The 122,194-nt window shown below is 41.9% G+C and overlaps 8 protein-coding genes across 10 annotated transcripts; 4 read left to right on the top strand and 4 right to left on the bottom strand.

Annotated features, from left to right (window-relative positions):
- Nucleotides 1-1,939: 1,939 nt before the first annotated feature.
- Nucleotides 1,940-2,605, bottom strand: neurog1 (neurogenin 1). The gene has a single exon (XM_071909266.2). The coding sequence runs from the start codon at nt 2,603-2,605 to the stop codon at nt 1,940-1,942; it is 666 nt and encodes a 221-aa protein (XP_071765367.1).
- Nucleotides 2,606-16,122: 13,517 nt separating this feature from the next.
- LOC139919487 (polyadenylate-binding protein-interacting protein 2-like) lies at nt 16,123-21,548 on the bottom strand. The gene is made up of 4 exons (XM_071909259.2): nt 21,451-21,548; nt 20,963-21,128; nt 17,954-18,139; nt 16,123-16,996 (listed from the first exon to the last, which is right to left on the bottom strand). The coding sequence occupies exons 2-4, from the start codon at nt 21,104-21,106 to the stop codon at nt 16,931-16,933; spliced, it is 396 nt and encodes a 131-aa protein (XP_071765360.1). The 5' UTR covers nt 21,107-21,128; nt 21,451-21,548; the 3' UTR covers nt 16,123-16,930.
- An 841-nt stretch (nt 21,549-22,389) lies between these two features.
- Nucleotides 22,390-45,302, top strand: matr3l1.2 (matrin 3-like 1.2). Its single transcript, XM_078289238.1, has 22 exons — nt 22,390-22,453; nt 23,540-24,556; nt 25,000-25,061; nt 25,222-25,260; nt 25,850-25,953; nt 27,934-27,989; nt 30,767-30,883; nt 31,704-31,829; nt 32,059-32,223; nt 33,486-33,610; nt 34,501-34,936; nt 36,047-36,253; nt 36,481-36,580; nt 37,319-37,335; nt 37,556-37,678; nt 38,463-38,591; nt 39,266-39,394; nt 39,479-39,609; nt 39,987-40,317; nt 40,835-40,964; nt 41,761-41,876; nt 45,044-45,302. The coding sequence occupies exons 2-22, from the start codon at nt 23,747-23,749 to the stop codon at nt 45,110-45,112; spliced, it is 3,522 nt and encodes a 1,173-aa protein (XP_078145364.1). The 5' UTR covers nt 22,390-22,453; nt 23,540-23,746; the 3' UTR covers nt 45,113-45,302.
- A 313-nt stretch (nt 45,303-45,615) lies between these two features.
- matr3l1.1 (matrin 3-like 1.1) lies at nt 45,616-59,377 on the bottom strand. 3 transcript variants are annotated; one of them, XM_078289305.1, is made up of 22 exons: nt 59,250-59,377; nt 57,233-58,295; nt 56,898-56,959; nt 55,886-55,924; nt 55,629-55,711; nt 55,511-55,542; nt 55,274-55,396; nt 54,796-54,921; nt 53,991-54,107; nt 53,190-53,314; nt 52,726-52,982; nt 52,229-52,316; nt 51,709-51,890; nt 51,384-51,583; nt 50,359-50,437; nt 49,981-50,006; nt 49,727-49,855; nt 49,069-49,199; nt 48,389-48,653; nt 47,776-48,265; nt 47,051-47,172; nt 45,616-46,250 (listed from the first exon to the last, which is right to left on the bottom strand). In XM_078289305.1, the coding sequence occupies exons 2-22, from the start codon at nt 58,259-58,261 to the stop codon at nt 46,218-46,220; spliced, it is 3,738 nt and encodes a 1,245-aa protein (XP_078145431.1). In that variant the 5' UTR covers nt 58,262-58,295; nt 59,250-59,377; the 3' UTR covers nt 45,616-46,217. The 3 variants fall into 3 exon arrangements, with proteins under 3 accessions (XP_078145431.1, XP_078145429.1, XP_078145430.1); XM_078289303.1 differs by having other exon boundaries at nt 47,776-48,653; XM_078289304.1 differs by having other exon boundaries at nt 47,776-48,653; nt 55,647-55,711.
- A 793-nt stretch (nt 59,378-60,170) lies between these two features.
- On the bottom strand, nt 60,171-63,316 carry tmem216 (transmembrane protein 216). Its single transcript, XM_071909246.2, has 4 exons — nt 63,218-63,316; nt 62,370-62,462; nt 61,100-61,301; nt 60,171-60,429 (listed from the first exon to the last, which is right to left on the bottom strand). Exons 1-4 carry the CDS (start codon nt 63,231-63,233, stop codon nt 60,414-60,416), a joined length of 327 nt encoding a protein of 108 aa, XP_071765347.2. The 5' UTR covers nt 63,234-63,316; the 3' UTR covers nt 60,171-60,413.
- A 1,336-nt stretch (nt 63,317-64,652) lies between these two features.
- On the top strand, nt 64,653-72,967 carry tmed9 (transmembrane p24 trafficking protein 9). The gene is made up of 5 exons (XM_071909249.2): nt 64,653-64,808; nt 66,540-66,640; nt 67,307-67,432; nt 67,815-67,961; nt 68,880-72,967. Exons 1-5 carry the CDS (start codon nt 64,661-64,663, stop codon nt 69,027-69,029), a joined length of 672 nt encoding a protein of 223 aa, XP_071765350.1. The 5' UTR covers nt 64,653-64,660; the 3' UTR covers nt 69,030-72,967.
- Nucleotides 72,968-73,831: 864 nt separating this feature from the next.
- b4galt7 (xylosylprotein beta 1,4-galactosyltransferase, polypeptide 7 (galactosyltransferase I)) lies at nt 73,832-80,312 on the top strand. The gene is made up of 6 exons (XM_071909261.2): nt 73,832-74,387; nt 76,846-77,205; nt 78,123-78,348; nt 78,878-78,961; nt 79,196-79,300; nt 80,013-80,312. Exons 1-6 carry the CDS (start codon nt 74,335-74,337, stop codon nt 80,166-80,168), a joined length of 984 nt encoding a protein of 327 aa, XP_071765362.1. The 5' UTR covers nt 73,832-74,334; the 3' UTR covers nt 80,169-80,312.
- A 12,173-nt stretch (nt 80,313-92,485) lies between these two features.
- emx3 (empty spiracles homeobox 3) lies at nt 92,486-117,053 on the top strand. Its single transcript, XM_071909263.2, has 3 exons — nt 92,486-92,843; nt 113,413-113,597; nt 116,886-117,053. Exons 1-3 carry the CDS (start codon nt 92,486-92,488, stop codon nt 117,051-117,053), a joined length of 711 nt encoding a protein of 236 aa, XP_071765364.1.
- Nucleotides 117,054-122,194: the final 5,141 nt, after the last annotated feature.

Raw genomic sequence — 122,194 nt, 5'->3', positions numbered from 1 at the left:
GGGTAGGATGGGGAGAGGGGGCGATGAGGGGGGGTAAAGATGGGGGGGGGAGGGGGTGATGGGGGGGAGAGAAAGAAGAAAGAGGAGTGTAGGGATGGATAATAAAAATAAACACTCAAAATCCCTATAATACCCCTATAATATTCCTATAATATTACTATAGAAACTTATGATGTGTTTATGATTCTCAATGGTGAATTTATAGTGAGTTTATCATTATGGTGTTTCATCTTTTTTTATAATAAATTTATGTTTATTTAATTTAAGTTTATTTCCAATGGCACCACTATAATATTCCTATAGTGACTTATAGTGTGTAATAGTGAGTTTTTAGTGAGTTTGTGGTGTTTTATCTCCTATGGTATCACTATAATATATAGTATATTATATATAGTTTATAGTTTTGTTGTGATATTTGAATAGTATCTTTTGAAAATGTATTATCGGCTATAGGATTTCTCGTAAGGGAAAGCATTTTTTTGTTTGTAACTTAAAAATGCTGTTAGGCTGATAACATGATATTAAAACATAATAACTGTGTGTGCTTGTGTGTGTGTGTGTGTGTGTGTGTGTGTGTGGCTGCAAACAAAATGAATGAGCTTCTTCTTTACAGGCTGAGAGAGCTGAACATGAGCATCAAGTGTTCAAATCAAATCAAAATCTCCTTTTCTTAAAATATTCCATGTTATACATGATAACATTCCTATGGGCTAATTGCATATTTTTGGTCATAACTGTACAAGTTTATTTCATAGGCCTAATTAATATGACATTAAAACCTAACAGCTTGAGCCACTGTGGCTGCAAACAACATAAATGAGCTTTTAAATTTCTCTGTTTTGTTTGGTTGTATTTTTGTTTTCGGGCTGCAGAGATTTTACTGTGAGCATCAAGTTGTTTCCACCTGCCGCTGTGCGCTCTGCCCAAAACCGTTATCTTATTAATATTAATTATAATAATTATAATATTAACTTATTAATGCATCCTGAGCCCATTGTCTGCTGATGCATTCAGGCCGCCCCGGTATTCTCAGTATTTGGCCTAAATTATGACAATAGTTGCAGCCATGTGGCGGTTTGGCAGCAGATTAATCTGTGTGTTTGTTTAGGAATAAGCATGGGATTAAATGTTAACGAACTGAAACAATTTAGAAAAAAAAAAAAAAAACAGAGAAGGGCGACATAAAGACACAGAGAGATTTCATTTTTTAGAAACGTTATAATTTTATTTGTAGAAAAATGGCTGGCAGCACCACAGTTCCAAGTAAATAGAATAAAAATCTCTTTATGTACAAAATACAAAATACAATTTCATATGACAAGCGAGCAAAACAAAAGTTATAAAATAGAATAAATTAAAAAAAACAACACTAGGAAAGTAGAGAGGGTCCATCCGTGCCTCGATGATGGGATTGAGTCTTTGTATTGAGTGTGTGTGTGTGTGTGGGGGGGGGGGGGGGGGGGGGGGGTCACAGAATACATAATGAATGAGGGCAGCTCCTTTCACTCTATTGTCAAAGCGTTGAAACCCGATTTCCACGCTCGCTTTTCTGCATTATCACTCTACAAATTGTAAAATTGACTTTTCACCTCCGCGCTGCAAAGCAGATCTGTCTCCAGTCTGAAGGGACTCTACTGTAAATACACGGTGCTGGAGGAGGGAGGGGAGGAAAAAGTGCAAAGGTTTTTGGAGAAATACAAAACGTACCAAAGACAATAAAAAACAACAACTAAAAAAAGCACAAATTAAGTTATTCTCATTTACAATCCGTATGCAGACAAATGTAAATAGGAAAATAGATCAGTATCAGAGCCGCATCGGGCTTCATAAGGCAAACAGTGATTCAGTCTTATTCCTGCAGACTCCCGGTTCATCCAGTCCTGCCGCTGGTGTTTCTCTACATCACCCGGGTCTCTGAGTGTCCGCGGCGGGCTGCAGGTCAGTAGACGCCCGGCACGAAGCTGTGGAAGCCGTACACCGCGTCCGGCTGCAGGAAGCCGTAGTCCTCCGCCACCGCCGGGCTGCCCGGGCTGGAGGTGCAGTACGCCGGGGAGGAGGACGACGACGAGCCGCTGGAGCTCCAGGAGCAGGCCTCGCTGCCGGGGCTCGGGGCGTCGCCGATGCGGCCGAGCCCCGGGGGGAGCACCAGGGGCGCGTCCCCGGCCCCGCCGCCCCGGCCCGCCTTGCCCCCCTGCAGGTCGGCGATGCGGATGGTCTCGGACAGCGCCCAGATGTAGTTGTGCGCAAAGCGGAGAGTCTCGATTTTTGTGAGCTTGGTCTCGTCCGGGAAGGCCGGCAGGACCCCGCGGAGCGCGTCCAGGGCGTCGTTCAGGTTGTGCATCCGGTTCCTCTCCCGGTCGTTGGCTTTCATCCGCCGGTTCTTCTTCACCACATGCACGGTGGCGTCGCCCCGGCGGCCCCGGCGCCGCTTCTTCTGCTGCTGCTGCTGCTCGGTGCTGCCGGGCTCCGGGCCGAGCGGCGAGCTGGCCGGGGAGGCGGAGCGCAGGCTGCCGCGGGAGTCCTCGTCGTCGTCGGTGTGCGGGAAGGAGAAGTCGCAGCTGTTGCTGTCGATGTCGGAGTAGACGGTCTCCATGGCGGTGCACATGTTGCTTTATTCTGGAGGAAAGAAGAGAGGAGAGCGGGTTAAAACCAGAGCCGGAGCTGCAGCAGGATGTGCACCGTTAAACTGGAAACGTGATGCAGCGGAGACGCGCACGGTGAACCTACCTGGTGAAGCTGGATGCGGTGGAGCTGGCGAAGTTTTTCTCAGCAAAGATCCAACAAGGAAGAAGTTTTTTGGTGTGCAGAGGACGGATCGGTAAGGCACGCGTCTGTTTGCTTCTTTTGCTCTCGGTTCAGCTCGTGCGAGCCGGTGAGCCTGGCACACGACCGGCCTCAGCCCGCTTATATACCCTGCACGGACAATGACCGCCCCCCCCCCCCCCTCCGGCTTTGGCATCAGTGTGAAGGAGGGATGAAGGAGGGATGAAGGAGGGTGAATGGGCTGCGGCAGGTCTGCCCCGTGCCGCGGGACCAGCTCATTAACATAATGACGCCCGGTGTTTGTTCGCCCCGCAGAAGCGTGCCGGTAATCACCGCCAGCCAATCAGAGCGCGGGGGTACCGCCGCCCGGCCACGCGAACGACACGCACGCACCCGCACCCCCCTCCCAGAAAGAGACCAAACCCACTTTTAAAGTTAAAACCTGTAAAGTAAAAAATAAAAAAAGAAGAAAGAAAGAAAGAGGAGTCGGTAGGAGCACCCCCCCCCGGGCGGAGACACGCTCCGGAGACTTCAGGGCTTTTTTCACCAAAACCCACATCGACACCCATCCATCCTGCTTCAGCACAGATACACAGAGGATAAAAAAGGAAAAGAAACTACGAGGCATCACAAACACCCAAATGAACAGAAATAAATGATGGTTTCAGAAAAACAACGATTTCCCTTTCCCTTAAAATACCCAATCTCCATCTATAGCCTATATCTTACATCTGTTTTATAGCCTACTATTAATTTACTTCATGTAGGCTACATCTGCATCAGCACATAAAGCTGTTAAACTCTGTTCCATAATAATAAAAAGTTGGTAGTGAAAGTGAGTTTCGGTGGGTTTCTCTGTTCCTGCTGCCTGCATGATGCAGACTTGTTTTTTCACGTTACAGCGGTGCAAAATAGAAACGTCGTGATTTTCTCTCTTCATGAATAATTCCTAATAGCTTATGAACTGAATTGCTAATAATGTGAACAGGCTACAGGTTGCTGTTGCATTAGTTTTGATATGCAGAGAGACCTTATGGATGTGTTTCAGCTTTGAGAACTGCCTATACAAAATTTAAAGTTTGTAAAAAAATAAAAAAAAATAAAAACGTTTTGTTGAAGCTTAAGATGTGTTAATTTTGAATGCAGAATAATTTAGTTTACACACTGAATGAATGAATGAATGAATGGAGTTATATTTGCATTTCACATACTGATTAAGGTAGACTTAATTAATGAATTAATGTTTTCAACATATCTGTCCAGTTTGGGAAAACACACATTTCGGTTGCTTTTCCTGAAATCAAAAACTGCATATTCTGTATCAGTGCGTGAAGTAATTAGCATAATGTTGCCTTGAAAAGTAACATAAATGTATGTTGTTCTAAAATAAATTAGGCTACATGTTTTTGAGGCTTATCATTCCTGTCTGCTTTTCTCCAGACTCTCCACTTTTCTCCCGCAGTATTTGTTTGTGAAGGGCAGCAGTTCAACCGTTTAACTTTATTAGTTCTGTCTGGATTTTTTCTTTCTTTCTCATCTTTACTTGTCACAGTTTCCTCCACACATTCCCATTGAGATTCCCAACATGCAGGACAGGCAGTAAAACCGTCCAGCGGCATGCATGGGCCAATTTTCCTGAAGTGTTTTTAAAGACATCTTTATGAGACAGGCATACAATTTTCCATTAATTATTCCATTTATTCCTCTCGCAGCTCCTCGGCTCTCTTTGCGGCAGGAGGACGGGGGCCAGAGACCTGCAGCGCCTTTCTGCCTGCTCTATTATGGGGAATAGGGGGACAGTCATTTATAAATAATTACACAATGTTTAGAGTCTTCAGGCATGTATAATATATCAAAGCGATTATAAGGTGAATTGTTCCATTGTGGCCGTCCACCCCGCACTTCTTTTCACTCCTCTGCTGGTTTGTCCCTCGTCCAAATTCAGCTCCTCTGGCCTTTTGTGCCGCTTTCTTTCTGCCTCAGCCACTCTATTGGCATTATTCTTATTCAAATGGTCTCAGCGGGAACAAAACCCAGCCTGCACACAAATCATTTCTGCCCCTGCTCGGCTCTATTTACCTGCCCATATGCCCGGGGATTTCTGGGCTGCATTCACAAGTAGCCTAACCCGGAGCAGAGTTTACTAGGAAACATGCAGGCTGGAATATTATGAGCCTGTCTGTCCTGCTGAATCACAACGAAACAAAACGAAACACAAAAAAAAAAGCCCTCAGACTTTGATGAAACACCGAGGATGCTTTCCTGGAAATGAGCACGGTGTGTTAAAATGCAAATTTGAACATGCACCTTGCACGAGAAGTGCAGAGAAACTGAGAGAAATGCATTTTCCCATCAGGAAAAGAAAACATGAAGGAGACACGAGTAGAAACAGGAAGTAGTTTGACTTTGAAATAGCAAAAAGGAAAGGAAAGTTTTCTACTGTGAGTAAAGTTTATTTTTTCATCTTAAGTGTTTCTTAAGATGCCTAAGTGCCTAAACTTAAACTTAACCAAACTGTTTTAGTTAAGCTAACATTAGCTAAACTTAAAAATATAATAGCAAGAAGGAAAGCAAAACTAGCTAAATGTTTCTTATTTAACCATGACTGAAACTTTAGCCTAGGCTTAACCAAACTGTTTTAGTTGGCTAAGCTTAACCTTAACCAAACTTTTAGTTAGGCTAACGTTAGCTAAACTTAACCGGAGGCTACCTGTAACTAAAGTTTTTTAGTTGCCTAAAGTTCACCAAAGTTTTAGTTGCCTAAACCTGACCCAAGCCAAACTGTCTAAACTTAACTGTAACGTTAACCAAGTTGTTTCAGTTGCCTGAAGTTAACCGGGCAGCGGTTAGCTAGCTAACATTTTCACGAACATTTCCAACTGACGTCCAGTTCGCGATGCTGCGTCTGTGGGAGGAGAGCTTCACCCAGAGAGAGAGAGAGAGAGAGAGAGAGAGAGAGAGAGAGAGAGAGAGAGAGAGAGAGAGAAAGAGAAACAGAGCAGAAACAGAGAGAGAGGCAGGCTGGAGGGTTTTTATTTTTATTTTTACAGCCTCCATCTCTTCAGGAAAATCACTTCAAAGTGACGGAACAGCTTGAAAGGAAAAGACTGTTGTGTTTCTCTGAGTGAGGCTGCAGCAGCACGAGCCGAGCGCTGCGTGCGGGATTATAAAGCTGTAAAATGTATGGAGGAGGACGGATTCCTATTGGCTGAGAGGAGAGGGGGTGCTGGGGCACGTGGGGGGTAGAGGGGTAACTATTTTTCTTTTCTTTGTTTTTTTTTTCTTAACTGTGTTTTTATTAGGAATTTGAAAGTAGATATACTTGCAGAGATAAATTCACAAAATTCCATTTTTGCAAAAACCCCAAAACGTTTTTGTTTTGTAGCTATATAATTATTTCAAGGAATTATCTTTTTTTTTACTGTTGATTATCAGTACTGTTGTAGCCTATTGTTGAATGCTTTGGCAATATTCTTTATAACATTAGTGCCAATAAAGCAAATTGAATTTGAATAGAGAGAGAGGGGGGAGAAGGAGAAAAAGAGACAGGGGAGGACAGAAAGAAAAAGAAAAAATAAAGAAATGAGAGAGAAAGGAGAGAAAGAGGGAGAGAGAGAAGAGGAGAGAATAAAGAAAAGGAAAGAGAGAAAGGAGTAAAAGAAAAAGAGAGGAAGAGAAAGAGAGGAAGAGAAAGAGAGAACTCCGCGAGAAAGAACGAGAACCAAGGAAGAGAGAGAGAGAGAGAGAGAGAAAGAGAGAGAGAGGCAGTTCAGGGTTCAGGGCCTGACAGGATTAAGCCGCTGCTACACGAGATGTGATTGCATTTCAATGGAGCAAAACACGTGAGAAAATGAAACAGAATGAAATGAATCCCCCCCCCCCCCCCCCTCACACACACACACACACACACACACACACACACACACACACACACACAAAGAAAAAAGAAAAGAAAACACTAGAGAGAGTGGAGAGACTCTCCAGGAAAGTGGATGCAAAAACAAGAACAAAACAGCAATTCAGCTGATGGAGAAACTGGAGAAATCTCATTAGAACTGTTGTGATGAAGAACTATAGTAATCCTATAATACATGTTACAGGGTTACTTTACAAACATCCCTAAACTTTAAAAAAATATCATGCAGCTACTATAGGCCAAAAATTATATCACAGGAAATCCTATAATAATATCATACAAGTACCATAAAAATACCATAAAGTATAATAAGGTCACTGAGTACCACAGACCACATTATATGTTTCTATAGGAATATTGATACCATAGGAGTTAAAAACAATAAACTCACTATCGAGTACCATAGACTTTAAAACCCTATAGGAATATTATAGGAATATTGTAGTGATACCGTAGAAGTAAAAAATACTATAAAGTATTATAAAGTGACTATAAATTCACTGTAAACTCACGATTGAGTACTACAGACACATTTTGAGGCCCTATATAAATATTCTAGGAACCATAAAATATGCTGAAAAACACTGTAAACTCACTACTGAGTAGCACAAATCCCCATATGATTCTTATACTGTTTTTTAAAAATTATTTGAAAGGTGTTCCCTGCTGTATTTTGATCAGCTTTCATGTTTTAAAGTTTTACAAAAGTTCTACAAAAGGAAAAGCAGCCGTCTGGTTTCTCCATTTGCATGTCAGCTGCTCAGACTGCAACTGCAAGGTGTTGAAGTTGAAACTCAGTGGACGTGTGTGTGTGTGTGTGTGTGTGTGTGTGTGTGTGTGTGTGTGTGTGTGTGTGTGTGTGTGTGTGTGTGTGTGTGTGTGGAGGGGTGGGGGGGAGGGGGGGGGGTATATGGAGTCAGTCCATTCCTCAATTGATTTCATATCTATTTATCCAGTCTGAATTAAATTCCCCTCTGCATTTTGCGGCAGCGGTAATCCTGCGGGATCCTGCGGGATTAACGCGATTACTGTCCGACAGAAATCTTTGAGTCAGAAAGTCTCCGAGGAGGTTTGGATGGTAATCCGGGGAATAATCCCCTTCCCCCAGCCGGACTGGGACCAGAGCTCCGCTATTATTCCATCAGAAACACACAGAGAGCCGCTGCAGCGACCTGACAGAGGAAATAAACCCCGAGAGAGGGAAATAAAACCATGATAGAATGAAACTCTGATAAAAAAAATAATAATAATAATAAAATAAAGCCCTGATAGAATAAAAAAACACTGACAGAATGAAAAACTGATAGAATGAAAATAAAACCCTGATAGAAGAAAAATAAAACAAAGACAGAAAAGCCTTGATAGAATAAAACCCCTGATAGAAATCAACAAAACACAGAAATAAGAAACATGAAAAAACACAATTCAAAAATAAAAGAAACTCTGATACACTCAGTTATTGATTTATTAGGCTATTAGTATTTCTTGACATAAAATAGGAGCGAGCACAGCACAATAGAATAGAATAGAATAGAATAGAGAGCAGAATAAACAACATCATAAAGGGACAAGAACAGGAGCAGTAACCTTTAAAAAGTGTAAACAGTATACATATATTTGTAGGAGCTGTTTATATTAATCTATGTCTGTCTAATTTATCTTAAACAAATATGTTTTGTATTAATATTTGTGGGCACTTGGTGTGTGGATGCACAGTGTGTGTGTGTGTGTGTGTGTGTGTGTGTGTGTGTGTGTGTGTGTGTGTACAGGTGTAACCAGGAAGTGACGGACACACACTTCTCACCTGACCAACTTCAGCACAAAACTAAAAAACCCTTTCTATGCATGAGTTTACTGGAATAAATCACATTCAATAACATGTAATTTAATAGAATGGAAATCAATCAGAATCTCAGAATGAACACAATAAAGAGACTGGAAGCGCCTGAGATGCAAAAGGTGAACGTTTGTTCTAGTTGAATAAGCAGAAATCAGCAAAACTGCATTAAACAGCAAAAGACAAACACTGGACAGGCTGATATATGATTTGGAATAAATGTTCACCTTTTGCATTGAATTTATTTTATTGAATTTCCAATTTATTTTGTAGGATTGTACTTCTACTTCTAGCAAGGGAACATCTGGGAACAGGAATCAGAATAGCTAGTACATTAAGTATAAACTGTATATGTATAAGTAACATTTAAACATATTATTCTGGAATCTTCCCAGTAACATTATAACTGCTTTTAACAGAGAAGGCTGCTCTCTATGTGACTCGTAATGTTTATTGTATGTGTTTTATGTGTGATATGTGTAATGTGTATTTGCTTTTAACTTCTTCATGCTGCTGCCTTGGCCAGGTCAAGCGATATTATATCTCAATAGACTTCCTGGTTAAAGAAAGGTTAAATTAAAAAAACGAATAAAATGGTTAAAACTGCTGGAGCGAGGAGGTATAAGATGTTGAAAACCGTTTTAACACAATTTGAAGAATTGGTGACCGCTTAGGAGGGTTTGAATCTGTCTGTTCGGCTTGCTGTTTAAGGTGTGAGAATAACAGAAGATATAAAGAGTAACAATCAGGTGGATATCATAAAAGAAGTGATAATAATGTACAGATAATGTGTTAACTTGGTTTGGGTGTTAATATGAACAGGTGGTATCATTTGGGAACAGATGAGGTCTGTAGGGCTGAGCGGGCGTGTTGATGTGTTGTGTGTTCTGTTGGTAACGCTGATTTGTTGGCAGTCGAGTAGATACAGTAAACGTATCTTTTTTTGGTTGTTTTGTCTTTGTCTTTGTCTTTTTTTTGGTTGTTTTGTTTGTGGATAAATGTCTGGGACGTCATGGTTTGTGTTTATCTTGAAAACCAAATAAAATCTCATAAAAAACAAAAAAACAAAACATTTTAAAGCAGCGTTTCAGCTGTCCATGCTTCCTTCACCAGGGTTCAGACTGCTGCACAGTGGAGCAGAGTGATGCTTCCCAGGCCTGAACTCTGCACCCCACACACACACACACACACACACACACACACACACACACACACCCCACCACCCCCCCAAATTACCATCCCCAAACACAGCAACAAAGCATGATCAAATACAGTGCATTGTGCATGTTGTCTGCGGTTATGAATATCTTCCCCTTTCCCTCACAGTCTTGTTGTTCAGGAAGGTTTTAATGTTTTCATGTAAGGGAATTCGCTCGTGAATCAGCCGGCTGAATGCTGACGGCGTCGCGCGGCCTGAACCTGGAGGCCTCCATCAATCAGCTGTTGCATTCTGGGAGCGGAGCGCTGCGCGGACGGCTTCCTATTCACTTGTCTGCGGCTGTTTGCTCAGGGTTATAATTTACCTCCAGCTCACCCTGCAGTAAGGCCACAAAGAGGCCAGTGTGGCCGCAGAGTTGATGTGCGACCGGGCGGAGCCATGGCAACCGCACTCTCACAAAACAAGGTGCAGGGACGCACCTGAAAGGAACCGTCAGGGTTCGAGCGTTGTACCCTGCGGCACGGGTACGGTGGCCATGTTAGGACATCCTCAGTGGCTTCTGTCATTCATAGATGTACTTTGTCAGATTTAGCCGCTTGTGGCAGAGAGCTGGACTATCCAAATATCAATCAGATTTATCAGATTCAAAATGCATTTTGTATTTACCTGCAACTGGTGCCTTTCAGTCCGGTTGTTGCACACTGAGCGTGTGCGAGATTGCTCCATGTGATGAAGGACTGATGAAGCACTTGATTGTGACACCAGGACTGCCCTCCATTGCACACCAACTCCATCTAAGTTTGACAAAGTCCAGCTAAACCTGATGCATCTCCCTCGTACAGTTACAGTACAGTTATGAATGACAAAGGCGGCTGAGGATGTCCTAAACTGGCCACCGTACTGAGGTTCATATTTGTGTCCTGGTCACCTGAACCTCTAAATGAACAGTTATGGACCCTAAGTTAGAGCTGGGTGATATGACCTGAATCCACATCACGATCATATTGAGTGTGTTTACATGCGGACTAATAGACCGATCAGTCCGATTAAGACGATTCCCTGATTATTCCAGTGTTCATGTATCAGATAAGGGTGTTATCTTTAAATTATTTTAATTTAAAGGAACATGCACTGGGCTGCACTGAAGGAATGCATTTACCAAACACACCAACATGGAAAATGAGGTTGGTGAAAGATTCGTCGTGTCGGTTTTGGTAAATTTTCGGTATTCCACCCAGCTCTACCCAACGTGACACAACTGTACTTACTGTGATGCTTTGGTACAAAACTGTAGCCTTGGAAAAACTACAGATTTGTCCCTTCAGGGCTTCCATCCCAGGACAAAGTACCTTAAGACCCACTGCTGCATCTGTGGGTGCAGAACTGGACCGGCGCTGAACCCTCGTTTCTGACAGTGTGGTGATGGAGCAGAGCGGACGCTGCGTTCAGGTGCCATCGATCCAGTAGGACAAACACACACCAAGACTTCAGCTCCCGTCATTAATCCTGGCTACAATTAGTCTCATCCGATTTCTGTTGTTGAATAAACAAGACCGTATGGCCCATAAGGAGAGTGTGTGTGTGTGTGTGTGTGTGTGTGTGTGTGTGTGTGAGAGAAAGAGAGAGAGAGAAAGAGAGAGACTTAAAAGCTGACAAATTGTGTGTGCAACAGTTTATCCAACTGGTGCCTGAGGTGTGTGTGTGCATGAATGAGAGGGTGTGTGTGTGTGTGTGTGTGTGTGTGTGTGTGTGTGTGTGTGTGTGCAGGGACAATTAAAAGTAGAGAAAGCGTGTGTATTCAACAGTCTAACAATCCAACTGGTGTGTCTGTAAGGTGTGTGTGTGTGCGTGTACGTGTGTGTGTGTGTATGTCCCATCAGTGAGGAAAGACGAAAGACACTAAAAGAGAGAAAAGAACGAGAGACAGATGCTTAAGTGTGTGTGTGTGTGTGTGTGTGTGTGTGTGTGTTCATGCACATGTATAAAGAGTGTGTACATGTGTGTTCCAGCCTCAGCAGCATGTCAACAGTCCAGTTTGATGGTTTCTAATGAGGAAGGAAGTCAGTTTCACCTCTTTAAGCTGCATGTTGTGCTTTTTTACTGTGTGGATTCTCAGCACATTAACATCAATTTTATAACAGTTTTATCACTTCTCTATCATATAGTTTCCCTTTTTAATCCTTTTGTTGTCTCCTTCTCAGCTCTTCTGTCTTATCGTTCAAGGTGCTGTGACCTCTGACCTTTGTTCTGATTATTGCATCTTGTGCTGTTGGTGATTTAGGCATTTAAGCTTATTTCACTGTTCTCCTTGTAAGTCACTCTGGATAACAGCATCGGCGAAATACATATACATAAGGTAGGTGTACAATATCTCAACAGAAACACAATCAGCTGTTCAAAGAGCTGAGGACCTCCAATATGGCCGCCAGAGGGTGTTCACATGAACATCAGTGTGTTTGCCGGCTAGTTAGCTAGCTAACAGTTTGTTCAGGTTAACTGAGCTGACTCTTCTCAAGCTACAACTCAGAGTGTTTTGGAGTAGAGACTAGGGCTAAAGACAAGACAGTTTACTGTGTCACAGTAACCAAATCCACCTTATCACACTATTCACTTTTACTGAGAACGTTACTGAATGGATCTACAGCCACACCACAACAAGCTGACTCAGCTGCTCTCTGCTTCTAGCTGCTTCATACAGATTTACACTTTATTAACTAACACACAGTTCTACAATGTTCCTCCATGATGGAGACAGACGTGGCTCATGGGAGATTTGTGATAAACTACCCAGTCTGTGTAGGTTTGGTTGCAGGGAGCCGGGCATCACTTGTGGAGCCCAGAAAGAGCCATATGGTTTGGAGTGCAATAACTTGAAGCTGCTGCCAACAATGGAGTAATTGAGAAGGGGGAAGAAGGGGGTCTGAGTCTTGACTCGACAAAGCTGCGAAAACTCCCTTCTTTCAGCCTAATGAAGCTGTTGTCTGGGGGTGTGGTGGGTGCTGGGTGGTGTGTGGGTGGTGGGTGGAGGGGGGGTGGGGGGCAGCGGCCCTGGACGTGATTTGTCATACAATCTGAATCTTTAGGAGGGCCGCTGCAGAAAGACCTCCTCTCCATATGTCTGCTTCGTTTGCATCTGAAAGCTGAGGGCTAAGGATGGGGGGGAGAGAGAGAGAGAGAGGGGATAGAGAGAGGGAGGGGGGGAGGAGAGGGGTGAAGGTGGTGGTATAAGATGCCTCTCTGCATCGGGGATGTTGTTGTTGTTGTTGTTGTTGTGTTTCCTTACCAATGGAAGAGAAGCTGCTCGGCTGCCAGAGAAAAGGTTGAAACAGTGAGGGAGCGTAACAGTTGCTCTGTGCTTCGCTCTGCTGTGGAGCGACAGGCCGGCTCTTCATTAAACAGCCTGCAGGTCAGAAGACTGGAAATTACCAGCTGAGACTACATTTACCAGCATTTGGTTCGGTAGCTAAAGTTGAATTTCCACTTTGGATGTTTGAAATGAGTCAGATCCTCCAGGAAAATGTGGATAAATTTTGTTTGTGGCTGGTAATTCTGTCAAATCAAACTAGCCACTTTTTCCCTGCAAATCAATTAATTTTACTGTAACATACAGCTGCCAAAAAATGAACCTGAATCCTTTAGTCCTGCAGATAAATCAGCTGGTGCAAAAGCAGAGAATGTCCTGCATTATTTCAAAAGGTTGAGATTTCATTATCAAATGGTTATAATGATGCATTTTGGGTTGAGGAAGTTTTCCTGTCATTCCTGTCTAACCAACAGCTCAAAAATACAAACAGTTGCATTTTCAAAAGGAGTTACAACTTTAAATGCAAATGTTTAAGATAGTTATAACTTCAACAATATTCACTAATGAATTCAAGCTAGTGATCTTTTTTTAGAGAGGATGTTTGGGGGATTTTTCTCAGTTTTCAGACGGTGAATGTGCCATTTTAGAACAAAACTCTCCCTTTTTAACTTGTATCGCTGTCTGTCTTCTTCTACTCGTTCAACTGAGTCACAGGTGACAGCTGTACAGTTTGAACCTCAAACAACAGAAACACATGATGCAGAGACACAGTGTGGGAATACATGAATTTCTTTACAGGTTTCCCAGCTGTATGTAGCTTTGTCAGAGACTGACTGCATCTTGGTGTCATAAAAACAGGACTTATATCCAGATTTATATACCAAAATAAAAGTATGCACAACGAATACTTTTAATATCTGCTTAAATATCCAGTTTATTGATTTTGAAAAGAATGCATGATAACATTTCTCAAGTCTTCCACCTGTTCACTGCGACCAAAATACGAACCCTTGTGTGATGATGTATGAGAATGCACTGAGCCAGAGAGGAGAACAATGTGGGTGTGTTGTCATTCTGGGGACGGGGTGTGTGTGTGTGTGTGTGTGTGTGTGTGTGTGTTGGGGGGGGGGGGGGGTTTAATCTGATGATGGCGATGATGATGATGATATGCGAGGGTGTTCCTGACATCGACACAGGGGTCGCGAACTTGTGACTCTGCGGGGACATCTGCAGCCGCTCCCCTGTATCAAGGTTAATGACATCTCTCTCTGGAACAATGTACCCCCCCCCCCCCCCCACACACACACACACACACACACACACACACACGCACACACACGCACACACCCTCCACCCCCCCTCCAGCAGACAGAATGAGGAAGTCCCCCAGGACCCTCTGTCTTCAGGATAGGGACCGTCCCTCTTCTTCTGTTATTTTTTTGTGTGTATGCGTTGTGGAAACCAGGGTTCGGTGTATTGGTGGACATCTGCCCCCCCCCCTTCCCTATACCGACCCCCCCCCACCTTGGCTCATCAACATGCATGGCCTTCTCCGTCTTGGGCTAGCTGACCTGCCGGAACCACAATGGAGGAGAGAGGCTGATCTATGGCTGCTGCCGCCTTTATGCCCCCGCTCAAAGAGACAGGACTCTAAAAATTGGCCCTTTTTGAAAAGTCAGGGCGAGTGTGGGGGGGTGGGGGGGGTGGGGGGGTGATGGGGGGACCTCCTTTCAGCAGACGGGGCCGAACCCTTCCACCACTCTTCTTTGGTTCTTCTTCTCTGTCTCCTCCCCGCACGCCCATACACACACACACACACACACATACACAAGCCTCCCACCACTGATTGTTTTTGCCCAGGCGACCGCACCGCCGCGACTCCCCCGAGAGCCGGAGGAGAGACGGATGGAGCAGAGAGCAGGGCGGAGGGTGGAGGGCGGAGGGAGGAGGGAGGAGGGAGGAGGGTGGAGGGGGGGGGATGGTCCTGTGTGAACATCCATCCACACTCCATCCACACTTGTTTGGATGGTGTGTTAGATACATGAGGAACGTGAGGAGAAGTGAGTGGAAGCATCAGAATGAGACAGTGTGTCGGGGGAAATGAGACCTGAAGAGCAGAATCTGTCTGAACCAGGAACAAACTGAAGCAGAGCAACACTGCCACCTGCTGGACAACATGAATACTACTGCTATACTGCTACTGATGCTATGCTACAACTACTACTACTTTTGATAATAATGATGATATTATACATGAAATGTCTGAAAATATTAAAACTGTAACACTATTACTGATGCTAATATTGCTAGTAAAATTTACTACTACTACTAATAATAAACATATCCATGCATACAAAACTACAAACTACAAACAACAAAAAACTACTACTACTGTTACTACTACTACTACTGCTGCTGCTACTACTGTTAGTACTATTACCACTACTACTACTGCTACTTCTACTGTGATTACTGCTACTGTTAATAATAACAAAATATATTCATGCATACTGTCTTCTCATAGACAACCAGTGTAGTATTGATCAATTCTACAACAAATATGGAATCAATCAAACTGCATCATATCATCATATCAGACTGGACCAGATCCCATTTTAATAAAAGAACAATATCAGCCTCATGGTCTAACTCTGGTACAGAAACTGTTCTGTGACTGTTTGCCTCTGCAGGGTAAAATAGGGAAAGCAGCACCATCTGCTGGTCAAAAAGAAGAAGACAAAAATGAAGAAGAAGAAATGTCAACATTTTAACTGTATGTGTCCATAGTAGTTTCTGTGTAGCATGTAAAACTTCATGGTGTTTCCATGACCTGAAGCTGTTCTTCCTTCCTGGTTTGTTAATGTTGTTTTTCAGTCTGAAAAGCAGCTAATCATGTGATGATCGTGTAAAATACATTCTGCTCTGTTCCTGGAAGATGACTCATCTGTAAAATTCCCTGACTTTCCCTGTCTGAGACCTCTCAGAATCCAATGATATTCCAGGACCGGTGGGAATATTGTTGTCTAAAATATTACAGACTAGAAACAACGATCTGTGTTTCTATCAGCACATCTCAAGGCCGACCCAAATAAATACAATACAAATACACACGACATACAACACCACACCAAAACACATTTTCTCCATAAACATTTATTTTCAAATAGTTTAAGAAAAAATAGATTTTTTTTACAACTTTTTTTTCTTTATTCCACTTTTTATACAGTACTTATGTGCATTTAGAAAAACAAAAACCAAAAAAATCAGTTAATGTGGCAGTAGGCAGCCACCGGCTCTGAGGGAGGCAGGGAGTGGAGAGGAACACCGACAGAAGGAAAACCCAAAGGTCAGGGAGACGTGGCATTTCAGATTCACAGTCTGAAAACTGGAGCACAAAGGACAAAACCAAAACCGGGTCGAACCGGGTTCAAACTGTCACGCTAAAACCAAAACGATTAAGGGCAAAAGTGCATTTCAATACAAGGAGATGCTAGAACCTAAAGGATCTAAAAGAAAACATGACAGCACACGCACGCACACACAGAAATAAAATTACATAAAATAAAATAAAAGTGCAAAACAAGACATATCTCCTAGAGTTGGGCTACTGTTCGGACATCAGAGCAGATTGTAACAAAAATCCAGTTTGTTCTGCGTGGGAACCGGACCGCCTGGATCAACTTAACGCAAACACAACAACCAGTAACAGAGAAACTAACCTTCCTCTCGCCCCTGAAAATACATTCAAAAGAGTTACAACAAATAGGCATGTAAGTATGCTGTACTTGTACATATGTAACGTTACTCAAACTCGTAGACATGCAAGGCTAGCGGAGAACTTTGGCAACACGTCAGGCCTAAGGTCGAGTGCAACGGAGTGACGACTGGAAACGACACACACATCTTCTTCCACTGACTTCACAGTGCGGTAGAGCGGCGGCCGGCGGCGGGTCACATGACGTGCTTCTGTATCCCCGGGGTGAACTCCTTGGCGTTGGGGTTCAGGTTGCTGTTCACCTGGAGGAGAGAAGAGGAAAATATTTTAAAAAAAAGGTGCATTAATTATCTCTGCAGGGTTCGCAAACTTATTTCATTATTAATTAAATTCCCAAACTTTCCAGAATACCAAATTTTCATCATCGCATTCATTGTACGACTGCGATGTGATGTAAAGCAAACTTTAGAAATTCTGACGTTGAAATTTTGTTTTGTTTGAGACTCACAGCGAACGCTTTTTCAGACCAATTGCATTAGTGTTTCTCATTTTTTGTTGCATTTTTCCAAGTTACTCCTGTAAATTTTATTTTCAAGTTTAAAAAATTGATGAACTTAGTATCAGAATTTAAAATTTCATTACTTTTACAAAAGTTTCATGATATTTTACAATCAACACGAGTCAGAACTGAACAGCCCTCTCTACTTTAGATAAAGTCCAATACATTCACTCTCAGGGACAAAATAAAAAATGTATTTTCCAGCGAGACGTTTTACTCTCATGTTTGAAACCAAATAAATCTGCAGCTTAAATTTCGATTCTATAACTCATAGATTATTGAAATTCTTAAAATGCTTCATCTTCTGACAACCTGCCCACTTCTGAACAGTGCAACATTATGAAAAAACGCAGAAACCATATCAAAACTGGAAGTTGCCAAATCAGCTTACATTTATAGAATATGCACAATTTCTATCAGCCATTGTTCTGTCACATTCAGCGCAGATTCAGCGCCCGGAGCAGAGCGGTGCATTATGGGATACACTTCATGCTGGAAGTTTGCATTTTCCACCCTTTGTGGGAGGGAGGAAAACGAGGGAACGAGGGAGAATAAATGCTCCTTTGTTTAACAGAAGCTGGAACTGAATTCCACTTTGTTTGTCAGCCATTTTGGGGATTCCCCCCGCGATTCAAGGGAAGACACCAGAAGAAGAAAGCGGTTTAGGCGGACCCTGGTCTCCCGGCGCGGGGCGACTCACCACGACGTCCTGGTACAGGTCGACGTCGGCGCCCAGCACCAGCAGGTTGATCTGGTCCTGCAGCTGGCTGACGGCCTGGGGGGGCAGGTCTCTGGACGGGATGAACCACTCCCACTGCTCCTCCTCCTCCAGCATCTCCTGGAAGCAGCGCTCGATGAACTCCTCCTCCCACAGCTCCTCCTCCACCTGCACACACACACACACACACACACACACACACACACACACACACACACACACACACACACACACACACACACACACACACACACACGGGAAGACAGGAACAGATTCATGTTGAGCATCTCAAATAACGTCAACTCAAAGAACTGGATTATAGAAACCAGGGATGGGACAAAATATCGAAACTCAATATATCACAATACAAAAATGTGTCAATCTGTATGTTGTGTCAGGAACATGAATGGTGATATCAGCTCCATGTTATTCTGCTGTCAGGAACATGAATGGTGATATCAGCTCCATGTTATTCTGCTGTCAGGAACATGAATGGTGATATCAGCTCCATGTTATTCTGCTGTCAGGAACATGAATGGTGATATCAGCTCCATGTTATTCTGCTGTCAGGAACATGAATGGTGATATCAGCTCCATGTTATTCTGCTGTAGTAATCACTAATGAGACTCTTGACCATCACAGTTTCACAAGCTCTCCATCCAAATTATATTATTGTCACTTTGTAACGACATTTTTAAATTGTTGTTTACATTCTAGCAGCCAATGGCATCGCTGGAAAGATTTGTGACTCAGAAATCTGTAATTTGCTTCAATTACTTAAAAACTAATTTATCATATCAATCACAAGACATTTGACTGTTTTATGTAATTAAAATTAAAGTTAAATGTAATTAAAATTACACTTAAATGATAAAATGCTGGTTTAGCTTACAGAAACTGTAAGGAGAGTTTTAAACAACACAAATAAAAATACAAATAACATCTAAAAATAAAAGGCAAATGCGCCTCAAATAAAGAGCTGCTGGTCTGCATCCACTTTAACTCAGTCAGCAACATGAATGTAAAAATCTATTGGAGCGCTTCTCCTTTTGGGGAAAATAAAACCTCAGTGCTGACAGATGGTTTTCATGGTGTTCACAGTAAGAAAAATGAGTGGCGGTGTCATTACAGTTATTGTTTTTTACCGCAATATATACAGTAATACCAGCTATTGTCCCATCCACACTGTGGACTGATGGAGAGCGAGGGTCGGATATTTTCTAAAAACATGATCTTCATAAACAATTTATTGTGCAGACCTGTTCACCAGTTCACCAGTTCACCAGTTCACTGCTGTCTGACCTTGCTGTGAGCCAAGTGAGGTTTGTCTGCTGGACTGACTGCTGACAGCAGTTTGGGGACAGAAAGACGATTCTGTAAACTAACTTCTGTTGGACACTTTCACTATTTTAGCAGCCAACTAGAGTTCAGAGTAGAATGGAACTCCAGATGTCTGGTTCCATGTAAAGTCGACTCCGGTAAATGTTACCAGCGTTTGGTTGAAGGCTGCTGGTCGTTTACAACCCCGGCTGCAACCGACTGAACCATATCAGTTATTGATCCGACCTAACTGTGATATAGGGCTGGGCGATATGGTTGAAATCAATATTACAATAATCGTGAGGCTTTTTTTTAATATTGCTATACATCACAATATGGCTCACGTATGCAAAATCACGTGTTAAATAATCAAATGAATGTTCATGGCATTGAACCAAATGTTTGGTGTGATGTCAAACAAAACTGAAATTTTCAAATAATACTCCTACCATACCTCATTTTGTCAGAGTGTTTAAATAAATTGTGCTTGTTATCATCAGACAGCAGAATTGTGCGTCGCGATATCCCAAAATCACCACATCGTCACCATATGATTCCACTGAAAGATGATAAACCATAATACTGAAGTATCGGCCTACTATCTATCTACTGTGATATAAATAGGTTAAACCTCTAGAAAATACCATGTCCCAGTTATAGACCCATCATGAAGAGTGTTGTGCAGTAATATCTCTGAGGAGAACACAAACACAAAACCATAACAGGCAAACTAGAAATAGTGCTCTGTTGTCTAACTGTGTGTTGCACGCTCCTTGTGCCCTTTGACCTCTCGCTCTCTCTTTCACAAGTGACGCTCACAGCTGAGCTTCGTGTCTGAGCGGGTCAGTGATGTTTAACACTGTTAAACAGTTAGGAAGCTGTGTTTGTGAAGTGTGGTGGTAAATGGAGCAGTGGCCACATCTGGATGAAGAGAAGACTTGTTGAGACTTGACTTGGGTTCTGGTGACTTGGGACTTGTACTTTGATGACTTGAAAAGGTTTCTAAAGTCTTGACTTGAGATCTTGTGTTTGTGTAAATGACTTAGATTGAAAGTGATGAGATTTGTTCCAGCGGACGACTGAATTTAAATTCTGTTTTCTGAATTTGTATGGAATGATTGAATTTATTGAAGTTGAAACTGATTATAGAAATCAAACTCATGATGCTCTTACCAAGTTTTTATCCTATTAAAACCATATTGCATTGAAAAGTCCTAGATATTTAGTTTTCTTTAAGATATTAAATTGATACTGGACTCTTGATTTATTCTGACTTGACTTGCTGTTCTACATTTAGACTTGAGACTTGACTTGAGACTTGTGCCTCAAGACTTGAGACTGACTTGGGATTTGAGCAAAGTTGACTTGGTCACACCTCTGCACCGGCGACTACAGTATGTCTAAAATCTGCTATTGTGTGTCTTGTGCTTTGTTCTGCTTCTTTGTGTTTGTCTTACATCATTCTGTTCTACAATTGATTGTTGATCAGTTGGATCTAGTCAGGCTGTTTCTTTGTAAAGTCCTGTGAGATATGCACATGATAAACGGATAATAAACTTCAACTTGAACATGTCTCATTCTGACAAAACAGTTCCCTGCCTGTCCTGCTCCTGAGGTGTGGCGGTGATGATCAGGAAAACAGCCTGCAGGTCTGAGTGTGTTTGACTCACCTGTCTGTTGAATTCCTCCTCGTTTTCCATCCACATGTACTCGGCGAAGGGATTGTCCTCTAAGTTGAACTGGTTGGTCAGGATGACGTCGTTGCTAATTGTCATGTTTGGGGCGCTGTTGTTGCTGCGACTTGGGTCTTTCATTTCACTCCTCACCACAGCCTTTCTACAATGTCACAAAAACACACAATCTATACGATACTACACGACAGCACGATGGGAAACTATAGGGAAAATATAGGTTCAATTTCATGATCAAACACCGAGCAGTTAGACTGTTATGTCAACAGTAAGGTTTGTTATGATGGCCGCTAACATTACCATACAGACAATAGCCAGCTAGCGTCTGGCTAGCTGTCTCTGCCATTTTTGGGGTGAACAGACTCGACAAATTTACTGTAACTGCGACAGAGAAATACCGAGGCGAACGAACAAAGACATTACACGAGTCCAAGTAAAATCGACGTTGTTTATTCAAAATAATATACCTGACAACCAATCTGCGGCGGTTGCGAAAGCCCGAAGCGTCAAACTCTCCGTCGAACTATTCAACTGTAATGGCCGCGCTGGATCTGTTTGTTTACATCTACAACGTCACTCTGTGCTCGCATGCGATTGGTTATATCGGATTGCTGCCTTAAAGTGCTGTCCGTAATGTCGTAATTATGATGTAACGCACATGAAAGACCAAAACAAAGTGGCAAATACAGCAGGACGGGGAAATTTGGGATTTTCCATGATACCCGAGTATGAGCGTCATTTGGGTATGACAATGTGTGGGACTTACCGTACCTAAGTGTGACACATTTTATCTTGCAGTGTTTATCACTACAATCTATTTGGAAGCCATTAAAAAAAATCCAAAATCACATCAGGGCGCATTCGGGACCACATTGACACAATAATAGTATATCTTGAGTTTTGGGTAGAATTTAGTCAATTGACTCCCCCGTACCCGAATTGCTGAGATGTGACATGTAGGGGTGGAAAGCATGGAAGCTGTGTGAACCACTGATGGTAAAAAAAGAATATAATTTATTTATTTCTATTTTCATTCTTTGTGTTACTTGTTTAACCGAGGAGCCCTTGAAGGCAGCCTGACTCCAGTCCCCTCCAGGTCCCGTCCCACCGCCGGCCCGCCCCGTAGCAGCTGGCTCATCTATGTGCGCTCGATTTGTTCTACCGTTGATAGCGAGTAAGCGGAACCCGTAACCCTTTAAACGTTTGTTAATTAAATGTGGCGCAAAGATCATAAATATTCAAGGTCCACGTTGAAACTTTGTGTGTTCCATAGTGGATAAGCATCCAAGCAGCAAACTCCAGAGCACAAGACAGACATGATATGACACAAAACATAAAAAGCTCCACCAGCCCGTGCTGCCGCAGACAACAAACCGCGGTACTCCGTTACTCTTGCCTCGGTGCCTCACTGGTGCCACCGCAGTACGTGCTGGCTAGTTTAGCAAACTAACTACACATACGAAAGCTAAGGTAAGAGTGCAATTGTTTTATGATATAGTTATATAACATAAACTAGAATAAATAAAATAACGTTGCACAGCTATTACTGACTGCAGGGTGAATAGTTTTGAGCTAAATTACCAGACAACGTTAGCTAGCGAGTAGCGACTAGCATTACCAGCAGGCTAATGCCATAACTAGTCGAGATAAGTTAGCTTCTAGATTAGCGTTAGTATAATTTTACTTTTTCGGTAATTTTGTCATCAGTTCGTAGTTGTACGGCTTCACGTATGGATAATACGTTTGTGCTTAATTTGAATGTTTTGCAGTAGGTTAAGAAACATTAAACTCGTGCAACATTAGCTAGCTAAGCATTAGCTTAGCTGCTTGCACAGTATAGGCCGCATTGCATGTATCCTCGATTCAAAACTTAAAGCACAATTTGCACCACATTGGAGCTTCTCTAGATATTCATTTACCAGATACCGGTGTATTGTCCAAATCTCAGTTTAGATAAGCAGGGTTTCTTTCATGCAAATCACAAGCTGACAGCCTGCAGAATAGGTTGAAATCAGGTCAGACCCAATCTGTTACTGTCAAGGCCTCCACTTCTCTCAGTGCAATTGGACACATTTGGCTTCCTTCACGTCTCTATCAAGGCGTCTGTCAGCCCATTACCTTTTCACAGAGTGATTCATATATTGGCATATTCTACAATTCATATTTCGTCCCGATATTTGACACTGACATTGATTTCAAGAGTTGTTCTTTCTGAGTGAGGATGGTTTCAGTTATGATCCATCACCTTCCGGTCACATCAATGTCCTACAGTTCATTTTGCATCTTCTTCCTCCTTGTCTGAGGTGATTCTGAGTCTTTAGCCTGTGTCTCTTTCTGTCACTGTCTCCTTTTCTACCCTTCTTTTCAGTGCTTTTAAATTGCCTCTCATGTTCCCTTTGTAATAAGTCTAGGCCTAAGTCTATTCAGTTGACTTATTTTTGAATTATGGTCATTTTCTTCCGTTTGCTGTGGATCAGTGCTGTTGCCTCTCCATTTGCCTCTGTTTTCTTTGTGGAGGCAGCATTTCAAGAATGTCCCAACCTCATTGTGTTTCAGCAGAAATAAGACATTTCCCCCTGAGGAGAGGAGCAGTTCCCCTTGACTTAGACTGATTTCACTCTTTTCAAATTCACCTGACAGAAGAAATCAATCTTCCCCCCAATCCTTTAGAAAAATAGACATTTTTTTGCCGCCTGCTTTAATCCGTATCTTGAGTCATCTGAGACGTTTTGAGGCCAGAGAGCAGATCCAGCTTGTGACGCAATGTCTCAGAAGAACCAATCAGACGGCGGTCAGAAAGGCTTTGCTGTGGGTCGCGGGCTCCTGGCCGCCGCAGAGACCTTGAACTTCAGCATGAGCGAACAGCGGTCCGGCCCCGCCGGCCGACCGATGGGGGGCATGGTTTCAGGCATGGGGGTCGGCGGTGGCGTGGATGGCCAGGACTGCGGCTCCCAGATGTCCCGGCGTGGCGGCGGTAGCCATCTTGGCAGCACTATGAAGCTGTTCGCCAGCTTGGGGCTGTCGCCTGCCGACCTGGACGCTCTGGCTCAGATCCCCGAAGAGAACATCAGCGTGGAGACGCTGCCTCACATCCTCATGCAGCTGAAGAGCCGCAAGGGGGACGCAGGAGAGCGGCGCATGGCGGCCAACCCCCGGGATCTGCCTTCCATGTCCTCCGAAACGTCCTACCGAGGCGGCAGGGAAGACTGGGACGACATGCACATGGGGAGAATGGGCGGTCCTTCCATGGGGCAAGCTTCGGCCCGAGCCCAGCACCCCTCGGACTTCGGTTACGGTTCCATGCAGGACGTCTCCTCGGCCCGGGGGTACAATTTAGATTACGGCAACAACAGCGGCGGCGGCAGCGGGAGCAGAGAGCGGCAGTATTCGGAGCTTTCCCACCGCGATTCCTACGGTGGGCTCGGCATGGGGCCCTCGCCGTCCGACCCTGTCTTTATGCAGAGGAGGATGGGCTCCCCGTCACACGGAAAAGTCCAAGACTTCTTGGGAGTCATGCCCCCCATGTTCCCCCATGTCTGCTCTCTTTGTGACTTTGATGTACATTCCACCATGGTGAGTACCGTCCAAACTCCTTCCCTCCTTTTCCTCTTGGACTAACTTGTTGTAAATGTTCCCATTCATTGATTCCAATCCAGACACTTGAGCTCAGCTCTTGTTTTGTCTTCAGTCCACTTCAGTCCAGGTGCATTTGTAATCTTCCCTCATGTTCTCCATTGACTGGAAATCCAATTTGCACCATTTAATTGACCTGTTTTATATCTTCTTCTAGTCTATGTCTTCATTTTCTTACACATACAACTCAAATGCTTCAGGAATATACACATAGAGATGGATCTCTTAAGCTTTCAATCAGCCAAATATCTTTAACATCTAACAATTATAGATGGAATGCTTTGAAAACTAGTTTTGGGGGTTAATTCCTGTAATTCCTATATGATTCAGTCCTGGGAAAAACCATCTGTGCAGCTTCAGTAATCTTCTGTTTGTTAATTTAGGAGTGGAACCAACACACAAATGGGCTTCGCCATGCTGAGAACCGAAGGCTGCTGCTGGAGATGTAAGTCACTGAAACACACTGATACAGTTTGAAGTGTCGTGGTGTTACGGTAAATAAATGCGTACTTTTTCGAATGGAGAGAAATATTCATGTTAAGATTCAGTATCAGGAGGAAAGGAGGAAGTGACACCGTTGGTAAATGTTCTCCTGCTGTGTTTAGGTATCCAGACTGGGACCCTGGTATGGCCTCCAGCAGAGGGTAAGGCACACACACACACACACACTGATCTGACTACACCTTGTCTTTAATGAGTAACTTAATATCAAACCCAAACCTGTGTAAAGCCTGACATCTAAAGGTAAAAAGCATGCTACTGAAATTGCCATCTGCTATTGCCGGATCTTTGGTTTCAGGTGATGATGTCATCTTCTATAGAGTACCACAGATGGTGACATCATCATCTGGCACTAAAGACCAGCCAATAGCAGATGGCTATTTCAGCAGCATGCTTTTTACCTTTAGATGTCAGGCTTTACACAGATTTAGGTTTGGGGTTTAGTTTCTCTTTAAATGTCAAATTATTTGTTTTACCTTGGTATAATTAAGGTGAACCAATGAGAGCATGGTGGAGACGATTGGTCGCCTCTATCTCACACCAGTGGTATTGTTAGTGCTAGTGTTTCTCCAAATTATTTCCTATAAGTGTTTTGTTGTCTTTTATTTTGTTTTAGAATTGTGAAACGGTGTATGCTGAAAAAGAGATGTAAATCTCAGTGTGACTTCCCTGGTTAAATAAAGGGTAAATAAATAATAAACTGAGAGATTAACAGTTTGTCTTGTCTCCCAGCGGGGGGTCTCATCTCCTGGAGACACCCAACCTGTCGGCGGGGCTGCTGGGACCGGCACCCATGGCTCCAGGCCAGTCAGCAGGCGGCATGCCCTCCAGCTGGGGTAAGGGAGGCCAGCTGGGTCATATTTATGTTCCTCTGATCAGATTATTTGCCATCAGGGTCCCTAATCTTCAGAACAACTGAAGACAAAACTGGAAACTCATTCTAGAAACTTGTAATTAACCTGTGGTTTGTTTTGCTGTCATTATGCTGAAGTACTGATGTTAGTTTGTTTTCTGGGAGTCAAATATGGTTTCTGAATTTCTGGATTCTGGCTGTTAGCAGAGTTGTGGAGTATCATGGAATATTGAGCTGTGTTTTCCAGACAGGGAAAGTCATCTATTAAATTCTCTGGGGAAGTCAGGGAATATCAGGGAATTTCACAAAATGTCACCAAAGTCGTTTTTGGTCATAATCGCATCATTTTGACTGCGGACACTCTGTCATGTTCGTTTCTGAAACAAACATGAACCAGGTGAAAGACTCGGCTCAGTCCAGGACAGTAAAACCTGGTCAGCATGTCCTGGGTTTCCATAATCTAATCAGTGCTTGTGAAAGGAGAGAACAGAGGCGAGAAGAAAGAAAAGTTTCATTGTGATAATTAGTGACTAACATGTCTAGGATGCATTGCATATAGGGGTGTCACAATTCTCCAAATTCACGATTCGATTTGACTTTAGATTTTAAGGTCACGATTCGATTTGATTTAATTTTTTTTTTTCAGCACTGACGGCTATGCCATTGTTAGACTATCGAGTCTTGATTTGTAAAGATCAACAGATCATTGGTTTTATGCCCTGACTGTCATTTACATTTTCAAATTCTTCTTTAAAAAGATGGTATCAAGTGTGATATAACGGCCATATTTTTTTTTGGAATGTACCACACTAAGGCCACATGGTCAAATTTTTTCAAAGTTTTTCCATTTAAAAAAACACAACTTTCCCTTTAATTTGGTACCAAATACATGGCAAGGCGATTCAGTGCGTCCTACTTCAGTGTCAACATTCACAGTATGACAACAAAACAGATCCTTCCTATCTTGGCTAACGATAAGCTTTCAAAATACATACAAAACCTCCAGCGCTTCAGCCCACACAGTAATAAGATCAGACAATAATAGTCGCCAAACTTATATGGATAAAAGTCGCCGCAGCCCGGCCAGTCCTCCTACCGACTCTTCGGCGCACCGCCTCCCGGAAAACAGCGTCCGTCTCCGGCGGTGAGAGCAGGCAGGTCCCGCTGTTTAGTGAAGGTGATCTTGTGTCTTGTTTTATCGAGCAAGAACAAGAGATTTCGATCAAAAGACTTCAACTCACAATGTCTTCGTAACTTTCCACTACATACGGCGGGTCAGGTTCCGTCTCACAGCACAATCTGACAGCTTCCAGAAGGTTTTAAAAGCGTGACGCTTAGCCGGCGAAGCCATTTTTACCGGTGGAGGACGACTAAACCCGGGGAAAATCAAACGTCTCAGTGTCACCAGATTTACAGTATTTTCCGGTTCCGGTTCATCGATGACAACTTGTAGTATATATAAAACAAAGCTGATAACTTGATTTTCAGTTTTTGGTACATTTTAAACGATTTAAAAATGACGGGCGCTCTCTAGCAGCTACGCTGTATCGTCATTGAAATGTTTTTTTTTTCTTCAGATGCGTGCAAGTAGGCCGGGGTGGAGAGAAAAAAAATACTGGGAGAATCGCGAACCTGCTTGTGATTTCGAAGGTCGAATTCGAACGCTCATTTAGATCGATTTTCGATTTAGAATCGAAATCGTGACACCCCTATTTGCATATAATCATATTTATCATATGAACAAAAAATAGAGTTCATATAATTACAGAATTTGCCTGTTCTTTATTGTGCCATATTCATCTGTATTGTACCTTATTTTATCCTGTACTATTGTAATATGCTTTGGCAACTCTCAGTACTGCTTGATTCATGCCTGTAAAGCTTTCTCTGAATCAGAATCTGAATGCATGTGATGTTTTGAATCCTGTTCTAACATAATATAATATGTATGTTTGTGTCCCAGGAGGCGGTGGAGGTCCCGGTCTGTCCGGAAAGAACCAGTCTCACTCTGGACCCAAGGTCAGGCACTGAGCTTCTGTTACTGTATTAATCAGGGGCGGAAATCACGGGGGGGACAGGGGGGTCCGGACCCCCCCTTCCTGGGACTAACAGAGAGTTGTCCCCCTCAATATATCATTGTAAACATAACTATATAATTTTAAATAATATAATAATATGCATTGAAAGCACTTGTGCTAATTATAGACGCAAAACAATGCGTTTTTAAGTTTCGAAAGATTGAGTCCCTCTCTCATACGCCTCACAGTGGTTTGGTCCACTGCCTACCTGCCTCCCCGAACCCCCACACACACACACACATTAGCCCTCGGTACGAGTGTGTGTGGAGGATCTCTGGAAGTGTGTCAGTGGTGGCTGACCTCCAGTAAGTAGCTGAGGTTAACTTAAAACAAAGGATGTGTCAGACATTTTTCTTTACTTCTACCACTCAATAGAATAAAACACATTCACAATTGTAATCAGACTACATTTTGTTCCGTTACCTCGCGGTTGAATCTTGTGCGTCAGCGTGTTGGTACGGAGCCGCGTCTCCTCATGCATGTGTGTGTATGGAGGCAGGAGGTCTATCCACAATTAAAATCCTCATAACTCGCTGAATTTTCGACCGATTTTCAAGCGGTTTGGTTTGTTACAAATGCCAGACATGTATTTATGATACAGGATAGTTGGTTAAATTAAAATGCGGGATTTCATACCAAAATACTTTATCTTTTGTAGATGGTAACAGTAATATTTCTATAATATAATATTTAAGATTAACTTACCCTATGTAATTAGGTTCTAAGTATATTATTTTTTTCTTACTGCATGTAAAATGGCTGCCACTATGTTATTTTGTTCATAATTTTGGAAATAAATGAAGACTTAATTAATAAAAAAGACATAATTACAACAAACATTATGTTAAATATAAGTACGTTTCTGGCAGGCTTCATAGCGTTCTGGACTTTTACACATTGACAGCAAAACATTAGAGATCTGCTTTTTCGGGAAAACAAAATCTAATTAGGCATATATTAGCTTTAGTTCAGTTAATGGGTGTTGCATCTCACCTACTACTGTAAATAACCTGCATGCTGTGTGTGTGTGTGTGTGTGTGTGTGTGTGTGTGTGTGTGTGTGTCTATTTGTCAGCCAGCCAGGTCAGTTAAAATGGCAGAGAAAAGAAAAACAGACATCCGATCATTTTTCAGTGCACCGAAACGCCAAGTAGAAAGACCCCAGTAATATCAAAGGCAATTTGATAAAATCTTCATAAGAAAGGAATGAAGTGCTTATGGAAATGTTTCATAATGGACCTCTATATACATTTAATACAACAGTACTTTTGGCGGCACCTTTGGTGTCCCCTTCAGGAATTGCTCTTGAGAAATTTTTCTGTTTATTGTCCCCCCCAACAGTGAAATGAAATATCCGCCCTTGGTATTAATAAATGAATATATAATTATATTTATTATTAATCAGTTGGATTCATTGTATTTCTGTCTTTGTCAGATCTGCACTTATTTTAGCATCACTTTTACTTTACCTGGATCCTGTCTGTTGAAATATTCATGAAGGCTCATAACTGAAGCAACATTTCCTGTCTCTAAAGCAATCAGTCGACACTAAAATCATTTATCTGCAAATCACTGGCTGTTGGTGCTGCTGCTCTGGTTTCTGATTGAAGATCCAGTATTGAAACTTGTCTGTTCTTTGGCATAAGGCTGCACATTTACGACTAAAATGATAATCCAGATCATTTTGATAGATATTGCGATCGCGATTATTAAGCACAATTATTAGCCGCTTATTTGGGCAACCAAATTATTTTATCACACTTTTTGTAGTTTATATCACCGTGGCTGTTTTCAGCCTCAAAGGTCGTTCTAAACAAAATACAATTAAACCAAACGATTCTTTATGGACAAAATTTACAGTTATCAATTGTGGCAACTGCAATTGTGATCAAACACAATTTATTGTTAAGCTCTAGTTTGACAGTGTTGCTTGGTTTAGTTTATTTGATCATTAAAGACATGTCTCTTCATATATTTATAATCATCAAGGATAAATCGCTCTTTGTGTTCCCCAGTTTTAAAACAAAGTAGTTTTCTTTCTAGGCAGGACTATTTAATGAAGGGAAAATCAGGGTAGGCATGTTCATCTGCCACCAATCAAAATGTTTTAAATGTTTGTCTGTGGTTGGTAAGTTAAGCCCTGTTGACATGTGACTGATATCACCTGAGACGTCCAGTGATTTGTAATAATTGCAGAGATCATCTGTGACTTCAACCCGAGTCAATCTGCCGTCATCTTTGATTTGTAAATTTAAGATGTCGGCACAAATTACCTTCCGTATTGAATTGAACTCTAATTGAACTCTGGTTAATTTCAGAGGTAATTTGTTTAACACATTTTTTTTCCTTCTGCTTGATTCACGATTTCTGTGGAGGCAGTAGTGTAATCTATAGAGGAAGGTTTTGATGGGTTTGTTTTTTTTAAAGTTTTGCTTCGCTTAATCAACAAGGGACCAAGTGTAAAATCTTATTCAGTTGTATCCGGGGGAACTCTTTCCACGAATGTCATTATCCGTGTGAATGCGTTTGCCGAAACACAGAGGTCGGGGGGTAATGCATTAATTACATGAGGTCCCCATGTCATACTAGTCCCGTGCGAACAGGACTTTGCTCTTCCTTCAGTCCTGTTCGGCCGGTGAAATAGTGAACGTGTCCGGTGGGTTTTGAAACACACTGTGGATAAAACAGCAGCTGAACCGAACTGTGTTTTCCTCCTCAGCTGAGAAGCAGAGTCGTCGTGGCGAAATACGACAGGAAGCCGCTCAGCAACAAGAGTCTGTTCTCCTTCAGCGAGCCGTTCGGCTGCCTGAGGGAGCATCTGGTGCTCAAGAACAAGGTACTGCAGCCACGTATCATCTGTGTTTCTCTGCACCGGGTCAAATTCAACTTTAAACCATGGAAACAATGTTAGGGATACACTGGTATATCGCCAATAAGCCAATAAGCCAATATCGGTATCGACCGATATTGGCTTTAAAAAGCGATGTCAGTATCGGCCCGATATGATTTGAACTGCCAATATTTTGCGGATTGTGGAGTTGTCTAGGATGCATTGTATATGAATCTATGTATTTGTCCATAGCATTGCATATAATCATATTTATCATATGATGCTGTCAAATTAGCAACAGAATAAAACTAACATGGTCTTTTGTTTAAAAAACAGTTAAGATAGGAATGTGTGAAAAGCTTAACCTGTTTTGTACCTGCATTTGTACTCAGATTCTTACAAAAATACATATCTGTGTCTGTATCGGCCGATATAGATAGAAATATCGGTATATAACAGTATCGCCCTCTGAAAAGCATATCGGTGCATCCCTAGATGTCACTGTCCCATTTGCATTCCACTAATTCCGTGCACATTTGAAATTCAAATAAAATCAAATGTTATTGATCCCTGTAGGGAAATTGGGATGTTATATCAGGAAATAGCAATAGGATACAGTAAAGAAAAATCTATTAATATTCAATATTCATCATGTTCATTTTATTAGAGTAGGTGTCACATTTCTCTGATGATGGACTGTCATTTTGGAGTGAAACTGTGTGACATTTACACTCTGAATTTAACACCAAATACAAAGTGAATTTTCTGCCTGTTGAACGGATGTGTAGTGACGTTAACGGGTTTTTTCTTCTTCTTCTGCTGTCAGGCGTTCCTGGAGATGGACACGCACCAGGAGGCTTTGGACATGGTGAACTACTACCAGCAGCACCCGGCCTCCATGTACGGCAAGCCGGTCACCTTCTACCTGTCCAAGGAGCTGATGGTGATCGAGGTAAAGATGCCGGCTGCACCGCCGCTAGAAAATGGCGTCATAAAAGCCGTCAGAATAAGCAACAGCTAAAGAGGAGAAAGTGAAGATGAAGATAGTGAAGTCATTTTTATCAGTTTCACTCTGTCTTGCTCTTATGCAAAGCCGCAATTTGTAGAAGTTAAAGATACAAATATAAAAACTCCTGGTCTTGGATGTGTCTGATGTGTTCTGTGTTGTTTTTCGCCTGCAGAAAGAGGACCGGTTGGGAAACAGACCCAGCAGGGAGGTCAAAGGTCGCGGCAGCCAGGTGATATTCTTCTCCAACCTGCCGAGGGAGGAAGAGAAGAAGATGGAGCTGCTGACCGTCGCCGGGCGCTTCGGCACCGTGGAGAAACACCTGTTCTTAACCGACGAGGTAAACGGAGATGGAGGAGGTTTTTTTTCAAGTATTCCTGCTTTAATGTGTTCTAGAGATTTGAGATTCCTGTCATTATTTGGGAATAGTTTTCTTTTCCACGGATGATTTTGGACACACAACCTTTTATTTGTAAAGTAGGTTCCTGTTCCCTTCCCTGCACTATTTTCAAATCTTTTACTATTTAATTGTCAGAGGTGGGGACTCGAGTCACATGACTTTAATTGCTTGAGACTTGACTTGATGCATGAAGAGAAGACTTGAGACTTGACTTGACTTGGGTTCTGCTGACTTGGGACTTGACTCTGACTTGTACTTTGATGACTTGAAAAGGTTTCTAAAGTCTTGACTTGAGATCTTGTGTTTGTGTAAATGACTTAGATTGAAAGTGATGAGATTTGTTCCAGCAGACGACTGAATTTAAATTCTGTTTTCTGAATTTGTATGGAATGATTGAATTTATTGAAGTTGAAACTGATTATAGAAATCAAACTCATGATGCTCTTACCAAGTTTTTATCCTATTAAAACCATATTGCATTGAAAAGTCCTAGATATTTAGTTTTCTTTAAGATATTAAATTGATACTGGACTCTTGATTTGTTCTGACTTGATGTTGGTGTTCTACATTTAGACTTGAGACTTGACTTGAGACTTGTGCCTCAAGACATGAGACTGACTTGGGACTGTATATTGTTATAACCTGTTTTGTTTGCAAAGATTACTAAAACTGTGAATATTGTATTAACCGTGTCACATCTCTGACTCCCTTTCAGTATTCAGTTATTCTGCATCCTTCTGAATTGGCCTGCCGTATTAAATAAAGTGTAAATGAAACTAAATCTGTGTTGAAACAATACAAACCCATTGAACTGTAAATACACATTTGTACCGCGACACAAACACCTCGACTTTACTGACATCAGAGGCTGAAAATACCAAACTTCTCCACAGGAATCATTAAAGAAAAATCCACCCCAAAACACAAATGTTTCAGGATGTAAAACCTCAGCGGTAAACGTCAGGTTTTGGTGTCAGTCCCTCAGAATCAAAGAGCGAGGGCTTCTTTCTAGAGCCGTCATTTTGCACCAGTCAACAATCATACAGGGAGAAATCCATCGTAGAAGAGGAGAGAGACCAATTTCTCCACCACAGGAGCAGGAGAGAGCCCTCTGGAGGATAATTAATACGCTTTCACTTCACTCTGCTCCCTTGAAAAGCAGCCAAACGTTTCCTCACTCTGCTCCTGTCTGTCTCATCCAGGCGTTCGTCCAGCTGGGAACCCCGGAGGACGCGGAGATGCTGGTGAAGTATTACACCGTGAACCCGCTCACCATCAAAGGCCGGCCGATCCGCCTCAACATCTGCACCAAGTACAAGACTCTCAAGTGAGTACAGAGCTTCAGGAAACGCCCCAGAGAATCCACATCACCGTTATTCACCAAGTTAATGCAATATTAATGCCTGGTAGGTACAACTGAGCAGAGAAACGAGTAGTGAAGAGAGAGAACAAAACAAACAGAGAGGAAACAAGATTATCTAACTTTAATGTCATTGATTTATTTTGCAGCTTAAAAACACAGAAGACAGCAGTTATTTCAACATGCAATTAAATCTCATGGTAGAAGTGGAATCACCTATTAAAATAAAATGCATACTGTACAATAATAATAATAATACAGCTTCATAGTTTCAGTCAACATGAGAACAGGCTAACATGATAGCAGGTTTTCAACTCAAGCCTGGAAAATGAGTTTAATAATATCCAGGAGTCGAAAAATTTGGCAATTCACAAAAAAAAATGTCTCATGTAGAAATATATATAATATTTATATATATATAAATATTGTTGTTCAGTATTGGTATGTAGGACTTGCACATCTTACACTGCCATTTAGATATATTGTTATAATGTGAACAAACGCAAACAAAGCAAATTCTGGCAATATATTAGAAAAAAAATGAAATGTTGAAAAAAAATGAAATGCTGAAATCCAGTCGGAGGAAACTTATGCTGATGGAATGAAGAAAATAATAAGTTTACCAATAATTGTAAATAGGCAAAAAAAAAAGAGACTTGTTTTTTTATATATTGGCAAAATCTGCTTTGTCAAAGTCCTGTCTCCCACTTTTTTTTATTGATTAACTTATTACTTTCTTCATTCCATCGGTGTAAGTTTCCTCCGACCGGATTTCGGGGTTCAACCAAAGTTAACCATCAGTGTAATGTAATGTACAAGCCATGACACAAATGAATAAGTGAATAAATGTGTTTCAGTGTGAGCCGCAGACTGGGCCAGGGCAATTTTGGAGGAAACAGCCGCGGGCGGAGGAGCAGCGGAGCGACTGCCTCCTCCTCCTCCAGCTCAGGAACCAAATCCTCCTCCAAGAGCTCCGCCTCCAAATCCACCTCCTCCTCCAGCGCCAAGACCAAGGAGGAGAAGAAGAAGGAGGAGGCCAAGCCCGCGGCGGAGGAGAAGCCGGGGTCAGAGGAGGAGGTGGCCGGGGTGATGGAGGGAGAGGACGGAGGAGAGGAAGAGGAGGAGGAGGAGGAGATGCAGGTGGAGGAGGAGGAGCAGGAGGAGGAGGAGGAGCAGGGAACAGACGGAGACGAGGAGGGGAAGGAGGAGGACCGAGCCTCGACGCCGGCGGAGGAGGCGGAGCCAGCAGAGTCCGCCACTGAGCCGGTCCAGGAGTCCCGCGCTCCGGAGAAGGTGAGGAAAAGATGACGATAACAATAGAATAATAATAATAAACTTTATCTATATAGCACCTTTTCAAAGTGCTTCACAAAAAACAGAAGACAACAAATAAAATAAAACATAAGATAACTAAAAACAACAGGAAAATAAAATACCAAGCTAACAATAAATAATCCAGATCATAAGTAACAACCAATGAGTGGGGAAGATAAATGATTGATCCGATGCAATTGGTACAAGATAAAACTGTAATGATCCGCTTGGGATGTTTCTGCAGCAAAATGTTATAAGATACAGCAAAGAAAAATAGAATATAAATAAGAATACAGCAAATGGAAGTTATTTGAACTGGGGTTAGGTTTAATAGAACGGTTTGTCAATATATTGGGCTGATATTGGCCTTTTAATAAAAATCAGATCTGGGCCAGTCATTATCATCCACCTCTAATCTGATGATATGATGCAGTTTGATTGATTCCACATTTATTGTAGAGTTGATCAACACTACACTGGTTGTGTATGGGGAGAACTGAACCTGAACTGATTCTGAGACATTTTGATTGGATTCCACACAAGTATGCAAATATTCTACTTATTATAATAATTATTATTATCCTGAGTTTCATTGGAGAGTTTCAATGTCCCGTGATATTTCAGATGCTTTCCACTCTTGACGACAATATAATTCTTGGGAAACACAGAATACAAATTTTTTGGCTTGAAACCAGCGATGAATATCGGCTATTGGCAGTTTCAGTCCAAAATTATCATTATTTGCCTTCAGAAACCCATACTGGATGAACCTGTTTAAAAATAACATAACCGACCATTTAAACACAGAACATGCTATGTAGAAAAGCATGAAAGACAGAAATGAGCTACAGCTGTACGAGGGGGTGCAAAACAATAGCAGTAGAACATACTGAGACAGAAGAAACAAATGAAAAATATGTATTTGTGCATATTTACATGAAACCCCACTATTCCAATTTCAAACATACATGGGAGCCAATGAGAAAATAAGCCTTCTGTTCTTAATTGTCGAAAGACAGACTTTTTGATGGGATTTAACTGATTGGAAGTAACTGCGTCTGAAAATGAAAATATACGAAATGTATGCAGGTTCCGGGTGGTGATGACATCACCGAGGAGGCAGACGGAGGCGTGGGCGGGGCCAAGGGCGAGGCCGAGCAGGGGGCGGGGCCAGAGGGACAGACGGGACCGACGGAAGCCGAAGCCTCGTCTGAGGAAACGGAGGCTAAAGACGAACCGAGCGCCGAGCCGGGAGACAGTTCAGAGATGAACGAGGGAGATCTACCTGAAGATCTGGTGAGAGCTTTACCGACATGGAGAGACCAGACATATGTTTTGGTATCACAGACATTACATTACAGAATCTGGAAATAAAAGCTGATAAGTGACTGTTGCATTATCCATGTCTGTTGGACTCATCGTTTGACAAACCATAACAGAAATGATGGCACAAATATGAATTATAGAAGTGGAAATAAATCTGATCCTGCTGTTCTGAGTGTGTGTTGTGTTCTGTCTGTCAGGAGGATCAGGACTTCCTGGAGAACATGGAGGACTTTGTGACTCTGGACGAGCTGGCGGAGGACGAGGACGAGTCGCACGCCAAACACTCTGATCCCGTCGGTAAAGCACCGCCTCGTTTAACCGATCAGGACGATTGATCGGTGCTGATGATCATGATCAGGACAGACTGAACAGCTTCATCCCAAAATGAGATAAAGAAGTTCTGGGATGGAAGTAAAACTCACTATTGAATATCAAGTTTTTTGATATATTTTTTTTTGCCATTTACTTACAAAAAAGTAAAAACGCTAAAAAGTATTTCATATTTTTTTATTTTTATCAATCAAGATATGAGAGTGCAGATTTGCCTTTTTTTCATTCTTGAATTAAGCCTATTTGAAATCGATGCACCAGAGAAGCCTTATTTTATGTCCATTTTCTTACCCAGCATATGGACTTTCTTAGTCATTTACTAAGATTTAGTTTTTTGTACAAACGCAATATATAACTTTTTGAAATGTAAACTTTCAACTTGTCTTCTGGCCATAGTGGCTGTTGAATCCCAAAATGTACCAAGCACTGGAACTGTTTTTAATAGAATTGGACGTTTAAATTTGTTTTTAATAGAATCGACATTTAAGTCTGTTTTTAATAGAACTGGATATTGGTCATGATTGTTGGTTAGCTGACAAAGTGGATAAAGTGTCTGGTGTTAATGTCCCATCCTGATCATGATGATGTCATCTTCTTTAAAAACCAAAACGAGGCTTCTACCTGCTGTCAAAATGAAACTTACAACTAACACTCATCCTTTCCTGTGTGTGTGTGCGTGTGTGTGTGTCTCCCTCTTCCCTGCAGACAAGTCCAGGAAAGGGGTATGTATCTATAACTTCTGTATCACATAATACTTTTATATACAGTCGGTAATTTCAGCCACTGTCGTACAATTTATCATAACAAAGAGCGCTGTCTCTGGTGTCACTGCTGTAGTAAATGTGTAAAAATCAGAGCAGGAACTGAGATATCGCGGCTGAGAGTGAAGTCTGTCCTTGTTGTTTTCCAGTTGTTTTTTTTACGTCTCTCTGCTCTCCTCAGGGGATGCGGGTGGTGAACGTCGTGGGCTTCAGGCGAGGCTACGGCTTCCTGAACGAGCTGCTGGCGCTCGCCAAGCCGTTTGGGGAAGTGGTGAAACACCTGGTGCTGGACCTGAGACCCGAGGTACAGCGGCCGTCATATCCAATCATTTTATAGTTTAGTTAAAAAGCTATTCCTCTGTCCGTCTCGGGTCCTGCAGCCGAGATCTGTCCAGTGTTAGGTAGAGCTGCTGACAGATTCTGTACAGTCAGCGATATGCAGCGGAGGAACGAGTACTACAATGTCCTGCTGCAGTAGAAGTACTGTTACTCTGCTGATATTTTACTGAAGCAGAAGTAAAAAAGTGTCTGATTTAAAATGTCCTCAGAGTAAAAGTTCCTGAGTTCCTCTTTAGAACAGAGAACGTTGTTAGCTGTGATCTTTTCCATGTGATTCTAACAGGAGAGAGGTCAGAGTTCAAACTAGATTCTTTTCACTGGAAACATTAGAAACGACAAAATAAAGTGCAGAAACAAAGTAAAGTCAGATTCCTCTTCTCACTGTGAATGGATCCACAGTTTGTCAGTTTACTGTTGATCCAGTTTCTGTTGATCCAGTTTCTGCTGCTGATGGAGAGACACAATCTGTTCTGTGATGGATGGGGTTAAGTAAAGTAAAAGTAAAATTACTGACGTTAAAAAATAGTAGACTTTAAAAAAGTACACAAAAAAGCGACTCTTCAGCCGTGGTGATATTTAGTCCAGGCAAAGTTGGAAAGTAACATAAATGAAACAAGATTAATGTTTAGCCTTTGTGGTATAATTAAGTTTTATCTTCATCTTTGGCTTTGAGGTCTGTGTGTCCTTTTCTACTTGATCTGCACTTTATTGCTTGTGGTGTGCATCACTCTGTTTTTCTTTCCCAACAGGCTTACCTGCAGTTTGCTACAGAAGACGAAGCCAAAGCGATGGCCAAGTTCTACAACAGTAACGTGACGGCGTCCGTCTGCGGCAGATCAGTGAGGATCAGCCACTCCATGACCTATCCCACCATCCAGGTGAGGACACCCGCCTGCTCTGCTCTTCCTCTGCTCTTCTTTTTTGGCATGATTTTAAGTTTCAGCTGGACATTTTATGTGTTGAGTGAGTTTCTCGCCCCCTGGGCCAGTGAAGCCTGTTGAAACCCCATGGTTATAATTTCAAAAATACATGGGAGTCAATGAGAAAATAAGCCGCTTTTCTAAATTACTGAAAAAATGAATTTTTGTTTTTTGGATTTTTCAAGTAACTGCATCCGAAGTTTATTCACAAACTGAAATGTGTAATAGAACACGATTCAAAATTCTCTTTATTGAAATTGAATGCATTTCCACAACTCCATATATTGGTCATGGAAAGAGTTGACCTTTTGTATATAACCTCACCTAATTAATTATCTAGTTTATTGGAAATTTTTTAACAAATCAACAAAGATTTTTATTGTGATCCTCGGTCTTAAAACAGAAACACTCAGTACATCATGACGACTCCCTAAACCAGGCAAATTACAACTGTGTTTTTAGTTTTTATGTTGTTGTTTTTTTTGTTCTTTTTAGCTATTTAACCATTTCTACCTGTTTTCGTACCGTCTTGTCTCTGAAGTTGTGAGCCTACGGGTTCGTTTCCATATTTATTGACCTTATTGTTGTCATTTAATCTGTCATCCGTTAAATCCGGTGTGTTTCTCCTGCAGTGCGGCTCCAGTCGAGTCGTGTACATCGGTCAAATCCCCAACATCAAATACTCGGACGAGACGGTCCTGAAGCTGGCGGAGCCTTTTGGGAAAGTGAGGAAGTATTTCCTCAACCGGATCAAGAGAGAGGTACTGCAGCAAAACCTCTTCTACCCAGCGACGGCCGACGGGAAGTTTTAAAATTCTCTGCTGACGTTTGTTTGTGTTTTCCAGTGTTTCGTTGAGATGGAGAACGCAGAAGACGCGGAGAAAATGGCCGAAGATTACAAAGTGAGCCCGCCGAAAATCCAAGGGAGGCGTCTGAACGTCTACGTCAGCAGGAAGTACAAACAGCTCAAATATGGGTGAGAAAACACACCAGAGACTTTTTCTGCTCTGAACATCTGGGTGGCTACTAAAACAGTGAAAGTGGCCGGTGAAGTTTTGGTTTTACGAGACAGAAGTTAGTTTCCTTCCCTACTGCTGCTGCCCACTAACTGCATTCAGACCATCATGGGACACTAAAACTCTCCAGTGAAACCCTGATGATAAAAATAATAAACATATTGATGCATACTTTCTGATCAAATGTCAATCAGTTTAGGTCTTCTCATACACAGCCAGCGTAGTATTAATCAATTCTACAATAAATTTGGAATAAAGGACAATATCAGCAAACCAATATTTCTGTCTAAGCCTAGTTTGTGCTGAGAAGAATTGCCACTTCTGTCTGTCCGTCCAGACATCGGCGACCCACGCTGCCTGAAGACAAGAAGCCGTCGAAGAGAGACAGCAGCGGAACGCCGGGCAAATCCTCCAAACACACCGACGAACCTCCAACCAAGAAGGCCAAGGAGGAGGAGGAGGAAGAGGCAGAGGAGGAGGAGGAGGAGGAGGAGGAGAAGGAGGAGGAGAAGACGACGACGGACGTGAAGGAGGAGGAGGAGGAGAGCAGCGAGGCGACCGGCGCTGAGCAGAAGAGCGAGGAAGAGTCGGCAGAGAAAGAGACGAAGGAGACGATTCCTGAAGCGTCTGATCAGCCGAGCGGCTCGGACAAGAAGAGCTGCGATGCTGTGAGTGACACATGGAGGAGGAGGATGAAAACACTCATATAGGCTTATTAATTTTTTTCATTATCAATCAATTATTTTTTCGATTAATCAACTATTCATTTAGTCTATAAAATGTGAAAAATAATGACAAATGTCCATCACAGTTCCCAGAGTCCAAAGTGATTCTTCAGATTTCTTCCTCAGTCTGACCAGCAGCCAGAAAACACAAAGTCTTCATTTAATAATGAGATGAAACAAAGAAAAGCAGCAAATATTAGAATTTATGAAGCTGTAAAAAACAAATGTTTGGTATTGTTACTTGATAAATGACTAAAACGAGGAATCGATTGTCAGAATTGTAATAGATTAATTTTCTGTTGATCAACAAAATGATTAATTGACTGAGCGTGTCAGCACTAATTGACTGTAAACATACACCAAAATTAAAATACACACACCATTGACACTCTTTCAGTGTGAACAAAAATGGAAGGTTTTGCAGCAGGTTTTTAAAAAAAAAAAATTGTGCAAATTGCAGGAGGTGAAGCAGGAGAAGGAGGAGGCGGCGTCTGCCGGTCAGAACGGACAGACGGAGGCTCCGCCCCCCGACACCAAACCCAGCGCCGCCTGTCTGCCGCTCGCTCCCTACGAGCCCAACAGGCCCATCGGTGAGGAACATGATCTGAACACATCACACTGTTGTTTTATTCTGTTGGTTTTGTGCTCTAGTAACTCTACATTGTAATAGAATATTTTGTTAGAAAATGTACAGGGAAGCAAATTCACAGCTTATCATGAATATGAGGGAGCTGCTATCAGAAATTCAAGTAGTAGTAGTAGTAGCAATAGAAGTAGTAGTAGTTATAGTAAAAGTAGAAGTAGCAGCAGTATCCATAGTAGTACTTATAGTAGCAGTAATAGTAGTAGCAGTAGTAGTGGGTATAGTAGAAGTAATAGTAGGTGTAATAGTAGTAGTAGTAGTAGCAGAAGTGGAAGTAGTTATCTAAAAGCAGAGTTTACAAAGAGTTTCATAAAAAGGCATAAAAACAAGAATAGTAAAATAAAAGATAAAAATCAGCAAGTGTTCAAAGGAGAAAGTGGTTAAAAAGTAAAAACATAAACGAAAGATTAAGTGGCAAAATCATGACATGAAACTAAGTTTATGAAATATGAATAACAACATACCTGCTGCTATTCATATTTCACACTTTGCTCTCATATTTCGACTCAGTACATTCTAGTGTTAGTCGCCCCAGTGTGCTGTTCTCTCTCTTCTGTCCTGCTGTATCCTGAGACTGTTTGCTGCTGCAGCGACTCGACTCCCCACAGGATCATGAAGTTTATCTGATGTTTCTGTCTGTAAATGTTTCATCTGATGTTTCTGTCTGTAAATGTTTCATCTGATGTTTCTGTCTGTAAATGTTTCATCTGATGTTTCTGTCTGTAAACGTGTCGCCGCTGCAGGTGTGGAACACGTGAAGATGGGTTATTACTGCCGAGTCTGTTTCCTGTTTTACTCCAATGAAGAAACGGCTAAGAGAGTTCACTGCAGCAGCCAGGCGCACTATGACAAGCTGCAGGTGAGGAAGACTGCTGCTCATCAGAATCACTGTGTTTAGGTGCACTGTGAGGAAGACTGCTGCTCATCAGAATCACTGTTTATATGGTGCACTGTGAGGAAGACTGCTGCTCATCAGAATCACTGTGTTTAGGTGCACTGTGAGGAAGACTGCTGCTCATCAGAATCAGTTTATATAGGTGCACTGTGAGGAAGACTGCTGCTCATCAGAATCACTGTGTTTAGGTGCACTGTGAGGAAGACTGCTGCTCATCAGAATCAGTTTATATAGGTGCACTGTGAGGAAGACTGCTGCTCATCAGAATCACTGTGTTTAGGTGCACTGTGAGGAAGACTGCTGCTCATCAGAATCAGTTTATATAGGTGCACTGTGAGGAAGACTGCTGCTCATCAGAATCACTGTGTTTAGGTGCACTGTGAGGAAGACTGCTGCTCATCAGAATCAGTTTATATAGGTGCACTGTGAGGAAGACTGCTGCTCATCAGAATCACTGTTTAGGTGCACTGTGAGGAAGACTGCTGCTCATCAGAATCAGTTTATATAGGTGCACTGTGAGGAAGACTGCTGCTCATCAGAATCACTGTGTTTAGGTGCACTGTGAGGAAGTCTGCTGCTCATCAGAATCACTGTGTTTAGGTGCACTGTGAGGAAGACTGCTGCTCATCAGAATCAGTTTATATAGGTGCACTGTGAGGAAGACTGCTGCTCATCAGAATCAGTTTATATAGGTGCACTGTGAGGAAGACTGCTGCTCATCAGAATCACTGTGTTTAGGTGCACTGTGAGGAAGACTGCTGCTCATCAGAATCAGTTTATATAGGTGCACTGTGAGGAAGACTGCTGCTCATCAGAATCACTGTGTTTAGGTGCACTGTGAGGAAGACTGCTGCTCATCAGAATCAGTTTATATAGGTGCACTGTGAGGAAGACTGCTGCTCATCAGAATCACTGTGTTTAGGTGCACTGTGAGGAAGACTGCTGCTCATCAGAATCAGTTTATATAGGTGCACTGTGAGGAAGACTGCTGCTCATCAGAATCAGTTTATATAGGTGCACTGTGAGGAAGACTGCTGCTCATCAGAATCAGTTTATATAGGTGCACTGTGAGGAAGACTGCTGCTCATCAGAATCACTGTGTTTAGGTGCACTGTGAGGAAGACTGCTGCTCATCAGAATCACTGTGTTTAGGTGCACTGTGAGGAAGACTGCTGCTCATCAGAATCACTGTGTTTAGGTGCACTGTGAGGAAGACTGCTGCTCATCAGAATCACTGTGTTTAGGTGCACTGTGAGGAAGACTGCTGCTCATCAGAATCACTGTGTTTAGGTGCACTGTGAGGAAGACTGCTGCTCATCAGAATCACTGTGTTTAGGTGCACTGTGAGGAAGGCTGTGTGCTGCAGCCACAGACTGTATAAACAGATGGAGTAGTGAGTGTGACGTCACCCACAGGTTTCTGAAGGGCCGTTTTGAAGCCAAACGTTTGGGTTTACGAGCGCCGCCATGTTGAAATTTTTTGGAGCCGGAGCGAAGCTGAGGGTTGACCACAGCGCCGCCTGCTATTGGTCCAGAATCGGCGACCTGTCAATCACTCGAAAAATAACCCCGTTTTATAACCGTTATATCCCGTTAATAACGAAATTATTTTGAAAATCGCCATAAGGACACACATTAGAAGAAGTGAAACTAGCTACTGAGACCAAAACCTCTTGTCGAAAAAATGTATTGACTATATTTTGAGTGAGAAGTTGGGTTGCGGTCTTTTGACTTGCATGGAGTTTGGCGTCTTTTTGGAGCCGGACTCTAGCGGACGTTAGAGGAACTGCTGCTTTCAGCCACTTCCTTACTGGCGTCAAAATTCACCCGTGGTTTTGGCTGCAACGCATCAACGCTTTTAAAACATTTTTAACGTGTATGCGTTAGGGTTGGGCGATAGGACGAATATATCGGCGATGGGCTGAGTCCATCCATTTTTGGGCGATTTTTGTCATTTTATTTTGCTAATTTAATGGTAAATAATTAACCTGTAAAGCGCAATTCAAAGCGTGCGCGAATAGGAACTGGCTGTTGGAGTTGGGCGCCGTTATCCCGTATTGAAACATCACGTCTCCACCCTCTCTATCACAGTTGCCTTTTCACTCCGCCTTCCAGAGTGGCGTTTAACACAACCATAAACATAAACACACTTGATTTCCGACGTGATCCGAAGAACCAGTTATATATAACATAAATATATGCGTGTGTGTGACCTCACCGTCACACACTTCTAGCCCGTGATGCTAGTTTTCGGTATGTTCAACTCAGATCGGGCAGCGACAAACCCATTTCAGATCCAGTTTTTAAGTCACTAACACTTTAGCATAATCAAATGGGATTTGGCACTAATTAGCGTTGCAGCTAGCGGACTTTTAGATCGCTAACGTTTTTAGCATAAGTCAATGGAGTTGAACATAGCGAAAATTAGCATCACGGCTAGCGGACATTTTCTCTAGTTAGCTAACGTTACATACTAGAAGTTGAGTTTTTCATTAAAGTGAAGGGGGTTAGCCCCGAAGTTAGCGACAATGGCTAACCTGACCAGGCTCACTTAAGGTGGACTGACCTTTAAGGTGGACCAGCTATTCACATTGTAGTGACAATCTTAGCCGCTCTGACACCCGGCGACTATATCGGCAATCGCCGGTTGTTGGGCTGACGGTAGCCGATAGGAAAATTTTGACATATCGCCCAACCCTAGTATGCGTTAACCAATAAATAATAAAGGCTTTTTACTAGGGCTGTGATAATTAACGCGTTCATTTTTGCTATTCATTTGAAATGTTAAACTCGTAACAAAAAAAACAAAAAAACGCAATTGGTTCTGATAGACTGATCTGTAGTTCACAAGAGAGTCTGTGTTTTCAATTAAAAGATGCCATTAAACAATAGTGTTTGATTTAAAATAAACTTCCTTTGTGTTGATTCTACATTAATTTGGTGATTCTACATTTAAATATCTATGATTACAAGCTTCAAAAAGATTGATTAATCACAGCAAATTGTGCGATTGATAAGTAGATTTTTTTTTATTGATTCACAGCCCTACTTTTTACTTTTTGTATGGGAAGAGTGCCTGGATGTGTTTTTCCTGCTGCAACATAACCTTCCTTCATGTTCCTTCTCTTCCAGAAACATCTGGAGAAGGAACAGGCCAAAGCACAGAGCAGCAAGAAAGTGAAAAAGACTTCTTCTGCGTAACGACGAGTCAGTTCAACACCCAGAACGCATGGAAACAACCCAGATTTAGTTTTTTGAGTTTCTCTGTTTCCTCCAGGACTGGATCAGCTGTTTTTCAGTTCACTCACACTAAAAGGAAAAAGGACGTTGAATGTTTGGATCTGAGTCTTCTCATGCCTGAATCTCATGTTGATGTGTTACTTATGTTTTTTTTTTAAAAATAAACGCAGAAAAATCCAGTTTCCAGACCTTTTGGGCTTTTTGAATGTGATGCTTCGTTATTTGGGAACAATTACGCTGAAACATCACTAAGTGAAAAGATAAGCATCATCAGACTGTGTACAATCTGAAATTAAGTGATTTGGTTTGGTGATCAGGTTCACAATAAAAACTCAATTTTATCCTGTTTGAGGTGGAAATTCAACTCTGCCTTAACTTCTGTCAAAAAGCCTTTGAGCAAGGCACTGAACCAGCAGCAGACTGGTAAAAAAAAAAGAGGGATGTCCTGAAATTGAACAGTCGCGTCTTTAATATACATTTGCACAATTTACATCCTTTTCAGTTTCCACTTTAAATCCCTTAGTGATCTGAATTCAACAACCAAGAACAGAAATAACTGGAATTACAGCCTGTAGTGTTTTCCTTCAACATAACCTGAAGTCTGAAACAAAGAAATCAATAATAACAAAGACCAGTTAACATTGTGATTAGAGGGATGGGAATGTGTCAGCAGTTTGTTTATTTATTAAGTGTTCATGTGCTGCTGAATGTTTCCATAAAGAACTGTATTAACTGGTTCTGAGAGTGTTTCTATATAATTCCATATATAATCCAGACGGTTAGGATTGAGTTCATGTCTGATTGGAGCCACTTGATTGCTAACTGTAGCTCCAGTATGTGGCGGCGATGGGTTGGAAACGATACCAGTGAGAGAATGTGATTGGCTGCTGATGGGTGATGTCAGTGTTTCCTCACCAACAAACAAGGAAGTGAAACAACCGAGGTCAACCTGGGATGAAAGTTTCTCTGGTTGTAGAACGTGAACAGACTTCCGGAGTTCCTGGTGCTGAGGAGGCTTGGTTCCCCCGGCCGGTTCTCAGAGGAACGTGGTGAACATGCAGAGTTCTCAGCTGGTCCACGGGTCTTTCCCTGTGTGTTCCTGACAAACAGAAGAAGAGAAGGGTTTCCATAAGGATCAGGTGGGAGGAGCTACAGCAGATGTAAACCTGCATTAACAAGCATCTGATCAGACTGTAAAACTACATGAAAATACAGTTATATAAATGAAGTTCCTTCCAAAATGCGCTATATCCATCCAAGATCTTTTTAATGCTGCCTTATTTTGGTTCAAAAACCAGAATAAAGAAACACAGCTGTCAAAAGCAGACTGAACAGCTGATGAAAATGCTGAATCTAAACAAAACGGGCAGAATAAGAAGGACAGCAGGAGATTAATAGTTAATTAGCTGTGTTTAGTAAAGCAGACGAGATGCAGATTTACCTACTAACCTGTTCTGGATTCATCTGAGAAACCTGACATTACATGGTGAAAAATAACTTTTATTTAAGACGTTTTCATACTTTTAAGGCCTTAAATTTAGATCATTTAAGACTTTGTCACCCGTTTTAAGAACCGCTGGATACCATGAAAAAGTTGCCCATGTGTCTTGCTTTGACCCTGGACATGAAAAGACAGAAGGCTCCATGCTGGACTGAAGGGAAGCTGAAGGGAAGCTGGAGGGAAGCTGGAGGGAAGCTGGGGGGAAGCTGGAGGGAAGCTGAAGGGAAGCTGGAGGGAAGCTGGAGGGAAGCTGGGGGGAAGCTGGAGGGAAGCTGGAGGGAAGCTGAAGGGAAGCTGGAGGGAAGCTGAAGGGAAGCTGGAGGGAAGCTGAAGGGAAGCTGGAGGGAAGCTGGAGGGAAGCTGGAGGGAAGCTGGGGGGAAGATGTGGGGAAGCTGACCTGGTATCTGCGGTAGTGCTCCAGGCTGCTGCAGTGCTGCTGCTTGGCTTCGTCCTCGTCGGCGTAGATCACCTGACACAGGTTACAGAAGTATCCGACGACCGGGCGCACAAACTCCGCCCCTACAGAGAACACACAGCCAGTCAGCCGCTCTGCTAGCACTCAGCCAGGCTTTACACAGTGTAGATACAGGCAGTTTAAAGAGCAAATCAACACTAAATCACACGGGTCAAAAAATCCCTGTTGCACTGCTGTCTGTGGGTGGAAACTCTAAAGCATTTTGCACTTTTGGCCACGCCCCAATCAGTGATGTCAGAGCAGGTATTTGGCTGTCAAAGGCAAAATGCTTTTATGCGACGTCTTTTATCCTCTTGATTTTACAATTATTTTTTTTATGCTTATGGTGCCTTGTTTTAATTCATTTTGGGAGTTTCATGTTTGCTTTAATGCGACTGTTAAAGCACTTTGGAAATAAAGTTTATTTTTATATTATTATTATAAGCTTTTATATAGGCTTACAAAAACTTCTGAATGAATACAAAAAAATTACATTTCCTTTTTTCTCCCATAAGGACTAAATGGCTAGACTGAGCCCGGTTGCTGTATTGCTGCGTGCTGCTATAGTAATTATTATTATTATTATTATTATTATTATTAACAAACAGTAAGAAAGACAGAAGGTGAGTCTGCAGCTCTGTAACTGGCAGGTTGAACTGGTTTCTTACCAACAGGTTTAGTGGGTTTGTGCGGCTCCACAGCGCCTCCTGCAGGTTCAGACTGCTGCTGCTCCTCTGCCTCGTCTGTGGCTTCGTCTCTGATCTGCTCCGGCTCTGGATCCTCCATCTCCACCTCCTCCGGACTAACTCCCTGCACTTTGGGAGTCTCCTTATCTTCTGCAGTCTTTTTAGCCGACTCTGCCTTCTCTAGGGTCTTTTCAGCTGCTGACTCCGTCTTCTCACAAGTCTTTTCAGCTTCTAACTCCTTCTCTGGAGTTAGCAACGTCTCATTCTCTTGAGTCGTTTTAACCAACTCCTTCTCTGGAGTCTTTTTGCGTGGTAACTCTTTCTCTAGAGTCTTTTCAGCTGCTAAATCCTTTTCTGTAGTCTTTTTAGCTGCTAACTCCTCCTTCTCTAGAGTCTTTTTAGTCACTAGTTCCTTCTCTGGAGTCTTTTTAGCCGCTAACTCCTCTTTCTCTAGAGTCTTTTTAGCTGTTAACTCCTCTTTCTCTAGAGTCTTTTTAGCTACTATCTCCTTCTCTGGAGTCTTTTTGGCCACTGACTCTTTCTCTAGAGTCTTTTTAGTTGTTAACTCCTCCTTCTCTGGAGTCTTTTTAGCTACTATCTCCTTCTCTGGAGTCTTTTTAGCTACTATCTCCTTCTCTGGAGTCTTTTTAGCTACTATCTCCTTCTCTGGAGTCTTTTTTGCAGACTCTTTTCTCTCAGCAGACTTCTTGCTCGTCTCCTCTCTCTCTGAGCTCTTCCTGCCGGACTCGTCCCTCTCGGAGGTTTTGGACTTGCTGCTCCTGTCGCTCCTCCTGCCGCCCCGGCTCCTGCGCTCCCTCCTCTGCTCCTCGTCCGACTCGCAGTCCGACTGCACCTTCCACCTGCCATGAAAAATCACATACGACAGAACAAAATTCAATATAATTAAGTAGCACAGAACAGAACTTTAGTTTTTAGTCTCACTTGGAATGCACAGACAGATATCAGTATATATTAACCACTGGGCAAGATTTTAATTTAAAAATACACTCATCATACCAGTCCAAATCAAAAAAGCTATAGTGACCATATCACTCTGTAGCTGAACATTACTCTACACAACTAATATCACAATTTGTGACACAACAGTGAATAGACAGTGACAAATAATTTCATGTGTATTGCAACTGAACAATACTTTTCCAGACTTTATTTCCACACTTTTAAAAATCTGGAAATGATGAAATTCCTTTTCCAGACCTGAGTATGAATCCAGTAAACACACAACAGATTACAGTTTGTGATGGAGGTTCTTACGCTACTGTGAGCCTCTGATACTTGTGGGAAATCTGTGCGCTGAGCTTGGAGCCGTTGAGCTCGACGGGTTTACAGTTGAACTCCTTGACGGCTCTGAGAGCCTCTGAAGAGCTGCACATCTCAATGAAGCCCTGCAACACACACACACACACAGCATGCTGTCAGGATACCAACATGATGACTCTGGTACCAATACCAGCCAAAAGATCACATGAAACTTGAATGATCCCTATGAGCATAATACATAAGACGTATACTGAACAAAAATATAAACGCAACACTTTTGTTTTTGCTCCCATTTTTCATTAGTTGAAATAAAAGATCTAAGACTTTTTCTATGCACACAAAAGGCTTATTTCTCTCAAATTTTGTTGTGACCAGCCCAAGGCACACCTGTGCAATAATCATGCTGTTTAATCAGCATCTTGATATGCCACACCTGTCAGGTGGATGGATTATCTTGGCAAAAGAGAAGTGCTCACTAACACGGATTTAAACAAATTTGTGAACAAAATTTGAGAGAAAGTCTTAGATCTTTTATTTCAACTCATGAAAAATGGGAGCAAAACCAAAAGTGTTGCATTTATATTTTTGTTCAGTGTATAAATATATAGTATTTAACATAACATAACAAAATAACAGCTGGATGTCTTCTGACCTCCTGGCGGTTGCGGATGAGGAAATATCGCACCACTTTCCCAAAGCCCTTCATGACTTTCACAAAGTCGGAGTCGGTGTAGAAGCGGCGGGGGAGGTTTCTGAGGTAGATCACTCTGCTGGAGGGAGACTGGAGGACAAACACAACAAAAACACCTAATCACTCAAATGTTTCTTCATGTCAGCAGAGAGTATCGCGTCTAGTCAATCTAACTAAACCCACTCTGCTAAAATATGTATATATTTCCTCCTTACCTTGGGTTCATCTCTGTCTTTCCCATCTGTAAAAGACAAACCAAAACATTAGTCAGGAACATGAATGGTGATATCAGCTCCATGTTATTCTGCTGTCAGGAACATGAATGGTGATATCAGCTCCATGTTATTCTGCTGTAGTAATCACTAATGAGACTCTTGACCATCACAGTTTCACAAGCTCTCCATCCAAATTATATTATTGTCACTTTGTAATGACATTTTTAAATTGTTGTTTACATTCTAGCAGCCAATGGCATCGCTAGAAAGATGTGTGTCTCAGAAATAAACAGAATTCTGCTCAGTCAGACTTTGTTGTCACTGAAGTTTTATTGATCACATCGTATCGTGTTGTATTGAATCCTGAACTCTGCTGACCTTGGTCATCGGACTCGTCTTCCTCCAGCTCGTCCAGAGTGATGCAGTTCTCAAGGTCTACTGGGAAATCTGGTTCCTCCTGGGGGAGAACAGTGAAGATATGTCGATATTGACCCTTTATTGAATATCGGATATCAGCCGGTCAGTGCCGTCCACCTCTGACATGATGGATATGACCATCATTCTAGGTTTCAGTGGAGAGTTTTAGTGTCCCATGCTCTAAATGCTGTTTCAGAGGCTTTTCCAACACTGAATACTTAATAACATATATATAATACTTAGTAATTTGAATAATTGTAATGTATTTTGGCATGAAAATGGTCAAATTCAAAGACACTGAATATCGGCACAAAACACTGAATATTGGCAGCTCCAATCCAAAAACATTGGTTTCGTATCGGCCTTCAACACCCTGAAAGATGATCAATTACTCAATACTGTGATCATAATTATTAATCACGATTATTAATCTCCATGATTTGAGGGACAAAATTATTTTATTTCACTTATTGCATCTCACATCAACATATTGACTATTTTGAAGAACAGCTGCCACTCAAAGTGAAATTAAATGCTTCGTTATTGCCAATATGATAATATTCTAAAAAAAATCGCAATATAATTAAACAAGATTAATTGTGCAGCCGTGATTACAGCAGACACTGTAGACTTGGATACTACTACTACTACTACTACTACTACTACTACTACTACTACTACTACTACTACTACTACTACTACTACTACTACTACTACTACTACTACTACTGATTAGGAATGGAACTCTAAATTTGAAGTGAATGGGAGTTGTGTGTCCAGAAAACCAGAAACTTGGGGGTAAAAAAAGAAAAATCTACTTCTTGGTCTTTTATAAAAATGTTTGACATGAAGAAGAAATGCTCCTTGGGTCTATCCTGATGAAGGATGATACATCTAAGTGTGCAACAGCTCCTTTATTTAAGATACATTGAAATTTACATGAGGGTTTTCTGACTGTGAAACGGGTTTGCGCCGTCTCTCTCTACCTCGTCTTCCTCTGGTTGCGTCTCTTCATTCTCCACTGGTTCTCTGCTGGTTTCTGGTTCTTCCTCCTCCATCTTGATCCAAGACGTCGCCTCCTTCTCTGGACCCTCCTCCCTCCTTTCTCCCTCCTGCTCCTCCTCCTCCTCCTTCACAATTTTCTCCTGATCACCGGCCTCCTTCCTCTTCATCTCCTTCTCTTGAACTATAAAAGTTTTGTGATTTACTTTCAATTTTGTTTTCAGTTTATTTTTCCAGGCAATGCTAGCTTGCTAGCTTTTGTTTAGCATCTACCTTTCAGAAACAACTCATCATAGTTTAAATGTTTACCTTGCTCAGGAGAGTCGGTCGTTTCTGCTGGACCGTCTTCCTCAGCAGCAGCATCCTCCTCCTCCTCTTCCTCCTCTTCTCCGTCGGTGTTGTCCAGAATCTCCATATCTTGGTCCTCCAGATTCTCTCCGTCTTCTCCGATCACCTCCATCCCCTCGATGTCGCTCTCCTCCCCGGACGACCTGTGGGTTTCAGGGAGTTTAGTTCACAGGCATTTACAAACCTATAGTCCATCTGCTTTGGTCTAAAATCAGGGGACGAGTTGCCGCTTTGTTGCATTTACCCATCGGTTCAGTCATGGAACTGGAGTCCGGTGTCCAGACCATTTTCTGATGTCTTGGACTTTTCTAGCTCTCGTTACTTTTTTAATTTGGACTTTAAACGTCGTCTCATCCGATTGCCGTGTTCTTATACGTCCAAACCAACCCAACTAAGAGTTAAACTGCTCCAGGATTGGAAATGACTGCTCTAAATGAAATGAAAGACCATTTCGACAGCCACAACAAATGTAAAAACTCACACTGCTTCCTCCTTGATCGGTGCATTCTGGCTGGTTTCAGGTTTGGAGGAGCTGGGAGCCGCTGGTTCGTCGGCTTTGGACTCGGTTTCTGTCGGCAAGAGAGAACGTAGCTGGAATTAGCCGGAAAGTCCTGTATATCAGTGGCTCTCAAAGTGGGGTCCAGGGACCACCAGGGGTCTCCGAGGTGGTTTGAGTGGGTCCCAAACAAAATGAGGAATAACTTAATACCTAAATACCTTAAATAGCTTAATTTCTGCCAATTGCTGCTGCGGCACCTGAATTTCCCCCAGGGGATCAATAAAGTGCAATCTTATCTTATCAAACTTACTAGCAGCTAACACATTGAGAGAAAGCATAAGGATGGCTGGTTGGATCCTATGGGGTTCCTTGGGTCCAATGGTTCTCTATGGGATCTAATGGGATCTAATGGGGTTTAACTGGGTCCAATGGAGCCCCTGTTCCAGTGTTTGCTGTCCAGTAAGTTTGTATTTTCTTACTAATTTGCCGAGTTTTGTCCGGTTCCACGGTCTTTTCTCTGGATCTGCTGTCCCTGGAGGATCTATCACTGGATTTATCGCTGGACCTCGACCTGGTTCTCCTCTCACTCCCTTCTCTCTTCACCTCCTTCTCCTCCCTCTCTCCACTCCTCCTCCTCTTGGAAGATGCTGGCTCGTCTCTCCTCCTCGGACTGGGACTCCTCGTCCTCTTGGTTGGAGAACTTTCCTCTTCGTACTTCTTGGCTGATGAAACCCGCCTGCAGGACAGAACAGGACAGGAAGGATCAATCAGACACTAGTGACAATCAGCCGATAAACAGGTCATCGATACATCGGTATTATATGAGAATCCATCACACTAGTTACATTTAGACTGAATATCAAAGTGCTAGTAGCAGAGATAAAGATATCCTAAATGTTATGAATACCGGGAAAACGTCACAAAGTGAAGACATTATACTTACATGAGGGTGTTGTATTCTCCAGAGTAGGTGACCTTTATAATGTCACCGTTTATCCTCAGGATGTTTGTTGAATAATAGTCAACCAGCTTCTGAGCGTCTGCAGCGTCTTTCAATTCTACAAACGCCTGAGAAAATAACGAGAAAGTTAATGTTATATTGCATTTACAAAGATGAAAGAAACAAAGCAGACAATGTCAATGTGATTTGTTTTTCATATTTCACTCAATTCCCTTATCATTCCATGCATCTTATTGTTGCTCCACTGTGTTGTAATCTGTTTTAGATTCTGTTATCCAGTTCAGCTGTGCCTTTTCTTATCATTTTTTAATTTTGATCTTTACTTTTGTTTTGCTTAATATCTTTCCTTCTTCTCTGGTTTGCTATGAGGTGAATATTTTTTAGAGGTTCCTTGGGGTTTTTAATCTCACCTACACACATGATGTAAAATTCCATGACTTTGCAGAGCTAAGTCCAAGCACTTCCATGACCTGAAACTGTTTTCCTTCCTGGTTTGTTCATGTTTTTTTCAGTGTGAAAACCAGCTAATGCAATGAAGGTGTGAAACCAAGTTTGAAAATAGGCTACATTCTGCTATATTACTGTACCCATTCAGCAAACTCCCTGAAATCCATGACTTTCCCTGTCTGGAATACACTGCTAAAAATACCCACGATATTCCAGAAATTCCATGACTCTGCACAGATTAGTAAATGTTCTCTTCTTCGTGTTTTCTACCACAGTGGGTTCATCACTGCACCAACAAGCGGAGCTGTAGTGCGGTGCGGTGGATCTGGATCTCACCATGGAAGGCAGGAACAGCGTGTAGAGCGGCGAGCCGAAGCGCTTGGCGATGCTGAGGAGGTCGGAGCGGCCGTCGTCTCCTGACGGAGCGGGAGTGAAGCTCAACACCCGGGAACTCTGGGAGGAAACACACCGCATAACCACTTTACAATATACATGTTGGTTGGGGCAATAAGTAAGGTTTTTTCTCCCTATAGCACAAAATGACCATAATATACTGTATCTGCAGGGGTTGATGGGTTGTTGATCAATACCAGTGAGATGAGACCAAGATTTCTGGCTTTTAAAACAAGGTAACAAACCTTCATCTGGAGTCAAGTTTTATTCTAAACATCTAGCTGGATGGTAAAATCGTGAAAGTGAACCCAGGGTGGGAAGTTACCGTCAGCCAAATGCTCTTAAATTATGGCTGTGGTTGTTTTGGTGTACTCTACCAACAACTTTGGTAGATAACAAACTGTCATTCTGAAGTCATACTCTGCTGGTAAAACAGTGAAACAGGACAGGAAATTTTCCAAATATATGCAGCAAGGTGCTCCAAAATCTAATCCCATCATCTACTGTATAAAGGGAACCCATGGTGTCAGTATGAAGTTTCTATCATGTGTTATTCTTCAGTTATTGTGTTCAGAAGAATGTGTCAACACACAGACAAACAGCCTGACACCAACATGACAACATAACGTCCTGTCACCATGTACCACAGTGACAGGACAGAAAAATGATCTGAGTATTATTTGTTTTAGAAAACTTTTCCCTTCAGTCTGATGAGTTGATTTTGACCGCTGGCTGGATGAGTGTTTACCTGGAGGAAGTTGAAGGTGTTGGAGATGTAGAAGGTGATGTTTTCCCCCTGTACGGAGGAAGGGGAGCTGGTGTAGTACTTCACCAGGTCCTTGGCCTGATCGCTGGAGCCCAGCTCCACAAACGCCTGGATGGGTTTACATGAGATATCATGTTAACAAGGTGTGTGCAGGGCAGGGGGGCCCGGGTGCCCAAACACCTGCTGTACACTTTTATATTCTGCATTACTAAGAAACAAAAACAAAAAATGAACAAAAATAATCTGAAAGTGAAGTCAATCTGAACAGATTGAGAAACAAAAAAAACAAAAAAGATTATTGCTTCTCCTGAGATTATTGTTATGAGGTTATTGCTTCTCGTTAAACCTTTAACATGTGAAACCATACAACACCATATACATACTGTATTAAAATGGATAAATATTTGGGTGTGTATCACTAATATATGTTCAAACGTGGTAGAAAATGAACTCGACTTACTAAGGAAGGAAACATGATGACTTTCACTATTTTCCCAAATGGTTCAGTCAACTTCCTCAGGTGCTGTTCATCCACAGAATGGGCTGGAAACTTCACACAAACCACTTTGCTGTTGCCTCCAGACTGATGACATGTAAAAACACAAGACATGAGTTAGTGTTCAGGTAAACTCACTGGAGAAGAACCAAATCTACAGAAGTGTTTATAGAGGAGTCTAGAGGGTTTAGTTCTCAGTACCTTCTTTTTCTGCTTTCTATTCGGCTGTGGATCTGTGGGACAAAAAAAGCAGTTAGCACGATAATAATGAGTACAATGACATGAACATCACAGAGAAAGACCAATTAAATAGCTTTACAAGAGCTGGCTGACTGACTGGCTGTCTGGGGCTGCTGGGCGGGCGCTCCTTCATCCTTGGGCTTCTCCGGTTGGTGGTCGTCCCTTGAATGACAGGATGGATTTTATTTGACACATTGCTCTGTCATAACATCTAGCTTAGCCTCATCAACAAAACACCTGCCAGCTAAAATGTGCGTGTACTGTACAGACCGCACACTTGATGTTTAATCCAAGAAAATTTAGTGAGATAAGACATGTAGTGTGTCGTAAACTGACCTGCTGGCTGTCTCCATGCGACAGTCCCAGTCAGGAAACCTGCAGAAGAGACGTGAAGACAACAGAGCCATGAAAACCACAACAAGGTAAAAGCGGCTTGAATGAACATCAAGAAAGAGACGTAAAGTCCTTAAACTCTTGTCCAATTCACACAAATCTAAAAGGCAACAAATAAAAACGTAATTATTACACTATTATTACATTACTATTCTTCTCTACCTGATTTAACACTAGAAAGGCCAATGGTTTTAGGGGGTGAAAGAGAAGGCCAACAAGTTGTAAACCGAAGTAAATATGATTCTAACTACTATTTCTGTGCGTGACTTTGAAAATCGAACAAGTCATTTTGAAGGGTGAGATGTTTCAGCTCAAAAAGTCAAAAGTGACAGTGGCTTGGAGAACCATTTCTACTATGATCTTATTTTTCCCCAGAACTTCTCTTTCATCCATGATTATTCTGGGGTTACAGGAATATTTGTTGCATCTATTGCAACAAATATTCATTCCGTTCAATAAAGAGGCAAGGGCAGATTTATACTAAGTTTTCTTTAGTTTTGGTCTTTATTTTTTCTTCTTAGTGGCCTCCCACCTGCTGTGTGTCACCACTTTGGAATAACATTAAGTTTCTACAAACGTTAGGCTAGTTAACATCCAGGAAATTTAGACGCTACCACTTTGTGTAGAGCAGCGTAACAGGCAGCCAATCAGGAGCCTATTTGATACAGAGCCATTGTTTTGCTTTGATTTGATTGGCTCACAATCAGAGAGAGTGTACGGTGGCCAGCAGGGACAAAATTTAAGAAAACATGACCAAAGACTGTATATAACCAAGGCTTTCAAATGTTATCGTCTCAAAAAGTAAACCTTTACTGTTTTATCCGCCAAAGACAAATTTTAGCAGCAGCTGGAGCTTGATGGGCGGAGAGGAATTCAGACTCAGTGTGTTAATCAGTGAAATCAGCTGCTGCAGTGTTTGGTTGGAATGAAAATCTGAATTGGCCTTCAAACTTACAGCTGGAGCAGGGTGAGCTGTCTGTCTGCATGCTGAGGCGCGTTGATGTGCTGAACCCAGAACTGCAACACAAACAGCAAAGCATGTAAAGACTGAACTGTCACTCAGGCAGCAGAGCTTCTGGGAAACACAGTTTCCAGTCCAGCCAGAGCATCAACGTACCTGCCGTCCCTCCGCACCCAGAAGCCAAATGATGAGCTGTATAAAGACTGATGAGTGAGGAAGAGTAGTACCTGCCCCTCCCACCCCGCCCTGAAGTCGGGGAAGCCCCGCCCCCTCAGACTCTGGTAGGAATGCAGAGAGATTCAAGAGGAAGGAAAGATGGAGGTACTTACCTTCTCCGACAGAACAGTGATATCACACAGCGAGCACGAGTACGGGAACACCGCCGGCGACGTCCCGTGGAAGTCGAGCGCCGCTTTCTTGGAGGGCATCTTGAGCGCCGTGTTGAGCCTGCCGCCGCCGCTCTTCTTGTTGTAGGAAGCGTCCGACTCGCGGCGCTCTGCCCGAGCTTTGGGCCGGTATTCCTCAGGAGAAGGCGCAAACCTGTAATCAGCTGATCTGGGCTGAGAGAAGCGGGAAGGCTTTCTGTCGCCGCTCCCTGCTGCCGCTGAGCTGGAAGAGGGCCGGTCATACATGGAAACCGCACCGCCGTCTCTCCCTTTCTTACCATATTCAGTAGGCCTTCCTCTGTGGTCGTAGTCCACTACGTAGTTGGAAAATGATGATGATAATGATGGTGATGGTGATGGTGATGATAATGGTGGCGGCTCTGCACTAGAGGAGGGCTTGTAGCTTCCGGCACCGGTCTTCCTGGGATTCCCCCAGCGGTCCTGCCAGTCCTGAACCTGCTCTGGTGGGAGGGGCTTGGGCGTTATGAAGGCGTGGTCCAGTGGATACTGCACAGGCCGGCTGCGAAGGTGATCCCACTCGCCGCCGGAGGGCCTGGCTGCAGGCAGGCGGGTTGAGCCGGCAGGACGAGAGGAGGACGAAGGGTAAGGCTCGCTCGCACCCTTCTTGCCCTTGATCTCCTCCAGGAGGCGGGGCAGCGACTCAATGGTCAGGACGTCCTCCGGTAGCTCAGCCAGCACAGCCAGGTCGTCCGGTTCCAAACCGCAGCTGCTGAGGAGGCTGAGAGCGCCGTCCGGCCTCACGGCCGAGAACGACGGCTCCCCCGAGGCTCTGGAGGAGGAAGACGACGGGTAGGAGGAAGAGGAGGATGCCAAGTGAGACGGCGGCTCGTGAGGTTGCCTGTAAAAGTCGTGGTCTGCCGAGGGACGATAGTGATCTGACGAGCTGTAAGTTCCCAGGTCGGGCCGGGAGTCTGCGGCGGGCGGCGCTCGTCTGTACGGGTAGTGAGACATGATGGGAGGAGCTGTGGAGAGACGCACTGGGTTTCTGTAGACAGAGGTTGCCGGGGAAGAGAGATGTAAAAAATGGCTTAAAGAGAAGAGAATTAGAGAATTTTGATGATAGGGTATATCCTAAGATTGTAGAATATGTCGGGCTACAGCTGACAACATGGCATCTGAACGCAGGGCAACACATGCCGTGCCGTGCTCTCTTTTTCTCTATGGAAAGTGAGGAAGAGAGAATATGACAGCTAAATGCAAGGGGGCTGATGGTCTTTGTTAACAGAAATCAAGGCAGGAGGCACAGACGGCAAAATTCAAACACAATTCCACTTCTATCAAAACATGAAATGCAGGTTTTAAGGAAAAATGAGAAGTTAATTGTGTGTCCCCTTACAAAAAAGAACTGTAGTGCATGTAGGATACCATACAAGTGTCACAACAACACGCAGCTTTATACAGGTCAAGAATTATACCATAGAAATTCTAATAGTAATCAAAATAAAAAATAATAAAAATAATAATAATAATAAAAAAAAAGACTATAGGATTACTATGATACTAGCATGTCAACATAGGAATATTATAGGAATGTTTTGATACCATACGACATAAAAATACCACAAAGCACGATAAGTTCACTATAAACTCACTGTTGTGCACCACAGTCACACACTGTAAACCACTATGGTAATATTATGAGAATATTTTAGCGGTTTTTCGTTCCGTTGCTGTAAAAGAGGGAAACCGAAAAATCACTAAAATAGTTTAGCATATGAGTCAATGTAACGTCAAACTCGATTTTTGTCATTTACCAGATGAAACCACAGACAACACCAGAGCCTTAACGTTACCGTTATTTTAAAATGTAACTTAAACCGTAGAATTTATTCTCAGTTTCAGTTGGCTAACGCGAGCTAACCAACTTAGCATCACAGTAAAGTTAGCTAATAATAACAGATAACGGTAAACAGGATGACATCTTCAGAAACGGCCTTACCTTAAATATTTATCAAAGAAATTGCCCAGTCGCCTAATAAGGCTAATAAGCAATAGTAACTAATAGGAATTATGTTAATGAGAAAGAAATTAACAGCAAATAGAGACAGTTATTCCAAGCTAGGTCAACTGTGGCCAGAAGCTAACCAAGTACTTCCGGGGCAGCGTCAAACAAAATAAAAGTCTCTAGTAGCGTGTCGATATTTTTTTAATAAGATTATTACGATATTACAATAATTACATAACTAGATCTGTTCAAAACTGCCTGTTCTATTAGCCATAGCAAACGGCTAACTACTAACGCCAAATTATTTTGTCAATAATAGATATCTGCCAATGGGAAAACTAGTAAAACTAATTATTTTTTAACTTATTATTAACGGATCCTGTTTGTTGTCTGTCCATTATAATTACAATAAAAGTGAAAGAGGTCTCGTATAAAATTCTTCATCAGTGTTTTCCTTGTAATAATACCGTGTCCAAATATATTTCTCACGTAAATGTAGCTTTTCTACAGCGGAACAAGAACCTATTGAACTCTTACTTTGTAATTATATTTACAGTGAACTCTTTTGGACATAATATCAAAAATATTCCCGAATAAAAGAAAGGGGTTCAGGTATTGATATCTCACTCTTTGACATCATTGTTTATGTTTCAGATCCCCACCCAACTTACCAAAATTTTATAAAGATGTTCATTTTTTAGCGTTCACAATCTAAATTAATGAACACAAAACCCCTTTTTCATTTGGTTTTAATTGACTGAGAAAAATATTTGGAATCTATTTCTGGCATGAAGACCTCTGACCTCTGACCTCACATAGGAAGACTGATCATTATAAATTGTGAATAAAACCGATTCAGTTTCTGCTGTGTAATAAAATCATTCCACTGAATAAAACAGAATTGAAGTCCAACAGTCTCATAAAACAGTTTATTACCATGTTTGCATGAGTGCAAACAGCCTGTACAAAACCAACAGTAAAAAGTGTTCAATACTAAACTCCTAAATCTGAATATTAGAAAAATATACAATATCTTTATTTACAACCAAAAAAAACAGAGGAAAACTTTGTACATTTTAGTACATCTGAGGTGAATATGAAGCCTGCTGTTGATTTCTTCTCGATGTTTAAGGTGAAGTCACAACGGATTTCTCTGCTTCAATACACTTTCGACCTACAAACACAAAAAAAGAAGGGAAAAAACACAAAAAGTTTGAATTTCAATATTTATAGATTTAACTACAGATACTAGGGATACAGCAGGGAGACTGGAGGGAGGTGGAATCACATTACTGTAACTGAGTTGCTTTTTTGAGTATTTTTTTAAAGTCAGTAATTTTATTTTTAAGTTACGTTTTAAGTACATTTCTCCTGCAGTTTTGTCCATCACTACTTTTTAAATCCCATCCATCACAGAACAGATTGTGTCTCTCCATCAGCAACAGAAACTGGATCAACAGAAACTGACAAACTGTGGATCCATTCACAGTGAGAAGAGGAATCTGACTTTACTTTGTTTCTGCACTTTATTTTGTCATTTCTAATGTTTCCAGTGAAAAGAATCTAGTTTGAACTCTGACCTCTCTCCTTTTAGAATCACATGGAAAAGATCACAGCTAACAACGTTCTCTGTTCTAAAGAGGAACTCAGGAACTTTTACTCTGAGGACATTTTAAATCAGACACTTTTACTTTTACTGAAGGAGATTTTTACACCGGTACTTTTACTGCTACTTCAGTAAAATATCAGCCAAGTAACAGTACTTCTACTTGAGTAGGACATTCTAGTACTCTCTCCTCCACTGGCCCACACCGGGCAGCAGCAGATGTCTCCTCTTGTTGTACCTGGAGAAGGCGGACAGGCCCAGCAGGCCCAGCAGCAGCTCCAGGCTGTGGAAGCACAGCAGGACGCAGCAGAGCAGGAACTCCAGCCGCAGGACGAAGGTCTGCAGCAGCAGGTAGTAAACAGCCAGCGCAGCGCAGGGCAGCAGGACGAGCAGCGACAGGCTGGAGGCCAGGCTGCGCTCACACAGGTTCCCCTTCCAGGCTGCACAACACACACACACACACACACCTTACTACAGGCTTAACACCCATCCACATCTACAACGATAACTATAAAGATAACTATACATATAAAAAGATTTCAATCGTTATAAGTAAATAGAATGTCTGTGTTCCCACTACAACTATAAACATCCAAAATGATGACTATAACTATATATTTTTTTAAATAAGACGATATCGCTGTGGTGTGAATGCTTGAGCAACAATGTATCGTTACAGTTCATAGTTATCTTTATAGTTATCGCAAACTACATAAAAACATGAATTAACAGTTTATGCAGAGCTGCCAAATGACAGCAGTAGAACATACAGAGACAAAGAAAATGTAACAGAAACAGTCTGACAGACTGAAGGCAGTGCTCGTATCTAGTTGATTAATTGATTAGTTGATCGACAGAAAATGAATTGATTATAATTTTGATATCTGATTGATCGTTTTAGTCATTTATCAGTAAAAATACCAAACATTTCCTGGTTACAGTTTCACAGATGCAAAGATGTGCTGCTTTTCTCTGTTTCATCTCATTCGTTCAAATTTGAAGAATCACTTTGGTCTTTGGGAACTGTGATGGGCATTTGTCATTACTTTTGACATTTTATACACTAAATGATTAATTGAAAAAATGATCGATAGATGAATCGATAATGAAACTAATCTTTAGTTGCAGCCATCAGATTCTGTGAAAGTTTCTGATGAGTCAGGTCAGACTGGGCGATATGGTTGAAATCAATATAACATCATATATCATAAGGATTTTTTTCAATATCAATATACATCATAATATGGCTCACATATGCAAAATCACATGTTAAATAATCAAATTAATATATGGTAATGTTAGGTGTGATGTCAAACAAAACTGACATTTTTAAATAAATAATATTCCTACCAAATCTCATTTTGTCTCATTTAGTTTTTAAATAAAATTTGCTTGTTATCATCAGTTCAGACAGCAGAATTGTGTCATGATATCCCAAAATCACCATATGATTCCACTGATATTATGATAAACCATAATATTGAATTATCGGCCAGCCCTGCACTCACCATAGAAGATGCGGAGGCTCTCCAGGCCGAGGAAGAGCAGCAGCAGCACCACGTCCAGCACCAGGTTATCAGACGGGTACGGCAGCAAAACTCCTGCAGACACACAGCAGACCTCAGGTCAGTCAGGACGCTCTCTGTCTGCAACACACACTGTAACACAGTCATCTCCAGTTTGATGTTTGTGTTTTCACCAGGATCACATCTGTCATCAAGTTAAAAACAAGACTATTTTTCTACGTTCCTGAAAACTTGACACTCCGCCGCGTGTCTGCACATGAAGCACGAAGCATCCTTTATCCTACTGTCGCACTCTGCAGAGGAGTGTCAGCTCAATGTCTAGAATGTAGTGCTGAGACGATTAGTTGATTAATCAATTACTTAATTAATCAATTCGTCAAACCATAGAAAATTAATCAATTCTGATTTTGATAATTGATTATTCGTTTCAGTCATTTCTCAGTAAAAATACCAAACATTTGCTGGTTACAGCTTCACAGATGCTAAGATTTGCTGCTTTTCTCTGTTTCATCTCATTCTAACATTTTTGGCTGCTGGTCAGACTAAGTAAGAAATTTGAAGAATCACTTTGGGCTCTGGGAACTTGTGATGGGTATTTTTGACATTTTATAGACTAAATGATTCATCTAAAAAATAATTGATTAATCGATAATGAAAATAATCATTAGTTGCAGCCCTGCTATAATGTAAATGTAATGTAATAAAAAATTAGTCTTCCTGTTGGTGCTTTTGGAGGAGCGGGGGGTCTAAAGCCTGGTTCATGCTTCATGCAGAAACGCAATGCAACTAAATGCAAATGAACTGCAGCAGTGTGGCTGCGGCTTCCAGACCTTTATAGACGAACATGAGAACTTCTGCCAGGAAGAAGGCTGCAAAATACCAGCTGTTGAGGTAGAGGAGAACCTGCAGCGGAGCGGACGACAGCTGAGGAAGACACAGTCAAGGATAAATGAGAGAATGAGAGAGAGAGAGAGAGAGAGAGAGAGAGAGAGAGAGAGAGAGAGAGAGAGCACTGTGGCTCCACATTGCTGTTTAGCTTGAAGGATACGATTGGTTGCCTCCCTGCAATGAAACAAGAAAAAGAGGAAATACAGGTGTTAGGGTTAGACTCTGGCCATATTGGATATATGTATATGATGCAGTTTGATTGATTCCATATTTATTGTAGGATTGATCAATACTACACTGGTTGTCTATGAGAAGAACTTAACCAGAACTGATTCTAATGAGACATTTTGATCAGATTCTACACAAGTATTCGTGAATATTTTCTTATTAGTAGTAGTAGTAGTGATAGTAATAATAGTAGTAGTTGTTGTAGTAGCAGTAGTAGTAGCCTAGTAGCAGTGTAGTAATAGTAGTAGTAATAGTAGTAGTGTCCCAGGTTTCAGTGGAGAGTTTTAGTGTCCCGTTATGGTCTAAATGCTATTTCAGAGGCTTTTCCACCCTGACAAGAAACACTGAATACTTGGATTTTGGGGTATTAAATATCAAAAACCCACATTAATCAAACCCTAATTGCTACATTATGAACACTGTTGTGGCAGTAGAGATGATGCTAACTCGAGCTCCAAACTCCAATAAAGCAAAACAGGACTTTTTTCAGCTAACGTTTGCTATGTAATGTTAGCGGAGGCATCAAATATCTGCCGGATGCGGTTTGTGGAGAAACGTAACAGCAGTAAATGTTGTAGCAGGTACAATTTGTTACCTGCCGACAGGTTTAGTTGGTATAAAAATAAGGTAATGTTTTAGTATCTTTACAATATTCGCACAAATGCACAGCTACTCACCAGACGCCATGATTGATTACCATGGAAACAGCTTGGGGAAGTGGCGACAAATACTTCCTCTTCTTCGTTTGTTGATTTTCCAGCAGACTGAGTGCGGCGGTGTTGGTTTGCTGCCCCCTACAGGTTACATCTTACGTTACAGCTTTTTTATTGAAAAGGTAGTTCTTTCTTTTTTTTACAGTCTATGGTCCGTACCCGGTTCTTACATATAAAAACAATCACAGATATTGCCACTGTAACAATAGAGTTACAAGTTAGTAGTTAAAACAAATCTATAAAATAATAATATATATTGGAGATATTAGATTGTTTGAGCCGTGTTCAGTCTCCTTTATTATGGCAGGGCCCCAAATCTTTAAGACCAAGAACTACAACACCCATCAGTCTCTTGCAGTGCGCTGATTGGCCAGACACAAACGATGGTTTACGTGGCACTGATGGGTCTGCGCAGCCGCAGAAGAGCTCTCGCCCGGCAGGAAGATGGTGGCCGTCAAAATGCAGTCGTGTGTGTTGTCAGTTTTACTTTTGAACGTTTACTACAGTTTCGTCTCCTCCTTGTACTTTCACATAGGAGAGACCGAGAAGAAATGTTTCATAGAGGAAATCCCGGACGAAACGATGATCATCGGTGAGTGCATCGGTGAATTAAGTGACGGGCTAACGCTAGCTGCTAGCTCGCCAACTTTAGCTAGTTAGCTAATCGGCTAGCTTCTAAGCTTTTCAGTCTCCTCCAGGAAGTCTTCACAAATCACTGTGTATTCCTAATGTGTCGCTTTATATATTAGAGTAGGAAAGTCGCTTAGGCACAAGCAGACACTCATTTCTGTCTGTTTGTTTACTCTCATGCTTGTTAGCTAGTTAACGTTACTACACGTCAGCTAGTTGAAGCTGTCAGATGAGGTCAAGTTAACTGTGTTCAGGCTGTCTGCACGGCCTGAAACACTCTTCCTCTGTGTTTGTCCACTTAAAGACGGAGTAACACTGAATTTAAACGTTCATATTTTAATTCAGTGGCCTAGGAAAGTTTGTCCCATCTTTGTGAACATGAACAGTTATCACCAGAGGTTAGCAAGCAGATGTCCAGCTGGTATATGTGGTGCCATCTGGAGCTGCTCCATACACACTGAATGGGGAACTGGTTTTGTAACAGTGACAGAGCAGCTGGACAAGTTGAAATTGTCTTAATATGTTCTGCTGGGTGGATCAGATGTATGCAGAGTCGACCTTACCAGAAGACTCCAACCATATGGAAAAGGCCTGAAGTCTTGTTCTGCAAGGTGTGTGTTTGCCCTTTAGCAAGGCATTACACACCTGCAGTTTGACCTGTCGCTCTCTCTCCCATGCAAACAGAGAAAGAAAGGCATGAATCAGGTCTAGTCTGACTGCAGGCAGACAGCCTGGACTGCTTGTTCAGTTTTTCTTCTCGACCTTGTTAGGAAGTGGTTTGGATATCACACCATCGTTCTCAAAACGCGTCTGGTAGAACTTGCAAACAGTTAGTTGTACTGAACAGAGAAGGAAGTTAGAGCAACACACTTAAATGGTTCATTTAGTTGCGTAAATACAGCTGGGTGTCCTCATTTTCAGATATGGAAGATGCAAGAGTGAACAAAATGTGAACTTGTGAATCTGTGGTTGATGGTTTGGTGGCATGCACGGGCAGCAGGGTGGCGTCCTTCACCCAGAGGAGCCGGGTCTCAAACCCCACCCTGCTGAGGTGTCCTAACCCTCACACCTAACATCACCATTCAGTTCAATGCGATAAATATCAATTTGATTATTCAAAATGTGATTTTGCATCAGATATACGCCTACATCAATATCAAAAGAAAAACTTGCCCAGCCCTACTTTGACCTCTGACCTCCCTGTGGAGGGGGATGCAAAAGGAAAGAGGATTTCCCTTTTGATTAGCAATAAGTATCACAATATTCTTAGCAGCAGTAATAGTAATAGTAGAAGTAGTATTAATGGTAACGTTATCTGCCTCTGTAAATACTAACACACCTGTCTGCTCTCTGCCTCTGTTTGTGTTGCGCTCACTGTGAACACAGCAGTGATTACATGCTCATTTATCTGTTTGACTGATGTTTACATGCAGGATGGGGAATTAACATCAAACACCAGACAAATGCTGGTCAATCTTTGGCTGTGGCAGGTAACCAGGTCCAGCCAGCACCTGGAGGCTCTACTCTGCTTTCTGGCTAAAATAACTAAAGAACAAATGAGTTCCCCACCCTGCAAACAGGATCAGTAAAGCTCTAACTCCCATCCCATTCTCTCTTTCTCTCTTTTTCTCTTTCTCTCTCTCTCTCTCTCTCTCTCTCTCTCTCTCTCTCTCTCTCTCTCTCTCTCCTCCAGGTAACTATCGGACTCAGCTGTATGATAAGCAGAAGGAGGAGTACCTGCCGGCCACTCAGGGCCTCGGGATGTTTGTGGAAGTCAAAGATCCTGATGAGAAGGTTCGTTCTGACCGAGCCTGTTACAGCAAACTAAAACTAAGACGACAACTAGGTGTTAAAAACAGTTTGGTAAACTTAAAAGAAAAAGAAAAACCAGACTAATTTGGTGTCCAAGTATTTTTGTTTTTACTCATTTGTGAAGCACTTTGTCACTGTTTGGAAAAGTGCCATATAAATAAAGATTATTATAAATAATGAATATATTTGCATATATATTCCTCCAGTCATTAAAAGTAAAATGAGCCAGAAAGTAAAAATCATCAATTGGTGTCAGAATTAATTATTCTGCACATAGTCTATAGTCTTTCAATAGAATCATATGGTGATGAAGTACTGTTTTCAAGTTATTGTGATACACAATTCTGTTGTCTGAATTATTGATAAAAATGTAGAAGAAGAATGTTTTTGGCAGTGTGCGGAATTTCTATGACCTTTCTACTAAATTATTGATAAAAAGCAAAAAAAATACTAATCAAAATGTCTCACAAAATGAGATCTGAAACAAATAAGGGATTACCATGCAGTCCAGTGCAATGAACATCAATTCCTAAAGTGTAATTCTGCTTGTAATACATCAATATTGAGATAATTTCTTCAGATTATCAGAGTATTAATTTAGTCCTTAGTTGCAGGTTGAAAGTGTTGTGTGTGTGTGTGTTTCCTCAGGTGATTCTGTCGCGGCAGTACGGCTCAGAGGGACGCTTCACCTTCACCTCCCACACACCAGGAGAACACCAGATCTGCCTGCACTCCAACTCCTCCAAGTTCGCCCTGTTCGCCGGAGGCATGCTGGTGAGTCCAGCAGAGCCGGACGATCTCTTCTCTCAGGATCCGATCCGATACGTGATCTGAGGTTCAGGATTCAATACAACCAGGATATGATGTAATAAATATAAGTTCAGTGACAACAAAGTCTGACTGTGCAGAATTCTGTTTATTTCTGAGCCGCAAATCTTTCTAGCGATGCCATTGGCTGCTAGAATGTAAACAACAATTTAAAAATGTCATTACAAAGTGACAATAATATAATTTGGATGGAGAGTTTGTGAAACTGTCATGGTCAAGAGTCTCATTAGTGATTACTACAGCAGAATAACATGGAGCTAATATTGCGAAAGATGCGACTATATCAGTCCAGTTTCCTAACCCCCCCCCTCCCTCCCTGTGGGTGCAGAGGGTTCACCTGGACATCCAGGTGGGAGAACACACCAACAACTACGCTGAGATCGCTGCCAAGGACAAACTGACGGAGCTGCAGCTCCGAGTCCGACAGCTGGTGGAGCAGGTGGACCAGATCCAGAAGGAGCAGAACTACCAGAGGGTCAGTGTGTGTGTGTGTGTGTGTGTGTGTGTGTGTGTGTGTGTGTGTGTGTGTGTGTGTGTGTGTGTGTGTGTGTGTGCGTGTGTGTGTGTTGGGACATCCTCAGCCACCTTCGTCATTCGTAGATGTACTTTGTCAAATTTAGATGGAGTTGAGTCAGGTTTAGCTGTCTTTTGTCAGACTTGAATGGAGTTTGTCTGCAGTGGAGGGTCCTGGTGTCACAGTCATGGACATCAAACCTTCATCACAACAGCTAAACCTGACTCAGCTCCATCTAATTTTGACAAAGTACATCTACGAATGACCAAGGCCATGTTAGGATGTCCTAAACTACTCTTTGACAGTTCCAGTGTTTGCAAAGCAGATGTGTGCTGTAACCAGAGGTGGGACTCAAGTCACATGACTTGGACTGGAGTTTTAATTGCTTGAGACTTGACTTGACTTGGGTTCTGGTGACTTGGGACTTGACTCTGACTTGTACTTTGATGACTTGAAAAGGTTTCTAAAGTCTTGACTTGAGATCTTGTGTTTGTGTAAATGACTTAGATTGAAAGTGATGAGATTTGTTCCAGCGGACGACCGAATTTAAATTCTGTTTTCTGAATTTGTATGGAATGATTGAATTTATTGAAGTTGAAACTGATTATAGAAATCAAACTCATGATGCTCTTACCAAGTTTTTATCCTATTAAAACCATATTGCATTGAAAAGTCCTAGATATTTAGTTTTCTTTAAGATATTAAATTGATACTGGACTCTTGATTTGTTCTGACTTGACTTGCTGTTCTACATTTAGACTTGAGACTTGACATTAATGACATGGACTTGACTTGGTAATCTACATTTAGACTTGGGACTTGACGTGAGACTTGTGTGTGTGTGTGTGTGTGTGTGTGTGTGTGTGTGTGTGTCCTCAGTACCGCGAGGAGCGTTTCCGGCAGACCAGTGAAAGCACCAACCAGCGGGTCCTGTGGTGGTCCATCGTCCAGACGCTCATCCTGGTGGCCATCGGCTTCTGGCAGATGAGACACCTCAAGAGCTTCTTCGAGGCCAAGAAGCTGGTGTAGCGGAGTGTGTGCGTGTGTGCGTGCGTGTGTGTGTGTGTGTGTGTGTGTGTTTGGTCTCTGTTGATTCATGCAGTACTGAGCAGCAGCGGTCGATGGAGGAACCTGCCGACTGCTGAGGAGACGGGATGCAGAGAAATCCACCCGGTTGATCTGGCTCGAAAACAGCCTTGGTTTCGATTACGCTCTTTATTATTATTGTTATTATTATTCTTACCACCCCTGTTTGTCAAACGTCCCTCATATTTGCAGCAGACTATCAGAAAAAAAGGTTATATTCTATTTATTACACAGCTATATTTTACGTAGAGCGGAAAATGGTTCTACCCCTTTGATTTGGACTGGATTTCGTCACGAGGAACCGGCTGCGTTCTTCGTATTAAAACCACTTTCTGCTGTTCAACAAGTTCTTCTGTTTGTTGAATCCATAAAATATAGTTCTGCTGCAGCGGGAGGCAAAACCATCCGGTGATCCTCTGCCAGGCGGACGGACCGATGTGTTTCACATGGTGTTTTGTCAAACCGATTCGCCCGTTTTCTCCCCTGCTCCTCGCTGTACTGAGAACATGACGTGTTACTGGCCACTAGAGATCGCCTGAGTTGTTTCGAGCCGTACATAAAGAAAGAATAGGTAGGGTTACATGAAAAGTCAGGTGACAGTTTTCAGCAAATGCAATTGGTTCTTTCCTCCTCTGAAGTAGGGCTGATATGATAATCCTGGGTATTTTGCTAGATATTGCAATCATGATAATTAGTCTCCATGATTTGGAGAGCAGAGTGTTGTGATCACACTTTTTGCATCTTGCATCAACAGTTTGGCTGTTTTCAACTGCAGTGGCCGTGCTGGATGACATTAGGTGAAATGTAATGCTTCAGTGTTGCCAAAAGCTCTGATTATTAATGATTATTGCTAAAATATCACAATCCTACACAGTTAATTAAATCTTCAAGCAGAGCGGTCAGTTTCTTGACTGTTCAGCTCTACGTGTTTCTTGGCCAGCGTTGTCACGATGCCACGATTTTGACTTTCATACCAAGTTTAAAATCTAAAAACTACAGCGATACCACAGCAAACAAGATGAACCATCAGTAACATCACAGCTTTAGTTTAACCAGTGATGCAACCTGCTCCGCTGGTTCCATATTTGGCTCCTGGTACCAGTTTATGATCCACTTCAGCTGGACTGGGATCCAGTTCCTGCTGGACTTTTTGAGGCCGGCGAATGTTTTTCAGCTGCTGCAGTCGACTGAGACTCAGATCCATGCTGGTGTTCTTGTGGAGAAAGATCTACCCAAGAACTTCTCCAGAGATCGAGCACAGAGAAGCGTCTTCACAGTTCCAGATGGACTGTGTGCATGACATCACACACGATCAATTAAGACGCACAGCTGTTCATTTTCCCGTCTGATTCAACCTCGTTCCCACACTGAATCTTGGGACTTCCCATTTGTTCTCAACAGTCAACTCAGCATCCGATGCTTCCTCGGTTTACAAGTAAACGTCCGTGATCTTTATCCGTCCTCCAGCCTCTCGTTCTTTTGATTTGGAAATCGTACTTCAGTCATTAGATATCACATCAAAAGAGTCATGGAGGACACGAGCGCACAAGAATGTACATTGATACACTTCTTCTTCTTCTTCTTCTTCTTCTTCTTCTTCTTTTTGCTCTTCCAGTCTGCATGCTCTCACCCTCTGGAAGCCACGTTGAAATGTAATTTCCTCTTGCAGAACACATTCGTTGAAAGTATCGAAAGTTTCAAAAAAATTAAATATTGAATTCAGACTTTTGCGACGATATCGTAGTAGTGGTGTTGAAATTTGGGTAACCGTGACAACGCTGCTGTTGGCTCTCAGTTGTGTATTCAATGTTTTTTTTGTTTTTTTTTGTGAACAAGCCTGGCTCAGTGAAATCCTACCTAATGAGAATCAGTTTCTTTGTGATTTTGTGCGAGCTGATCTGTTTGTTTTTACTGTGTCCAAACTGAATGTATGTTTCTGTCGGTCTGAGTCTGGATAGGTTGTTTAGGGGGCAGGGGGTTAGTTTGTAGAAAGGCATCTGGAATATTCTGAATGAATATTATTGATCATGAGGCACCTTAAATCTCTAAGTGTCTGTTTGACCCAGGAGTCGTCTCATTAATCCCCATCAGATGAGAAACTTTGTCCCGTCTTGTTGCCGTCGGCCTGCATAGTTTTTCATCTGAGCTCCTCTGCAGCGGCCGGAGCTTTTTACTGCTTCTGCTGTCTGAAGGGATTTACTGTCACATTTTGAATTTAGCCGTTTGTTTTTCTTCACCGGACACCAGTGGAGGAAAAGCTTAACGCGCTGAGAGGAAAGTGAACACAGAAGCGGCTTGTTCAGCAGCTGGGTTCTGTTCAACTTTCTGTACCTGGACCAGGTTTTTGCTAAAATCGACTCGCATTCACTCAGTTACACACATTCACACTGGCAGCTCTGTCCTACAAACAGCAGTAATGACTTCTCTTTTTTTTTTTACTGTTTTTAAATGTCAAAGGAAGTGATTAGGGTTTTGATTTCATATCGACAAAACTTATCCTACCAAATGATGTGCAGTCTATTTCTGTTCCAACATTATTTCAGCAGGACAGGAGGTTTTTTTGAAGACTTATTTCTCTGCCCAGTCAGTCTGTCTGTCTTCTGTCAGTCAGGATTCGAACCGGCAACCTTGAGTTTCTCTAACGTTTAGACTGCTGCCATCTGTTGGTAGCGTTACCTACAGCTGGGCGATAATTCAATATCATCACTTATCGCCTTTCAGTGGAATCATATTGTGATTTTGGGATATCGTGACACACAATTCTGTCTAAACCGGTCCAAACTGGTGATAACAAGCTAATTTTATTGAAAAACTACAAGGAATATAAGGAATATTATTTGAGTTTTGTTTGACATCACACCTAACATCACCATTCGCTTCAACGGGATGAACATTAATTTGGTTATTTTATGTAATTTTGCAGACGTGAGGCATATCATGATGTGTATAGATATTGGAAAAAAAAAAACCTTATGATTATGGTGATATTGATTTCAACCGTATCGCCCAGCTCTAGTGTTACCCACTGATTTCAATGAGGAATGCTGCAGTGTTAACGTGTTGAAAGCTGTGCTAAACCCCTCACTCCCACACTGTGAGAGGAGCCGGTGAAGAAAAACACTAAATTTCAAAATGCTAAGTAATTCCTTCAGACTGAAGCTCAGCCTGGGATCCTGAACCAGATCTGTTGGTGTGTCTGTGTGTGTGTGTGTGTGTGTGTGTCTGTGTGTGTGTGTGTGAACGCCTCGGGCTCCAGGAACCGGTCTGACGATCTTTAGCTTGTGGTTTTCCCTCCTTTTCACTCCTGGATGTTTTCCCTTCTTCTCTCTAAACTTCAGGTAGAATAAACACTGATCCAGTCCTGTGTGTAACTGTAAACTCTTGTACAAAGTGGAAAATTTACATTCTCTAAGACCGGCGTCGCTGAATATTTAGCTTAACCTGGAGGTACAGAAGCAGGGAAACAGCTGCTGTCCTCTGAACTGCTCCTGTACAAGTTCACTAAATAGAAACCAGTGGAATAAATCTGTTTCTGAAGACATAAAGACCTGAATATATTCAACAGTCAGATTTAAAAATGCAGATGTTACAAGCCAAGAAGTCAGTCTGTGCTGATCTGTAAGGCTGTCTGAGCTCTGTTGGTCTGGATGACAGAAATTGGAAGTTTTGTTCTTCTTTTCTTTATTTTTTTTTTCTCCCTCTTGAAGGTTTTGTTCCTTTTTTGTTGTAAAATGAGAAACTGTTTTTCTGGGTTGGAATTGGAATCAGCTGGTGAAGGTTTAGGCTGGGAGAGGGGTTTGAATATTTTTTAGAAAGATTCTCTACATGTGAAATCTGTCTAAAATTGCACTCGAAATAAAGTTTTGTCACATTTGGTTTAATGGATTGAGTGTGTGATTTACAGTTTTGCTCAGAATCTTACATTACATTACATACAGTAATATACTCCACAGATACACACAGGTTATAAATGAGACCTTTTTACAGACCAATGTTACAATTGTGAGTAAACTAACGTGGGAAATAAAATAAATAAATAAAAAAATGAAATGAAATAAATATAAAAGCAAAACTAAGTAATACAATTATAACCAATCCAAAAGTTGTATTGCCTGGTTGCAAAACTAAAACTAAAAATGTTCATGGATATTCAGGGAATTCACCTTAAATCATATAAAAAATTATGTACTTTCCTAAACATGTAGTAAACATCACACACTGCCATTTCCCCTAATTGACCCTGAACTAACAGAACTAACACAAAAATGAAATAGAAACTAAATTAAAAAAAAAAAAAAAAATCCAAACAAAAACTAGAATCTTCGAAAAACTACAAGCTAAGCACAGCCTGAACAGTGAAAATAAACTACTACTAAAAAAAATTAAAGAAAGAAAGTGGGATGGAAATTAAAATTGGATATAAAAACCAAATTAAAAACATGAAAGTTTGAGATATATTATATAGCACTTTTCAAACGTTTTTGAAAAGGTAGTAGTAGGACTTTCATCACAAATATTCCGTTAATTTTTTTTTTATTTTACTACTACTGCCACTACTGCTAACTGGTTACAACTATTGTTATTACGCTTATACCTGGTAGGAACCCTTTTTACTAATTGACGTCGTTCCCACCCGGAGTTACATAAAAGACGGACAGCATTACAATCGGCTTCTGATATTTACGAGCGTGAAATTATCGTAAAATATTACTCTGCTCGGTTCCTCTTCCGTTGAATTTGTCGTTTCCTAGAAAGCAACGATTAGAAACGAGTCTATCTGATATGTTGTCGCAGAGAAAATAAAATACAAGTAAAGGTTTTAGTGTTAATTTAGAGGAGGCGCGTTCCCATGTACCGCTATGCTACGTGTACAGTAACAGTAATGTAAGCGAGGCTAGCTAGCAGGCAGAAATGGATCCAGAGCAAACCGGTTAGCAACAGCTAATTTTAACTTTTTATTTTACTTACCCAGTGTTTAACGCTTATTTAAGTTAACGGTAGATTTGAGTACAAACTAACGAGACAAAATCATTAACATGGAGGACAGTTAGGCGTCAGAATCAAAGTTAAAATGAGATGAGAGGCTCCAGGTTAAAGAAATAAGAGGATGGAGGAGTGAAGAATCCTGGGTTTATTCTGGAAAACAACACGACTCTTGATCAACACCATTACCTTTTTTTTAATGAATTAGTTTTTTGTTGTTTTCAACTTCATAACTCAACTGTAATTAGTTGTGCTTTGGAAAAAAATGATGTATTCATCGAGAAGAAAACCTGTCCTCTACTTCAAAGAGGAGAGAAGGTAAGCACTTCTTTGTTTTCTTTGAAATGAGAGCTAATGGTAGCTGGTTCATCAATTCAGTTTGTTGTAGGTTAGGTTAGGTTAGATTTACTGTTCAGTATAATCCTGTACTATAAATTAACAGTCATAGCAGTAGAAACCAAGCATCAGGATTTTTCTAACGACTCATTTAAGAGAAATCAAAGAGGACAGAGGGAAGCACTTTTGTTTTCTTTGAGTTTAGAGCTAATGTTGTCTATAGTTGCTTCAAAGCTGGTGGAGTGTTCAGCGTTTGCCCTTAATTTAACCATTATAACTCAGGTCTAAACAGTCTAGCTACTCTTCTATATAATTCTGTAATTGCAACAAAAATAATAATAGTAATAGATTGAAGCTACAAGCATCAGTTTGTTCCAAACCGCTCCAGTAACTCAGTTTCTTGGCCTCTGAAGAAGTGAAACCTCTAAACTGCCTCGTCAAGAAGAGACTGAGAAGTGAGTAGATTTGCTCAGACCAGTGGTTCCCAAACTGCGGTCCAGGGGCACCCAGAGGTCCTGGAAGAGTTTCAGGCGGTCACCGGCAAAATGAGGATGTGTTAATGTATTCAACTTCACAGACTGAGGATGTGTAAAAGTGGAAGAGGATCTGAGGAGGATTTTCATTTAAATTTCACTGTTATGTTATTCATGCAGTCTATAATAATGATCACTCTGATCAGAGGTTTGACTCTCCTGCAGTAGAAACGGACAGTAAAGCTTAAAGCTGGTCTCTGGTCTGTAGTAAAGTGAATCTATCTGGGTCTGACCGGACAGAGTTTGGGAACCCTGATGCTGAGTGTGTGTTCAGTTTGTTGAATGAGGAGCTGCTGACGGCGGTCTCTGGGTGGCATGGTGTCAAATACAGACAGGCTGTGTAATGCATGCAAGACAGGAAACTGACTTATCCACAGTAACCAGCTACACCTTCAATTAACCAGCCACTAACGAGTTTAGATTAGGTTAGAGTAGAGTAGAGTAGATTAGATTCGATAGAACTTGACTTGAACTAATGATCCCAGTGGGGAAACTGGGTCTTTGCAGCAGCATATATTAATAGGATACAGCAAAGAAAAAAGTATGATGTGAATAAGAATATAACAATTGGGTTGGTATTACACATAATGCAACTGACAATTACCACCTTGGAATATCATGAGTAAAAATATATGAATGAAAAGTTTGAAAATATATGAATTAGCCTACAGCATTATGAGGATGTGCAAAAAAATAGCAGTAGTGCATACTGAGACAAAGAAATATGACTGAAAAATATGAAAATAAATTAAAATGTGTAAATAGGCTATGTGCAGCATAAAAATATTTAAAAATATAACAAATGATGTTATTAGGTTAGCCTGTAAAATAGACCAATTCATCAGCGACATTTGTTTTGGTTGTAGTCTGGATGCATGAATCACCAGTAGCCTACCAGTACTAACTACTAGACCTGTTGCTGAAGCCTCCTTACTGCCAGTGATGATGATGATGATGAAGATGAAGATGAAGATGGAGTGTGTGTTCTCACAGCTCTGCATGTCAGTTTCTTCTCCAGTTTGTATTTGTGTTTCCCAACAAAAACTCACCTGTCCTTGTTATGTTTTGGTTAACAACAGTTTTGGTCGCCTGTCATCTGACTCCAGTCTCTGTAACTTTATCTAACATGACGGACTTGTCTGTCTCTTCTTCTGTGGTGTTCATACCAGTTAAGAACACATGAAGAAATAGCTGAATATGAGCATCAATCCAGACTTCATTTTGTTCTGCTAGACTTTCCAAGCATGAAGAACCACATCCGTCTCCTTCTACCCATAATCCCTTACGTTTTGCGGTCGTTTTCTGTAGTTGGTACACATTACTTTCGGTACAGATGAAGACAAAAATACAAAATACAGAAAACACCGCAGCAATGAGCACTTGGCAGCAACAGCAAAGTAAACAGTTAAGAATCTTGTGGATTACCTCTTTAAATATGAGTTAAATTTAATGAAATGAATGATGGGCGATCTGTTTATCTCACGATACGATTCGATACGTGATATGGGGTTCATGACAAAGTCTGACTGTGTAGAATTCTGTTTATTTCTGAGACACAAATCTTTCTAGCGATGCCATTGGCTGCTAGAATGTAAACAACAATTTAAAAATGTCATTACAAAGTGACAATAATATAATTTGGATGGAGAGCTTGTGGAACTGTGATGGTCAAGAGTCTCGTTAGTGATTACTACAGCAGAATAACATGGAGCTGATATCACCATTCATGTTCCTGACAGCAGAATAACATGGAGCTGATATCACCATTCATGTTCCTGACAGCAGAATAACATGGAGCTGATATCACCATTCATGTTCCTGACACAACATAAGTACTGTCACAGTTTTGTATTACGATATATTCAATTGCGATATATCGTCCCGTCCCTATTGCGTGTGTGTTGCAGGTTCCTGTCGGGGAAGTGTACGGTCTACAAGCTGTTCGGTCTCTGCATGGTGCTGGTGCTCGTCTCTCTGCTCTGGCTGCAGCTCAGCTGTTCGGGGGAAATGTCCGGCGCGGGGCTGGAGGGCGGCCGCCTCCCGCAGCATCAGCAGCCGCCGCCGCCGCCGCCGCCTCCCTGCCCGGCGGACAGTCAGGCGTCCGCGGCGGACGACCCGACCTGGGGGCCTCACAAACTGGCCCTCATCGTCCCGTTCAGGGAGCGCTTCGAGGAGCTGCTGGTGTTCGTCCCCTTCATGCACGCCTACCTCAGCAAGAAGAAGATCCGCCACAGGATCTTCATCATCAACCAGGTGGATCACTACAGGTGAGGGGGAAGGGAGGGGGGGGATCCAAATAAAATCACTTTCCCCAAATGTTTATTTGCAGGAAGCAGGCTAGGAAGTTACCTTTTGTTTCATATGGCATGTTTTGTCCCCTTGATCTGCTTTTTAGGGACATTTTGGTGCTTTTGGGGGAACTATTAAGTACATTTGCATTGAATATAAAGCAAATAAACATGTTTTAACTTCGTTCCCACTGCTGGAAACTGGCAGCAGGCCTTCCAGAAGCCTCTCTGTCCCTAACCGGTCCTTCTTCCTCCCTCTACTATCTGTTTTTTCACCATATTGTTTTTTGGTATTTTGTGTTGACTCAGTGGTTTGTGTTGGTCGGTGTTTTCTCCTCCTGCTGGCTGCATGGTGCCAACAGTTTCTGCTGCTTCAGGCTGCGAACTCGCTTGTTTTTTGATCAAAAAACGATACATTTTTCTCTCCCAGAATGCACTGGAAAGACTTGCCCAGTCACAGACTCCCACAACTCACCTATGGTGGCCCACAGGGGACAGTAGTCAAATTCACCTGTGACTACAGGACAACTCAATGAAAACATGTGAACAGGGTGAAATGCAAAAAAAGGATATTCCTAATTATTGGGTGCATTTTTTTGCCTCCTCATTTTTGATTTCACAGCCATTTTATAAATTTTCAAGGCGATTTTTGTTCTGAGCCTGGCAGGAAGAGTTTACCTGTCTTTTTAGGTTGATATAAATCTTGAGGTAACTTTAATAAAACTCAACTGAAAATATTATAGTAAGTAGTATTAAACTCACAGCTCCCTGACAATAGATGGAGTAAAGTCTTGTGACCATAGAAAGATCATGGCTGATAAAGAAGTGCTGGGGAAAGGAAATTCAGAGAAATCCGAGCTGAGGGGAGATTAAAGAAAGTGTTTTCCTGGCTCCAGGTTCAACCGAGCGTCTCTGATCAACGTGGGCTACATGGAGAGCGGGAACGACACGGACTACCTGGCGATGCACGACGTGGACCTGCTGCCGCTGAACGACGCGCTGGACTACGGCTTCCCCGAGGACGGGCCGTTCCACGTGGCGTCGCCCGAGCTGCACCCGCTCTACCACTACAAGACCTACGTGGGCGGCATCCTGCTGCTCACCAAGAAGCACTACCACATGGTACGGATCTGCTGTGACCGGGTTCTTGTGGATTTACAGGGTCCGGGGACGGGAGGGAGAGAGAGGGAGAGAGGGGGAGAGAGGGGGAGAGAGGGGGAGAGAGGGAGAGAGGGAGAGAGAGAGGGAGAGGGAGAGGGAGAGGGAGGGAGAGAGAGAGAGAGAGAGAGAGAGAGGCTTTTCTCAGAGTAGAAAGAACTTCAGATTCTCACACTTTCATGTTGTTTTTTACACCAACAATGGCTAAAAAACGTTTTAATGAGAAATTGCTTATTTTAGTTGGCTATCCCTTTAATGCTTGCTGAAAATTTTTGCCTTTTAACTTTCTGTTGTTTGGTTAGGTTAGGTAAGATAACAGTTGGATTGGGTTAGGATTAGTTTAAGTATTGTTTTATTAAGTTTAGTTGTACAGTGCTAATGCAAAATGATTGAAAACACACTGCTAAAATACAATGTTAGACATAGAAAGAAGGCTGTATTGTATCGGCTGCATAACAGAGTGTAAATATCAGTTGTTCCTCTCTCTCTGCAGTGTAACGGCATGTCGAACCGGTTCTGGGGTTGGGGCAGAGAAGACGACGAGTTCTACAGAAGACTGAGGAAAGCTGAACTACAGGTAAAGACCTCTGCAGGTCTGAAGTCTGAGTCTGCTGCCTTGCTGAAGGGAACCTCAGCAGAACAGGTTGAGCTTTTCAGTCTCTTCCCCAGATGCTTCCCTGGCAGTCAGGGATCTGAACCGGCCACCAGCTACTTTAGTTCATCTCCAGTGGATAATCAGCTAAATCACTCATCAGTAGTATTCCTGATCAGTATTATTGATTCCTATTAATCCGGTCTGTTCTCTCGGCAGCTGTTCAGACCCAGCGGAATAAAGACAGGATATGAAACCTTCCGGCACATCCACGACCCGGCCTGGAGGAAGAGGGACCAGAAGAGAGTAGCAGCACAGAAACAGGTATGTGCTTTCAGATAGTTATACATGTTTATAATAAAATAAAATTTATATCAAACAGGCCGGTCACATGTTGCATGGAGAGCGGTCAGCAACGTAAAAGGGACAGGCCACCATGTTGGAAGACAACTAAAGTAAAGATCGTAACGTTATCGCTTCTTCCCTGATAAAACTAAGCTAGTTGTCGCTGTCGTGTGAAAACCTTCAAAATGTCATCAGCTTTGTTTTTAGCTTGGTGACAAATTCATTTTTTTGCTTTATCCAATGGCTTTCCAATGGGTTTTTAAACAAGTGAAGTGAAAACATAAAAATCACCAAAATTAGAGTTACAAGTTCTTCACACGACCACAGTGAAATGCTCAGTTTTTGGCAGGGTGTCCAAATTATTCTGTAGAAGACGAGATGAAACTTTAATGATCCCACGGAGAAACTGAGTTGTTGGAGCAGCAAAATATTAACTGGATGCAGCAAAGAAAAACAGAATGTAAGTAAGGAGAGAGCATTTATTTAACATAACGTAAATAGAGAAAATAACCACCAGTGTCAACACTAGAAAGTGTTAAAGTGGCATTGGGCAACTTTGCACGTGAGCGGCTCCAAATGGCAGCAAGAGGTAACTTTTCAAAACCTGTTGATTTAAAAAAAACTGTTTGAACTGTTTAAATCTCTTCTTTCTTTCTTTCTTCCTCCCTCCCTCCCTCCCTCCTCCCTGTAGGAGCAGTTTAAGGTGGATCCGGAGGGCGGGTTGACTAACCTTGGTTACCAGGTGGAGTCCAGACAGGATGTGACCATCAGCGGCGCTCCCTGCACCGTCGTCAACATCAAACTGGACTGTGACCAGACGGAGACGCCCTGGTGCCTGCTGGCCTGACGGGCGCAGGACGGGCGGCGGAGACGGGACTGACCGGTGGGAACCAAAAAAAAAAAAAAAAAAGTCACCCAAGACCTAAACGCCTTGTCGTCTGCTGGACGGAGGGAAACGAACAATTGAACCCATGTGTCCATTAGTTTATTTTTAGCTAGCAGTGCTAAACGGATGCTTGTGGGAAGCGCTGGTCGTGGTTCTAGTTCTTACTAAGCGACTATTGAAAACCTGTTCGAATCCCAGCGCTCTTCAGCTAAAAGTCAAAGTATTTTTTTTTTTTTACTTCTAGCGCTGTGAAAACCTGCTAAGCTCTCAGCGACGTCGGGAACGTGCAACAGCGAGGGGAAAAAAAACAAAGAGGAAAAAGAAGAGAGAAGCTGCAGACGTGCAACCGAAATTCTCTCCATTCAAACCAAATGTGGCTGAACTGAGCGGAGCAGCAGCAATGAAGTTATCTGGACACTGTGGCAAGAGCTGGCTGCCATGATGCTTTTTTACTGGTACCAACAGACAGACAGACAGACAGGCGCTGATGATTAACCCCCCCTCTACAAACCAGCCGACTGACCGCGCCGAACAGAACCAGGATGTAACCGTGGTGGGCGTAACCAGAGGAAAAAGGAGACGGTGCTTAAAGACCCCATGAAATAGCATCTTTACTTCCTTGATTTGATGCATTTCCTGTTGAAACAGGATGTTGGGGCGGCACATAATGCAGCGAGGGATCATTCAAAAGTCTAAACCAATGGAATATGAGTCAGGGAGAGAAAGGCAGTTGGGAGGGGTGCAGAGGGGCGGGACAGTTCAAAAATCTGATGGTTTTATTGGTTAGGAATTTATATTTAGGCCTCCTGGTGCAGCATGAGGTCACCATGGAAGATGCACATTTTCCACGAAGTAAAAGGAATGGGAGTTAATTTCATGGGTGCTTTAATGCCATCGAGGATTACAGGCAGCAACCAGCAACACAAACTAAACTTTCCTTCGGCTGCAGTGGCAGGTACTCCTCAAAAATCGCCAGCTGATTTCACTGTTTTACAAGCCAGCTAGAATATAAAAATGGACTAAAACCTCCACATGACAGTTGCTTGCCTGTCAGACTGGGCAGCGGGGAATCAGAAGTTAACAAAGACAGAATTGATCAGCGTTTGGCGGTGGCTGCTGGTCTTTCCCCACCCGACTCGCCCCTTCCACACTAAACTGAGAAACTCGGCTAAATTGACCTGAGAAAGACCAAACTGTCTTACCAGAGCAGATGGACTTGGACTGTTACATGGCCCGTTCACACCATACTGAGCCAAACCAAACCAGGCTAAACTGAACTAAGACAACCGGAGCTGTAAGAGTTTATTGGTACTTGTTGACTTGGACTGTATGCAGACTTAAAGTATTTTTTCACTCTGGGCTTGTGCAAATTTAGCAGAGAGAGTAGAGGAGCATGCCTCATTACGTTTAGTATCTGTCTGCCATATAAATGTCATACATCAATAGGCAGTTTCAGTTCAAAACACCATATATCCATGTTGAAAAAAATATAAAAACCTGAAATTCATCAGTCAGTATTTCGAAAAGACAGATGATTCCTCAAAAACAGATATGTTTTGTAAGAAAAAGTCTAAAGATGACTACAGACCTTAATAGTATCCCATCATGTGCTTTACTGTCATACCAGCAGTCAAAGTTTAATTGTAGAAAGATTTTTTTTCAAATGGTGGAGATCTCAGTTTAGACTGAAAGTCTTCTCGTAACTGGATTGTTTCCGTGTCTCTCTACAAAGTAACTGAGCCAAACCGAGCCGAACCAGGCTGGACTGAACTGAACTGTAGCAGACGCTCCTTATCTACTGACAGTAGAAGACACAGTAGATTTAACTTAGCAGCCGCAGACAAAGATTTACCCAGACATCCAAAACAGCAGTGAAGGGGGGGATCTGTGAGATGAACATTAAAGAGAAGACCCATACCTCTGAAATTCCCCCTTTTCCCTACCAGTCATTTCCTGCTGGAAGGACGATGTTTGTCCCAAATATGGATCAGGAAGTGGGGACAGACTGGACTTCTCTCTCTAGCTCTTCTAGTCAACATTAGCATGTTAGCAATCCATGGCAGCAAGGAGACAGAGAAGCTGCTTTGGTTCTTGCTGTAAAACCTCTCAGCTCAGTGACTTGCTGTGAGTCGCTTCATACAGAAGCTAGTCCGAGCAAAATGGCCGCCGCTCCGACCGCCAGGGACCGTTGATTTGAATGGAAATGACCGTTCTATACATTCAAGTTCTGTGGTTTAGACAGAACTAGAAAAGTATTTGAAAGTCAATGCAATATATTTTCCCACAAATATCTGAATTTTCTTGATGCGGCAAACCTCACACATCCTGTATCCCATACACATGAAAAAAAATATTTACAACTCCTATTTGACCCAGGTCTGGATGGTAACCATGACTATGACAAGGTTGATGATGATCAAAAAGAGGAGGAGGAGGAGGATGATGATGATGATGATGATGGTGCCGGTGCCTGTAGTCCCAAAGTCTGAGCGGTAAACTTGCTGAACGACCTCAAACCCAGAGTTTGCATCTCAGAGGAAAAACAGATGGGAATGTATTTATATTGGAGAAATATTCTGTTGATGTATTTTATTTTATTTCATCATTTTATTTAGATTATATATTTTTTTTTAATCTTTTATCAGTGAACTGCTTCTTAGCTGCCTGACTTGCATTCAGAAGTGACTGGATCTCAAACCAAGCTTCAGGGTTTCATGGCCAGTGTGGCATTTGAGGAAGCTCCGTCAATCTGGACGCTGCGATAAAAAACATTCAAAACCAGTGTTTGGAGACCATTGTGGATACCAGTGGTTATGAGAGACAGCACCACTAGGGTTTGACTGATACAGGTTTTTGAAGGCTGAAATTGGCAATTGTTGATATTTATTATTTTTAAATTTTACCTTTTTCATCTATTGATGACACAGAGGCGAGGGTTTGGCCCATATGGGTTTATGAAGTTCAAGTTTGCTTTATTTATAAAGCACACTTAAAAACAACAGGTTTCAACCAAGGTGTTGTACAAGTATATACAAAACACATAGAGATAACAAAAAAAAATGGCCTCTTCCTCCCTGGCAACACAAAGAAAGTGCCTAGTTTCTGTATTGTGGCAGGTTATATGGTTCTATTAGTACGGAGTGTTAAAAGTGCCATTATGAGTTAGGTGAAGACTAACTGTGGCTGTTGGTTATGGTTTCATAGACAGCAGTCATGGTTTAATATGCGTGTTTTAAACAAAGACATGGTCAGTTTTGGTTATGGTCAGAGTTTTATTTTAGCAATACACAACTTAATGGTACCATGCAAATATATAATATTCAGTCTTTATACAAAGCTTTGGCTTTAGAATAAATATGTAAGATCCATTTTCTTTTTTCATATTATAGGGGGGCCTATGGCTTTACATTTGAGGCAAAAAGAAGAAGAAGTGCTCACGCATTAGGCATTTTCTTTGTTTCATCAGGGATGAGGAGGTGTCTTTAGTCGTTCTTCCAACATGGCGGCTTGTCCCTCCTACCCACCGGTACCCAACCGCTCTCCAGATATTCCACACCAGGCTCCTGTTTCTAAACCACAGCAGCGCCCTCTACAGTTTGTCTGCAGCGTTTATGTTTTACAGTAGCATTTCTGTCCTTGTGTTTCAAACAGGTTTCCACTACAGGATCACAGACCCACCCAGGGTTTACTCACTATTTCAATTAATCCCATCACACACTGCAAAAGAAATGACAAAATCTGCGATTGTCAACTAGTCTGCAGTTAAAAAAAAAAAGCCAAAAAAATCAACCCTGACATGCAGACTGTTAATAAAACTAAGAATCTGCTTTTCAACTTTTATTTATGGCATGAAAAAAAAATGAAAATACATCACCCAAATTCATCAGTGTGCCTCAGATCTTTGAGGAAAACCCTGTGATGGAGATCTGCAGGTTTAACATGAAGGATTTCAACACATCAGGAGTAAAAATGAAACTCTATGATGTCCAGTTCTGATTAATGCCATGTCTTTACCACCAAAACATGCCGATTTTGAATCCTTGAACTGCGAACAAAACCTGGAAAGTCCTTGAAAAGGCCTTGAGTTGGATTTCCAAGTGAGCGTGGAAACCTGAGAACTTCAGATCCTGGAGGGTTTAAACAGGAAACGGTTTTCTGTTACAGTTCTCGACTATTTATTCTGTTCTGTTCAGACTACAGAGGGTTGCTTACTATGGAAGCCCACTGAGGACATACTGTATATTCATACATTTTAATTACGCAGTTTTCCAGTCATAACGAGATTATTTTCTTTGCTGTCTCAATATATCAAGTTATTTTTGTCATTATCTCCAGATTATACATTTTGTTTTCTCGAGGTAATTAGAAAATGATCTTATTATCTTCGGAAAACACTTTTTTTTTTTTTTGGAAGAATGTGAGATTTTCTGCTTGGAACAAACATCCCAAAGGAAAACATATTATTCAAAACCCAGACATTGCAGTCAGCAGACCTGTTACAGCAGCATCATGAGGAACAATAGAAATTAATTTGTTATCTCGGTAAAACAACGTTTCTGTATGCCCTTTACTTTATCTCAAGATAATGACATAAATAACTCTATCTCAAGAAAACAAAGAAAATGAACCCGTTATCATGGAAAACGGCGTAAATAAAATGTATGAATTATGTCCTCAGTAGGCTTCTGTAGATTACTCTTTTCCCTGTGTGTCGGTCTCGGTGTTCAGCCACAGTTTAATGTGTTTTAACGAGCGTTCTGTCCATATATGAGCCATGATGTTTATTTTAAGGAGATACAGCGGTACCATGTATTTGTACAATATTCAGTATTTATATAAAGCTTTGAGTCTACAAAAAACAAACCTGAGAGTCATTTTTCTTCTACATATCCTGTCAGAGAGAGAGAGAGAGAGAGACTGGTGTATGGATGACTGTGTGTTTGACTGTTTCTGTCTTTATGCTGCGTTCAAAGCCACCATGTTCTGATCGGTTTATCTGAACTCTGCAGTGTTTCCTCCTTTGTTGCATTTTGTTTTTGGTTCATTTAGGTTCACACTGACCAATTACATGCCAACCAGGACTTGTAAACAAATGTCACATGACTCACAAGTAGCTTGTTGATTGGACAGAGTTTTCAAACCAATCTGACTCCAGTCTCTGTATCTTTATCTCAGCATGATGGACTTGTCTGTCTCTTCTTCTGTGGTGTTCATACCAGTTAAGAACACACAAAGAAACAGCTGAATATGAGCATCAGCCCAGACTTCATTTTGTTCTGCTAGGCTTTCCAAGCATCCGTCTCCTTCTACCCATAATCCCTTGCGTCTCGGGGTGGTTTCCTGTAGTCGGCTGGATTAACGAACCGCACCGCAGTTCTCTTGTTAGAGGACTGAGACTCTCGCTGCCGTTATTTGGTGCCACCAGAGTTCAAAGGTCATCGTTCTCACCTGGACAAACCAGCTGAACTGAAGGAGGAAACACTGCAGAGTTCAGATGAACAGATCAGAACATGATGAGTGTGAACGCAGCCTGAAACAAGGATTTCACTATCTGTTTATCTGCAGCACTGTAGGCTACATATCAGTCGTTCCAAAATGAGAAACTCTCTACTTTGGTTTAAAAAAAAAAGCAGCTCTTTCTTCCCATAAAACACATTACAGTTCCCATGTGGAGTCCCAGCAGTTAGAAACCAGAACTGATGGTATAATAGTATAATATTGGGTTTTTTGGGGGCAAGCCAAAGAAAGAGAGAGAAAGAGAGAGAGATAAAGAGAGGATGGAGGGTAACTACACCTTTCTCCCCCTCAAAGCTGTTCCCCCCAGGGTGCAATTTTCACCTTTTTGTTCTAAGCAAATGCGATGGAAGAAACACCTCTCCGCTGCCACAAATAGCAGCCGGCGTAAACCTGCAGCTCCTGCTAATTTTTTTCTGAATTCCCCACTCGGCGATTATAATGGCTTCTCTTTGCCGTAATAAAATAATAATGGAAATTGTACAGTAATAAATAAGGAAAGGTTCACAGGTGTTTATATCTGCTGAAGGGCCCCGGGAGCAGCAGATGTGACACTTTATTTTCAGCCTTTGTTAATGAATGTGGGGGATTATGCTTCTATTATGGAGTAATTAGCTAAAAAGAAATGATAAACTGGAAAGATGAGTGCAGCTAAAAATTATTAAAATATTCACTGAGGCTAATAAAGCGCTGAGGGACAGAACCAGGCTGCAGGTTCGGTTTCATGCAGGAATAAAGTCTAATTATAATTCTAAATTCTAATACATGCATGTTATTTTATGCATAAATACATAACACCACACTTTTGTATTCATAATAACAATAATCTTTATTTACATGGCCCTTTTCATAATATAGTTCCCAAGCACTAAAAGCAATAATGAAAGCAAGGCAAGGAAATATAAGAGTAAACCATAAAAAGAAGGTTGAACACATTATTAATAAAAGATCATTACATAAACAACAAGTCTGTACAAATTAATTAAGAGGTGATTTTGTAATTTAACCAGTAAAATGAATATAAAGCCTCACTGTAAAACAGCCACTGGAGGGCGACAGACACTGAAACAGCAAGTCAATCAAATTAAAAAAAAAACAAAACCCATCAACCTCCATTTTTGAGTGAATCTCCTCTTTACAGCAAAATAAATTCTCCACATTAAATTCTGTGCATAAATCCTGAACCTGTAAAAGCACTAAAATATATTCTCTAAATTTAAGACCTTAAAAAATATTCAAATATCTTAATTTCAGTGAATTGAGGCCTTATTTTTTCACCATGTAATGTCAGGTTTCTCAGATGAATCCAGAACAGAGTTAGGAGTCCAATCTTCATCTTCTTCTTAACAGTTAATTTCCTGCTGTCATTTGTCTCATTCTGCCTGTTTATAGTTTCACAACTTTCACTAGCTGTTCAGTCAGAAACAAGCTGCTTTAGACAGCTTGCTTTCTTTATTTTGGTCGTTAAATTTGTCTTAAATGTAATTCCAGGCAGCTTTAAAAACATCTTCAAAAGTCTTAAATTTGGCTTTTTGAAACCTGCAGACACTCAGACACACATCCTGAATCTCATCTGATCTTAAACACATTAAACCAGATGAGACAGATCCAGTGTTTTCTTCCCTCATCAGTGTCCTGATTATTAAAGATGGGACTTGATGACTGGAAAAAGTTGCCAGTTGCACATCTGTAACCTGCAGGATGACAGGTTCAACCTCTGTCCAATGAACAAGCTGCTTGTGAGTCATGTGACTTTTGTTTACAATTAGTCAGTGTGAACCTGAACGAACCAAATACAAAAATACAGCAATCAACTCTCCCACTCTGGTTCAGAAAAATTATTCTGGAAAACCAGAATAATCCTGACTGAACTGTTCTTTAAATCTGTGTCTGCTTTACTTTCTCCATCCTTCTCCTTCTCTTCATTTTGTTTTTATGCTCATTGTAGCTGGATTGTGTTAAAACTGTGTAGAATTCAGCTCACAATACAGCGAAAGAGGATTAATGTGAAAAATGTGAGTCTCTTGATAAATCTTAGAATAAAGTCAGACTTATTCTCAGAAGTTTTTTTCTCAGAATTGTGACTTTAATCTCAGAATTGTGATTTTAAACTCAAAATTCTGACTTTATTCTCAGAATTGTGACTTTAAACTCAGAGCTCAAATACATTTTTCACACGTGGGCCTAATCCTCTTCCGTACCATGTGATCCTGACCTCTAACATATCTGGTTTTGAAGATCTGATAGCAATATGAGCAAAATCCAAATGTGTGATGAAAGTGTAACCGAAGTCTATTTTTCTATCTGCGTCTCTCCCTCCTTCCTCCTGCACCCAGCTCAAGAAATTTGCTTTTTTTGGTATATTCAAAAATCCACCGGCCACTTTCACTGTTTTAGTAGCCAACCAGACTCCTGCACCTACTCTCCCTCAGGATGTTGCCCGATTAAATTTGCGTTTTTTTTTGAAAAACCTCTCAGACAACATGAAGCGCTATAGGCTGAACTACTGTAGCGCCGCTCTCATTGTTTTGCCCTGTAGCTCACGCTCAAGTTTTCCCCCTTTACATCTCTAAGTGTCCTTTTCACCTCGATGTAAAGAGAGAGATTACAAGTGGGAGAAAATTGCAGTTATTTCCTGTTAATATCCTTTCCTTGTTCCTCTTTAATGACCGGCGAATGAGAGGAGTCGCCCCTTCACTTTCAAGAGGGCTTAGCAGCAGTTAGCTGGCTCCGGGCCGCTGGGACAATAATCACATTTTAACTCAGCCTCGCACCCCGAGCCTCACAATAACTCCAGCCGCTTAATTCCCCCTTTCAGAGCCGGCGATAAAACGCCAGAGGCAAAATTAATAGATGCTAATGGCCGTCTTCAATCAAAGCCGAGCGGGATCCAAATCCGCCAGTAAGGCCTATTAATTATCATGTTAGGGGGGCGGTGGAGGGGAGGGGAAGGGGTGAAGGGGGGTGGGGGTGGGTTGGTTAGACCAGCTAGGCTGAGACTGAGGGGCGGAGACTGACATACTGAGGCAGGATGGGGAGGGAGGAGGGGGGGGGGTTTTTGGCCGGCCGGGTTCACACGGGCCTCCGCAGAGCGAGCCATTGAAGCAGAAGGCAGGGGGGCTTTGTGGGGCGTCCCGGGCCGCGATTAGGCGCTTCTGAATGGACCGGCATTTGTCCTCTGGGTCCCTCAGGTGCTCCGGAGCCCCGAACCCCAATTCAATTCAAAAGCGAGCGCCAGGCAGGAGAGCTGGGCTCCGGCTCCGGGGGTCACGGAGTCAGACGCCCAAACGGTTTCTGATCAGCGGAGGAAGATGAGGAGAAGGTGACAGGGGCAGGAGGCAGGGGTCAGGGGTCAGGGGTCAGGGGACTGTGTGGTGAAAGTGTAGCGGTGGACAAACTACAATACTGAAATCCTGAATAGACAGGGCACCAGACAGGCAAAACTGTCAATAGAGCAACTAAAAAATCTCCTGGATAGCTCAAAAGACCTCTCACTACAAAATTTCACTACGACAATTTTTCTTATTATTAAAGAAGATTTTTAGATTCTTTTTTGGGGAATTTTCACCTTTATTTGACAGTTGAAAGTAGAGACAGACAGGAAAGATTGGGAGAGAGAGAGAGGGGAAGACATGCGACAAAGGTCCTGGGTCGGATTCGAAGAAGAAGACATTTGTTTCTGGGTAATGAAGTCCTCCAAACTTTCAGAAATTCAAACAGTTACCTCTCGCTGCCACTTGGAGCCGCCAGAGTGCGAAGTTTCCGTTTTTTGAGGAAAAAAGTTCAAAACAGTGACTACGTTTACATGGACAGTAATAATCCGATATAAACCCGATTAAGACAATAGTCTGAATAAGAAGATGTCATGTAAACAGCATTTTCTGATTATCTTAACCTGAATAAGGTCATAGTTGCAGTAAGCAGGACCACATTAAGACGTCCTGTTAACTGCTCCGCTCTGATGTTGGAGCTCAGATCCCTGCGGTCCAGATGGGAATCAGACAAACTGGGAAAACATCAGATCTGAGTCACATGAGGAGGAAAATCAGAGTTTGGAAACTTTCAGCTGCAGTGTGAACAGAGACAAGTGTCCTGGATGAGGCAGTTTGTTGTGCAGCATACAAAGCACACACACACACACACACACACACTTACACACACACACACACATACACACACACTTACAACAGCTACATCGCTCATTCCAGCAACCAAGCCATGAAAACGTCACATAATAATGTAATAACATCTGAATTTTGTAGAAAATCCTGATTGGAGGTGAAATTATGTTGCATGTTGTATGTTGTGTTGTATGTTGTGTATTGTGTTGTATGTTTTGTATTATGTGTTGTGTGTTGTATGTCGTATGCTATTTGTTGTGTTGTATGTTGCATGTTGTGTGTTGTGATTTAAAAACTGCAGGTGACATCATCCGGATAAAGAGTTGAGGTGAGAGGGAGGGAGGGGGGGGAGGGGGCTCCCTGGACACCAGACTGGTTTCCTCTGACCTTTGACCTCCGGGGTCAATTGGCTTGTTCTGTGTCAATTGACCTGTCATTCAGTCGGCTATAACCCCCCCTCCCCTCCCACACACACACACACACACACGCACACACACACACACACACACACACACACACACACACACTCCCTCTGAGAGAAGCAGAACTATTTATACCTGCAACACACCGGAGGCCAGTTATCAGTTATATTTACACTTTAGATGAAACGTGATTTAAATTCATACATTGGGTGATAAATTGGATAAATCAGACATGACATCATCAGATTTGGTGTGAATTTTGTGTCAAAATAAGACAGGAAAATGAATAGAAAAACAGCATGGACTCAACATTAAAAAAAAAAAAAAATCATTTAAAAATGCTTTTCCTCTTAATATTAAATGTTACATATTGTGAAATGTGAATAATTCTCATGTTGTTAAGATCATTAATATTTATATACCTTAGATGTTTCATAACTGGCATTTAAATTTAGATCTTAACAGGTAGCTATTTTTTTTCCACTTGTAATATTTAGTCATGATGATTATAGTTGTATAATAGATCATACCTGAGTAATCTGCATGTTTTCATTGCTTGCACTAGTAACTTGACACCAGAAAGAAAAGCAGCGTTGTTTTTATCTTGCCAGCTACTTTCTGACTTTATATAATTGTTTGGAAAGGCTTTCATGAAGCTGAGAGTTGTAGAATTGTCTCCTCCTCCTTCAGCTGAATTTATAACATGAAAATCACCAAAATTGGAGTTATGAGGTTTTCACCTGACAGCAGCGTTATGTTCTTTGTGTTCTCTGTTGGTTTGCATGGTGGATCTGCTGGTGTGTGTTTGTGCCTCCTGGAAAAATGAGATGCGTTTGGCTCCTGGATAAGATTCCACCTTTTACTAAGTTCTGTCTTTCTTCTCTCAACACTTCATGTCCCTGGTTTGGTTGCATGATGACTGACACATCACTAGTTTCTTATTTTAATATATACAATATATATAAAAATATAATGCAGCTACCACAGGTCACAAAAGTATACCATAGAAAATCCTATACCACTGGAGATAAAAAAAACCATAAAATACTACAAGGTCACTATAAACTCAGTACTGAGTATCATATTCCTACAGGAATATTATAGGAATATTATAGGGATTTTTCATTTGGTTTGAATGAGCTCATCAATTCAGAGTGAATAGGCCTTCAGCAATATTATCATCATCATCATCTTCCTCATTATCATCATAAACATCATCTTCCTCATCTTTCTCATCATCATATTCATCCTCTTCCTCTCCATCTTCATCATCATCCTCATCATCACCCTTCTCATTGCCTTTATCATCATCATCTTCATGACTGTCTTCCTCCTCTTCATCATCATCAGCTTTCTCCTCATCAATTTTTTTATCATCATCATCTTCATCTTCATGACTGTCTTCCTCCTCATCCTTGTCATCATCTTCCTCCTCATTTTCTTCATCATCATCACCTTCATAATCATCCCCCCCCTCATCATCATCCTCATCCTTATCACCATCTTCATCTTCCTCCTTCTTTATCATCTTCTTTATCATCATTAGCAACCTCAACTTCATCTTTCTCCTCCTCATCATTATAATCATTATCAACCTCATCATCTTCTTCTTCCTCATCATGATTATTATTAGCCTACTCTTATCATCCTCATCACCTTCACCTTCCTTCTCCTCTTCCTCCTCCTCCCTTCACCGTCATCCACTCAGTTAACAAAATGGCTGTCAGGGGCTGCGAGAGGTGGCGTCTGCGCATGCTCAGCACACCTCTGTCAGGGAGGGCAGGTACCGCGCTGAAGCCTGTTGAGTGACAGAGAGACTCTCGGATCCTCAGACTCCAACATGCGGCGGGAGGAGGCATGAACACCGACTGATCTCAGCCCAGCAGCCCGCTCTTCTCTGCTCTCCAGCCGGCCGCCGCGGAGGATTTGCGCCCAGATTGTGAAACTTAAAGCAGCCGAATCGGGGAGAAGAGCGAACCGACACCTTCCGACCGCAGGTGAGAGGGGAGAGTCTCCCGTTTCCAGGTGCAAAACCGGGATTTGCGCACGGCTTTTACGCACAAGCGGACTCTTGGGGAGAGTTATGGATCTCCGGGGGAAGCTGGGAATCTGAGCTCTCCGAGTTCCACAAACTGGACTTACAGGACGCCGATTTGTTCCTTCTTGCCTCCACTTCTATCTGTTTTACCCTGACCTTCCTGCTCCGATCCAAGTGCTTACCATGTTCCAGCACAGCAATAAGAAATGTTTCACCATAGAGTCTCTGGTTGGGAAGGAGGCGAACAGCAACAGCAGCGGCTCGGGGGATGAGCCCATCCGGCCGACGGCGCTCCGGTTCCCGGAGTCCCTGCACCCCGCCGGGCCCTTCGGCTCCTGCTTCCAGGGCAGCGGGAGGACTCTGTACTCCGGGCCGGACATGGTGCTGCAGGATCCGGGCACGCACACGCAGAGCCCCGCCGGCCTGCCGCTGCACCCGCTGCAGATCCCCCCGCAGAGCTTCTTCAGCCCGCAGCACCGGGAGGCGCTCAGCTTCTACCCGTGGGTGCTGCGGAACAGATACCTGGGCCACCGGTTCACAGGTGAGCTGGAGGGGTGGAGGGGGGTTCCACAAGAGGGAGTAAATATATGAACAGAAATAAGATGCATCTTTACTCATTTATCTGTTCAGGTTTCCTCAATAGCCTATTTATTTATTTATTTATTTATTCATTTAGCCTATTTTCATTTTTTAAATTACTGGTTGTATTATCTTCTATACTCTACTATATTATTATTATTATTATTATTATTATTATTATTATTATTATTATTATTATTATTATCATCGTTATTATCATTAGGCTATTATTATTAGGCTATTGGCGTCATTTAATTTTATTAGGCTAATTTAATTTTCTAATTTACTACGACTTAATAGGCGAGGCGAGGCAAACTTTATTTATAGGCTGTAGCACATTTCATACACAAGGCAAATTCAATGTGCTTCACATAAAACACAAAAAATATATAAATTGTCTAGAAAAATAACATTAAACAAGAAAGAAAGATAAAAAAAAATAGGTAAGCAAGGGTAATAATAAATAGGCTACTACTGCTAAAATTATTTTTATTAGGCCTCCAGTAGTAGGCTAGTGCTATCAATCATTATAATAATCATAATAATAATAATAATGATGCTAATATCCTAATGTAGTAGTAGTTGTAGTGATAGTATAATATTTGTTGCTATTGGCAGTAGTAGAAAAATGACACTTCTTCGGCATTTAGCTGCTGGTCTTTTCTCGGTGATTTATAATGAGCGCAACAGCAGAATATGAGCTTCAGTTCCAAATCATTTCTATACAGAGAGATTCATATAAACATCTGAAGCAGGAACTTTTCATTTCGTGGTAATTGTTTTGGGGTAGCCTACTGTTCATGTCCAGTTGAGCAGCTGGAGGCCTGAACAGGACGGACTGTGTTCTGATCCAGAATCAGTTCCGTTACATTACAGTGAAGAGGTCAAAGGTCTCAGCAGCAGCAGCAGCAGCGTGCAGGGAGACGCTTTATCTTCTCTCCTTTATCTATCGGTTTATTCTCAATTTGTTTTCATTTTCCGTAATTAGGCCTACATATTAAACTCTATTTGTCTTATTCCTCTCTGTATGCACTCTTTTCCCTCAAGAGATTCATTAAAGTTTCATTTCATCTAATGTGAGGAAATAGCAGCTGTTTTCCCCACTGATTCTACCTTTAACATAGCAGTCATTTAACAATGTGGAGGATTTTTATTTTTTATTTGATTTGATTTTTTTTTTGCATGAGCTGCACAGTAAAACAATGAGTGATGCTGTACAGCCCATAATATCCCATGATGCCCGAGAGGCTTTGTTTAAACTCTCATTCAATCAGGCGAGTTCATTAAGAACGCGTTGGGAGTCAGGCAGTTATAATATTCCTATAATAATCCTATAATATTCCTATAGTGAAGTGTTTGCGGTGCTCAGTAGTGAGTTTAGTGACCTTACTGTAGCCTACTTTATGGTGTTTATAATTCCCCTATGGTATAATATTCCTATAATATTCCTATAGTGACTCAGGAGAGAGTTTATGGTGTTTTTTATTTCCTATGGTTTCACTATATTCCTGTAGGTTATTATATATAGTTTGCAGTTTTGTTGTGATATTTGTACAGTATCCTGCTGGAATGCATTATAGGAATACTAGATATTTTTTCCTTCGGGATGTTCAGCAGACGGAGCTGCATGTCGTCAGAAATATTCAGTGTTCGTGTGTTGAAATTTACGGGATTCATGTAAAATAATGAGGATGAGGTTTTAGGAAAAGTTCAAGTTGAATTCTTTATTGATCTCTGTTGATTGATTAGAGAACGTCTCGTCTGAAGGGCCGCGTGTTCATTTCAGGTCATGATCTGATCAGAAGGTGAGGAGTCTTCTGGCAGCAGGCCTTCTGCACGAGACGAACATTAAAACAGAAAAAACTGAACCTGGTGGCAAAAAAATCACAGTTTTGAATAAAAACTTTTACTTTAAATAATTAAAAGGAGAGGGTGCGGGTTAGGAGGCAAACTGCTTTGCCACGTGCGTCTGTTTTAACGAGAATTGATCTTCCACGAAATAAAGTGTTTTGCAAACAGTCTTCATCATTCGGTATGAAACTGTTTTCAGAGGAATTATAGAATAAAGTTGTGATGTTTCTGCTTCGGTCCGCCCAAAGCCCGGGGGAATAATCCAGAAAAAATCATTATGTCTCCAGAGGAAATAAATACGATAAAAATGTGCAAAGACACGATGTTCATTATGTTGGGCTTTCTGCGCTTTTCGTTTTTAGTAAAAGCTTTTTGTGTCTGATATTCTGCAGCATTTTAACTGCTGGTAGTTTTTCATAATTGCAAACCAGAAGTCACCCTGAGGATGATGGAAAATATTGACTCACACCTCACACCTTATAATTATCTGCTGTAACCTAAAATGACCTAGTTAGTCATTTCTATTGTCCAGCCATAAGTCAAAATGATCTTTATGCAAAAAGCGAAGCAATATGCCTTTCTTTATAAATACCAGCCGCGTTTTCGCTCTAAAAAATAGCCAACATTGTGTGTGAAAAAATAAGTTTTAATAAAATCTTACATTAGATGCAGTGATATAGAATAAAAAAAATATTACATGCACAAATAATAACAAATACGAGTAAAAAAAAATCCCGCTGGTGTCAGATACAGAGTGAAATCTGACTTTCTGCAGCTGAGTCGCATAATAATTAGTTTACAATATTACTATTAAAGTATTTAGAATCATATTTTAGGGGAAATAAATGATTTGACTGAATCTGAAGGAACGCGCAGCTAAAAGCAGCGATAGAAACTCACTTTACCCGCTTTTCATCTGCAGGAACAGAGTTTATTAGAGTTTAAACCAGAAAGGCTTTCTGAAGGGGAAATGCGGCAGTTCATGATTTTCTGAAAGTAGAATTGATTTCTGTTCATATGGATTTCTATTTGGAACTCAGAGTTTATTTTTATTTTCCTCGACTTCCCTTCACTTTATTGATTTGCTTTAGTTTTCTTTAGCTTTAATATTAAAAGAGGATTCGTCCCGTTAGTGTTAAATGTTTTTCGTCAGGTTGGCCTGTTTATCCACATCTCATCATCTCACCATGATAATAATAATGATAATAATAATAATAATAATAATAATAATAATAATAATAATAATAATAATAATAATAATAATAAGGAAGTTTACTGGTTCAGGCCTGCAGGAGAAAATTAACTGTGTTCAAACCAAAACAGCAGACAGAAACTCACATTAACTTTCAGTGTCTTTAGTTTCTCTTCTCAGGCTTTAAACCACTACAATATTCCTATAATATTCATATAATAAGCCTAGTTGTAGTGCGTCTATGATACTCTATAGTGAATTGACCTTGTGGTACTTTATGGTATTTGTATCTCCTGCGGTGTCACTATAATATTCCTGTAATATTCCTATAATACTTCTTGTCTAATGACTTTATGGTAACACTTCTTATCTTATATGATGTTATAATATTCCTATAATATTCACTTACAGTCTGTCTATGATAGTCTATAATGACTTTATAGTGACTTGATGGTACTTTTTTTTTGTATCACTATAATATTTCTATAATATTCTCATAGGAACTCAGTTTTTCTATGAACTGAAGGAAGCGGCTGTTGACAGAATCAGCGGCAGAATCACTGAAGGGAAAAGTTTCTCCTCCGCTGTTATTTCGCGTCTCTTCTCTTTCTTCCAAGATCATTTCAGGCTCACAGGGATATTTGTTCCATCTCTTGTCAGGATGCTGTGACCTCTGACCCTTCACCCCTTTACTATGGTTGCTTGTAATGTTGCTGATCGAGGAATTAAAGCTGTTTCTTCAGATAACAGATTAAGAGCTAAAGGTCTAAGATGTGAATAGAAAACACCAGCAGAGCATCAGCTGTCAGTTCAGCTCAGTTCAGTTCAGTTCAGTTCAGTTCAGGTCAGTTCAGTTCAGGTCAGTTCAGTTCAGTTCAGGTCAGTTCAGTTCAGTTCAGTTCAGGTCAGTTCAGTTCAGTTCAGTTCAGTTCAGGTCAGTTCAGTTCAGTTCAGTTCAGTTCAGTTCAGTTCAGTTCGGTTCAGTTCAGTTCAGTTCGCTCACATTACAGTTTAAACTCGGCTGCCATGTTGAACAAAACATAAACATCTTCATCAGTTTCTTTAGATCTGCAGACTGACTGAATATCTTATAAAATGAAACATATACTTATTTCCAATAGCTGATATATTTTTTTATCGTCAAATTTCAACCATTTTATTAAGCTAGAATTCTACGGTCGAGGAACATTTATTGCATTATTAAATAATAATAATTATAAATAAGAAAATAAACAATAAAAAATTACAGTAATAATAATAATAATAATAATAATAATAATAATAATAATAATAATGATAATACTACCTTTATTTGTATAGTACTTTCCCTTATAAAATCACAACATTTTATTCATTTTATTCATTTTAAAACCAGAAATCACACACATTCTATTTCTCTATATATAATTCTATATAGCCTACAGTAATTTCCACATATCCTCTCCTTTCTACCAAAACAAAAAAAACACTTAGTATCTAGTTTATAAAGCCGTGGCTCTGGACCCAGAACGGGCCGCAGGGCTTCATCTGGCGGTCCAACACCATCGACTGGGAATCAGTTTCCAAACCCAGAGTCAGGCGCTAAAACCTGGAAACCTGGGTAAACGGACGCCATGTTGGTCCCAGGTGTAGCTATTTTACCCCCCCACCCCCCCACCCCTCTCCTTCAGATGGCAGATTAGAGGCTTTTGTTCAAAGAGAGAGAGAGAGAGAGAGAGGGGGGGGGGGGGGGGGGGGGGGTCAGATCCTCTCTCTGCTGCTGGTGTCCAGTGGCTGTAAAAACAGACAGGAGAGTTCAGACTGACGACTGATCTGAGCTGCTGAGGGACAAAACTGATGCTGATCGTTTAGGGTTGAAGCTGCTGATATGGTCGATATTTTGGGCTGATATTTCATGAATTCATTCATTCATTTATTCATTCATTCATTCATTTTCCATAGCGCCTTATTCTGTGTTCAGACAGGACTGAAAGACTGAGAGAGAGAGAGAGAGAGAGCAGGACGACTGATCTGATCAATAACTGATACTGATCGTTTAAGATTGAAGCTGCTGATTTTGGTCCGATATTTCATTCATTCATTCTCTATCCCAGCATGCACTGGGCATGCACAGAGCTTGTGCCAATATTCAAAATCTGTAAATTAGGCTTTTTTCATGCTGAAAAATTCCAAATTATGACAAATATTCAGTGTTTCTCCCAGAGTTTTCTTCTCATCAGGATGGAAACGTCTCTGAAACATTCAGAGCATCATGGGAAACTAAAACTCTCCACTGAAACCAGACTGATGAAATTCTTTTAGTGTCAGCAGCTCTTTAAAGTGGTAATCCTCCAGTTCCTCATTGTTTTTATTCAGTCTCCATCTTTGTCCCTCAGCCTCACTGTGGTGTTTCTGCACTGCTCTTCCCACAGATCACCTGTCAATCAAACAGTGTGGGCGGAGCTTGGATATTTCTGTTGATGCAGTTTGAATTTCTCTTTTCTCTGTCTGTTCAGTCATGGTGGCTATCACTGCTCATGCTAACTACCCAGTTCTTCTTCTTCTGTTGATTCCAAACAAAACTGAAACGTAAAATGCATCACTTCCTGTGCAGCAGAGGATTTTTCCCAGGAAAGAGCTACCAGACACCGGCTGTTTAGAACAGACAGAGGAGAAGACTTAAGAACTGGATATAGGTTGGATCAGTGTTGAGTTAGAAAGAGAGAGAGAGAGAGAGAGATAGAGATAGAGAGAGAGAGAGGAGCAGGACAGACAGACAGTTAGAGGAAAATAACTTATTATTACTTTAAACTGGGGAGAGGCAGGTTGTACCACCGACTCTGATGTTCATAGTCTTCCTCCATCATCTTCTGAAGCTGCAGATTGTGTTTACAGTCACTGCCATGTTTTCAAATTTTTTGGAGCTGGAGCAGCCAAAGAGAAGCAAAGGGCGGAGCCAAAGTGGAAAGGGGCGGAGTTATTGTAGCATTGACACACTTCTGTGTTTTTTTACCGTCAGGTCTTCAGAAAGTTTCCTAATCGGAGTGACCACTCAGAAGGTTGACTTGAATGTTTTTTCCCCATTCGGAAGCTTAAAATTACGGTAACGCCCATGTGACATGAACGCAGCATGAGAGCGTGGACAGAGAGAGAGAGACAGAAAGAGAGAGAGAGAGGATGTATTATTTTCCTCTGGCATATTTCCGGAGCGTCCAAGCAGCACAACATAAACAGAGTTAAACAGAGTAGACTTACCTGGTCCCATACAGGTGAACCCCCCCCCCCCCACCCCCCCACCCCCTCCATTAAATCATCACCCCTCCTCTCTCTGTCTGGACAGGAAGAGGCGGACCGTCCATCCTGCCTCCTGCTCTCTGCTCCCAGGACTCTCCTTTCACAGACACAACATTTTTATTCATTAGCTGGAAGTGGGTGACAGGCGGCATGGGAACCGGAGGGGGGCGGGGGGGGTTAGAGGGTGTGTGTGTGTGTGTGTGTGTGTGTGTGTTACCTGGAGATATCCCTTACAAGAAAGTCACATGTTAAAACCCACATGTGAATTCAAAGCACATGTTTTCTGCACACAAGTTCATCTCTAATCTCACATCTTCATTTCTAAATGAAGATGTGGTTTTTTTTTCCACGTTCTGCCACGTTTCCCACCTGCCGTTAGATATGTCAATATTTGTTTCACATGTGGAAACTTTGTGAAAACCAATGTGTGTCCAAAAAGCACGTGTGCTTTGAATTCACACGTGGGTTTTTTGTAAGGAATATCTGCTGTTTCTGTGTTTATATGTCGGGGGGGTAGGAGGCTCCAGCTCTAGATGTTGATTGGACAGTTCGGGTGTAGCCTAGTTTAAAGACCCCATGAAATGAAAAACAACCTTTTTTTTCTTTTACCTTTTTGCTGATGTTGCTGGACTTAGTGTTCACCTGTTCACCAATACGGGTAAAAAAAATGACAAAAAAAAATTATTTCTAGGAAATGAACAGAGCGTCTCTTTCCAGTAAACAGCTCATTTCTATTGGTGACTCATCCTGCACTCGGGGGCGGAGACAAACATTTCATCCAATCAAATTTTGATAACCGTTGGAATTATTCCCCCCCCCCCCCATCCCCCGCAATTTTTTCCCAGCATGCAGCTCAGCTCAGCTGCAACATGGATGAAGGAGTGTTTTTGTTTCTGGCTGCTTCCCCTTAAAACTCTTTTCCCAGACGGGCGACGGAGGCGGGGAATATTCCTCCTGCTGTCCGCCCACTTCCTGCATATCTCATTAATATTCAAATAAGCCCCTCCCACTGCCGCTTCCCGCCGTAACTTTCTGTTTCATTCAGAAATACGTCAACACACAGAAGCAAATCACGCTCTGGAGTTATTCACTATGTTGAATTATTACTTGTTTAACTATATATTAGTAGTAATGTTAATGTATATTGGCACAAATGTTCCCATGCAGAGGCTTTACACTATAGGCTCAGTGAGTGGAATATGCAGCACACACACACACACGCTCACACACACACACACACACACACACACACACACACACACACCACCTCCCCTCCTCTGCCCTTTTCCCGCTTTATTTCCCACTCCCCCCCCCCCCCCCCGCACCGACAGGACCAGGCTTGTTTTCAGTGCCAGGGGAGCGCTGGGGAGATTCAGCCTGAGGTGCCATCTGCCCCAACCCCCCCCCCCCCCCCCCCCACACACACACACACACACACTCACACACACCCCCGCCCCACCCCACCCCCACCCCAACCCAGGGCTGACGGCGGCTCCATCTGAGTCAAAAACCCCTGGAGACTCCTTCACCTCCTCCTCTTCTGTTTCTTCCTCCGCTCCTCCAGATTCCAGGTTGTGACAGAAGACGTCAAATATTACTGTAAACTATTTCCATGGCTTTTCTCTCAGGGTGTTTGGTTTGCTCTGAAACATTTTATTTTATCCACACTATAGTTCAACATCTCATCCATATTCTGTATCTGCTGTTCCACTGAAGCTCCAGCTGACGATACCGATATTCAAACCCAAGACGCTGCAACATCACAGCAAATAGAAAAACTCTAGATGTCTTGTGCTTCATTTTCTAGACATTTCCCTGTAACTCAGCCTGACATGTTTGGTGTCTTTGGAAACTTTGGGATCTTGACTGGAATTTAAAATAAAGTTCTGTGGATTTGAACAAAGCTCGGCTGCTCAACATGCGTTTGTAATGATGATGGGTAGAATGATGGGTAGAAGTGGTATAACTTCCATAAAGCCCAATTGTCATATTCAGGGATGAATTCAGAAAATCAAATTGAGTTTCCATGGCTTTTCTTTTCTTTTGTTTTGTAAATCCCTCACAGACTAAATGTCATATTCAGAGGAGAATCTAGGAAAACGTAGCTTGTATTCAGGCTTTTGAGGCTACTGTACGTACTATACTGGTGCTGCGTTCAGGTCATACTGGGAGAAACGGAAACTCAAACTCCTTCTGCTGCTTCGCCTCCTTCTTCATCTCCTCCTCTTTCTCCTCTTCTTCCTCCTCCTCTTCCTCCTCCTCTCTAACCCCTGTGGAGTCGCACCCTCTGGCGGCCATGTTGGAGGTCCTCCTGATTGTGTTTCTGAAACTTGAATAGACATGCAGACGGCTGGGTGTGTTGTCCCTCCTTCACCTCTGTTCCTCTTTCCCATGGAGGAGAGAGGGAGGGAGGGGAGACAGGCAGAGACAGACAGAGAGACAGACAGACAGAGAGAGACAGAGAGACAGAGAGACAGACAGACAGAGAGACAGACAGAGAGACAGAGAGACAGACAGACAGACAGACAGACAGACAGACAGACAGGCAGAGAGACAGACAGAGAGACAGACAGGCAGAGAGACAGGCAGAGAGACAGACAGAGAGACAGACAGGCAGAGAGACAGGCAGAGAGACAGACAGAGAGACAGACAGACAGAGGACAGACAGACAGACAGGCAGAGAGACAGACAGACAGACAGACAGAGGACAGACAGACAGAGGACAGACAGACAGACAGGCAGAGAGACAGGCAGAGAGACAGACAGAGAGACAGACAGGCAGAGAGACAGACAGACAGACAGAGAGACAGACAGACAGAGGGAGACAGAGATTTTGCTAAAACTTCACTAAGAATCAGATTTTTTCGAAGCAGTTTTACATCTCTTAACTCTTCCATGCTGCATGTTTTTTTTTAATTTAGAGAACAAATACCACTAAGAACATGAAGAGCGCCACCAACAGAAAATCCAAGCTCCGCCCACACTGTTTGATTGACAGGTGATCTGTGGGAAGAGCAGTGCAGAAACACCACAGTGAGGCTGAGGGACAAAGATGGAGACTCTCAAACTGACCCTGAACACTGACCCTATTTGTCATAATTTGGAATTTTTCAGCATGAAAATAGTCTAATTTACAGATTTTGAATATTGGTAGAAGCTCTGTGCATGCCCAGTGCATGCTGGGATAGGGAATGAATGAGAATGGGAATGAATGAAATATCGGACCAAAATCGGCAGCTACAGTCCTAAACGATCAGTATCTGTTATTGATCAGATCAGTCATCCTGCTCTCTCTCTCTCTCTCTCTCTCTCTCTCTCTCTCCTCCCTCGCTCTCATTCAGTCATTCAGTCCAGTCTGAACACAGAATGAGCTGCTATGGAAAATGAATGAATGAAACATTGAGTACTATTTGTCATATTTTGTTATTTTGTCATAGTTTTTCGGCATGAGCATAGTCTAATTTACTGATTTTGAATATTGGTACAAGCTCTGTGATGGAGACAGAATTAAAAGGTATGAAGGTATATGACTGAAAGTGTAGACAGTGTGCAGGATTATGTCTCTGCCTCAGTTTATATATATTTTTTAAATTCTCGCTGGCGTGTTCCTGAGCGGTGAGACGGAGACGTGACTCACTCCTCGCTGCTGTTCGTCTCCTCGCCGCTTCCTGTGACGAACATCAGGTCAGCCGGGGCTTCGCTGCAGAAACAAAGTCCTCAAATCCTTTAAGAAGCAACACCATGATGGAAAAATACTTACATCAGTAAAATGTAGTGAAGTAAGAAAAGTAAAAGTCCTCATGCTTTCAGAGAGTTAAATTATTGAAGCATGAACCTGTCAGAAGTATTTTAATGTTGTCGGTCTAACTGCTCCATATACTGTTGGACTTTAAACTCTAACAATGCAACATATTTTAGTTTATCGTATGTTTTGATGCAAAACCTTATTCTGCAAAGTAACTAGTAACTCCAGCCGGCAGATAAATGTAGAGGAGGAAAAGTAGAAAGTCTCACAGTCTCTACAGTCCACCAGCCGCCTGTCCTGTTTACATTCTGCAGCTGTAGAGCCTGAGATGAGCTCCTCTTCCTCTTCATCCTCTTCTTCCTCTTCTTTTTCCTCCACCTATTCTCTTCCTCCTCCTCCTCCTCCTCCTCCTCCTCCGCCTCCTATTCCTCCTCCTCTTTTTCCTCTGCCTCCTCTTCCTTCTCATCCTCCTCCTCTTTTCCTTGTCTTATCTTTCCTCTTCATCTTCTTCTTTCTCTTTTCCTCCTCTTCTTCTTCCTCCTCCTCCTGTTCTTCCTCCTCCTCTTCTCTCTCCTCTTCCTCTTCTACTCTTCTTCCTCCTCCTCCCCCTCCTCCTCCTCCTCTTCCTCCTCTTTTTCCTCCACCTATCCTCTTCCTCCTCCTCCTCCTCCTCCTCCTCCTCCGCCTCCTATTCCTCCTCCTCTTTTTCCTCCGCCTCCTCTTCCTTCTCATCCTCCTCCTCTTTTCCTTGTCTTATCTTTCCTCTTCATCTTCTTCTTTCTCTTTTCCTCCTCTTCTTCTTCCTCCTCCTCCTGTTCTTCCTCCTCCTCTTCTCTCTCCTCTTCCTCTTCTACTCTTCTTCCTCCTCCTCCCCCTCCTCCTCCTCCTCTTCCTCCTCTTTTTCCTCCACCTATCCTCTTCCTCCTCTTCCTCCTCCTCCTCCTCCGCCTCCTATTCCTCCTCCTCTTTTTCCTCCGCCTCCTCTTCCTTCTCATCCTCCTCCTCTTTTCCTTGTCTTATCTTTCCTCTTCATCTTCTTCTTTCTCTTTTCCTCCTCTTCTTCTTCCTCCTCCTCCTGTTCTTCCTCCTCCTCTTCTCTCTCCTCTTCCTCTTCTACTCTTCTTCCTCCTCCTCCCCCTCCTCACCTTCCTCCTCCTCCTCTTCCTCCTCTTTTTCCTCCACCTATCCTCTTCCTCCTCCTCATCCTCCGCCTCCTATTCCTCCTCCTCTTTTTCCTCCGCCTCCTCTTCCTTCTCATCCTCCTCCTCTTTTCCTTGTCTTATCTTTCCTCTTCATCTTCTTCTTTCTCTTTTCCTCCTCCTCTTCCTCCTCTTTTTCCTCCACCTATCCTCTTCCTCCTCCTCCTCCTCCGCCTCCTATTCCTCCTCCTCTTTTTCCTCCGCCTCCTCTTCCTTCTCATCCTCCTCCTCTTTTCCTTGTCTTATCTTTCCTCTTCATCTTCTTCTTTCTCTTTTCCTCCTCCTCTTCCTCCTCTTTTTCCTCCACCTATCCTCTTCCTCCTCCTCCTCATCCTCCGCCTCCTATTCCTCCTCCTCTTTTTCCTCCGCCTCCTCTTCCTTCTCATCCTCCTCCTCTTTTCCTTGTCTTATCTTTCCTCTTCATCTTCTTCTTTCCCTTTTCCTCCTCCTCTTCTTCCTCTTTTTCCTCCACCTATCCTCTTCCTCCTCCTCCTCCTCCGCCTCCTATTCCTCCTCCTCTTTTTTCTCCGCCTCCTCTTCCTTCTCATCCTCCTCCTCTTTTCCTTGTCTTATCTTTCCTCTTCATCTTCTTCTTTCTCTTTTCCTCCTCCTCTTCTTCCTCTTTTTCCTCCACCTATCCTCTTCCTCCTCCTCATCCTCCGCCTCCTATTCCTCCTCCTCTTTTCCTTGTCTTATCTTTCCTCTTCATCTTCTTCTTTTTCTTTTCCTCCTCCTCTTCTTCTTCCTCCTCCTCTTCTCTCTCCTCTTCCTCTTCTACTCTTCTTCCTCCCCCTCCCCCTCCTTCTCCTCCCCCTCCCCCTCCTCATCTTCCTCCTCCTCTTCCTTCTCATCCTCCTCCTCTTTTCCTTGTCTTATCTTTCCTCTTCATCTTCTTCTTTCTCTTTTCCTCCTCCTCTTCCTGTTCTTCCTCCTCCTCTTCTCTCTCCTCTTCTACTCTTCTTCCTCCCCCTCCCCCTCCTCATCTTCCTCCTCCTCCTCCTCCTCTCTGCACATGCTTTCCTCTTCGTTCCTCTCTTGTTTCGGCTCTCTGATGTTCCTTCAGCCTTTCATCACTGCAGCTGAAGCAGTTTGTGAATGACGAGACCTGCGACAGGAAATATGCACTTCTCTCTCTGTGCTTCTCTCTCTCTCTCTCTCTCTCTCTCTCTCTCTCTCTCTCCGCTCGTCTCTCTCTCTCTCTCTCTCTCTCTCTCTCTCTCTCTCTCTGCTCGTCTCTCTCCCTGTGTTCGCATCTGACACTGAAACTGATCTGCAACCGTGGCAGAAAATAGATTTTTTTTTTTAGGTGTAACGCAGCTATAGAGAGTATTCACCAACCTTGATGTTTTTGCATGTTTTCTAGAGCTACAGATTTAGTTCAGCATAGATTTGTGTGGCAGTTTTGGTCTAAAATCTACAGAAAACGCTCTTTTCTATCAAAGCAGAGTGGAAATTCAGGATTTTTTATGGGCGAGTATAAAATTCCAGTAACAGAAAAGTCGCAATCTTTACTCATTTGGTTTTATTTTCTCACAGACAATCACATTATATAATATCTACTATTCATTCTTCATCTTTAGGTTATAGCGAGGCATGTTGATTAGATTTTCCTTTTAAAACTTCCCTGATTTTACCTTGTTCTCTTTGAAGTGTTGTAGCAGATTCCTTCAGTACATCTGGGTGTTTTCTGCTTTTCTGAGGAGGCGTTTGATGAAACCTCCCAACACTGCAGCACATATCAGTACACACACCTCGACCTAAAGAGGCTGGAAACCGGAGCAGTGAGCGTCTGACTGACTGACTGTGTGTTTGCATCTTGATCTGGGGCAGAAACAGCTTGTTTTAGCTTCATTTCACTTCCCAGGATTAAACTGCTCATTGTGCTTTCAAAATAAGCCGAACGAGCACTTGCTATGCTTTTTTTGAATATTCAGTTATTATTTCCCCCACTTCTAAATGTAGTGGGGGAAAAAGTAGAAGATTTCCCTCTGAAATGTAGTGAAGGAAAAGTAGAAAGTCTCACAAAATGGAAATACTCAAGTAAAGTGCCAGAAGCTCAGCATGTACAATTCACCAGCCGCCTGTCCTGTTTACATTCTGCAGCTGTGGCAGAGCCTGAGATGAGCTCCTCCTCCTCCTCCTCCTCCTCCTCTTCCTCTTCTCCTCCTCCTCCTCCTCTTCCTCTTCTCCTCCTCCTCCTCTTCTTCTTCTTCCTCTTCTTCCTCTTTTTCCTCCTAAATGTAGTGGAGGAAAAAGTACAAGATTTCCCTCTGAAATGTAGTGAAGGAAAAGTAGAAAGTCTCACAGAATGGAAATACTCAAGTAAAGTGCCAGAACTACAGTATTTGAGTAAATGTACTTAGTTACCCTCCCCTCGTGGTTTCTGCAGTGTGTCTGTGCTTCAGCCTCGCAGCGCTCCGTGTTGCATTATCAAAATCTGCACAGGCAAGAAAATATTGACTCAACCTTGTTATGTTGTTGTTGTCAGGATTGTAACTGAGTGACTGTTTTCTGCAGCAGCCAGCAGCAGCCTGCCATTAGCCCGGTACACACCGCACTGTGCTATTACCTGCTTCAATGAGTGAGTCCCAGGGTTAAAAGGGGTTAAGTACAGTAGAAAGGCTCCTTCAGACCCAAACTACAGCCGGCGGTGACTTGGGAAAATTGACAGTTTACACTTTGGAAGCGGCTTTCAGGTGGAAGGTAAAAGGAATACACACCGGCTTTTTTTGGCTAATGAGCTCTTTTATCAAATTACAAGACGACTCGTGACGGTTCAGGTGCTGATTTAAAGCTTCGGCACGCTCTAGATCTGCTTATACCAGAAGCTTAGTATGATCTCAGTGTGTTGATGCAGCGTAATGCGTTAAATACCGGAGATACACACACACACACACACACTGCTGCCAGGCTTCCCATCGCACAACATCATTGAGTTTTACAGGCGGTGTGACACTGATCTTCACAGCTGACAGCTCTAAACAAAGCTCTAAAGTCTGGATTTATCTTTCTTGAATCATTATTTTATCCTTAATTTACCCAGGGAAGAACACTGGAATAAAATCTAATCTTTGAATAAACAGTAAAAGCTATTTACATTCATAAACAAAACAACTTACTGCTGGTTTTCACACTGCCCTCCTCCCTGTGGTGTAAAAAGTTCATCTATGCCTGGAATGCAGCGTCTTCTTGCAAACAGTTTTAAAGATAGAACAAACTGACCTGGATATTATCAAGTGTAATTAGCTGTAATGTGTTTTACTGTCGGCTTTAACAGAAGACCGATGAAGATCCGACAGGCTTTCACAGCCTGCCGGCCGCAAAGCAGCGAGCAGGTTTAGCAGCATATCAGAGGGGAAGCCTGAGCGCTCAGCAGCAGAAACTTCTTACACTTCAGAGCCAGAAAGTGAGCTGCCAAAACAAAACATGAGCTTTGCATTTGCATTTTTCATTACATTCACAACCTCTTCTACTGTCAACCATGAGACCCCTCTCTCTCTCTCTCTCTCTCTCTCTCTCTCTCTCTCAGCTAAATCTGTGAGTAGTGATGGGACAGTAACTGGTATTACTATATATCACGGTAAAAATCAATAACGCTTATGACACAAACACTAATTTTTTGTACCGTGGCCTCTGTGATAACTGCAGCTCTCGTCTGTCATCACCAGTGGTGGAAGAAGTACTCAGATCTTTTACTTAAGTAAAAGTAGAAATACCACAGTATAAAAATACTCTGTTGCAAGTAAAAGTCCTGCATTCAAAATGTTACTTAAGTAAAAGTACAAAAGTATTAGCATCAAAATGTACTTAGAGCAACAAAAGTGAAAGTACTCATTATGCAGAATGGCCCATTTCAGAATAATACAGTATATATTATATTATTGAATTATAATTATTGATGCATTAATGTGTAAGCATCACTTGCTGGAAAAGGTGGAGCTGATTTCCGCTACTTTATATACTGCTGGGTAGTTTACAGTAATCTATAATAATACATCACAATTTATTAGCTGATTATATTTTGTATTAATAATCTGAATCTGCAAAGTAACTAGTAACTTAAGTTATCAAATAAAGGTAGTGGAGTAAAAAGTACAATATTTCCCTCTGAAATGTAGTGGAGTAGAAGTATAATGTAGCATAAAATGGTAATACTCAAGTACAAGTACCTCAAAATTGTACTTAAGTACAGTATTCGAGTAAATGTACTTAGTTACTTTCCACCTCTGGTCATCACTGATGTTTGATTTTCCCCTCTAATACTTACTTACTTATTGTACTCATGTTGCTGACTGAGTTAAAGTGGATGCAGACCAGCAGCTTTTTATTTGAGACTCATTTGACTTTATTTATTTTAAATACTGTTATTTGGATTTTTATTGGTGTTGTTTAAATCTATCCTTGCAGTTTCTATAAGCTAAAGCAGCATTTTATACTTTTGTTTTTCAAGAAAAAATATCTTGTGATGGATATGATAAATTCGTTTTTAAGTAATTGAAGCATATTACAGCACTGTTTTTAAGGTTTTTATCTTATTAATAATTATCAAGATAATATCGTATATCGAGATAATTTTGGTCAAAATAATCGTATTGTGAAATTGAAACAGAGCTGTGAGTCGACGCTGCAAAGATCTTCGTAGTAGAGATAAGATACAACACTGAGAAGCGTGTTTCCTAATGGGACTCATTGTGGATTAGAGGGGTCAGTTTCCTGCACAGAGTGGCGATCTTGACTATTTTAAAGCATCTTTGTTGCTGCTTGGAAGGAAACAACTGCAGGGAAAAGGGGGGAGGATGGTTTACAGAGGCACAGAGCAGTTTTGATTCCTATTGGTTGAGTAAATAACAAGTAAATAAAGTAATAAAAAGTTTGATTTCATATCGAAGAAGAGTTAGATCTCCAAAAAACCTGAATGCAGTTTCCCCAACCAATCCCCATCCAGCAGATACTGGATGATTTGACATGCAACAGAAGTCAACCGTTGCATTTGCAAGTCCGACTCTCTGGTCGACCATCTGCCTGAAGCGAGCGTCTCTGAGTCGCCCGGTAATCTCCATCAGTCACGGCTCTAAAGTCATATTTTGCATATGAATATTGCTGGATATTAGCTAATGCCGTATAAAGCCGGGGAGCGAGCGCCAGGCTTTTACACGCCATCATTGTCTGACGCTTCCTCGAACCCACAAGCTAGCCGCCTTCCAACCGCCGGGCGCCAACCGACTTTGCGTACGCGTGTTCGCGGTCGCGTTTCCTTTCAGGCGAACTGAAGCTCTTCCCAGCAGCGGTTGGGAATAACTCCTAGATGTATTTGCTTATGTAAAATATTTTGCTAGTTTACGTGCGATTTCAATAAACGAAGCAGCAGCCCAGATGTTGTATGTGGCTTTGAGGAAAGTCATGCAGACAAAGACGGAAACTCAACGTTCATTTCACTATTGTGTCGCTCTGAAAGAAATCACAGACGTGTATGAGATGGCTAATTTGCCTAATTCCATAACGATATCTCTGCCAAGCAAATGGATTTTGCATGTTTTCAACTTACAATGTTTCACGTGCGATGTAATACTGTATACAGAGCTACTGCTGAGTAGTGTACTGACTACTGTTTGAGCAGAGAGACAGCTGCTAAGAACATTTTGCAATTTACCTTTAAAGTATTTTTTCCCGGCACCAGCTCTGAATCGCTCTCGCTAGATTGAGGGGAAAAATTAATAATGAAGTTGAAAACAAAATGGACATTCAGTCTGAATATCAGGCAAAAGGAGTTTAGCTCTGAGGCAAAAATCTCTCAGAAGTGACTCATTGTAGGGATTGAACTGACGCTCTTATAGAAAAATATACAAAGTGAAACTGTTGAAGTTCAAGTTTTAATTCGGACAAACGGACAGAAAGTTCAACCCAGTTGAACTTTTTCTGGATGGACAGATGTGTCACCGTCCGTTCAGCCAATCAGAGGCGTTCCTACGTTTGTTTTGTAGAAACCAGCGGCGAACACAGAGACGACGGTCCGACCGAAACAAAGATAAAACAGAGAAAGCCTGGTGGAGCGTTGGGATCACTGGAGGTTTTCCAGCTCAGTTTCTTACTGAATTTATACCAACACACACAAATCTATCATCAATAATTCTGTGTGTTTTCTGATGGATCAGCGTGGCCTCGATGGTCTGAATCTGGTGCCAAAATCCTGCTTGGTGCTCATGATGAGGGCTGAGAATGTAAAGAAGGAATAACAAACTGTTTTTGAGTTTAGACTGGATCATCGGTGTTGGTCGGTCTTCTGGTTCGGTGTACGCTCCAGTTCAGAGCGCGGGTGACTTGTTAATCTCAACAGAAGAAGAAACTTCACTTCCTCGATCACCAACATTACATTCAACCAGCAGTGAGGAGGTGAAGAGTCGAGGAGAAAGTTAGAGAATATGGAGAATACGGCTCAACAATTAATCGTAGATAATCATATATTGCGGTTTTATGTTTCCGCAATCACGTAATTCAGCGATATTGAAGTGCCGGTGTGGTTTATCAAGCGCTTCCCTTACTCCTGACCAATCACAGCCTCTGAATGCTGAACCTGCATCATGTGACCCAAACCAAAGTTCAGATGAAGCAGCGGAGAAACTTTACAGAGAGAGTCTGTGGAAAAGAACGGATCGGCCCGACGTTAGAGAGCAAAATCCTGAAAACGATTTAGTTCCTAAAAGTGGATTCTGGTCTCATCTGGAGACTCTTTGGTTTGAAACCAGATGGGCAGTTTGCATAGTCAGCATGAAGCAGGAATTATTTATTATCTGAATTTAGTAAATAAGGACACAATAAGAGGAAGACAGTAAGAGACTTTCTAGCTGCTGCTGCTTTGAGAAACACTGAAAAAGTACAAACAGGGCAATAAAATAAATTTGTTTCCTGAATCAGACAAATAATCATGATCACAATATTTAGCAAAATAATCAGGTTTATAAGCCACTCTATGATCTAGATTTTAAGACCTAATTAACATCATCGGAGAGTTTTTTAATCAGAGCAGAGTGTTTTTAAGACATTAATAACAGATACAGAGTAGAAGAAGAAATAAAAGCTGATTCAGATTTCGCTTCAGTTTTGCGGTTTGCCACCAGATCCGATCGCAAATATCTGCTTCAGAAAAACAACAGAGGTATTTGATCAGATTAACCAAACATCCCAGAGCAAACACTGTAATAACATCTGTACAGAGAGCAGGCACACACACACACACACACACAAACACACACACACATGGTGACACACACACACACACACACCTCCTTTTGTGTTATGTTTGCCTTCAATCTTTGTGTTCATTCAAATGCATTTCTGTCTGTGGCGGAAACACTGACAGCATGTTGGCCTTTATCTGTGTGTGTGTGTGTGTGTGTGTGTGTGTGTATGGGCATGTGTTTGTGCGAGTGAGTGTGTGCAGTGCATGTGTGTCTTTGACGTGTGTGTGTGTGTGTGTTTGGCATTTTGCAAGTGTGCTTTTGTCTCTCTAAATATGTGTGTGTGTGTGTGTGTGTGTATGTATTTATTAGTCAGCATCACGGTATGTGTGTGTGTTACGCATGCATACCTTTGTCACTCTTAGTGTGCGCGCGTGTGTGTGTGTGTATGTGTGTGTGTGTGTGTGTGTGTGTGTGTGTGTAATTACACTTTACTAGTACAGCTGGTCTGGTCTGTAGCAGAGTCGTCACGTTACGCAACAAACTCCCGTTTCCTAAGATGGCGATGACATGCATCACCGTCACCATCATCTTTATCTTTATCATCATCATCATCATCACCCCCCCCCCCCCCCCCTGCAGAAACAGAAGCAGCATTCCTGCGGCTCGCTGTGCTGGTTTGAGGCGTGGCAGTGGTATGAAACGGCAGCCGCTCGACTTTCTCATACTCTAAAAGTTTAATATGTTAAATATTTTAATACGTTTTACCGTCCGGTATTCACAGCGTTCCTCCGTTCACGCCGCGCCGCTGCCGTACGGAAACGAAAGTCGGAGTTTAGAAGGAGGAACGTGCCGCAAAAGCTGTGGAAGTTCAAAAAGTGAAAGAAAAAACTTAAAATGATCTATTTTAAGTAGATTTAAAGGAGAATTCTGCTGTTTTCTTTAAGTCACAACCAACAGTCCAGGTTCCTCTCTGCTGTCTGCACATCAGCGCTCGTTTTCCTCCATAAACCAGCGTGCTGACAGGATAATAAATCAGTTCAGTTCAATTAAGTTCAGATCAGTTCAGTTCAGTTCAGTTCAATTAAGGTTTATTGTCATGAGGTAGGTAACGCGTTTCTGAAGCATCAAGTAAGAGATGTGTGTGTGTGTGTGTGCATGCGTGCAACAAACAAACCCCATTAACAGGTTTACATGGTTAAAGAAAAGGTTTTAAAGACATCAAAACAGTGACTAACTCTGTGTGTGTGTGTGTGTGTGTGTGTGTGTGTTAAGAGTTTCTCTGATGTCTGCTCAGGAGAATTACAGTTACACCTGTCAGTCAACTTCAACCCTCTGCCCTCCTCTCTCTCTCTCTCAGTGTCTCTGTCCAGGGCCGGGCACGGACATTTAGAGGGTCGGGGGCTGAAATCAACAAAAAGGCCCCTTTCCATTTATTTACCCCCCCTCCCTGTCTTTATACCTGCTGCTTTGAGTCTTTCGAGTTGAAGGGGGAAGTGAGCTCAGTTTAACATCTAACATTTTCAGACAAATTGCAGTGCATCTGTTAAATTGCCTCGTGTATCGCAGTTTACGCTCTGAGGACGGCGAGTGAGAAGCTTTTACTGGAGAGTTGGGTGAAACCACTTTTCCAGAGACAGGGGAGCGTTTGTTTTTTAAATCAAGCTGCCTCTATTCAGTGAGAGCTGCACCCTGCCTGCCCTTTGAGAAGATGATGGAAATAATGTTTTCAAAAATATATAAGAAATGTCATTCAAAAAGTGCACTTTGGGGCTTGTAAGGCAAAGAGGTTTTATCTCTCTCTCTCTTCACTCCTGCTTTCTCTCTTTCATCCTCCTTTTATCTCACATTTTTATCAGTTAAGTTATATTCAAATTAAATAAAATTTGAATATAGTTTATTAATAATCTATAAGAGATTAGGTTTGCCACACACTAAAAACTCAGAGACCAATTTGTCTTATTTATTATATACTCATTTCAGCAAGTAAAAACAATGTAGCAAGCGACATGTTTTGCATCCCTGCTTCATCATTTCCGCTCATTAAATATATACAGTAGATTATTACATTTTCTTTATACCGCTTCCCCCCCCAGGAGAGGACAGCAGTCCGGAGAACCTCCTCCTCCACGGTCCGTTCTCCAGGAAGCCGAAGCGGATCCGGACGGCGTTCTCTCCCTCCCAGCTGCTCCGGCTGGAACGAGCCTTCGAGAAAAACCACTACGTCGTCGGAGCCGAGAGGAAACAGCTGGCGAGCGGACTCTGCCTGACCGAAACACAGGTAGGCAGGATGCATGATGGGAAAGAGACGCTGGGGGCGGGGGGGGGGTGATTGGAAGCTTTTATCCAAAGCGCCGTAAAAACCCAGGAAGCGGCACGGAGAGCGTGATTTGCTTCCGCGTATTGACGTATTTCCGAATGAAACAGAAAGTTAGGGCGGGAAGCGTCAGTGGGAGGGGCTTATTTGAATATTAATGAGATATGGAGGAAGTGGGCGGACAGCAGTCTGCTCTCTGTGGTGGAGGAATATTCTCCGCCTCCGTCGCCCGTGTGGGAAAAGAGTTTTAGGTGAAGCAGCCAGAAACAAAAACACTCCTTCCTCCACGCTGCAGCTGAACTGAGCTGCATGCTGGGAAAAAAACAATAATTCCAACGGTTATCAAAATTTAATTGGATGAAATGTTTGTCTCCGCCCCCGACTGCAGGATGAGTCACCAACAGAAATGTGCTGTTTACCTTACATTTTGATATAAAAGTCCTAGAAATTTTGTCCGTTTTTTGGCCTGTAACGCTAAGTCCAGCAACATCGGCAAAAAGATTTAAAAACAGAAGTTATTTTTCATTTCATTGGGTCTTTATTACTATGAGTGAATTATATTTAGTATGGTGGGACCAAGTGGGAATTGAACCCGAAACCCTGGCAGTGTTAGTAGGGGTTCATGCTAAAAATATACGCACTCTTGCTACTTTAAGGTACCAAACTGTTTTTTATCGATATGAAACGAGGATGAAACCAGGAAAACGCTGCTTCTTGTGGCTGTTTGACAAACTCCTCCTCACCTCCCCGCTCTTCGTCTGGCTTTTTCCTCTGAATAGTTTACATTAGGGTAAAGACGGGACTTATTAGCTCCGCCGAGCGCTCGCGTCAATCTATATTTAAGGCATGGCGGCGGTCCAGGCTGCTGGAATAGCGAGGGACGGGACGGGGGGGAAGTGAGTCGACGGTTAGTCAGCGGCAGACGCCCCCTCCGCCGGCGCCGCGGCTCCAGCCAAACCTGGTTTCCCAAGGATGATTGACACTGTTTGTCATCTGGTAGCCACGGCGATACGGGCCCCGACGGCAGGGCGATGACGTGATTCCTCTGAGATTATTTACGAGTTAATTTCTCAACCGTGGCCAAAGAGAGAGAGAGAGAGAGGGAGAGAGATACATCAATCAGTTCAGTCACAGCAATCAGCAGTTATTAATCAGCCGTAATTTAAAGCTTTTGCAATCATCGCAGTTTGGATAAGGGGGACGAAGGGATTTCAGGGCTTTGTTCCAAAACTCTTCATTTCTATTTTCATAATTAACTGTTACCTCATGTTCACTGCTTGGTCTTAAAAAAAATACACACAGAGATGATTGCATCCTCTAAAATGTTCAGACAAATGAACGAGGGAAAAAAGTGCTGACAAAAAAGACGCTGATGATGATCTGAGCACCGAAACCTTCACTTTTGTCACTTTTATTTTTTACCATCATGTCAATGTCAAAGTCACATTTTTTGCATCAGTTTTTAGCATTTCTGTCAGTGTGTGAGCCTTTTTACCTGCAAAGGAGGTGATGTTCTCACCCCTCGTTAGTTTGTGTCTGTCTGTCAGCAGGATTTCTCAAAAACTTATGAATGGATTTCCATGAAATCTGGTGGACAGATCGACTTTGGGACAAGGAACTATTGATTAGATTTTGGGATTTCCACCATTGGACAATTATCGTTTTTTAGCCGTAACTCTGAAACTAATGGAGATAGAGACTTGACTCTAAATCCTCAGAGGATGTTTGCAGGGTCAAGACATTTGGGTGTAACAGCAAATTGGAGAATTGTTGAGCGTTGGTGGAGGTTTGCGCTCTTTAAATCTTTAAATGCCTCCTTGTCTTCATTCATTTGACTTCTTTACCGCTCCTAAACACCTGGCTCACTCCCTTGGTAAGCTTTGAGGCAAGAGCGTGTGCTTTTCTCTACACTATCCTCTAAGTGTGCTCAGGGTAGCTGATAATATCAAGAATATCCAGTAGTGAGTTTTACTTTCATGCCAGAAACATGTTGTCAGAGCAGCTATCGTATTCGAATGTTGGAATGAAACGAACTGGAATTAATCTCTTCATCTATTAATCTTTTTTTGGCCATTGCTCTCTTACACGCCCGACTCGTCACGTGAAAGATAAAACCAACAGATTTGTCAGTGTGACAGTGGAATCGTAATTACACAATGTCCCATAAGAAAGCCGATCTGATTCCCCTGGCTGATATTAAAGTGCTGCTGTACTCTAAAGTGTCTCCCCAGGCCTTTGGCAACGCTCTGCTTGGCAGCATTAAAGAGGCGCTCAAGTGCGTATCGTGTTCATCTGGATCCTGTCGTACATGTGAGGCAGAGAGCATATATCATGTCACTCCGCTCTGACACCCGCGCGGACAGATTGTGCAACGAGCTTCATGTCAGCAGGTTATATTTCCACAGTGGAAGCCGCGGCTGAAACTTGTTGGATGTCAGCTGGATGTTTTATAGTGTAGAGTTTTATTACCTGAGCGTTTTAAAATCATTGTAAAGATCTAAAATAAGTAAAATATCATAAGGAAAAATGTCTGCCGTAGTTGTAGTAGCTGTTGTAGTAGTAGTAGCTGTAGTAGTGGTGGTAGAAGTACTTTGTGGTAGAAGTAGAAGTAGCAGTACTAGTAGCAGTAGTAGTAGCAGCAGAAGTAGTAGTAGTAGTAGGCCTAGTAGTAGTAGTAGTAGTACTAGCAGTAGTAGCAGTTGTAGTAGTAGTAGCAGGAGTAGTAGTAACAGTAGTAGTAGTAGTAGAAGTATTAGTAGTAGTTTTTTTGATCCCGTTGGTATCAATAAAGCATCACATTATTCTTAATTCTATATATTGAGTCTGCTACAGCAGCGGTTCTCAACGTGGGGTCCGGGGACCACCAGGGGTCCATGAGGGGGTTCCAGGGGGTCCCGAGCAAACTGATGAATTGTTAAACTTCAGCATTATTTAATTTACAAGAAGTATGTAGAAGAATGACTGTTCTGATCATAGTTTCTCTGTTATCTCTCTACCTACAATACAGACAGTCAAGGGATTCTGGACAAAATCATATCTGACAATAAAAATATTCTCAGATTTGGGACAAAATCTCATCAAATGGGGTCCGTGGCTCTAATGTGGACAAAATTAGGGTCCTTGATATAAAAAAGGTTGAGAATCACTGTGCTACAGGATCCTTCATCAGCTCCTTCCTTCCTTGTTGTGTGACCCAACTCACTCTCTCTCTCTCTCTCTCCCTCTCTCTCTCTCTCTCTCTCTCTCTCTCAGGTGAAGGTCTGGTTTCAGAACCGCAGAACCAAACACAAGCGTCAGAAGCTGGAGGAGGAGTCGCCCGAGGCGCAGCAGAAGAGGAAGGGCAGTCAGCACGTCAGCCGCTGGAGGGTGGCGACGCAGCAGGGCAGCCCCGACCACATCGACGTCTTATCAGAGGACTAGACTGCAGAGAGGGACGCCGACACACTGCCATCCTGCCACACACACACACACACACACACATACACACACTCAAAAACACACACACACACACACACACACACCTCGCAGCAAGGCAGCCCGGACGATGTAGACGTCATATCAGAGGACCAGACTGGAACAGAGAGATGGAAACACAAATATATACTGTACACACACAACCATCCATCCATATACACAGATACACACACACACACACACACACACACTCAGTAACACACACACCGGCCAAACTCCCCAAAAAAGACAGAGTAGTCCTTTAAACCAGGCTAAACAAACTTTAATTATGCGTTCAGACGTTCGGCCTTTTGCACGCGTTTAAAAAAGAGAGAGTCACGCGAACAAGCTAGGCTAATGCTAACGTTAGCCTAGCTTGCAGGCACCATCCAGTGTTTACACTGCTTGGAGATGCTAACTAATTAGTTAACCATGTTTGTTTTGCTGTCACTCATGTTTATCCTCGATCTCCATGCCACTTCATGGGTTTTTAAACGTGTGAAAAAGCCTTCGTCTGAACACGTAACACAGCATCATGTAATAACCTGTAGGAATCACATAATAAAATGCCCCTCTAAAATGTAATAAATCCTGTTAATGTAATAAATCACCGGCTGATGTAAAAACCCCTTCAGACTGATATTGTAAAAATTGAAGAAAAAATTTTTTTTATACCCTTTATACATTAGCAGGGAAAAAAATCTATTTACAATCGTAACACACTATCCGGCAATTTATTACCTTACATTTATTACTCTTTTTGATCCATTTAGCAGGACGTTTTATTATACAGGAGATTTACAAGTGATCACATTATTACATTGTCTATTACAACAGAGTCACAGAGAAGAGAGGTGCACACACACACATACACTCATGCATGCAGGTTACTACATATGAAACACACACACATACACAACACACACACACACACAACACGTTGACAGCTTAATTTCCCGAAGACTGATTGATGGCACTGAAGACATCAGCGCACATGCAAACGCCAGTAAAGTAGAGATAGATATTCCTGTGCTGACTGAGCGTGACTCACCTGAGAAAACACTCGGAGGGAAGTGACGGTTATGACTTTTATGGATGGATGACGAGCGCGGAGCGGCAGACGAGCGCAGGAAAACTGTTTTCTGTTTTGTGGGAGCTGCGTCCCCGTCGGACTGAAGACTCACGATGGAGGAGGAGGAGAAGAAGAAGAGGAGGAGATTTGATGCCTCTGAGTGGCAAAAACTCACATGACACTTAAAAGGTCAAAGGCTGTTGACTGAACGTCGGACGACCTGAAAAGAGACGATTTTGTAACACTGAGGACTGTTCTGCAGTACGTTTCTGACCGTCTGCCGCGTGGATGGTTTTCCTGCCGCGGCCCGGCCGCGTGAGGTTTGGTGAAATGAGCACGATGTCTTCAGACGCAGGTGACGCAGGACAAGTGGTAGAAATGTGTTTCACCAGCAGGACAGGATCAGCTGGAGGAGACAGGACTTGAAACAGGAGGTAGTTTGGACAGTAAGGGTGTGGAGGTCGGGGGGGCGGATGGTTCAATTCCCACCTCATGACAACAAGCTAACCTGAAGCTAACTAGTCTGGTTCCTGACTCCTGAATCTCGTCCCTTTGTGGAGCGAATCTGGCGTTTCCCTCGTCAGCTTTGAACCGCTCATGCAACGGTTTGTCTCTGGCATTTCAGCAGAATAGATTTGTCTGAGGAAATCTCAGGCTGAATAATGGAGCGGGAACCAGATGACCATTCAGTCTGAATATCAGACTAGAACCAAACCTGAAGCAAACTGTTTCAGCTGCTGAACTGAAGCGTCCAGTCCAGTTCCTGCTCTTGGACCATAATCCGTTACTGGTGGAGGAACCTGATCTGAACTTTACTCCTGTCAGAAACATGGAGGCTGTGTTTCAGAGTTCGTGCTCATTTCACCAAATTCAGTTTGTGTTTCCTCCTGTTGCGTTCAAAGTCTGCTCTGATAGTTATCAAGGAAAGTTGTACAAGGAACAGCGACTCTGCTGCTGCTCTGCCATCCGTCAGCGTCCAGCCCCACACTGTTCTGTCCTGTACTGCACAGTATGTATCTGACATGTCAATTACCAACCACATCAGATAGGTTAGGCAAATCCCCGGGCGTCAAATCACCATGGCAAGGTGTGGCACCGGCAAAACATTAGCTGAAGTGAGTCCAAATTTAATCTTGTAGTTGTTATGATTATAGTGCAGAGAGAAGATCGAGCAGAAATCTGTGGAAGCCAAATGTAAAGAACTCAAATCAGTAAAATCAGGACCAGTTTTCCCTCTCAGCTCATAGTTTGGTCACCTATGTCTAATAATTTATCACATTCACCAAATAATAATAATAATAATAATATTTTAGTCATCAGTTGCTGCTCCACTTTGTCTCTAGAGGTTTAGTCAGTTTATACCAGTGGACTGAAGTTTAGCTGGTGAATCTCATCAGGACTCCTCAGGGCTAAAACTCGCTCAGTGTACAACTTTCAAAGAGAGATGAGATTGTATGTAAATTTGCAATTGAATTACAAATTCATCTACATGCTGACCCGGGGGTTTTGGGGTTCCTCGGGTGTTTTGGGGCCCCTGGCTGGAGATCCAGGTTTGGGAGTGGTTGGACTGGTTAGTGGATGATGAACCTTCTGCCATCAGGAAACTCACATCTGAAAGTCTGATGAGTTTGTGAAGCTGAACTTTGATGAAGTAAACACACTAACCCCCATATGAAAAACTACTGTTGTAATCCTATAATACATTTTAGAAATTAAAAGCAAAATTACAAGAATATTCGAACACCATAGACCTTAAACCTTGTACCATAAGGTACAATAAAGTCACTATAAACTCACTATTGAGCACCATGAATCCCTATACTATGAATATTATAGGAATATCATAGTGATACTATAGGAGTTACTATACAGTTACTACAAACTCACTGAAGCCCCATAGGAGTATTATAGTAAGGGATTGAAAATACCATTAGGTATGATAAACTGATATGATAAACTCACTATTGAATACCACAGATACACTATAAATTACTATAGGAATATTATAGGATTACTTTAGTGATTGTTGGTAACTCTTTTAATTAGAGGCTGTTAATTACGCAGTAATAACTGGAAATTAAGTAATATCCAAGTAACATAGATGTAATAACTTGTTAAAGCATATCAATGTTCTTTCATTAGGTTTTGATTTGTTTATAATGCAGAATACATACAATAATACATTATATATTTTAGAAAAGACATACCAATACTGACAATGTACAATATTCACATAATACAAACATAATCTGTAGTAACTCCACAGTAATTAACAGTTATTCTAATGTTATAAAGAATTATTACACCTATTTTACTTGGAAATTAGTTAGTTATTTCCAGTTATTACTATGTAATTAATGGCCTGTAGTTTAAAGGATTACCTGGTTTTTCATTGGGGGAAATTCGTTTGACAAAGAACATTTTTGGGCAAAATTTCCTGATGCACTGCAGCAGTCTGTCTGTCTGTCTGTCTGTGTGTGTGTGTGTGTGTGTGTGTGTGTGTGTGTCAGACTCTGTGTGTGTGTGTGTGTGTGTGTGTGTTGCTCAGCGGCACTGCGGCAGAGGAAGTTCATGCTGAATATGCACATTTTCCTGTCAGAAACACCAAATCAGATTTCCTTTAAAAAACAACAATAAGTCGCTCTCTCTCTCTCTCTCTCTCTCTCTCTCTCTCCCTCTCTCTCGCTCTCTCTCTCTCTTTCTCTCTCTCTCTCTCTCTCTCTCCACTCAGCTTCAGTCTGAACTCTCTGCTGGTAGTTTTTGGCTTTTTTTTGGAAAATGTAGGTATTTATGTAAATGGATTTTTAAAAAAAAGTATTCTATGCATCTGATATGTATATAATGTGTTCACTGTTTGTCCTTCATTTGGAGTTAATCAGCTGTTTTTCTGTCTGTTTGTTTGTTTGTTCTGCCTTTTTCACACTTTATTATTCCTTCATCTGTTCTTTTCTAATTCAGTTTCTGGATGAACGACAAGAGAAAAAAAAAATATCTAGAATTACCTCAGTGAAATTTTATTTTCAGCAGACACTCCTGGAAAGAAAAGAGTCATCTTCTTATGTAGCACTTCTTAGTGAAATCTATTTTTTCATCGGTTAGGATTTACTGCACTGCGTTACACTTCACTTCAGAGACGATCTTTGTACTTCCTGCTGTGTTTTTATTTGGAAAAATGAAAATAAAAATGGTTTTCCTCACAGTTTGTTGCAAGTGAATTTGATGATTTGGGGTCAAAGAAAGACAAAGAGAAGCTGCAGAAGACTGTACAGGATAGAATAGAATAGAATAGAATAGAATAGAATAGTATAGAATAGAATAGAAATTTGGTGTAGCCTAATTTATAACATGATATGAAAGAATATATTAATTTGATTTAGTTTTATTTTATTTTATTTACTAATTTTAATTTGATTTCATATGAATTTGGAGATTTTGGGACCCGAAGAAGACCCGAAGTCTTTCAAATGAAATATAACCTGACAATATTATATAATAAGAACTAATATAATATATAGAGAGAGAGGGAAAACGAGAGTTTTTGTTAAACTTGAGAATATTTTTCTCATTTTATTTTTCAATAACACAAAGAAAAGGTGAGTCAAAATGAGACCCAGCCTCGGAAAACATGCAGATTGTTTCTGAAAATAGAAACAGGCTTTGCCGCGCGCTGTGGAGTTAAACAGCCGATCAAGATTATTAGTAGGCTATTAAGTTATTATTTATCTGTAGGTTGAAATGTCAGAATATTAGAAAGAATTTATATTTTCTAGAGCAGTTTACCATATGCCTTCATTTTCAAACCTAATTTCGGGTAAACGAGTCGAGATTAAATAAAGTGAAATAAAATAATTTGGACTGTATTGATTGATTCCATCAGCAGAGAGCAGAGCTGCAGCGAAAAAAATAAGTTATAGAAATCAAAATTCAATTAACGACAGAGCGACTCTCTGCTGCCAGTTAACTGTTCAAATGTTCAAATGTTTCTCCACGGTGAGAGAAATAACATTCACAGCAGAATGATCACTGACAGATTTCT

The sequence above is a fragment of the Centroberyx gerrardi genome, chromosome 16 (assembly GCF_048128805.1).
Source record: "Centroberyx gerrardi isolate f3 chromosome 16, fCenGer3.hap1.cur.20231027, whole genome shotgun sequence".
Classification (NCBI taxonomy): Eukaryota; Metazoa; Chordata; class Actinopteri; order Beryciformes; family Berycidae; genus Centroberyx; species Centroberyx gerrardi.
Note: the sequence above shows the minus strand (reverse complement) of the source record. Positions and strands in the feature narration are given on the sequence as shown.

What these genes read in the sequence shown, in the direction of transcription:
- neurog1 (XM_071909266.2), bottom strand. Translation starts at nt 2,605, where the DNA reads ATGTGCACCGCCATGGAGACCGTCTACTCCGACATCGACAGCAACAGC.
- LOC139919487 (XM_071909259.2), bottom strand. Translation starts at nt 21,106, where the DNA reads ATGAAAGACCCAAGTCGCAGCAACAACAGCGCCCCAAACATGACAATT. An exon ending in AGGAGGAATTCAACAGACAG is followed by an intron (nt 18,140 to 20,962) that starts GTGAGTCAAACA and finishes GTGTGTGTGCAG; the next exon opens with GTGGAGGAGGAGCTGTGGGA. An exon ending in ACCTGTACCAGGACGTCGTG is followed by an intron (nt 16,997 to 17,953) that starts GTGAGTCGCCCC and finishes TCTCTCCTCCAG; the next exon opens with GTGAACAGCAACCTGAACCC.
- matr3l1.2 (XM_078289238.1), top strand. Translation starts at nt 23,747, where the DNA reads ATGTCTCAGAAGAACCAATCAGACGGCGGTCAGAAAGGCTTTGCTGTG. An exon ending in AGGAGCTGATGGTGATCGAG is followed by an intron (nt 31,830 to 32,058) that starts GTAAAGATGCCG and finishes TTTCGCCTGCAG; the next exon opens with AAAGAGGACCGGTTGGGAAA. An exon ending in CGCACTATGACAAGCTGCAG is followed by an intron (nt 41,877 to 45,043) that starts GTGAGGAAGACT and finishes CTTCTCTTCCAG; the next exon opens with AAACATCTGGAGAAGGAACA.
- matr3l1.1 (XM_078289303.1), bottom strand. Translation starts at nt 58,261, where the DNA reads ATGTCTCACTACCCGTACAGACGAGCGCCGCCCGCCGCAGACTCCCGG. An exon ending in CAGTCAGTCAGCCAGCTCTT is followed by an intron (nt 55,543 to 55,628) that starts GTAAAGCTATTT and finishes TTTGTCCCACAG; the next exon opens with ATCCACAGCCGAATAGAAAG. An exon ending in TCATCCGCAACCGCCAGGAG is followed by an intron (nt 49,200 to 49,726) that starts GTCAGAAGACAT and finishes TGTGTGTTGCAG; the next exon opens with GGCTTCATTGAGATGTGCAG.
- tmem216 (XM_071909246.2), bottom strand. An exon ending in GAGCCTCCGCATCTTCTATG is followed by an intron (nt 61,302 to 62,369) that starts GTGAGTGCAGGG and finishes TGTGTTGTGCAG; the next exon opens with CCTGGAAGGGGAACCTGTGT.
- tmed9 (XM_071909249.2), top strand. Translation starts at nt 64,661, where the DNA reads ATGGTGGCCGTCAAAATGCAGTCGTGTGTGTTGTCAGTTTTACTTTTG. An exon ending in GGACGAAACGATGATCATCG is followed by an intron (nt 64,809 to 66,539) that starts GTGAGTGCATCG and finishes TCTCTCCTCCAG; the next exon opens with GTAACTATCGGACTCAGCTG. An exon ending in TGTTCGCCGGAGGCATGCTG is followed by an intron (nt 67,433 to 67,814) that starts GTGAGTCCAGCA and finishes CTGTGGGTGCAG; the next exon opens with AGGGTTCACCTGGACATCCA.
- b4galt7 (XM_071909261.2), top strand. Translation starts at nt 74,335, where the DNA reads ATGATGTATTCATCGAGAAGAAAACCTGTCCTCTACTTCAAAGAGGAG. An exon ending in TACTTCAAAGAGGAGAGAAG is followed by an intron (nt 74,388 to 76,845) that starts GTAAGCACTTCT and finishes TGTGTGTTGCAG; the next exon opens with GTTCCTGTCGGGGAAGTGTA. An exon ending in TGAGGAAAGCTGAACTACAG is followed by an intron (nt 78,962 to 79,195) that starts GTAAAGACCTCT and finishes TTCTCTCGGCAG; the next exon opens with CTGTTCAGACCCAGCGGAAT.
- emx3 (XM_071909263.2), top strand. Translation starts at nt 92,486, where the DNA reads ATGTTCCAGCACAGCAATAAGAAATGTTTCACCATAGAGTCTCTGGTT. An exon ending in CCTGGGCCACCGGTTCACAG is followed by an intron (nt 92,844 to 113,412) that starts GTGAGCTGGAGG and finishes TTCCCCCCCCAG; the next exon opens with GAGAGGACAGCAGTCCGGAG. An exon ending in TCTGCCTGACCGAAACACAG is followed by an intron (nt 113,598 to 116,885) that starts GTAGGCAGGATG and finishes TCTCTCTCTCAG; the next exon opens with GTGAAGGTCTGGTTTCAGAA.